Source organism: Seriola aureovittata, chromosome 7 (assembly GCF_021018895.1).
Source record: "Seriola aureovittata isolate HTS-2021-v1 ecotype China chromosome 7, ASM2101889v1, whole genome shotgun sequence".
Taxonomy (NCBI): Eukaryota; Metazoa; Chordata; class Actinopteri; order Carangiformes; family Carangidae; genus Seriola; species Seriola aureovittata.
The window spans coordinates 26342501-26484506 of NC_079370.1; the positions used below are offsets into that span (position 1 = coordinate 26342501).

Here is a 142006-nt window from a genome sequence, read left to right on the forward strand (position 1 = left end):
GGATAGTTTTAATAAAAATGACAGTATCAGAGCAGATTATTTTAGCTTTAGGTACACGACAGTTCAATGGCTGTACAAGGCGTGCCATGTTTAGGCCCCACTGCCTGCTGGGAAATAATGTGTAAGAGACCTTTGAGTATAGTTCAGGTGGTTTATCTTCCAGGCCTCAACAGCCCAGGGACTAAAACTAAGTGTACGCACAAAACCAGAAACACACACACACATTCTTTTCATCAGAATTATGAGGCCGTGCGTTCACATGGTTCCACTTTATAAATCTCACTCATTGTGCACGAGCCTCATTTCCACTCCCACAGTCAGCCATGAGTGGATGAAGACTCTCCCTTAATCAGTCAGTTTGTATAAAAACAGTCTGTGCCACAAGTTATAGAGAGAAGAAAGACGGGAAGGACCTTCATTTACTGGGAGCAGAGAGTCTTCATGAGGCTCCACAGGCTCCAACACTGTGATTATTAATATTCAGACAGTATGAAACAGTTACAGAATGACTCACAATAAATAATCAGGATATTAACCGATGCTGAAGGAAACACTGAGAACAAACACAATTATTTCTGTTTATGAAATGTAAAACTTATAATGATGATAATGAATGAAGCTCTGTGAAGTTGGTTATTTTATTAGGTGTTAAATTATGTGTCTCAGCTTATTTCACTTTGGGAAACCGTTTTTGAGAAGTGGCGTACGCATCATTTAAACATCTGGCCCCTGGAGTCACACCATTAAAACCAGAGGATCCTACCTGGTTGTCTGTCAGGTGAAGTATCGTTTTCTTATAGGAGATGATGTCAAAGTCCAGAGCCTTCCACACAGCGTGACCGAGCAGATCCCCCACCTTCTGCTTCTTCGTGATCACCACCAGGTACATACCTGACACACACAGGTGGTGATGAGACACACAGCACAGACATCTCACAGCTGGAGTCCAGCTCTCTAACAGCTGATGGCTGCGATCCTCCTGCTGAACTCACCTGCCACCAGACGTATAGTCCCCATGAGTCCACATACTGGCCTGGTCTCGGCTGATGCAGGGATGTCCCTCCTCACTGAGGACACAACAACAGTTATCAGGCATTTTACTGACTTCAAGAATAACACACCTGACTGATGGAATACAACAATATTATACAACAATATTAAGTGGAGTTCACAGCAGCAGTAATATTTGTCACTAAGCCAAGCTTTGATAATCAAGTCAAACACGTGCTTCAGTCTCGTTTCTACCAGCTCAGGATTAATTCTATCAATCAGTGACCTACAAGAGTTACACACATGCATTTATCTATTGCAGCTTGATTATGTGATGCACTTTATTCAGGTATCAGCCAGGCCTCCAACTACCATCTTCAGCTGATAGAACAGGTACAGCCACATGACTCCAGTGCTCGCCTCCCTTCACTGGCTCCCTCTTAGATTTCATATTGATTTTAAATTTTTACTTGTGACTTTTAAAGCCTTAAATGGCTTTGCCCCCAACTACATCTCTGATTTATTGACATGGTATGTGCTCAAACAAGGACTGAGATCTGTGGAAGGAGGTCTGCTGGTCCAGCAAGGTCAATGCTTGTGACTAAGGGTGACTGGGCGTTTGATATTAGAGCCCTGACACCCTGGAACTCTCTCCCACCTGGAATCAGACACTGTAAAGCTTTACCTTTAAATCTCTTCTAGAAACGCGTTTCTTTGTCTCGGCCTTTGGCTGGATGTTTGATATGTGTTTTATGTATATTGTTTTTTCACTAATGATTGTTTTTACATATTTTATTTCCTCTTTTCACTCACTGTCAGATCTTTTTGCATAATGTTTTTTCTTTATGCTGTTCCACACTTCTTTATTACTTTGACCTTTTATTTTATCTGGCTTTACTTTTTTCTTGTGAAGCACTTTGTAACTTTGTTAAGAAAAGTGCTATATGATTAAAAGTTCTTCTTCCTATTATTAAACAGGTTAATTGAGTCCAGATGTATAGCATGGATCAGTCTCTGTACATCAGATCAGTGTGTTATATACAGGCTTCAGCCCCCTTCACTCTACTGTGTTCTAAATTTGATATGAAATGGATAAAATTACCATCAAAAATTCATAATGACAGAAAAAGATAATCCAGGTCTTTGTAGGACCCCCTTCAGCAGCAGGTACAGCTTCAGTCTTCTCGGCCCTGTTCAGACCTGGCATTACCATGCGTCTTCAGTGACCCGGTCACAAGGGGTCCTCTCTGAGTACGTCAGTTCACACCTGGCTTTAAAATGCGTCTCCACGAGTCTCCAGTGACCACTTGTTACTGGATCTCACTCGCTGCTTTATATGCAGATAAACAGGTATGTGTTGTTGTTTTTAGCCAATTCATCAGACATGTTTGTTGTCAATGTGCTTGTGAGTGAGAGAGAAAAAGAGAGCGGGGCACGGAGGGGTTGAGTGAATCATTGCAATGTGCACAGGTCTTACAGTGAAATAAAGTTTTAACTATTTGAAACAGTAAAATATTTCCCGGACTAATCAGACTGAGACAGAGGACGTCAGTAGAGTAGTCGGTCCTTCAGTGTGGCCCAGGACACATTCAAGTTCACACTGCTGAAAGAATGTGGACACATGTGGTCCAGACCACCTCTGAAGGTGGGCTGAGTGATCCGATCTCAAATGCGTCTTGGGTGCGTTCACCTTCTTACCTGGTTCCTCAGTTTGTTTGGACACAAGCTCTATAAGAGTCCTGGTTCCAGACTTGTTCCTCTTCAGTTATTGCTCCTGGGAACACTCAGAGCTTTTTGTCCTGATCTCTGTCTCACCACAGTTAGATCACAGAGGTCTACTGAGAGTTCACTGGACTTCATGTCTGTCCTGACCTGCAGGTGAACTGTCGGACCCGATACACACAGGTGAGTGTTTCTAAACTCAGTTCACCACAGGTGGACTCAGTCAAGGTCTAGACTAACGCAAGGATCATTACACCAAACAGGAAGCAGCTGACCATAGTGTGAAGCCACAGTGAAGATCTAGAGACTTTAGTTCATTTTCAACACATTCGCAAAAACATTGTTAATGTTTTTACTTTGTGAAAAATGTCAACCTCATCTATTTCAAATGAAATCTACAACACAGTGAAGTGAAGGGTCTGTGTAGGTGCTGACCTGACCTGTACCCACCTGTCAGAGTCATCTCAGTTGACACTCTGTCAATAGCCAGGACGTCCTCGCAGCCATCGTCACAGGCCTCTATGTAAAACTTCTCTGGTGTGGTGCGCCTGGTGAGACAGAGACAACAGCTGTTTCAGAAGCAGCAAACACCAACATCACACCTCCACCACCAGCAGAGCCAGCACCTCCAGCCGTAGACCGCGGGCCGGTAGAAACCAGAAACCACTCCACTGAACACACAATGAACAGAGAGCAGCTATGGGCTAAGAGCTAATGCTGGGGCAGCTGCTTCAGACTGAGGCTCAGTAACAGCTGCTCACGGTCCTCTGAGCCGGAGCTCCACTCTGAAGCACAGCAGCCATGTTACCGATCCTGCTGTCAGACCCAGGTGGACTAAAGCGGGCCGTTCGTACAGAAAAGCTGGTCCGGGAACGGGTGTAGCACAGTTATCAGTGACACGAAGGCAGCGCCGAGCAGAGACCGTGCGCTCGGGGATCTGGTTTATCGTGAGCCCGGTCGGTTTGAGGTCCTCCCGGAGACCTTTCACCCAGCAGAGACATTACACACACAGCCGGGACTCTTCACACACTCTTCATTAGCACTTACAAGTTGAAGCTCTCATAGGTGCTCGCCATCTTTCCTCCCGTTTGACCTCAGTGACGTGTCACCCGCACACCGGCTACTTCCGTCATGAGTGGCGGGGAGATGCAGCAGCGAGACACGGGATGGCGCTGGCGCAACGGGGGAGGCTCACACATCAGGACAGGATGGTATACCTAGATTATAACGGAATAGACTCCCTAACCCGATGGAAAAAACATTTTTAAACTCAGTTCTTCCACTCCAAGCTTAATGTGTAACGTTCCTCTGCTTGGCAGATGTTTGTTTGTTCTGTGCAGTGTTTATTGAGTCAGGTATGTGCTACCATCAGCCTTGTTCGCCTTGGTGCTGCTTTTAGCTTTTAACTTCTCTCTGTACTGCATAAAGGTGTTGTCCTGTTTTTCTTGTATCCCAACTATGCTGCCACTCTCTAATGATGTTTCTTCTGATTATTCCTTTTGCTTTACTAAGTGAAATGTCCAGGACCTCCTCCTCTTTCAGAGCCTATTTTGCTAATGAACCCACAATTTCATTGCCCTTAATCCCTCTGTGAGCTGGTATCCACATAAATGTTATTAAAATATCCATATTTCCCAATCTGTGCAGACTTTCATATATCTCATTGACTATATCCTGCCTACTTTCACATGTAAATGACTGCAGTGACATTAATGCAGAACATGAATCTGAACAAAGAATAAAATTCTTAATTTTAAATTCTTCTACCCACTGTAACGCTGTTGCTATCACCATCATCTCCACAGACAAATGATCTGACGCTCTTTTAACAGAAACCTGAAAGACTGGTATAGAAAAAGCAAAACCTGTGCTTGCTGTATTAGGGTCCTTAACTCCATCGTTTATATTGGAACACATGACTGATATAATGTTTGTAATCAGTCTTCAACCAAGACTACGATATTTCCAACACCTTTATGTACCTACATTTTTTCCAGTATATAGAAATCAAGTGACACTGAGGGAAACAGCCAGGGTCGTCTAACTGGAAACGGAAACGCAGGGAATTATTTTTGTCATATTTCTAGCAATTTTCTCGCTACACCATGCAGAACACTCTGGCTCGGCCCTTCCTTTCTCTGAACATGGGAGAAGTACCTTTACCACTGGATCTCAATCTTCTGAGTGTCCTTGAAGATTTGCCCAGTAGTTCATTAACTGTTAGCATCTGAAATGCAGTGGCATTTCACCGTCTCAACCTGCAGAGAGGACACGGGAGTCGTTTTGAAAGCACACTAACAAAGTCTCAGAGCTTGACCTTGCACCACCTCCAACTTCTTTGAGATGTTTTCGCTGCTGAACCATAAGTGATACACACATAGTCTAACACTGATCTAATCAGCGCTGCATAAATATTCTTAATTGCAGATCTGCTTGCTCCCCAATCTGTTCCTTTTAAACATCTCATCACATTTAATATCTTTTTACCCTTGATGTTTATTTTATGAATATGTTCATTACATGTTAAATATGCGTCAAACCACACCACTTGTTCTATCCTTTGCCCATACATCTTTAACTGTGTATCAGCACGTCTCTTTCTAGTGAACATTACTGTTTTGTTTTTTTTCTACTGAGAACTTGATCCCCATGAATATGACCATTTTTCAACTGTGCTGACTCCTTCTTGTATTTTTCATCTAATGTGATTATTATTTTTCACCCTTTTCCACAAAGCTCCATCACCAGCAAACAGTGACCGTCCAATATAATCCTGAACTTAAGAAAACACATCATTTATCATAATGGAAAATAGTATTGGACTAATGACACTGCCCTGAGGAGTACCATTGTCTACTACATAACTAAGGCTGACCCAATTCTAACTTGAATAAATCTATCAAATAAGAAATCTTTTATTCAAATAAAAGTTTTACCTGTAATTCTTATCATATTTAATTTGATCATAAACCCCTCCTTCAACATGATGTCATATGCCTTTTCTACATAAAAAAACCCCATTACTAATTCTTTGTTAACTTGTGCTCTCCGAACCTCTGTTTCCAAACATAGGACAGGATCCATGCACCTCTACCTTTCCTGAATCCGCTCTGATGGGGTGATAAAATTCCTCTCCTCTCCACATAATATGTCAATCTTCCTGTAATCATTTTCTCCATTGTCTTTCTGATGTGTGATGTCAGTGATATGGGTCTGTAGCTTATTGGATTTGATGGCTCTTTCCAACTTCTTGGTAACTTCCCCTCTTCCCATATTTTTATTATAAAATCCTAGCAACTTCATAACAGATGACTGGAATGGACTTGACCTTTGTTGTACATTTTCTTACTTTTAGAAAAGTTATAATTTGTTGTTGAAACATTATTGGATGATTTCTAGTGTGATGCCCACAGCAAACCAGCTCTCATGGGGAGATGTATAGTGATAGTAATAACTCTAATATCACTCAATAGAGTTCCGCCACATTGACCAGATATGATATGCACCAACATTTAATGGGTTCTTCTCTGGCCCCTCGCCCATCCCTCCACTAAGTCTGGTTCGGATCAGTTCAGGACATTGTACTTAGTTTATGCTGAAAGTAAAACAACTTTCTGGATCTGATAGAGACTGGTGTGTTGTTGGCTTTGTGTATAACACCTGTCCCCACTCCGACCAGCGGGTGTCGCTGTGGAGCCTGTTGGTGACGCGGGACGCTGCTGTAGACGAAGAAGAGCACGAGTCGCACGTGTGATCACAGTCCGTGTGTTCAGATCGGGTCCCGGTCCAGGAACGAGAAGAGTCCCGTTGACAGCGCCGGTTCAACGCCTTACACCTGAAAACATGAAGCCAGGTACAGTAGAGTCTTTAGCACCTCACCGTGATGGTGTTTTTGTGTGATGTTGGACGGTAATTCGGTGAGACAGTCCTCCGTCAGAGTGAAGTAAGAGGTTGTGTTCGGCCTACTCCGCCATGACGCTCCGGTAACCTCACTACGAACCGTGTTCTCCGGGAGGAAAACCGCCGCCGAGTGTGTGAACTTTCTCTGGTTATATCTGTGACATGTGAGATAAAATACAGAGTTAACGCCAGGATAGCGTCAGGTTAGTGGTTTCACGGTGGGAGCAGGCAGACCAGATAAATAACGGCTCACCATCGACACGCTGTGCACACGTGTTGAGCCTCGTTCAGCTGCACAGAGTCAGGACTGGTCTGTACGACTGATCCAGATCTCAATATTCCGTTTAAATTAATGTTTGTGTCGGTGCAGTGTTTAAAGGGACACAAATGTTTGAAGCCGGACGTATTCACTTTGTGCCACGAGGCACGATCAGCAAAGTTACCAGCAGCTCATGCTAATGCTAGCTCGGACCAGAGCCAACTGTAGCCGTGTTTACCGGACCCAGGTCCGCGTCCAGAGAGCTGGTTTTCGTACAAAAGTAAGACTGAGTACACTATAAAAGGACCCAAATGTTTGTGGGTACTTATTACACCGAGTCGTGGTTGAAAAAAAAAGAGAAAAAGGCTGGGTGAGGTTCATGCTCATCTCATGTGTTCTCAGACTTAGATGTTACAGAAGTAAAGGTTTGGAGGATGAGGACTTAAGTTTTTTTAGGCCTGGTATTCGTCCCACCTCAGATAAAGAGCAGCTGCCCCTCTAAGCCTTTCTATGGGACCACCCGGGACTGTGTCCATGCTGTGGCTGTCCTGCACAGTGTTAATGTTAGCTGTTATTTTACTATATACGTTTGTATCATCGATACATGTCTGTTCGTTTTATTCCACAATATACTCTCTATCAGTAATGACGCCATGTTGTCTTCTGATAGCTAAAAGAAAGTTTTTGTTTTAAATATACACTGCTGTGCTGTTCTTCAGTTTCCCATGATGCCTCCCTTTCTGCTGGCTCTTCTTCTGTGTCACACGTACACTGGAGGCGTTTTTTCTCACCACCAGCAGCAGCGCTGTGGAGAAGTGTTTTTATCAGCAGATCCATTTTGGTTTGTGTCGTGTCGTCCACCCTGTCGACAGTAGGTGGTGCTAGAGCACCTAGAAAGGAAGCAGTGTGCCAAGTGAAGAAGGAAATAGAAAACAGATTTTACTGAAAGTGGATACAAACAATACATCTCTCAAAAGAGTCAGAAATAATCCACTCTGCACAGTTGAGAGGATCCATGTGACGCGAACCTCATCCTCTTCCCTGTATGTGAAGAAATGACAGCATGAGTTGATCAATGGAGAAACAGCTTCTCCAGAAGTTATGTTGGTGCAGAGCAGGACGCTGTGAACACAGGGGCAGTGAGAGGCAGGTGGGTCTTCATTTAGTATGTACAATGGTGTTTATCTGACACTTTTCATTTGTAAGTCTTCTGTATCATGGTCACATCCACTGTAAAATGTGGCACAACAGCATTTGCATTTCAAGAATAAAATATGAAACAACAACTTGACTTAAAAGGCGCCAGTGACATCAAGGCGATCTGACGTTTCCACATAAAGAGTTATCCATAAGAGTGATGGAGCAGCCTGATGTGTGTAGTTATTCTGTACCACAGAATTTGTTTAAGGTAAACACAGTGGAAGGCCCCACCTGATGTCACCGCACTGTGGAGCAGCACTCGTCCAATCAGAGGCTGCAGATTCATCAACATATGTCCTGCTGCCTTCAGGTGCTGCAGGGATTTAAAGAACTGGAGGAGAAACTGTTCAAACAGTAGAAATCAGCTGTGGACAACAGATACTGTCAGAATCACCCAGATGCATTTATAGATCAGTGCAGACTCATTTACTGACGCTCCTCCTTTAAACCACATGAATGTTATTTTTTTAATGCTGATTTAAACACACCCACCAGCTGGAGAGTTATTCTATTAAATAGTTTATTAACATGTTAAGCATTGTGTCATTGGTGCACATTTGCTTCAAGTACGAAGTCTACTCTTGTTGTAAAAGCAGCAGACTGTCAGTGAAGTGACATTGGTCCAGAAATAGATGTGGTTCTGAGACGTCTATTCTCAGCTCAAACCCTAAGACCCAATTTCAACCAAAGTACCAACAACTCACTTTGCGCTGCCTGAATTAAATCACCCTCCTACACTGTGGGTCTGTACAGGACACCAGAATACCATCAGCCAGAGGAGCACCTTTTCTGCTGGTTGTTGTGCCACCACACCAACAGAAACACAACTGTATGCACATCCTCAGTCCATGTTCCTGTCCAGATTGGAACATATATATATATATATATATATATATATATGTGTGTGTTCATACAGCATCACAATGTATATTTTTGTTCACTGACACGGTTCCCATTTACCTCAACGTCAGAATTTCCACAACTGCAGATGAGCCGAAGCAATCGCTGAATAAAAACACGAAATATCCATCAAAAACAGCCAGGAGTATGGAGAGCAATAATTTAGCTTGATGATAAGGAGAGTCGATCAAAGAAAAGAGGAAGAGCAAGATGTTTTTGGGAGAGTTGGCTGCATTATCAGAGAGATTACTGACTCAAGAAGTCCAATCAGACCAGTCAAACTTCCTCTAATCTTCACGTGTGATCGTCCCACAGAGTTTTGTAGCTCCAGCAACATGTGAAGGCCCCGTTTATACTCCACAGCCTCCTCATGCACGTGTCTGAATCCCACTGAAGTGTCTCTGTTGTTCGTTTTTCAGGGTTCAGTCCTCGTGGGGATCGAGGAGGAAGAGGAGGACGGGGAGGATTCGGTGGAGGTAGAGGAGGGTTTGGAGACCGAGGAGGGTTTGGAGACCGAGGAGGACGAGGGGGATTCAGAGGAGGAAGAGGTGAGGCTGGAGGAAGAGGAGGATGATGATTGCAGTATCAAGCGTAGTGAACATGTAATCTGTATTGTGTGTGTATGTGTGTTAATGTGCATCAGTTAACATGTTAAACACCGGTTTTACCAGAGGAGCTCTAAAACGTGTCTGTTTTTCAGGTGGAGGATTCAGGTCCCCGGATGGTGGAGGATTTCGGGGCAGAGGGGGTGGAAGAGGCACCCCGAGAGGGAGAGGAGGCAGAGGAGGGAGGGGCGGTGCCGGTGGCAGAGGAGGCTTTGGAGCAGGGAGAAAGGTCTTGGTTGAGCCACACAGACATGAAGGTATTTATAAGTCCTGTTTCCTGTTTTTCTGGGTTATTAGTCGGGATGTAGTCACTAAATCCTGGAGCCTGCGTGAGACGTTAGATGTTCAGCTTGCTTCATTCTATCTTCTGTGCTTTTGTTTCTGTTCATATTCACCTGTAGACAGACTAGGTACAATAATGGTACTATTGTGTCCATCCATCCATAGGCGTGTTCATCTGCAGAGGGAAGGAGGACGCCCTGGTGACCAAGAACATGGTGGTGGGAGATTCTGTGTACGGGGAGAAGAGGATCAGTGTGGAGGTGAGATGTTAGTTCACAGCAGCACAGTGGTCAGTGAAGGCAGCACATTCATACTTGCTAACCTCTGCTGTGCTGCATTGAAAGCAGCTGTGATCTCTGGTGTCACAGTCAGACTCACTGTGCTCTGACTCCCTGTCTGTCAGGAAGGAGAGACTAAGATTGAGTACAGAGCGTGGAACCCGTTCCGCTCTAAGCTGGCAGCCGCCATCTTAGGAGGAGTAGACCAGATCCACATCAAGCCCGGAGCAAAGGTCATGTACCTGGGAGCTGCCTCTGGAACCACAGTGTCCCATGTCTCTGACATTGTTGGACCAGTGAGTACCACACACTCAGTAAAACGATCTGATTTGTTTAAAAACTTTACACATTGGACAACTTTTTAATTTAAAATGATTAAAGCTCAGATTGTCCTGAAAACATGGTTGTGATATCTGGACGCTGTCCTGTCGACTCGTGTAATCGATCATAATCGTTGGAAACCAAAATCGTAATCAAAAATAAAATTAGGTTAATCGCTGAGCCCTAATGGATCCCTTTCGATAACGATTTTACATTGAAGTGTGTGTCTGTTGTGTTAAAGGATGGCCTGGTCTATGCTGTGGAGTTCTCCCATCGATCAGGTCGTGACCTTCTCAACGTGGCAAAGAAACGCACCAACATCATTCCCATCATCGAAGACGCGCGGCACCCGCACAAGTACCGCATGCTGGTTGGTAGGTAGACCTGACCACAGTGGCTGGAGGAGTCCTCATCCATCAGTCTGGTGGTGTTACTGCATCTTCTGAACCTCTGTGTCTCTGCAGGCATGGTGGACGTAATCTTTGCTGATGTGGCTCAGCCTGACCAGACGAGGATTGTCGCTTTGAACGCTCACAACTTCCTGAAGAACGGAGGACACTTTGTCATCTCCATCAAGGTACGCTGACGAGCCCCTCAACATACTGGAGCTCTGCAGACTGTAACACACGAAGTACACGCTCCGGTGTCATGTCGGTGAACTGGTTCTGTTACAGTGACGTGTTTATAGAATCAGTCAGGCATTTAGCTGAAGGTACACCAATTGTTTTAGATGCTGTTTGACCATGAGACTGAGCTCTTAGTGGACAGACACTCAGTACGACTCAACACGTACGGCTGCTGATGCCCAGTCTGTGTTTTCTTCTCCAGGCGAACTGTATAGACTCGACGGCAGCTCCTGAGGCGGTGTTTGCCGCTGAGGTGAAGAAGATGAGCGCTGAGAACATGAAGCCACAGGAGCAGCTCACACTGGAGCCCTATGAGAGAGACCACGCCGTGGTGGTGGGCATATACAGGTACACCAGCGTCAGACTGACCAGCTCCAATACACTTTCTGTTATAAAACAATATAGCACAGAACATACGCCCCATGAGTCAGACTCTCACCAGCTGCTCAGATAACAAAACCAAGTCAGCTAGAGCCGCCCCCTGATAAGTTAGTCGATGAGAAGTTCTGATTGGTCAGTTGGTCGCAGGAAATAAAAGAATCGATCTCCACAGGAAGTGGGGACCCTCAGTTCACATTCAGATTTACAGGCAATTGAAGACTCCTGACTCCTTAGTGTCCTGACTGTATGTAGAACTCAGTCAATGTTTAGTCTCAGCCTCTGTGACTGGAAGGTCGCCAGTTCAAATCCAGCTCAAGACCTTTGTGCATCATCCTCCTATTTTTCTGTGGGTTGTGAACATCCACACACAATGGCACTTTTCCTTAATGGTTTTATAGTGTGTGTACATATTTATGCCAAAAAATTACTTTCTTTTTTGTAATTGTCTTTTTTTAATTTACTTTAAAAGAGACTGAACATAAATGAACATCAGCTATGACTAACACCACATGAACCTGTGGAGCTTTTCGACATGAGGGAAAATAGATAATTAGTTAATAAGTTAAACTAGATACATAAACAACAGGGAGACAGGTGTATTTCTGATGCTGTTCTGAAAGATGAAACACATCAACAAACAGATCCCATCTAATGTTTCCCTCTGGATTCTCAGACTGAGAATAATTCTGCTGTCACATAAATATTGAACATTAGTTGATCTGTTCGTCAGCTCCAGGTTTTTCTGTCTCCAGTTATTTTTGACAGACTCCAATAATATCTGTTTATCTTTCTTCCTCTAATCAGCTGCTCCAATCAGAAACTAAAACTTTTGATTCAGAAGACAGTTTTCAGGATGATGAACTTTAGTCCAAAGTGAAGCCACGGAGGCACAACTCCGACAGCCGGTCTGATTTAAACAGTTTGTTTCAACATTGAAATTTGTCTCTGAAGATGCTGAAGGCTCGAGTTTAATTTTGAAATTACCTTTTTATAAGATTCACGCTTATGCTGTCATAAATATTTGAAGGGGCTCATTTTCTATCATCAGATTTAAAAAAATATTTTGTCAGTGTCTGATTTGGAAGCTGTTCTTAAATCCTGGGTCATTTACAACCTGTTCAGACTTCAGCTTCCTTCTTCAGATTGAATTATTTTGTTCCATGTCAGTGTGAAGTAATGACACTCAGTTTACAGTTATCTGACAGTGAGGGATGAACAATCACTCAGTGATGCTCCTTTTCCCATTGCTTTATGTTGAGATGTACACCATTCACTTAAAGGCCTCTTTGGGCTCTTATTATAATTAATAATCTCAGAATTAATGATCTTCACAAACAGGAAGAGCTAAACCCTCTTTATCCTTTGGCAGCTGTAGAAGTTTTGTCCTCAGTCCAGATGAGTCTAGATCACCATTCTGTTCTGTTCCTGAAGTTGTTACTAATATTTCTGTTTTTAAATTTGAAATGTTAATTCATCTGAACAGAGTCAGTGTTAGAGCTTAGACTTAACTACTGCATTGAATTCTGTCACAAGTCTCACTTAGCTGGTTGTTGCTGTCAAACACAAACAGGGTTGTATTACAGGGAGTTCCTGAAGCTTCATGGTTTCTGTGGTTGATCAGAGCATGAATCACAGCTGGAGCTGAATATGGCGGCACCGTCGGCACCTGCATCAGCCGGGTTAAACGGCTCCATCTGCTGGACTGTTACAGAAGTAAAATTGTCACCATATATGACACATAAGTTAAACTGGAACAGCTAATTGTGATGAATAGTATGGCAGCGAAGTGTGATTAGAGGACAGACAACCTGGGCTGTCAGGTTTACCTGGTCGTATCTCATCCAATCACGTGACATGTAAATGCCTGAGACATGTAAATGAATGAGTGCAGGAGAGTCAGTTGTTGAATGCCTCTTACAGGATTTTAATATTGGTCTACATTCACAGTTGGCTCAAGATAACAACTTACTACTCACTGTACTTCTGTTATTTACAAATTGATGTTCACAATTCAAATATATACACACGTCTGGATACAAGGTCAGACCGTAACTGAAGCTCAACATCATCATTTAGCTTCATTACAACTTGGGTCATATTTTCATAGTTGGGGCTATAGTTTCAATCAGTTATGACCATGTTGTAGTTGCCCCAGCAACAGGATCTCAACACATGAGCAAACCAAAAGTTGATCTAGATAATTTAGTCCTGAGTGGATGTTTTACACCCGAAGGTTTGGTCAGTTTTATGATTCACCTTTGTTTTCTCTTCTGAATAAGTCTGTGGATCGTTGGAGTTTGTGTCCAGCCTTAAAGTATCTCCTACAGTAGTCAGTAGTTCTACAGTATCTGTAGGGAGTCTAAAAGGGTGGGGCCATGTAAACCCAGGTCTACAGTGTCAGACCTGTGTGGGACTAAAACACATTAATATGGTGAACTAAGTAAACAGATGGGTCCAGGTGACGGTGGTGCTGCTCCAGGATTGGGACCGTGAGGTGTAGCAGTTTCACGTCCCTACTAATGTTCCCAGAGTTGAGTTATGGTGACAGGTTGGCACATACATCCAGACCCTCCCAAACTGCTGCGCTCAGCTCTACGTATATAGTCCCTGCTCGTTTTCATGTCCTGTGTTAACGGACTCTCTCCTCTCTCTCCTCAGACCTCCACCTAAACAGAAGAAGTGAGGTGTGGCAGGAAGCAGAGGGAACGGATTCCTGTTCTCAACCACCACCTATTTTACGTACCATCTGTTGTCTGTTGCCCTCCTCCTCCTCCACCTGCCTGTTTGTAGACTTCTGCAGTGTGAAAGCATGACGAGCACTCAGGGCAGAGCTGGGCTGGGTTTCCTCTTTCTTTTTTGAGTCCTTTGACCACCCACCTGCTGGAGGGTCTGTCCATTACCAGTAAGGTTGGAGCACATTACATGACACTGGGCCATTTGAGCCACAGGTTTCATCTGAGTTTGCCAGATTGAAGCAGGTTATTATAGTATATATAAGTTTTATAAAATGTAGAGGTTCACCTCAGATGCTGGGTGGACTGGCCTCAGTTCACGTTATCAGGTCGATTCCTGTGTGTTGTTACACAACTGTGGTCGAGTGTTAACACCCAGTCTTGTCGTGTAGTGTGTTCTCAGCCTTGAAGAGTAGTCTTGATCTTTTTTTTTTTTTTTTTTTTTTTTTTTATAAATTCACCAGCCTCTGCCCTGTGAACTACTCACTTTCTACTGAGGAATATTTCAACTGTCATAACAGTTAACCTGAAAGACGTCTGTGTAATTACACACATTTGAATAACTACATGACTCCAGTGAGGATTTTTGTGGTTGTTTTATTTCATCACCTTTTCACTTCTCTGTGCTCCTGCTTGTTTTCTTACTGAATGTCTTTCTGGGTTTTTTTGTTTTGTTTAATGTGTTTCTGGTCTCCTGCTCCTGACTGATTCCAGAAGCACATCTCAAGTATCCACACATCATATACCCAGATGGGTAATATTTTTAGTGTACGAGTTATGTCTGAACTTATGTACAGTAAAATATACTTTTTCTTAATATGTTGTGTGTCCTCGTGTGAAGAGCTTCAGGTTGTCACAATATCCACCATTAATCCAGGTCTGTGTAGTGGTGAGGAGGTAAACTGACCCTGTTCGTGTGTGTCTGTGTGCTTGTGTACAGACAAATATAGAAAGTGACTTTTTCACTCTGACTTGTAATTTGATACCAGTTTAACGTTTGTGTAGATGAGTATGAAGCAGAACAGTTGTAGATATTTTACAACAAATTATGCTTGAAACCTTTTTTATTGACATGATCAGTAACTTTGTTTTAATAAAATGTTTTGATTGTTTTTGATTAAATCACCTTGTATATTTACCAATATAACAGTAAACTCCCACTCACATTGTAAACACCTGACAAACGTTTTTTTTTTTTTTTTAAAGCACTACATGTCCTTCTGTTACGCCTGGGACTGACACAGTTGATGGGTCAGTCCTGGGTGGTGGTCCAGCTCAGGACCAGGACCAGTACAGATAACAAATCATGTCCTCACGTGTTATACTAGTAAATCCAGACTCAGACCTACATCAGGAGCTACCGTCCTCCGCTTTGAGGGTAACAGGCTGTAGTGGTTGTTAAATCTATGCGGAGGAGAGCAGTCAGGTTCCCTCAGTGTAAACTCCCTGTTCTCACCAAACCGCCTCTTTTCTAATCGAAGTCTCTACACTAAAGCCCCCGGTCTGCAGTCGGGTGGTCATTTTACTACATGAAAAACCTGCTCTTAATTTAACGACTAACTTTTGTAAGTTACTCGTATGACTGTCCGCGGTGGATTTGTTTTGGCAGCCATTTTGTGGGAAATTTCTCTGGAGCGCGCTGGGCCGTACTTGCCTGGTGTCGGGAGTGCGCTCTCAATGCAGCCCCTCTCTCCTTTGACCGATATTAACATCACGGAGGGGCTGGCCGGCATAGAGCTAGCTGTAGCGGTGTGTGCTAAAATACGTGTAGTTTCTTCATAGCGGCTGCTTGTATTGTCCATCGGCCCATCGGCTGGCCGTTGCCCGCCAAGCAGCCTGCAGTGTGCGGACTGTCTTCCTCCAAATTCCAATGGCAGAGTTTTATTAGACAGCTAGCATGCTAGCTAAAAGCTAGCTGGCTAATGTTAGCTTCTCGCCTTTATATTAATTTAAAAAGCTGACGGGCTTGCAAAGTCATTTGGCCCACGCCGTATGTGTAAGGTGCTCTCTTATGTATCTGAGAATCAGTCTGGAACAAGTGAATTAAGTTTGCTGAACAGAAAGAGACTGAGTTTGAGGTGTCCGTGGTTGAGGCGGTTGCCCACCTCCCCTTAGGCACGGCTAGCTGTGCTGCGCCGGCGATCAGTTCCCATCGACAGCCCGCTCTCTGAGCTCCGGAGAATAACGCAATTTTGCTGGAAACTAATCTCACCGGGATTTTTATCGGCTGCACAATTCTGCACTATCATATTTGGATTTCTGCTGTGGAAGAAGGACGACTGACCCGGGGGAGGGGGCTCGGTTCGTGCGGACAGAGGGAGATAGGGGTTCCGAACATGGCTGCTACGCGGAACTTGGTTCGACACACCGCCTGAGGTAAGACATAACCGGTCGGTGTTGTCTTTTTTTGATTCATGTATGAATTTTCGGCTGGTTGGTTCTTGTCTCTAATGTGTGTGTGTGTGTATGTGTGTGTGTGCTAGAGGTTTGACAGTCAATGAGAGGTAACAGTGCTGGGTAGCACAATGTTACCCCTTCCCAACGTTATTCGCCCCTGTCACCCGGCCTCGTGTCCCCATTCCTCTGCCGCTCAGATGGCTAATGGGGCAGGAGGCAGGCTTCGATTAAACAGGTGGGTTAACGTCGGTGTTGGACAATGGATCATGCTGAACAATTAAGGCTTGGCTGGCGTGTCTACAGTAGCTGAGGCGTGCATTATGGTGATGGACTACACGTTACCCCTTTTTAGTAGCATGCAATGTCCTCCAAGTCTGTTATCATCAGCCCCCTGCCCTTCTAGTTTACCTTGTGACTGAGTCGTTTCTAACGGCTAACCATCTGGCGGGTTGACCAAGGGCTGGGTTGGTCTTAAATAGGCTAATGATTGATGCGATCAGTGTGCGTGTATCTAGGCAAGTTTCAGTAGCAGCGGCATCGCGACCTGCCTTAAGTTAACGCACGACACCAATAGACAGGGAGAGGGTGCCGGCGGAGCAAAACGGAGGGAGAGAGGGTAGATGAATGGTTGTGTGGCTGCATGATGGAGACGGGTTGATATCCTCTAGTATAGGCGGCTGCACACTGCTGGTGTGGCGTGTGGATGGCGATGACTTTGGGTGTCACAGCAGCCAGCAACCCCCGACTGTCCTCTGTAGATCTGCAGCGTTTCATCTGCTATGGCAGCTAACGCTAGCCACTAGCTTAGCTACCGCATCAGCCCCAGCCCCTACCCTGCCCTGGAGTAGAGGGACACAGGCTCTCAGTTACCGGGAGATCACTGCTTCTGGGCAGGGAACAGGGATATGAGGAGACCAGAGCTGATGCACAGCTGGAGGAATCATGACTTGACATCTCCTCCCTGTGTGTGTGTGTGTGTGTGTGTGTGTGTGTGTGTGTGTGTGTGTGTGTGTGTGTGTGTGTGTGTGTGTGTGTGTGTGGGGCTCTCTGGTCCTCTTTCTGTCATTGCTCAACTGAAGATGTTGTGGTCTGAAATTGTTGCCTATTTAAATACAGAGGTTTGTCATAGATGCTGTGCCCCCTCCCCACCCACCTCGATGAAGTTGTGTTGCTGTTTTTCTTGTGCTGCACGCAACTGAGTCTCAAAATGGACCTTTCTCCCCAGCCATTTCTGCCTTACTTCATTTTTTTCATTCATTTTTTTGTCTTCTCAAATCATGTCTTGGTGTACTATTCAACCACCAGTGTAGTAATGTGTCCACTCAATCAAAAAGGCCACATACAGGCCAGAATGGAAAAATTCAGGTGAGAGAAATGACACAATTCCTCAGATTGAAGCTCCTGTCACAGACCGGTGAAGAAGTGCTCATGGAGATGTAATCCAGGTATTTTCAGTTCCATTGAGTTACACAGGTCACAGGCCATATTGTTTGTTTCATGTCACAGTGGATACAGTGAATACATTCAGGTTGTGCTGATGAGCTGTGTCCATCATGAACCTGCTGCTTAGTTTCAGTCAGTGACTGGTCGGTACAAGTACCTGAGCCTGGCTGGAGGATTAGCCCCTTTCACAGAACTGAAACCACCACCACCACCCCAGCATGTATGAAAGCTAAGATGTCTGTGATTACATTTACCATCTGTAGCTGTGATCAGACTTTAAAACTGCACAGAAAAATACACAAATGTATTAGATATTACAACATTCCTGGACATAATTTGATTTAAATGGGAAATTAATTAGCATCTTGGTGTTGCAATACGGCAAAGTATAATACCACAACATGCATGAGGATAAGCATCACCAAGCTCAGAAATCGACTTTAATATCAAGACCTTGTCAGTTGGATCTGAGACTGGGTGCACAGTGGGAGTAGAGCACCTAGGAGTGGCTTCTTCCAGTGTTTTCTTTCCCTGCAAGATAACGCCTCATCCCACACATGTAATGTAAAGTAAATTTTTTGGTTTGCTCTGATGGCTGGAGTGGTTTTGCAGTCTGTGTCTCTTGGCCACAAACAGCCAATGGACTTGTTCCCTGACTGACAGCACAGCTGTGACAACAAGCTCACACCGTGTGTGTGTGTGGGACAGCTCTGACACACAAATTCAACACTTTGATAGACAGACTTCCGAACTTACCAGGAACTCTGATAACTCTTATTTTCATCATCATCCTCCTCTCTCATGGTCTCCTTCCTCTCTGCTCCCCATCTCCCTATGTTCATGGATTCATCCTGGAACAACAGCACCTTTACTCAGGCTCAAAGTTCTTCAACAGATGCATCTTTGCTGTATCTCTGTCCTTTGACTCTGCATGCACTCATACCTCCTCTTAACATTTCCTCATGTGTTATAATGAAACTAAATGGCAGCATTCACCACATGCATCTGGAAACTGGAGTTTGTGGCTAACTAAGGTGGAGAACGTCAGAACAACCATGTTCAGACATTTTCTCTTCATTCTAAAGAAACACAACCAAACGGCATGTTTTCAGGATCAGACACTTCCTGCACATGTCAAAGGTGGGTGAGAAAAGTCATTTTCCTTTTCTTTTTTTTTTTTCAATTTTTTTGTAAATGTGTACTCATCACATTTTTATTAATACTACTAATATTAATAATTATTATACAAATTATACAACAGATTTTTACGTAGAGAAAGGAAAATTAGAACTGCATCAAATAACTACATCGCTGTAATAGTATGGCTAATAATATAGTCACAAATAGAATAATCAAATAGATGTTCATTGTAATGTGAACTGATTGTTATATCAACCAAAACTGACCATGACTGAGCTTCAACCACTCATTGCATTTGGTTTGAATTCAGTGTTGAAAAATAGCAACACATGTATCATGCAACACAATTTGACTGAATGTCTATAAATGATGATGTTAAATTGTCCAGTTTTATTAAATTGGACAGAGTTTCTGCATCAAAGCTTCCACCCATGTCATTTTTGATATTGATTAATCTGTATATTATTTTCTTGATTAATCAATTAGTTTTTTATTGTAAAAAATGTTCATCACAGTTTCTTAAAGCCTGGGGTGACATCATCAGTAAGTTGTTTCTCCAGGCAGCAGTTCAATACCTAAATATATTCAGTTACTGTTGAATATCACACAGACGAGCAGGACGTTGTAAAACTGAGGGACTGAAACATAGGAGTGATTTCATACAGGATTGTAATTTAGAGCAGCTGTTTTTTATTTAATATGTTTTCATCAATGTGATGAAGAACCTTGATTCGTCATGAATTCATCTTCTTGGATTATCAGTCAAACAGTAGACAATATATTTAACATAGATGTTAAACATTTACTACTAAACTGATCGTGAGACTGAGCTGGTCTCCAGGAGCTCACCATATACACTATCTCTGGAGGTGGATCCACTCAGTCCAGTAACATTTAAAATTGTAGATGAGTCATGTTATTGATCTGATCAGCACATTAATGACATCACAGAGACCGCCTCTTTTCACATTTACTACTAAACTGATCGTGAGACCACAGTTACCAGATCTGTGGTTTCCCTCAGCTGAACACTGGACTAGCGATCACAACCAAATAAATACTGCTCAGCAAACATCACGCACACAGGCAAACCTTCACATAGTTAGTTAGTGTAGTTAGTAAAATAAGATTGTTGCCTTACCCATAAGGTATATGGGCTTTGCTGAAAAAAACAGTCCAGTGTTATGTTTTATATCATTTACTAGGATAATGCATTAATGGTATTGACATTACTCATAAAAACAATAAGTATTTATTTAAGAATGCTACATATGTTGTTCAATACTAGTATTGATGACAAATTACCAAGGAGTCATCTGAGAGTGTTGGTGTTACCTTTCAGGTTTAACCTGATTGTGAAGGTCTCAGCAGGTGTAAAAGACATCTGTACAGTCTTAAGATCACCAAGTTGAAAGGTCACCTAACTCTGCCACTTCCTGCTATCTCAGACTGTAAAAACAAGGGCAGTTTGAATCGAGATAATGATGACACTAATTAATTCCAGATGTCATCATCCAGATACACATCACACACGAACGTCAGGTGAAAATTGGGTTCAACCTCACATCATCAGATCTGGTGGAGGTTGAAATACAGTTTGAATAGAGCTTTTCTTCTGGAACACGCAGGAAGACTTTATCCATATTCACAATGGTTATCCACCACAACTATAGACCACCAGCAGCAGTTACTCAGTGCACAGACATCCACTTTAGTAATCAGGTTCAGCACAGATGGAGCCAAATCGCAGCTAGCGAGCTAATGTTAGCTATTCGCAGGTAGAAACGGACTCACCTAAGTTGGAATCTGTACACTGGTGCTTCAGTTCTCTCATATCGTAAACCCTCCTCAACAAAGCCAGAGCTGCAGCTGAGAGGTACCTAGCACCAAACTGCGACTGTCTGACTCAAGGTAGCTAATGTAGCCAGCTATTGTCTACGAATTCAGATTAATTGAAATCAATAGATATAACACCTAGCATGATCTGGTGTGGTTGTTCTGCACAAGATGTGTGGAAAGAGCCAGAGAGGATTCCCATAACCAGTTCCCAGTTAGTTAGTCAAACACACAGATTTGTTGAGATCCTTGTAAAGGAAACACTAAACACTTATTAAACACTATCTCTCCTCACTCAGTGGAAAACACGCAGGTAGCAGACATTTGGTTTTTATCTCTGTTTGAAATGTTAGACATCGGCTGTAACTAATGAAAATTAACTCTGTAGCTGGTGAAATGAAAAGTTTGTCTGCAGTTGAAGTTGAAGTTCGCTGCAGCACCAGGAGACTGGTTGTAGTTACTCTTTAACAGTAAACTGTTGTAGCTAGCTGTTGCTTAGGGATATTTGTTAGTGCATTTTTAGTATAATGTAAATGTGTTAGGTTAAGTTTCACCCACCTAACTAAAAGTACAAGCTATATAAATTATGTTGACATTTCCAAAAATCTAATTGAATTGTCCATCAGTTCTCAGTAAAACAAAATTATGACTATATAGTCAGGCTCAGTGGCTGTACCATGGCACAGATGTATTTACATTTGAGGCTGTATCATTCTACTGTGAGCAGTGTTGAAAATCAACATGGAAGATGTCTTTACAGCAGTATCAGATTTATATGATTTTTACATGAGGTGTGTTGATCTGTCAGGTCTTTGGTGGATTAGACTCAGCAGACTTCCCAGTTTTAGGTATTTTACACTCTGTAAACAGACATTTTTACTGATATCATAATGTAAATGACATACAACATTTTAGAGGGTTTTATTGAAGTTTCTGTGCATGTTATGTAGGATCTGTTGTCATTCATTCATTTTGTTTCCTTTATCTTCATCTGAAGACTCTGTCCGTTCTTGCCGGTTGACTGTTGGTTATTTCCTTGACATGTCTGTGTGTCATGGTGCAATAAAGGAAAGGCATGTTGTTAGTGTGGTTGCAACATCATAAACACAAAGTTGTGGTGAAATTGTAAATCAAAACATAATAATAGTGTGGCTGTATGATATTCAAAACACTGTTATTCTATGATTTACAGTGCTATATATGTATACTTATAGATATATTTTTCAATCTTGGGGCCATTTCACAATATTTTCTTTACCTCCAAGATTAAACCATTTGAAATCAGGGCCTGAAATTAATTTTTTAAAGTGAGGGGTGGATCCCTTAAATACTTCACATTGGGGTTTTATGAGCTTAGTTGTTACTTTGTCCTATTCTTACCTCAGATTGCATTGAGGAGATCTAGAACTTCAGAGAGCTGTACATGGCTGTAGTTTGTCATGTCTCTCCTCTGTAGGTGGTCGTGTCTCTGAGCTGCACCAGTGTCCTTAGTCTTTCTTTTAGTGTCTCCCTCCTCTCTCTTGTGTCCATGCTCTGTTCTATCCATGTCCTCCTTCTGTTGGGGATAGCCAGGCTTAAACTGAGCATCAGATTGGTTAGGTTCGTATTACTTATTAAGTTTTGTTGCTGAATCCTCGTTCGCATGACATCACAGTCTTTGCTGAATCTGCCCCACACTTTATCTTCTGGCTGCTGAATGAGAAACGCCATCTGGTGGCAACTTAGAGTTGGCGGTTTAAAGACACAGCACCGAACATCTTCCAGATCGAGCAGCTCAGTTCACTGTTAGAGCCACAGATATATTAGTGAGCCTAAAACTTTGTCTGTGGACTGCTGTTTCACCTCCGTAATGTTACCGTTACCTGTGTCAAGATCCCGAGTCTTACCAGTGTTAACGTTGACATCAGTGGTGCCACTGTGCGCTAGTCTTTTCAGGTTCCAGTGTTTTTTTTCCTGAGCAGATTTCACTTCAGGTGAAGTTGCTATGAGTGAAATCTGTCTGTAGATGTTAACGAGAGATGCTACAGCAGCAGAGGGAGAGAAGTAAAGCAGAACAATATGCAAAACAATCAGTATGCAATTATTTTGGCAGACATTGCGAGATGAGTCATGCTTTCAGTGTGAATGGTCATTTTTCATTTCATTTTCACTGAAGAAAATATTAAAAATTTTGTTGTGGCTTTTGAGCCCGCACAAAAAAATTTGAGCTTGTTAGCTGGAAACATCCCGCTGTAAATATAACTCCATACAGCTCTACCTGTGTAGCGCTATGTCACTGAAAGAAATGAAGTTTATTCGCACAGCCCTGGATCTTCTGATCAGCTCGAGCTAATACCTTCATCAACCACACTGTGCTAACTAGTCTCATTTAAATGAATGAAGGGCTGATGCTAACCGTCTAATCGCGGCAGTATCTGTCTTCAGTTTGCTCATGTTAGCAACTGTTCAAGATGAGAATCACAATTTTGTCCATTCAGAATTGAGATCATTTTTTAATGAAAAAATGTTGATTGCAGTTGATGTATCTAGACAATAGAGGCAATATGATCATTAGCTGGTGAAGGACATACTGCTTTTAACAGGCAATTCAAATTCAACTGGAATAAAAGCCTAAATTCAAAAATAATCTACAGACTGTTTTCTACATGTTAGAAAAAAATTGAAAAACCTTGAAAATGCTCACACTGTTTCTGCCTCCACACTCAGCATCAGAGTAGAGCTTGAGAGCAGGTAGCAGGTCCACACCATCAGGACCAGTTGAGTGGTGTTTATCTAGTGAAGCATTAATCCTGGTGTGGCAGTGTTGACCTGAGCCACATCTTGGACTCAGCCTCTTTAAAGCTCCTGCTGTGGTTGGGTGTTGGGGTTTTTTCTGCTGAGGTTACTTTGGCCTTTTGTTATGTTTCAGGTGGAGTGTCATTTGTTTGTCATCGTCTTTGAATCTGGTTCAACACCGCAAACTGCACAACATTTAACACACAACAAATATTCATTCCACAGCTCTTCTCTTTCCTCCACCGTCTCACACGTCCATTTTCAGCTTCTTGCCTCTTTGTCCCTCAGGAAGCGAGGTGCATTTGATTTGATGCACCACACCTCCCCTCTATAATACAAACATGACACTTGTCATTAAAAGTGGGATCACATAAAGGTCTGAACCTGTGGAAGAAAATCACTGCTATAATAATTTGAATTATAACTGAATGCTGAATTTTGAAATTTAATCACTACTGAAAACATTGAATACCACTGAATTTATTCTGCTGAAATATTTGACTTTGAAAACCACCTTTATCAATTTATTGAAGTTTGGGAAAGTCTGAAGTCAATTTCAGTAACCTTATTTCCAGATTGTTTATTTTAGAGCTTAAATTTAGATAGAAATGCACATGCCTCATATTCAAAAACTATTTAAGTGGCTTATGTCAGAAAACGTAATTCAGAAAAATAAAAGATTTAATGTAAAAATTCAAGTCAAGTGAAAAATACAACTGGTCAAATCCAGAAGCTGAAATTCACAATATCAAAGGAAAAGCACTGAAGCCTGAATGGATCTGGTCCAACCTCTGAGCTGGTCTCCAGGAGCTCACCATATACACTATCTCTGGAGGGGGATCCACTCAGTCCAGGAACATTTAAAATTGTAGATGAGTCATGTGATTGATCTGATCAGCACATTAATGACATCACAGAGACCGCCTCTTTTCACCTACGTTGCATGACTAAGACTTTGTTTCATCCAGACTTGATTATTGTGATGTTTTGCTGTGTTATCTTCCCTCACACTGTCTGATTCTGCTGAGGCTTCAGATCAAACTTTAAACTCTTCTTTACACCTGAACTTTCAGTCAGCTCCTTCTTCTTTTACTGTGTCAGACTTTGTACCTGTTACCAGTGTAACACCGGAGCATCGTCCTCAGTCTCAATGAATCAGTTAAACCCAGTAAATGAACGCAGTAGAGTCCATGTCGTCCTGCTGATGAGATTATACTGTAAACTTTCTAAAAACCACTGCATCACTTATCTCTGTTTGTCCCCTCAAACATATGAGTGTCCAGACCATCTCTCTCTCTCTCTCTCTCCTCCTGTAGAGAGCTCTGACTGCAGACCACCTGCTGGTCCGTGATCCTGCTCAACATCCATATGATAATAATAATAATTATGATATCACTACCATTACTATGACTTTTTATCTAGGTTTGGGCTGATGTGGAATATCTTGATATTTTTCATAATATTGGAACATTTTTTCCGTTTTTCACAGTCTGGCCATCCTGTAAAAAAAAAAAAAAAAAGAGCCCACAGGTCGACTCTCCAGCAGGTTATTATGACCCATAGTTACATTTTGTTGCTAGGTGACATCTAGTGGCTTTAGTAATTATGACAGGAGCAAAAGGAAAAGTGCGTGATGTGGTATAAAGAGAACACAGGAATATGATACAGGAGAGCGGTTTTCGATTTCCATGTGAAAGTAGCTGTTTTGTATTGTAACCATGACAACAAAGACTGTAATGTTGAGGAACTACTTATTTTAACCCAAGTCCCAACCTTTTCCTAAACCTAACCAAGCCATGACTGTTATTATAGTAACCAATGGCGACACAGGTAAGTACGCCGCTGTCGGTACAGTCTGTGTGTTTATTATTGTAACCATGACAACCGAGATCCGGTACACCTGCCACCGTAGGGGCACTATGCAGGAGCCATTCCTATGGGTCGTATCAGAAGGTTGGAAAAAAACAACCTATATGGTTGTTCTGGTTGGAGAAACATACAATACAATAATATCATCATATATTGATAAAAAAACAACAACAATACAACAATATGTATAATATAATAATATAAATGTATTATAAAAAAGAACCCTCACATGACATCTACTGTGATTTGGTGTTATATGAATAAAATTGACTTGACTTCATGTGTGCAGTAAGGCAACAGACAACCATAGTCCTGCTTTGAATCAAGGCAGGTCAGATTTTAATCGTGGAATCACCTCATAGAATTGAAAATGGGGTCAGTTGATAATGTTTACTTGTAAACAGTTTTTTTGTTTTTGTTTAAGGCCAGTTTCAAACATTGTCAAGACCATATTGATTTTATTACAATTATTTGACAAAGCAAATACATGAATGCTTTTATAAGCTAGAGTGAATTAATAAACTCGTCTGTGTGGTCAGGGGCAGAGTTGGAATAAAAACTGGTCCAAGCTGGCCCACCAAAACCCAGTCATAGGTTTATTAATTTATTAATTATATATTATTATTATTATTATTATAGTAGACCAGTTACAGGTTCAGTGACAATTTTATTTTAATAGTTTAAAGAAAACCTCTTTCATGTTATACTCCACAACTACAACACACAGCTACAGTCAGAAAAATGACCATGTAACTGTTACTACAGGTCAGCCAGGGATGATCAGACTGGACAGTAGAGCAGTAAATACAACAGCAGACATGTCTGACTTTGGATGTATTTGTTCTTTGGGCTTCAGTTGTGGCTGCCCTCAGTACACCTGGACACATAGAGTCACACAGACAGAGACCACTGTGTGACTAATGGCAGATATCTGAATCTGTGTTTCCTTTATATACATTTTGCAGCGGCAGCTCACTGCTGCAAAATATCACCACACCCGGAGAGAGAGAGAAAGGTAGATTTAACTAACATTAAGTTAGATTTTTATTTCCAACTGATATTCAGTCTAAACGCTGCTGTACTACAGGTACAACAAAACCCCTTGTGGTAAGACTGGCCATTGAGAGCACCAGGACAAATCCCAGTGGGCAGCTGTGGTACAGGTATGTGTTCCGGGACAGGGCCCAGTTTACGATTGATTAATTTGTCTTTGACAGACAAACAGTGGAGATTTCATCAGTCCAGTCTGGGTAATGGGTTGTAACCATAAATATCTCTGTTTAGCTTCAGATGGTTTTCTGTAAAGATGAAGGTCATTCCAGCAGTCTGCCTCTTGGTTGGTACTAGGGTTGCTACCTGTTCCGGTTTTCCCAGGGTTGTTCACTTTTTTGAGCGAATGACCCTGAAAACTAATATTCTTTCTCGGGAAACGAATGGTCCAGTTATTTCAGAAAATTTAGAATTTCATTGTTTCAGGTAAAACCTCATTTGTTTCCGACTACTGCTTTTCTGTTTCCCTCCTGGTTATGTCCAATCTTGTGTCCGTAAATGTATGAAAACAGCTACAACAGTGACAATGCCTATACTTTTATTTGATTGGTAGCAGAATATAAAAGGTTAACTTATTACCTAGCAACTGCCGTGGGCATCCACATCCACGACCCCAGGCAGGGAAGATTGAGGTGGGGGTTAGCACGAGTGTTAGTTAAAAAAAAATTTGTCCATGGGGTTGTCTGTGTAGTTTTTTTAAACTCACATTTAGTGAATTTTTTGAGTTTTTTTTAAATTCACATTCCCATTACTCGTTAAGTACTCAATTTCAAATTGTGCATCAAGCAGATTAATGGAAACACACCAACTGTCTCACCAGTAACTTAACAACATGCCCCCACCAGCACAGCCCCTGCTCTGTTATAACACAATCCTGCTTCTGGTCTGAAGCCAGACTAAGCACTAGGAGCTGAAATCAGGTGAACAGTCAGGGTCATGTGACTGAAAGCAGTTGACCTGTCGTTGAAGGAGAACGTGATAAAAGCAGTTGAAGTGTTGGAGCTAGAGAACGAGTCACTGGATCTTGTATTACGTTTTTGTCAGTTTACCTTTGTTTACTCCTCCTGAGCGGAGACTTACCCTGAATGTGAACCTATATACAGTGTGTCTGATCCTAACCACTCATCTAAATTTAGATCAAAGTCATTTACATCAGAGGAGAGGAGCTCGAGGCCTCAGTTTGTGGCCGATTTAGACAAACTGTCTCCATTCAGCTTATGTGAAGTCCAGTATCAGGTCCTGAATGTGACCAGTGACACAACCTGATATGCAGGAGTCTCTCGAGCTCTGACACACAACATGTGTCTCAAACATGTTTCATTTAGTCCAAACATCTACAACTAAAAGGCAGACAGTCACACACACACACACACACACACACACACACACACACACACACCCACACCCCACAGTGACAGAGACCCTCTGCTCAGTCCTCTCAGCTGTAGTTCTTGTCTTCAGGTCTTCAGTCTGTCTCCTGGTCTGGGTCTGTGTGGGGGTAATTTGGGCGAGAGGCTTGTTGCATGTGGTCCCTCCACCTGTCCTTACTGGGACTCTATTTCTGGGTCTCACACTGAACCTGACTATGTCTCGCCTAGCAACAGTGCCTGTATATATATGTATACACTGTGTGAGCGTGCGTGTGTGTGCGTGTGTATGTACATGTGTTATTCCAGAGCTGTACAGGCTCATATGGACCGGCTGTAACAGCAGAACTGTGACCCAACTGAACCCTTCAGCTATAACAGGGCTGAGACTAATGTTGGCTCCAGGATCCAGTTTAATGAACCTGACGTGTTGCTGGTCTGAGATACAGAGTGTGTGTTGAATGAGTCTGTGTGTGTCTGTTGTCCGACTCGTCTGTGTCTCCTTCTGGTTTTTAACAGTTAGACTTCAGACCCTTTGAACTCATCAACCATTCCTCAGTGAAAGAGGTTTACCATTCATCAGACCCACTTGATGAGCAACCTATCAAATCAACCAACCCTGTTAAGGTGGTATTTAAAAATCAATGTACAATAAAAACTGCACCAAAATAATATAATAATAATAATAATAATGTTTGCTACATGTCTTTGTGAACCATATATTACTGATGGTTTGTGGTTGGGTCAGTCAAGTGTTTATATGTTACCCTCTGTTTTACATACACGTCCAGTAGAGGGCCACCCAGACCCAGACCCAGACCCAGACCCAGATCCAGGAGCCGGTTTCACAAAGATATTTCAGACTGGTCTGTAGTGTTGGTCCAGTCTTCATTTTGCTCATAGATCTGTTCAATAATAAGTCAGACCGTTTCACAAAAATAAAGACAGATCAAAGATTCTATGACAGACACATTAGACACCTTACCTCCAGGCTAACTGAGGCCTAAGACCAATGTTACCATGGTAACAATCAATGACACTTGTGCTGACCAATAGCACCCAATAAGAAACAAGAAAACATGCCTCATAATTTGCGGTTTGTGAACATTGTTATAGAGAGAGCAAAGAGATGGGAAAGAGTTTTTAGAGACTGCAGTTTTTTTCAGGTTTTTTGTATTGTTTCATTCTTCAAGTAAAATGTCCTTGTAACTGTTGAATTCTTTCAGTAGATAAACATTTTTTGCTGGGTAAACTGAGCTCAGTGGTTGGATGCAGTTCTTCGGTCTGCCATTTTTTAATTTTTTTCCTTTACTGATCATATTTTCACTTTAACATGTTGACAACCAACCATCTACAAACCAACACTCTACACAGTCTTCCAGAGATCCAGATCCTGAACCAATGAGGAGCCTGAACCACAACAGTGAAGCTGTGAAACAGAAACAAGGAGCTGAAAGACTCAGTGACGCTCTGCAGAGTCAGAGATGATCACCATTTACTCCTCTGATCCATTGATCATATAAAAATATTGATCTCATATATACGTTTGAGCACAGCTGCACATGAAATAAGAAATGGACGGAATTATTCATCAGCTGGTTGTTGTTTCTGGGTTTTTACTGATACAGTCAAAAAGTTTTACAAAAAGTATCAACAGTTCACTTTCAGCAGGTACGTATGAGCATCTGAAGTGTCAGTGAGTGGTCATTCTGAATCATGTGAGAGTTTTATTTTAATTAATATTTCAAAATGAAAAAAAGAAATCTAGTAAAACTGTGTGTTTAAGTTTAGTTAGAATTATATCACAATAAATGTATAACCAATGAAAGAACAGTGCTGAATGTAACTGCTTCAAAGGTTAACAGCAACAACAACAACAATCACAACTGTTTATTAAAATATATTTATCATACAGTGAAAACATCAACCACACAGTACAACACAGGGTACACATGATAAACCATCCTAGGATAGTGAGACTATACTGTGTGTGTGTGTGTGTGTGTGTGTGTGTGTGTGTGTGTGTGTGTGTGTGTGTGTGTGAGAGAGAGAGAGGCAGTGGGCGTGTGTCCACAGGAGGGAATAACTGTGAGAGAGTGAGCAGACAAAGGATTTTCAGCAGAAAGCAGGAGACTGAAGTTTCCACCATGAACTCACCACTTTTCACTGAGACGACCATGTTGGAGCGAGGATGTGAGCGTCATGTTAGAACAGAATCAGAGTTCAAACATACTTCACAGCGAGCAGAGAATGAAGTTGGTCAAAGACCAGACAACAACACAAAATACATTCACAATAAAAACCCACCAAGCAGCAAATGTTGATATGGAAGCATTTATCATCAACACACAGTCCTGTACCTGACTTCACCTGGATGTCATCCTGGTTTAGTGTTCACCAGATGTGTCCTTGTGGTGAGCAGATGCAGTCCGGTGTCTCCTGGCTCGTCAGGTGGTTCGGGGTCTTACCTCTCTGCCCGGGTCCAGTGTGGGAAGTGATGGAGGGACTCCAGAGAGGGAGTTCATCACCTTTTATCTCTTTGAAACTGTGTGGCTCGCAGTAAAAGTGAACTGGTTACAACAGCTAATTAACAGATGAACAAGACAATGTTATTGTACAGTAAAAAACCTAGTGGTGATGGAAGAACACACAGTCCTTTTCTCTTTGTCCTGATCTCTGTGCGGCTGGAGCAACGGCACCACAGAGGGAGGCAGAATTTCGTGTGAGCACAGGTTTTCTTTATAAACACCAATGACATGACTGTAAATGCTGGGTCCAGTGGTGGACTTCAGGCAGGACATGTGAAGCCTCTATATCATCAGGTTATACATGGAATTGACAGGAAGTAGTTGCAGTTGGTTAGTTGCACAAAATACTACGAGTGAAGAACAGCAAAGACAGTTGTAGCATTAAAATGTAGACTGCTAGTAAAGACAACAATTGTATTTCGTTATCCATGTTTTGTTCACCACTGGTAGTTGAGGCTGATAAGGTCCAATCAGGGAGAGACTGTAGATGTCTTTATCATCGTTTCCAAAGGTCTCAGTTTCTGCCCGTCCAGACTACAACACAACCCCAGAGTTTTCAAACTGAAACAGGTCCAGCAGATTATCTGAAAGTCTCTGTTTCAGTGGCTGGAAAACTCCAGAGTTCGCCTCAAAACCAGGTATATGTCTGGACTGTGTATGGTCAATCTGCGAAATTGATGAAGTAGTTGAAAACTGTTGTGGATCCTCTGTTAATGCCCCCTGATGACGTAATAGAAACTGTGCGTGCCAAATAATTTTGAAAGACCAACAGCCAGTGGGGAAACTTCAATACTCAACCAACCAATGGTTTAACTTCATCACAAACTCGACAGTCAGTGGGCGGCCGGGGGGGAAATGAAGAACCACACTAACTCCCAATGTCAGAGACCATCTTTGAACAGAGACTGGGATTACCAGCTCTGCCTATATACAACCACCTGTTATCATGTGACCAAAGTCCATTGGGTGAATGAAGAACATGGGATGTAGTTAAATGCTGTAAGTGAGACACAGATACTGTTCAAAGGAGAACGTTGCTGCGAACTGTGCTAGCTGTGTTTGTCCTTGGCTTGTTTGTTGTCCATCACCATGGACACTGGATCTAGTTTGGTTTTATCAATTCATAGAAGACTTCTACCATATTTTATTTGAATGACATCAACTACTGTACCAGAGACACCGTCTGTCAAGATGTAGTTAATACTTCATTAAAGACACGAAGGAGTCAGAGAATCTGATTCAGACCTGTTGGTGGACAACAGACGGATGTTCATGATGTAGTTCTTTTTACTTTAGTAGATTATTAGTACTCTAACTGTAAACTCACCCTCCTGTGTATGGTGCATGTTGTTGGCTACATGCCATACAGTACCAACACCTCATAATCCCCAGATGTCCCCATAACCAATATTACATTAGCCTTTCTTATTGAGGTCTTTTGTACAGTGAAATAATAGGCAGAGCTTCCCATAAGCCCCGGCTGCTGGCCAAATGGCCAACTGCTCACTGAGGTCCAGACATATTCATGTTTGATTCTGATAAAATATTCTGATTAACAAGTTGTGATTCACTCTGAGTGAACGTTTTATAACCACAAGCCTCAAGACAATGTGAGTAGCATGATGACACAGAAACATCGTCTGTATCAGTCCCATCTGTGTCCTGAGTAGAGAGTTACAGTTGTCTTCAGTGTTTGATATTAATATAGTATATTAGAAAAATATTAGTAAAATAACTGATGATCAAAACGGTGGCACAGACAGGAAACGTCCTCACTAGATGAACAACACTGAACTTGACGACTGAACAGCTAGAAATAAAAAGTCACTGAAACTAAATTTTCCAGAAACACCACACAGACCTTTATGGACTGAATGAATGAATGACCTTTATTGTGATTTTACAGACACACTACAAACACACAGTAAAAGAGGCCTCTGTCATTAGGAAACTGTAGCTGTATAGCTGTTTGGTCATTGACCAATTATACAAACTAATGTCAGATGTTTTCAAAATAAAACTTGATGTAATGAAACTTCCTGTACATTTATAAATGCACAGTTGTAGTTATCACAGAGTCACCTTCTCCTGCTTTGTGTGAACATTCATAATTCAGACCTGTTACCTGCACATAGGTGTGAAGTTATCAATAGAGAATAAAATACAGAAGACCCAAGTGGAAACAGGTTTTTTAAAGAAGGAAACTGAATATTTGTATCATTTCTAATTCAAGGTTTGAATTGGTTTTAATTTAAATTTTTGTAAAGAATATTTCAATTCAGAACTAATGCCATATTAAATGTAGGCTAAATGTATAAATAGATCAGTTAATAGATAACCGATCAGCTATTTTACTGATGCATCATGTGATTTAGTTTTGGATCCTAATAATTTTCTACATGAATCAGACAAACATGTTTTTGTTTTATAGAGCGGGTCGAGGAACCAGACAGAGAACCATCAGAACCATGAATGTTCTCATTAGTCAGGAATAGGCCTGGTTTTAAATATTAACAGCTATAACAAGAAGCCTAATTCTCCTTTACAATAATTCACTACATTAATCCAATCAGGTAGACGAACTCATTAAAATATGCAATAATTAATATCAGTGTATATGGTGAAATAGTGGCATTAGTGGACATCAAATCTGGGCTCATGGTCAGAATTTTTCTCCAGGGGGACATGCTAATATTTGCTAATTGCTAATTACCAATGAACACCAATGTAATTATTTGCAGGTATTTGGTCATAAACCAAATTATTAGACAAATGAAACCTGACCTGATGGTGGCGCTAGAGGAAAAGTCAGAGGATCACAAATGTTATCACAGTTCATCCTGAGGGGACTATGAATGCGTGTATCACATCATGTCCACACAGCCAGTGGGTGTAGAGACAGTTAGAGACAACAATATCCACCTCGTGATGGTTCTCCAGGAACAATCATAGGATCATCACAGTGATCCGGCTCTAACTTCCTGAAACTGTGAGCATCATGGCTGCCAAGACTTCATGGCAGTCCAGCCAGTGATTGTTGACATATTTCAGTCCTTCAGTCTGGACCAGAGTGGTGGACAGACCAACACTGAATGTGGGACAGACCGAAATTGGAGCCTCAAAGTAGCATGGCTAAAAATACTTTACTTTAAATAATTCAATAAGCACACAATGTTATGTTGCCAAGTGGTGGATAAAGTATTGACCAAATCATTTCCTGGTATCATGATCACATTTGTGTCTGCTGCAGAAGTGATGACTGTAGACTTTAAATCAGTTTCCTGGATTAAAACCTAACATTAGTTCTGAACGTGAACACAGTCTCTGGAACTTCAGAAACCGCATGTATGATTTCTTCACGTCTTCAATCACATCTATTTTGTTTTTAATTTATTTATTTTACTTTGAAAAATAAAATAAGTGAAAAAAATGATCACCTGTTTATAGTAATGACTCTCGTACCCACAGAAAGGATTGAGTGAAACTACAAGAATACAACTTGTGAAAATCAGTTCTTTTACTTTAGTAGGATTTTTCATGCAGCACTTTTAGGTGTAATGGAGTTTTTACTTTTGCTTAATAAAGGATCTGAATATAAGTGAGTCAAGTGAAAACCAACCATGGCACTAAAGTGTTTACATGGAAAGGATATATTTTTACTCTTGGTGTATTTCCACCACGAGTTTGCTCTTATATTTCATAATTTCATTTAAATTGGTTTTAAAGCAAAGGGCTGCGGGTCGGACTCAAGCCCATGGCCGCTGCGGTTAGGACTAAGCCTATGTGGTATGCGCTCTACCAGGTAAACCACAGAGGCGCCTCCAACTTTAAGTATTTTATATACTCTTGGATATTTTAATTTACTGCATAACATATTTTATCTACTCATTATAGGTTGCCAAAGATTGTATTGCACTAGAGCTGAACAATATGAAAAACATAATGTGACTGTGATTTCACATCACGATTTCAGGTGGATAGTAATTTTTTAAGTATAAAAAAAATATAAAAATGATGATGATGTGATTTTTGTTGGATCTTTACCAAACAATCATGTTCCTTTACATGAATATGATCTGGGGGGCTGGGGCGTCTCTGTAGCACCACAACGCTTCTTACTTTCATCAAAAAAATTCAAGCTCTTGTGATTTGGATATTGCACTTTGTGATTTCGATAATATTTCGATTAATTGTCCAGCCCTAACGAGAACAGTAACAGGGTCAGGGTCAGGTGATGCAGGAGAAGGACGTGTGGTCCGACCTCATCAAGAACCTAAAGTGTTCTGACTGGCCACACCTGATGACTGAGTGAAAAGCTGCTGGTCGCAGAGAGGAGGAGATATGATATTCTTTTAATATGGGGATGAAAGCACATATTTTCAGACCGTCTCTCCTGTAACACAGTCATAGTGTTGTTCATGTGTAAAGAATAAAGAGAAATGTGAGAAAAGGTGTTGCCCACTTTCTCAACGGCATATAGCTGACCAATCAGTAAATGAATGCATAAAAGTCATATTTCTGTTCTGGAGAGTTTCAGAAATTGTTGGAACCAGACCACAATCCCCTGTCAGAGGACATGTAGCAGTGTCTCAGCACTGAGGGAGGTGGGACCCCTGTGAGATGACCCAATATGCAGATCTTCACTGTCAGGGTCATGAGAACTGTAGGATCCTGAAACCAGGTCATGGGCAGCTGAGGTTGGGAAACTGTGACCTACAGCTGAAACAGAATATTGAATAAGAGCTTGTCTGAGATCCTGAATTATGTTTTTATCTAAACTGTGATCAGACACAAACAGCTGATGAGATGAAGGGTCATATGAGCATGCATGGCATCCATACAGCGTATGTGTATCATGGTGTCTGGTAGGCTAAATGACTGATGCTGCTAACTACAATTAATAAGTGAGTCCTTTCACATTTATTTATTTAAACTCTGTTCATTTTTTTTTCTTTTACATTATTAGGTTATTGTTTTGAAATGTATTGTGGCAGTTAGTCATATCAGTGTGTTTTATTTGAATAGAGATGGCAGACAGTTTGCTAATTCCTGAAGCTAACCTTCTCCATCGGCTAGCTAAATGTACATTAATGGCATTTGTGCGTGTTGAACACTGACGGGAGCACTGGCAGCTCCATTCCCAGAGGCTGTAACCCAGTCTTATATTTTATTCCTCTTTGCCTGTGTCATTCCTGCTTCGTTTTGTTTTTGTCTCTCTGGCACCGCCAAGTGCTGAGAGAGAGGAGGGTATGTCGGAGTGTGAAGTGCTCCTCCACTCCTCGCTGAAAGCACCCTGCAGTAGCAGCATGGTAATTCTGCTCCTCTATCTTTCCTCTGCATCATGTTTACCTAGCAACAAGCATCACCCGCGGCTGGCCATCCCATTGGTCATTTGAAAACGCACCGGGGACCAATGGCAGGGCTGTTGCCATGGTACAGTGTATAGTTGCCGGGTGGAATTTTGCTGCAAGGCACGTGAGTCTCAGAGTCTGCTTGCCTCCCCGCGCTGCCGTTGTAATCTCCGCTGTCTGGCCGTTAGTACCGCTGAACGTGACTTAGTGGAAGCCAGTCAGTTACTGTGTGAAGGAAAATACTGACGTTTGTTCACATTTTCACTAATATAACCACACTCATGCGCCTCACAACAGACAAGAGAGGGAAGAGCGGCTGAGCAGAGAACAGGAAAGGGCTGCATCTGATTCCACAGCCTGTTTAAGTCCACTGTTCACAGGCTGCTGTTCTGCCAATGTGCTGTATCATTACCTAACATGTACTGAAGCAGCATTTCAGCTTGTACCGAGCTTTAAAGGTGCTCACAACCATCTTTAGTATTTATTTTAAAAAAATGATGAGAAAATAAATTAAAAAAATCTCTAATAAAGTAATTTTTATCACAGCTACTGTAGCTCAACAAAATCAAACCCTGAAAATGCTAAGACATAGATTCAGATACTGATGATTCATGTTGAGACAAATTAGAGCACAAGAGACTGTAAGTGCTTATTTATTATGTGTACCAATGTGCATTTATTTGTTATTGCAAATTACAGCAGTCCTGGGATAGTATACTTAAAAGTGTAAATGTTATAGATATAAATAAAAATTAAATTCAAGTTTTAAATTAGCCTTTTGTCTAATTTCTGTTGTGAATCCTTTTGCTTGAAATAAGCTTTCTATACAGGGCACTGAGTTAACATGTATAATATCTTATATATACCGGTACATTTGACACGTGCCAAAATATTAGTTCAGTGACTTTTATACTACATATATATGTTGAATGTTATTCCTTCTGTTATAGGGATTGATTTTCTTTTCAGAAAAAAAGTTTGTTAATGACATTTCTCAACACTACATCTTTTTTCAAATAATAATGACCTACTGTGTGGTGGTCAACAGTTAATATGATCACTTAGTGAACCAGCAGAGAACCTACAGAACAGTAGTGTGTGTGTTTGTACTATATGCATGTCCTGTCATCCCAGCACACACACACATACACTTTTTCACCTGTTGCTCATCTGTCTGTAATTGTGGAGCTGAGATAATTGTGGTGTTTGCGTTGCATGATGAGAAGAAATGTGGTACCCTCCATGTTTCTCCTTAGTGCAAAACACACATATGCACACAGTAGGCCGGTGGAAAGCCAGCTGAGAGTAGTTGAGCTCTGTCTTCCTGTCCTGTGTTTCTGCCCAGCTACTTTCTTACATCCTGTTGGTTGTGTATCTCATGGTGTGCCTGCCCATACAGAAATAGAGCTGACATAAAATCAAAATGAACATGCATGCTCGGGTGAAAAGTCCTGGTTTTGGCCTAAACACGGTGTCAGATGGTCTTTAGTCACTGTTAAGTCTGCATCAGCTTCTTTTGTCACACCTCAGTACACATTTCCCTGTGACTGGTCAGGAGAACCTTTATTTCCTTTGTTGGCGTGTTAGTCCCTGTATACATTTCCTGATGAAAAGGTAATAGTGCCAACATTATCTTTTCACTGTCTAATTTTAGTCATGAAATCAACAGATAGCTAAACTCAGAATGTTAAAGTAAACGTGTAGCAGATGCTGCCATGTGGCCTTAAAGTCCATCATGTAAAAATGTTACTTACGGTTCCTGTTGTGTTAGTGCTAGTTCATGTATTTGAAGAAGGTCATCCTCTATAATGTTACCGTTTCCTACATATGCTAAACTTAAGTCCATCTGGCTCTGCCCCTATGACCCTTTTACTTAAAGAGGAATATAGGGACATTTTATTACATAGGAAGAAGAATTAGTTTAATAAAGTTCAGTGAAGATATAAAGTATGTAACATTGTTTGGGCCTGAATTAACAAAACAGTCAGAGTTTTCCTGGACTCTACAATGACAAAATAGATATAACAAAATACAGAAAACACTAAAACGAGCATTTGATATCAGCTTCTCATTTAAGAAAAGTAAGAACAATAAGTTCATTATTTCGACTGTTTATTGTGGAGATATTGTGATGAATTATTTTTTGAAAACAATGGATTGCAGATGATTTTTATCTTGATTAAAGTTGCCACATATTACAAGAGATGATTAAACACACACACCTCTTCTCTGATGCTTCTCATGTTTTTTTCTCCTTGTTTGGTTTAGTGGACAAAACAATGTTTTCTCTGTATCTGATTCATTGTAAATCATCATCATCTGCTGCATCAGCTGTGATTTAACTGAATTCATAGCTCATGTAACATTTGTTATGGATTTCACATGTGAAATGTGTTTCTGGTCTCATGTACACAGGTTCAATTTGGTTTGGATCATAGTGGAGTGGCAGTCCCACAGAAAACTTGACCTGACAAACGGTTGTCTTCTATGGAAGTAAGTGTGTGTGACGTGCACACACTTCACATGCTTCATGCTTTACATTGTCATTGCTCCCACTCAGACCAGACAGACCCAGTCACCATGAGCTGGGAACTGGGCATTTTTGAGGCAGACCTCCTGTAGTGACACATCTGGATGTGATTAGCATACATTGTTGCTGTGCTTTGTTGCTCTTTAATGTTACTTCCTGCTTGTTTATGACTTATCTCTGAGACGGATCATTTTAATGCAAGCTGTATAATTATAGCACGTTATTAGGCCATGCCATCTTATTTTAGCTGTGACTGGTCAGCTGTTTTTCACTGTGTGGGAGTGCAGTGATTTGGACCATGGGTTCTGGAGTCTGAAGCTTTAGTGGATCACCAAGGATAGCTGCAGGAACTGGAGTCAAAGGGACATTACAAAGCCAAATACAGTAATTACACTGACTGAGGTTTGCCTTGTTTTGCAAATGAAACACACTTTATAATAAATTGAAGATTTCTAAATAACATTGAGCTCAGTTATTACTGTAGGTTACCATTACAGGGCTTCATGCACAGTATTAGAATATGGCTTATTACTGTATCACCTCAGAATAACAAAACAATATGGACTCAAATCAATACAACAATACAGCAATTAAGTTGTAAATTGCAGCAATAAACAACAGAAGAAGCTGTCATGTTCAGAGAGTACCATACTGCTGTTCCTAAATTCCAGCCACAGGATTATCGTGGGAGCTCTTACCTTTGTACAGCAGGTAATTACAGTAAGCAAACTGCAGTGGACCAGTACTTTATTCATTACACATTACTGACTGATTAATCTGCACAAAAGAAAGAAAGAAAGAAACCAAAAGAAAGAAAGAAGTGACACACATTTGTCAGTGCAGAGGGTGAGTTTTCCTTTAAGGGGGTGTCAGCTGGTGTATGACAGTGTTTGTGTGCTGAGCTGTTCCCAGGCAGCATTGTGCCTGATTTAGCCGGAATGCTCGGATAGCAACAGTAACAACTTTTAGCTTTGGCTGCTTTGTGAGGAGAAGTCACACATCTCAGCTGTACAGAGTCACTCAGTGACCATGTGCTTATGGAAGCCTTTGCCCCCGCTCCCCTCCCCCCACGCACCCACCACCACCCCTCACCCCCGCTCCCCGGCTGTATCTCCACCCCCCACCCTCCCTATTTCCATTTCTACCTGACATCTTCAAACTATTTCCGCGTCATTCCTGCCTCGCGCCGTTTGAAGAGACAGTGGGAAACTAAGCCGAGCGCCCCGCCCACAGACCCAGTAGCCAGCCAATTACAGCCGGGGACGGGACTTTATGTAGCCAATTGCTCTGCAGCTGCCATGGCGTCGGGTAGCAACAGAGGCTGTAGAGGGAGCGTGTACCCGAGCACAGAGAAGTTGAAATATTTTCAAAGACCGGAGGAACAAAATGAGCCTGTGTGAGGCAGAGAAAACCCAGCTGTCTGTTCACTGTACAGCAGTTCTTTCACACAACTGCTTATCATGTTAAAAATAAACATTATCCACCGGGTTAAACTTTGTCCACCTTAAACTAGTTCCTCCTTACATTGTAGTTATGAAAAATCTATCTATTGTATGAGGGGGAAAGGTTCATGTTTTAATGTCGTTTACCAACACAGGCCTCTCTCTCCAGTCCCCTCCCTCCACAAACAGCACAATGAGCTTCTTCACAGCAGAACACAACATATGTTTATTAAAGATCATAACCTGTATTTTTATAAACCTTTAGAAAACATTTTTCTTTTAGATTCTGTCAAGGTTCAGACTGATAAGTTTAGAAAAGTACAACCTATTATTGACCTCACAGGAAGTGGTTATTAATATGTATCTCTTAGTCTTTTTTCAGAGTTTTAACCATGAAACTGTAGAAGGAGGGTTTCAGTAAATTAAGTACAGGTTGTCTATGTATGCGTGTATATAAAGTCCCAGTATATATATCCCGCTGTTACTATAAATGGACAGGACAGGAGAGGTCTGCTTGGAACAAACTACTGCGGTCAGAGGGAAGGTTACCGTCCCGCTAACTCACTCGGGCTGTTGATAAGGCTCCACAAAAGCCCTCGGCCTCAGAGAGCCGCTCGGTGTGAATTTACTGGTGAAATGTCGCTAATGTCATTTTTCGTCCTGTGTGCGTATACGACCCGGTTTCACCAGGACTACGTGAGGCTGCGCCAGACAGAGCAACTCCGACCCCTGCCACGGGCACATGGTATAGTCCCTATCGCAGGGTGGGGGAGCCGTGTGGGAGAGCAGCACAGATTCCGTCTAACGGAGAAGCACGGAAAGGGAAACGGGCGAGAAACATGAGTCCAAATCGCCCCGGTGAAGGTTTCCACCTCGAAGGAATAAAAAATCTCCCCCAGTGATGAGAAGGACGAGCAGAGCAGGACGGTAGGAAAGAAGAGCGGAAGCAGACGGAAGAAGAGGCGCGTCAGGAGGAGATCAGAGGCGTCTGACAGCAGCTCAGGAACTCCGCTGGATCTGGTTTCTACTCTTCACTTTGAGACGAGTTTCAAGTTTTAGTTCGTCGCAGTTCGGACGCTGTTTGTGGTTTTACTTTGGTGTGATTACCTCAGAGGCGGACTGACTCCTTCCTGGATCCAGTGCGGTGGTAAACAGAGCACTGAACCGGACTGTGGAGGGATAATGCAGGCCGTCAGCGGCTCGTCCTGCCCGTCTCCTCAACACGCGGAAACATTTGGCTTCTGACCCTGGATCCTGTATCTGAACTTTCTAAACCCCATTTCTGCCCAAGTGGTCCCTCCAGGGGCAAGAGGCGTGTAACTGAGTTGCAGTGTCCCTGCTGGTCCGTCACTGTGTTTCTGCTGGCCCGGATCTGTGGATTCCCCCTCAGAGGAACTTAGTCTGGGACCACAGGTCTCTGTGAAATCAACACCTAGCAGTGGACGGGTTTGTTTACACAACTGCTTGTTGTCACAGAGATCTCTTGTGTAGTGTATGTGGATCACATTATTGTCTGGCTTTTTGAAAGGGCCCCTTCTCACCCTGGGGGAGGCCAGCCACCTTCTGGGCGGGTGAAGGGGAGCTGAGTGACCGCAGCACACAGGCTCTGTGGAGCTCTGGCTGTACAGGCTGTGTGACAGTGCCAGTGCAGGGCTGTGTGTGTGTCACTGGATTAATCTGAGTGATAACATCACTCTACACTGCCCTACTCTGTCCAGTGACCAGTCCCCCCAGAAAGCGCCAGTAATTGGAGCTATTTTTAGTGTAAGGGATGGGGTAAAAGCAGGCAGCTGGAAACCCAACTCCCCTCCACCTCCTTCTCTTCCACCCCCTCTGTCACACTACCTCGCTCAGCCCACCTGGCAGTATGCTGGGCGAGCCTGGTTAGCACAGACTTGACTTACAGCTAGTTAGTATGCTTTACAAGTAGTCTGGAAGAAGAGCAAACATTGGATGAACTCATTCTGATCTAAGACCTGTTGGAACCATAACCACCATGGAGTCTTGGTAACCTGGGAATACTAGCTGTACTGTGTAATACTGGACACATAAATAAACCCTGTTCTGGATTACGATTTAGAAGATGTCTGAAGGACTACTAGCTGTGTACTTTTGGTTAAACCAGCCCTGGACTAAGTGAACCTATCATAAGCAAGTAGAGTCTATGCCTTCACCCCCTGGACATTTAGCTCAAACTCTAAATTCAGAGTAGTTAACATAGTGGAGTAGAAGAAAGATCTACCTTTGACTACCTAAACTATCAGTCACCAGCGATCTGGAGCGGTACAAACCTCCAGCACAAAGAGAAAATGCATGAAACTGCCGAAACCAACGTAACTAAAAGCTAACCTGACTAACCAAATATTCTATTTCCCCCACCCCACACCCACAGAGAAACAGAATATATATGTTGAATGAGAGATCTATATCTTTAGTGTTACTCCACAGAAGACAGAGATTGCATCCTTTATATTTTTACTTCAGAGAGACGAGCTGCCTGTACACCAGTTGTTTGCCTTAGAAACCACAGTCACAAAAAATCTTACAAAAGAAATAAGCCAGAGAAGACGGTGCCTTTTGATTGGTTGGTCGGTTTCCCACCATTTCAAGATTCATTGATTTTTAGTTGGATGTAAACTGTTGAAGTGAACTCTGGGATTGAAAACACGCCTGATGACAGTTACCTGACCCCTTACAAGCCCCGCCCACCAGTCAGAGTGTTTTGATTGACAGTATTTTCTCGCTGGATTGAACAATTGCCAAGCATTTCCATGGTGATCACGTCATCATCCGTGGAGGACAAGACCGTGCCCTCTTGCAGGATGGTCCAATCAGAACCCTGGATCACCTCTGCCCTGCTTCGGAAGAACAAGAGTCAGTACACGCGCACACACACACACACACACACGCGCACACACACACACACAATCACACTAATATAAACTGTATAAACTTCTCTCTTACTTCATATTATGTCATGGTAATCTGTGTATTGATACTCGTGTGTGCGTGTGCGTGTGTGTTATGATGATTGTTTCTGTGTCTGTTACTTTACAGAGGTTGGATGTGTTGTAGTTAATATGTCATAATGCTGGTGTGTGTATGTGTGTCAGTGTGGTGAATCCTGGTAGCTCTGGTTCTGAATAGGATCACACTCATCACCGTCTGTGACCTAAAGCGTTTTTTTTGTTTTTTCACCACTTCACACACAGTGGGCATCACTTTGTGCAATTTAGTCACAGAATAAATAAATAAATAAATATCTATGTCAGTGGGTCCACTGGCTCTAAGTGGCGACGCGCATGTTGATCAACTTTGTCAAAAAAGTAGAATTCCAGAACAACTTTTAATAATATTACTCTGGTCTGTCAGTGGCTCTGTCGGTCACGTGATCACTGTCTCTCGTAGTCTACGCTGCTCATAGTAGCGACTCGCCAGAAACTAGCTTGCACCGTAACATCACCAAACACACATTTGATATTGAATATCGAATATTGACTTGAACACAAAGAAGGAAAACACTGTGCTGGTCTGACTTGAACCACTTTTCTTGATTATTCTCAGCTGATCTGACTGTTAATGTGTCAGGAGTAAGACGTGTTGTAGAGACGGAGTGAGTCTGATTTAGTTATAACTGCAGTTGTGAAGCAGTTAATGTTGTTTAAAAGCTCTTACTACACTCTCCTGCTGCAGTGGTTTTTCTTTTACTTACAAGCCTCAGTGACACTTGATGCAAATAATACTGAGTTGTGGAGTTCGCCTGTGTGTGGACTGATGTTCAAGTGCCACGGGTTCAGGTCCGGGACCATTGGCACAGCTGGGGCTGGGTGATGTACTGAATATTCACTTGTCAGTTATTGTACACCTGGCGGAAGCCAAGTCTGAACCAACAGTTCTGCAGTGAATCCTCCTTCAAGAGGATTTTATAATGTCTCCATCATCATGTTCAGTTTGTGTTGAAGTTGTTTTAATGAAGTGTTGACCCAACATAAGGGTCATTTTGGAGGATGTAGTTGATGGTCACAGGTGTTCTTATTATTTTCTCCAACCTAATAACTACATCTTTCAGCACCTGAGAGAGCTTCAACACAAACTTTCATGAAGAAGGATTCACTGTAGGACCCTGTCAGTGTCAGACAGGTGTTCCTAACAAACTGACAACTGAGTGTATTTACAGCAATGAAAGAGTCCAGTTGGTGACAGTTTATCTCATCTGATCAAATGTAGATGTCTATAATGTGATGACAGATATTGATTAGACTTTTGTGTTGATGACTCTGGTTGAGGACATGGTACAGTTTATGATTTTACACTGTTGCCTTGACTGGACTTTGTTGTTATGTGAAGACATGTCAGAACTGATTGGTTCATGTCAGTGTGTGTTGTTGGGTTTTGTGAATGAAGGAACATGCAAACAACAACAACTGAGTTCACAGATGTGCTCAGTGGTCTGTTAGGTTCAGGTTTAGGTTCAGTCATGTCCTCATTACCTCACTGGAAAACAGAGCTTTGTTGTTCTAACTGATGTTATGAAAATGTTCTTTAATGTCTAGTGACTGTTATTGTGGTCCTCAACATCCGTGACATCTCTGACCTCTGGCAGTGCACATACACATGCACAGTCTGAGTGAAGTTAAGAGGCCAACCATGATCTGCTGAGTCCCAGGTTCACATCCACCAGGGACGTTTGTTATATCTCTCTCTCTAATAAAACCCCAACCCGCCCAAAAATAATAAATTAGAATATATATATATTTTGAGACTGAGATCACACATGATCTGAGACTGTGTGCTGTGTGAGTTTGTTGGGTTGTTACAGCTCAGACTGTGAGTAAATCATCAAGTTAAAGTTTTGAAACCTCTCACATGATCCACAGAGATTTACATGTCTGTTACAGAATGTAATATGATGGTCCAAAAGCTGTTGGCCTGCATGACGAGTGCTGTGCAGGTCTACCTGACTGTGGATTACCTGTAGTCCTGGTGTGAGGTATCATGTTTTTTTCCCAAATTTAGAAGTTGTATAGAATCATGTATAACTGCTCAGACCTGTAGATGAATGTATATTATTACAGGTCCTGGCCCATTTCCAGCTTCCCCGTTCAGCCCTCACCACTGAACCCTCACTGACTGTAAACCGACGTCACCTGTGACATCACAGGAAGTGTCTGATGAATGGGACAGCTCTCTGAGACATCCTGTACAGTGTGAGGCTGATATTTCAGACTGAACATGGTTTAATGAAGTGGAGGATTTGTGGTTCTGTTGACATGTGGAACCGTTCTGTCAGACTTGATCAACATAAGTCAAACTCCTGCCTTCACACAGACAGGTGACAAACCTCGCTCCAGGTTTACTGACACACTGTTGGATTTTATTCTCATTTCGTTCACCACCTCAGTACACGATTTACAGAATCTAAACAAGGTTCTTTACAAGGTTCTAGCCGTTACTGATGAGGTTCTCAGGATTGTTGAGGATGGTTTAGTGGTTGATGGGAAGGTTTTAGAGTTCCTTCAGGTTGTTCTAGGGGTGGTTTACAAGGTTTAAATGATCACTGAAGAGGTTCTACTTAAGGTTTTGGAGGTTTTTAGTAGTCAGTAAGAAGGTTCTAGTGGTCATATAGAAGGTTATGGAGGTCCTTTAAGAGGTTGTAGTGGTCATTGAGGAGGTTCTAGAGGTCTTCTAGGAGTTCCCAGGGGTCTTTTGAAGGTTTTAGTGGTTCTTTAAGAGATCTAAGAAGTCCTTCAGAAAGTTTCTAGTGAGCTTTTAGGAGGTTCTGGTGATCCTTTAAGAGGTTGTAGTGGTCAGTGAGGAGGTCCTAGAGGTCCTCTAGGAGTTTCTGTGCATCTTTTGGAGGTTTTAGTGGTTTTTTAAGAGGTCTAATAAGTCCTTTAGGAGGTTTCTAGCAGGCTTTTAGGAGGTTCTGGTGGTCTTTCAGGAAGTTTCTAGTGGGTCTTTAAATGATTTTAGAGGTTCTGTAGGTGGTTAAACACCTATGGGAGATTTTGTGGTGATGTATTAGACAGGGTTCCCCATTACCATCAGGAAAACACCAAAGAGGGAACGTTCTGTGGAAGAACCTTGTTCATCCCTCCGGTACAGTACTGAAGAATTTATGAAGATGTTCTGGAGGCTCATGGTGGAACATCACATGACTAACACACTTTCTATTCCTTTAATTTTTTCACATGGTTCTGGTTTACAACATGTGTGACTATGAATAAAAGGAAAACAGCCTCTTACTGACTGATCCTCATTTACTGTGGTGAACTCATGTTAATGCGAGAACTGTTGATTCAGATCTGAAGCTTCCTGCTTACTCTTCAACGTAAACGTGCTTCACTGTGAAGGTAGTTGTGGGCTTTTACTGTGAAACCACCACAGGAATTGTTGAGTTAGTTATTGTTATCAAACATATTACTTGACAAGCTTTGTTTAGAAATAGATGTTCACATTTTGTCAGTTTGAAACAATGTAGAGATGAAGTTGTTAGTGTTAGTAAAGAAAACCATCACACAGGAGCAGTGAAGTTATCTGTTCAGATTGAGTAAGTTATTACAGTCTAGACAATGTTGAGACTTTGGACATATAATTAAGATTAACAGCGGTAAGGACAGTGGTTGGTTGTTGGTCAGGTGGTGTTTCAGCCCTCTTCTTCTACACCTCCTCTGTGCTCCTAATATGTGTGGCAAGGAGGTGTCAGATGAAATGAAGGTGGGTGAATGAATATATTTTTTCTGTCTGTGTTGTTGTTGTTGTTGATAGAAGTTTTTTACAGGACAGATCAGACCTGAGTGAAATCAGCTGATATGAACCAGTCTGCATCTGTCTGTTAGTCCCATCTTAACTGAACACCCAGTTCTCACAGCTGATCTTTACACTATAGTGCCTAAACAACATGACCTCTAAGGTCTATTTAGTACCGGGTCCTGAGCTTTCAATCATGCCACATGATCTTCATCAGTTGTCATGGAATTGTAGATGTATATATTTGAAATTCTTCTGAGCCAAAGACATGTTCACATTATATTTAGTCAATGTAAAAATGGACCCTTTAATATACAAGATGCAGCATCTATTGATCAGTTATCTGATAATTACATTATTGGTTAAGTAAAATATTTTTTTTACCTGTTTTACCTGTGTGTAAGTAGTTCACCATATAAGTCTACATCATTGATGGTTGATGTCTTGAACAACACAGAGGTCTTTGTCATTTGGTTTCAGCACGTCATGAAACAGACTGACAGTGATTCAGGTTTATAGGTTTTCAGCATCAAACCACAGGACACATTTTAGAGAGTGTCTTACAGGCTGGTTTCTTTGCACACTGTGAATTTCATGTTGATTAAAAAACTTTAGCCCCTACAGTTTGTCTACAGCTCATCCTCCAGGCCTGTCACCACAGCTGAGAGCTGGGACCACATCATACTGGTTCAGGCATCTTAACACCAGCCCCTTGTGTTCAGAACATGTTCTTGATTAACTGTGAGGCTTCATGGTGTGGCTCTTGCTAACCTTCAGACCAGTATGAGCCTGTTCAGAGGTCCTGGAGAGGACCTGGCTTTGTCTTCAGGACCCAGAGGGTTTTGGATTGAGATATGTTCATGCTTTACATCTGCTTTTTTATTGTTGTCATTTTTAATGGGTGAGTTCTCTGTAAATAAAGATAAGGTCATGTGTGCTGATTGGTGTTCATGTAGCATCATCATCATCAGTCAACAGGCACTATTCAGACAGGTGTCCCCTTGTAGAACTGTTTAGTCTACATGTTGGTGTGTTTGACCCAGTGTTGGATGTTTGCTGCTGTGAAAGTGGTTGGTTATTGGAGTCATGTGTGTTACTGTGCTGCTGTTACGGTCGTGTCCAGCAGGTCTTTGTGAGAACACGACTTTGGTCTTTCTTGTATTGGAGGTAGACATGTGAGTCCAGGCCAGATTCTTCATATTGAGTAGGTGCTGTTCTGCTGATCTGTGTCAGCTGTCCACCCAGTGCTAAAGACGCACAGACAGGTTCAGCTGTTTCTGCATCATTATCATAGGAGACTTGATCCTCATCACTCTGATGTAGACAGCAGGTTTAGTCTTACTCCATCCTGACAGTTCTCCACCTCCTCATTTATGTGTCCTACGTCAGTCTGTTGATCCGTACTGTTGTACCTGTTGTTCTGTGTTTTTGAAATCATATGATAGTCTCATAAAGTCTCAGATCCAGCACCAGGACCCAAAACAGTTCCCAAATATGACTTTGATAAGACTGTGTGTTGTTGGCACCAGTGGAACCATGGATCAAGTTTCTAACATCACTTCTCCACATGTGAGAGTTCACAACAATGAAGTGTTTTGTGTTTGTGATTGTCCTAATGGAAGGCAACGTGTAGTTGATAATTTAATGTGGTTAAGAGTGTATTTCCTAATGTGAGTCATTAGTTTGTGTGGTCGTGGCCAACACTCGCTGTAGTCAGTCAGTGTGTGGTGATGTTGTGTAGTCCGAACAGTGTGTGCTTGTATCAGTGTGATTTACAGGTCTTTGATGTGCATACACAGGTGATCAGATATCCCTGTGCTCAGCTGCTCTGTCTCTCTCTATGGTCACTTTATTAGGAACATCACGTCAATATCAGCACAAATGTCAGTCAATAACTAATAAACAGATGTTTGCAGTAATGTCTTACACATTTTCACATGTTCTTACTCTAAAAAAACTCACTCACTATAAATTCTTTAATAATCAAATTAAAGATTCTTTTCTGAAATGTTTGGGAAGTTTCTTTTTATGTTAAAAAGTAAACACTGACTGATTTTATTTAATGGTCAGATGTTAATATCACCAGGGCTTGTGACTTAAATATATATGTTTGCTATATTCATTTGTTTTCAGTATTTTGATTTTCTGTTCACTATTGGATGTGGAGGGTAACTCAGCAGTGAAGGTTGATACAGTTCATGTGTTCATGTTCTAGTTATTGATAAGTGGCTGTATTTACTGTATATTTGTCATTCAGATGTAAACACACACCTCTGATACCCCTCCCACACCAGCACAGTTACAGGGGTCAGACTTGCTTCGGGGGTCAGCCCTCCTCCTTCATGACCTGGGCTGGATGTGGGTCTGAGTCCACCTGGCTCTGGTAAACTGGTGTTAACTTCAATTATATCAACAATTAAACATCATCTAAACACATGTTCAGTAAACCTGTATCATGCACACATCCAGGTGTCTGAAAGGTGTATAAGGTGTTTTATCCAGGAAGTCAGTTTTGTGAGGGAGCAGACAGTCCTTTCTGTCTCCACTGATGAGTGACTCTTCATATTATATGACGAAGACATAAACTGACAGAATAAACCAGACCAAGTCATGCCACTGGCTCTGTGAGGCTGTACTGGTGCCCAGGGCTAACATCAATATGCTCACAATGACAATTAGCATGGAAAGATGAAAAGGTGAAGAAGATCACCAGGGCTATTACAGTTCATCCTGAGAGTGAACCACAGTTCATCACAATCTGTTCAATAGTTGTTGACATATTTCAGTCTGGGCCAAAGCAGTGGACCGGCATGTCCAACAATAAGAGGATTCAGTCTTTGTTGATCATGGTCTTGAATCAGGTGGTCTTGACTGGAGGCCTGTGTGTACTCTCATTGTCTTGCTGTAGAATTGAAATGTTGTTGTCTTTATTTTTTTTCTTTGTTGGTGTTTTAAAATGTTAGAAACTCCTTAACATGTCACCCACAGAGCTCCTCTTACCTGGTTGAGACTCTTATTTTGAAGGTGAGCCCACCAGGTGTGTGTGAGAAGTGAAAGATGTAAGAACTAAAAGAGATGAAGTACAAACATTTTACCTGCACCCATTATAATCTCAGAAGAGGACTGAAAAAAGCATTAAACTGTGATCATTTAAAAACTGTACAAGATGTCAGAAAGCTGAAAGTCATGTGACGAGTTTAAAGCTTAGATGAAAGCCAAAAGATGTGACTTGATTTGTGGATACAGATTGATATTGTGCAAGTCTTCAGTCACTGCAGTGAACATATATGTACTGTGTGTATATTAAACACAAAGAGCTTACTCAGATGTTAGCTCCTGCCTCAGTATGTTCATCAGGTGGAGTCAGTCAGTTTCAGGACCTGTGGGAAGTTTTGGGTGAAGTTACACGTTTCTGTGCATCTTGATCTCACTTCACACCTGGGGTGTATCCATGTGTCACTCCAAGTGTGTTCACATGTGCACCAGAATCCTGGTTCACAGCCCACTGTAGAGTTTACATGGAACATGCAGCACAGAACTGGGATACTCTGGGAAATGACGGGTCTGTAGTTCGTGAGTGGACAGAGGGTAAAAACCTGAAGTCATGCTGAGACCACAACAGCCGGAGTCTTAACAGAAAAACTCTGTACAGGCAAGCAGCAGTAATATGTCTGTGTGTTAGTTTGTCAGCAGGGTTACACAAAAAATGATTTACACCAGACTTTGTGAAGGGACGTTTTTTTTTTTTTATCACTTTCCTTCACATTGTGAGACAGAACATTTTTGACCTTTTCGTCAGTTTCTCAGGAAATAATGTATGGATATCAATGTAAACAATCAGACATATTAGTGTTCACAGTTTGGTGCAGATCCAGATAATAATCTGGATCTGGTGGAAGAAAATGTTTGGCCTTGATGGATGTATGAGTTCTACTGAGAGCCATTTAACTTACTCATTTGATTTATGTTATATTAATTCTTTGAGCCTGTCACTGTGTGTGTGACATGTTGTCATTGTGTATTAAGGGCTGATGTTTCTGATGTGTGTGTGTTGTCTGGCTGGGTCAGTTCAGGTGTGCTGTTTGCATCTCACTAACAATAATTTTCAAACACACACACACACACACACACACACACACACACACACACACACACTCAGCTCGACAACTCCTTTGACATGGTGCATTTGGTTTGTGTTGCATTAGCTGGACCTGTACAGAACCCAGTGTAACTGGAGCAGCCATGTTAGTGGGTGTGGCACACAGCCTGAGGTAGCTCTAGCTCCATGTTTTAAAACATGTGTGGAGCGAATCTTTAAAAGGTTTGTTCATATTCAGGGATGAAGTGTTTCAGTCTCACTTTATTGGAGATGTGTAGTTTTTATGCTTTTCATGTAAGCACAGTTTTAACATGTGAATGTTTCACTGTGAATCAGTCTGTCTCTACACTGTTTGTAAATAGATCAGTTTAATACTGTTGTGTTCTGTTGGACTCTTCAGACGTGGACTCTGTCTCAGTGGAAGTGGTCTGGTCTGGACTACAGTGGTGGATTAAATAGATGTGTGTGCACACTGATGTTAAAGGGTTGTTTTTCATCATTGAGGAACTGGTTGTGGACAGGAAGTGTTTCTGTCTGTCTGCGTTCTATGTGTTGTTCTGTTTATTGTCCCGTGTGTTGTTTTGTTTGTTGTACCGTGTGTTGTTCCACGCGTTGTTCTGTTTGTTGTTCCACGTGTTATTCTGTCTGTTGTTGTATGTTGTTGTGTATTGTATTGTGTGTTGCACTCTGTGTTGTCCTGTGTGTTGTTCTGTGTGTTGTTCTGTGTGTTGTCCTGTGTGTTGTTCTGTGTGTTGTTCTGTGTGTTGTTCCGTGTGTTGTTCCGTGTGTTGTTCTGTTTATTGTTCTGTGTGTTGTTCCATGTGTTGTTCTGTTTATTGTTCGGTCTATTGTTCTGTGTGTTGTTCCGTGTGTTGTTCTGTCTGTTGTTCTGTGTCTTGTTCTGGTTGTTGTAATGTGTTGTTCTGTTTGTTGTTCAGTGTGTTGTTCCTTGTGTTATTGTATGTTGTTGTGTCTTGTAATGTCTTTTGTGTTGTATTTTGTGTTGCTGTGTGTTGTATTGTGTGTGTTGCTGTGTATTGTACTTTGTGTTGCTGTGTGTTGTGTTGCTGTGTGTTGTATTGTGTCTTGCTGTGCTGCCTGGAGTGACTCCTCACTGTTGCCCTAAATATTGTTACATCATTGTGCATCAACACAAACTGATGGAGATGAAACAGTCGTCAGGAAGGAGAAGATGTCTGTTATTGAGCCACTGAGCGGTCGAGTGAAGTGAGGAAGGAGGAAGATGAGAGAGAGGATGGAGGGATGTATGAATGATGGATGGATAAACAGAAGTAGATTCAGTGGCAGAGAGGGTTTTGAGAAAGCAGGAAGGATGATGAAGGAAAGGGGGAGGAGAGCGCGGCTGGTAGGGTGGGTTGAGTTGCTAGGGGAGAGTATGTCAGACTGCTGCTGAGAGCCAGGCCTGCTATTGGAAGCTACTTGCTTAGCAGGAGCAAGGCGGAAGAGGAGAGAGAGAAGTAGCTAATGAGTATTGTAGGCTGGTTGCTGAGACAGCACTGGGTTTATTTATAGAGTGCTGGCCAGCCAGCCCTTAGATACCAACAGCGAATCAGCTGACAGAGAAAGAGGGGGCCCCAACCAATGGCAGCGCAAGAAGGGGGATGCCAGATTGAGGAAGTGCTGTGAGTGCCTCTCAGTCTCTTAAAGAGACGGTGCAGATTTCTCAGTACTAGGCAGATATTCTCCCTCTCCAGCAGTGTCATGTCTGTAAGCAGGCCAGGACCCAGAGCACCACAACAGTCCCGGTGACAGTGATTGGATTACTCTCTCTACCTCATCACACAACAGAACAAAGTACACACATGCAGTTCAACACAGAGGTTCAAAGCTGTTCTCAAACACAGCCTCATTTAGCCACAGCTCTGTTTAAAATCTGAGGGAGCCATTAAAAAAAACGATATAGAGCACAGAGCAGGAGACCTGACTGTATGGAAGATAATAATGGTGAGGAACCTATAATTATAAAGTTATTCTTACATATTCACTCAGAGTGTCTGCCCTGAATTATGTTATAGTGACATAAAAATAGACATCATCATTTTGCAGCCCTGAACTCTCTCTTACTTTGACACGTATAGAGATCAGCAGCTCTGCATTACTGACTGGGTTTTCCCTCCATATGTAAATCTGAGATTGTCCATCTAATGGCCTTTTCCCACAGGCCCAGTATAACCTGCCTTAGCGTTCTTGGTGTCACGGCCAGTCCAGGCTGGATTTCCCAACCAAACTGTGTAGAGAAAACAGCATTTCAAAGCCTTTCTGTGGTCAGCTCTCAGTGATTCGGTATATATGTTTTAGAGTTAAGTTCTTATTTCCATCTGATTGAATTGAGCATCTTCTCTGTTTTCTGATGTGCTCTTCTCCTTCTCCTGTTACTGCTGCAGTGCAAACTTTATTTCCTGCTGCTGCTTCACAATAAAAGCTTTAAACACAGATGTACAGTGAATTCAGACTTTAAAGATTTAATAGATTATAGATTTTATATTTTATATTTTATATTGTATAGATTTTATATTGTGTTGACGCTTCTGCCTTTTGCTGGTTGGTGATGTTTGCTACCTGTTTTACATTAATAGGTCAAACTGTTTTTCACAACATGGATTCTTGTTGCTGATGTTGCGTTCACACAAACTCCATCATTCTGTTGTTGTTTTGTGATGTGGAGCGCTTTAAAGTTAATATTGATATGTTAAAGAACAGTTTACATGCAGAGATTTGTGATAGACAGTGGTTCATTTTGTGTTGTGTTTAAACTGTGTGGGGTCATTCCCCGGCTGCATCAGCAGCTTCTCCTGAGCTTAAGCAGGTGGACAGACACCCTGACAAGATCCTGAACTTATTAAATATATAAAAATATAAATTATTTTCCCCCTCCATGATGTGGAGATGACTCTTTGACTCTTTCAGCTTCATCCTTATCAACTCTTCTTCATCCTCAGTCTCTGAGATCTTTGTGTTGATTTTTCTCTGAGTGTTGTTTATAAGTCAAAGTGTCTCTGACCCAGAACCTCCAGTCTGGTTTCACTGACTGACTCCAGGTCTGATAACTCCCGACTCCAGTTAGCTTCTGTTCATGTCATTAGTCGATAGGTTCACACACTGTTTCCAGCCACACTGTGAATGTTTGAACAAGAAAAACACAATGATTTGTGTTATTAGTTACAATAGATTCTGTTTGTTTATTATTGTAACTTAGATGAAGATCTGATCATATTTTTAAGACATTAGATAAATGGAAATAACTCTAAAGGGTTCACTGACTTGTTCTTGCCACAGTAAATATTATACATCAGTCTAAATTTTAAAGCTGCTGACAGTCTCTTATCAGATTAACTGAACCATTCAGACACAAACTATTTGACAGTGAGTTTGTCAACTTTTGATATTTTCACACAGCTGAAAAACCAAAGACCAACTGATGCCGTTCACTGACACATTTATATATGTACAGACTCCTGTGCCGACCACCGTCTGAAGCTTTTGTTGTGTGTCCGGCAGGGTTTGCTCAGCCCAGTGTTGGCCCACATTAGCAGCTGATCACTAAAGCACTGAAGAAGTTGTCGGTATAGAGCTGTCTAATTGGTTTTTCATATTTTTGACCTTTGCACCTTTTTTTTCTTCCACGTGCAAAACGCCACAAGTCGATAAGACCAAAGCAAAATAAAACAGTTCAAATTTTTTTATTAAATGATAAAGGCTATATCCCAGGTATATGACTGTTGAATTAGATAGTGGCTAGCTTGTTCTGTAACAGGCAGAGTGTAGGTTCATGTTGGTAGCCAGGTGGTTTCCTTTGTGGTGCATTGAAGATAGAAACATTTTAACAGATAGAAATTTGACCTGAGGTTCACCTTTACAGAGTTCACTGCTGCAAGATGAACCAGTAGTAGGGCTGTTTGATTATGGCAAAAATCATAATCTCGATTATTTTTTATCAATATTGAGATCACAATTACGACGCATTTATTGAACTTGAACTTGGTCTTTTTAACAGTGGACTTACTTGAACTTTAATTACAATTCAACGTAAAAACAAAAAAAGAATTAAAATGAGATAAATAAATAAAATAATACATAATATCCTAAAAATTAAATGAGATAAGGAAATGCACCTGATCTCCTAAGTGACAAAGGGGCGGGATACTGACATCAAATCTGAGAAAGAGCAGCAAAGAGAAGAAAAAGTTCTGACCTTTTTGATCTCAGTAGAAAGAAACAACTCAATCCACCAAAGTTAAAGTGATGAGCAGCAAGGAGCAGGTTTCAGGCCTGAAGTTAAGTCACTGTTTAAAAGAGTGAGACCAAACACACGTGTCTGTTATATGTTGCTGAGCTGCTTCTATCCTGTTTCAGCTACAGCTGGTTGGGGTTGCGTTGTGTGTTTGATTAATTGTTATTGTCGCATGTGTGTAACTGAAGTATAAAGTTTATTGTTTGAAGTGTTGTGTATGTTCAGGACACAGTGACTGATGTCATCACTGAGTTTCATCAGGTTTGTTCTAAGACAACTTGAGTTATGAGCAAAGTCCTGCTAAGCCCCGCCCTTTGATGTCAATAAATCTTTCATGTCAATAAATCCTCATCTGATCTACTATGATTGTCTTCAGATAAATATCCACCAGAGTGGACAGTAAAGTTGTATTTTATTCTGTTAGTTGAGTCAGTATGACATAGTTGGTCAGTATAAGGTTATCACAGAATGTGTTTAAACTGCTCGGGTGTTTTCTGGGACTTGGTAAAGACTGTCCTGTTGCTCTTGTTGGATATGTGTGGTACAGGTGGTACAGTATGTGTGTCTGTTCTGGAGACTGATGATCACTGACTGTGGTGTGATGGAGGCGTGGTCTCTGATAGAACAGCAGGAGCTGTGTTGGACCAAAGATGGAGGCAGAGGAGTGGATTAAAATGTAGGAGTATCCCTCTCTGATCATCTCTCTCTCTCTCTCTCTCTCTCTCTCTCTCTCTCTCTCTCTCTCGCTCTCTCTCCCTCCCTCTTCAGGTGTAAGCAGCTCAGGATGTCCGCCCACCTCCTCCTCCTCCTCCTCCTCCTCCTCCTCCTCCTCCACTGCCCAGGGCTTCTCCCTCGCTGAGCCAGCCATGACCAGCCAGCACACACATACACACCCCACCTTCAGCTCCATCCACTCCATGGCCGAGCAGCAGCAGGTAAGACACACACACACACACACACACATTCGTTGATGCCACAAATGTCTCGTCCCACCAGAAAAAGTACAGTTTAACAGTAAAACAGTGTAAAAACAAGACAACATACACAAGTATAAATCTACAGGTAAAGCCACGCCCACTGTGACAAGGTGAACTTTCACTGTCTATGAAAAGTCAGTGTCTGTGTACACACTATACACATGAATATCAGTTCATCCTTATCCACCGTTAAAGGAGCTATATGTAAGATTTTGCTATCGCTACATAGCTAACGTTAGCATTAGCCACTGTTGAAGAAGCGTTGTGAGTTCAGCATCAAACTTCATTCTTTTACTCACCAACAGCTGTCTCCAGAGGTGGAAAAAAACACCAGTGTTAGCTCCTGTTTCTATTTGGTTGGGTTTTGGGGTTGGTCTATTGGTGCTCAGGTTGTTGTTGGTTACCATGGTAATCATTGCCAACAGCAGTATGCAAATGCTCCATCCAAACCTCATCCCTCTACTTGAGGAGCTTCCAGTGCCACCAGCCTGCTGCTATATACCATCCACCTGGTGTGACCTCATCACACAGGTGAATATGACAGGAGTAATGTAGCGGGATTAGCTTGATTTCAGTCAGGAACAGAGTGAAGGAGCAGATGAAGGTGGTTCAGGAGACCACACTGAACAAACACTGCTCATGTACTGTATCAGAGGAAGGACTCACAGCACAGGGAGGAGAGGCTTCAAATAGACTAACACTAAAAAATACTGAGACATGAGCACCATTCTATCTTTATTTATAAATATGATGATAGACAAAGAGACAGTGTTTAAGTTAGGCTAATGTCGACTCTAAATTTAACTACATACACGACACAAAATGATGTCTATATAGAAGCAGATTGTTACAAAGGGTTTTCATTCACCTTCACAGCGTGTTGTGTCTGTAGATGATGCAGATGTGTTGATACCCCCCATGCTATATGTTTGCCTGTATAATGTGGTACCTTTACTTCAATGTGGAGGTCTTCGTTTTAAAAACATAAACTTAAAGTGAGTTTGAATTGATCCGCAGTTTCTTCTGTTTAAAAAGCATCAGTTATATCATCCTGGTGCATCAGACTGTCAGTCTTGTTAACATGTAAACCATCAGATTCGAGTCATGTGTGTGAGACATGTTGCTGTTCTCTGCAGGTGCTGTCTGATATGACCATACTCCAGCGGAGGATCCCCCCTAGTTTCAGAGACCCTGCCAGCGCCCCACTGAGGAAACTCTCTGTTGACCTCATCAAAACTTACAAGCACATCAATGAGGTATGACTGACACACACACACACACACACACACACACACACACACACACACACACACACACACACACACACACACACACACACACACACACTCAGGTTATCAGTGTATTTACCTGTTTTCTGCATCTCATGTGATGTTCAAGGTCCCTGACATACTTGTGTGTCAGTGGGACCTCCACCCAGGGTTCATCAGGGAGGGTTTATTGTTGGGGGTTGGTGGCAGAGGTGTTCAGTAACTGAGCTGAACTAAACTCTGTGTTTCCTCTCTTCACTTGTGGTTCTGTGTCACAATATTCTGGGGCCAGTTGCACAAAACAGTTAAGATTTTCCTCTAAGACTGCATTAAGATTTCCTTCAAATACAGAATACAAAATACAGTTGCACAAAACAAGGAATTACTTAAAGTCAGTTGCACTTTTGCACAAAAAACCAAGGTAAGGAAAAAAACTAAAGGTATCTTCGATTGTATCTTAAGTGCAACTTGACTGCGTTCATGGTGATAATTGGAAAAAATGTTTTATGTCACATAAACCACATCTGTGCAACACCTAGGTAATTCCCTCAGAGAAGGAGAAATAAAACCTTAAGGGTCATATTTAAGTAGAAAACTTAAGGTGTTTGTGCAACCTGACCCTGGATCTTAGATGTAATTGACTTAAAGGGACAGTTCATCTGTAACAGTGTCAACCTCATTATGTGTCTGTTGTTTGGACAGTAAAGTGACCACCTTCACCATGAGATCAGGTGACTCACTCAAGTGTCATGAATGTTTGCATTTAGTTCAAATAAAACGTGATTATTGTATTTGATTGTTGCTGCTAACAGTGTAAGGTGTACACAACACATCAGACAACTGGAGTTACTCTGAATCAGAGCAGGCTGTAGAGGTTAGTTACCATGGAGACAGGTATATGTACTGTACCTGTGCAGGTCCACTGGTGTGGACATGAGGAGACTCTGCTTTACACCAGGGACTCACAGCTGTAGTGAGGACAGGTGTGTACAGGTGTAAGTTACATTTAACATTTAACACAAAATCCAGTGTCTGTTCAGAGGAGACGGACAAGAAGAAGAACGCAATCATGAAAGCAAGCTACACAAACAGACGATTTGATGATGAAGCAGAGCTGGACCCTGAGCTGTGTTGTCCTCCACAGGTGTACTATACTAAGAAGAAGCGGCGGGCCCAGCAGGTCCCTCCAGAGGACAGCAGCACCAAGAAGGAGAGAAAAGTCTACAACGACGGCTACGATGACGACAACTACGACTATATTGTGAAAAATGGAGAGAAGTGGCTGGACCGCTATGAGATAGACTCGCTGATCGGGAAGGGCTCGTTCGGACAGGTGAGGTCCACAGAGGAGGCGTCAGGAGGAGAACTGAGTCCACGTTTAACTCTGGTCCTCACGGATGATCATGGTTCAGTGGTTTCAGATCCGGAACTGATGGATAGACCAAACAAACAGGCCCAGAGTCTGTCAATGAATTTAAAGGGACAGTTCAATATTTTGGAGATATATCTGCTCTGTTTCTGTGAGTGAGACGGTCAGGTCATCGTTAGCCTAGCTTAGCATAAAGGCAGGGAAAGTTAAATAAAACCCTGACTGTCATGTTTAATCTGTGCATGAACATAAATGTAAAAAAGGACAGTTTGTGTTAAAGACAGTTTCCTGTGTGTATTTAGGGAGGACTCTTTACAATTACTCCTCATTAGCTTTAATCACAGCAGTTCTCCTCCATGTTACATGTTCTAAACATGACAAGACAAAGTCCTGCCAGCACCCGGATAGTCTGGGACATCAGAAAATGAAAAGCTCTCAGTGTGTGTGTCTGTGATGACGTGTGTTTAAGTGTGTTGGTGTATGTTTGCAGGTGGTGAAGGCCTACGACCACCACGAGCAGGAATGGGTCGCCATTAAGATCATTAAGAACAAAAAGGCATTTCTAAACCAGGCACAGATCGAACTTCGCCTGCTGGAGCTCATGAACAAGCACGACACTGAGATGAAATATTACATAGGTAAGAAGAACGACACAAACACGCCTGGTACAGAGGTGTAACATGTTTCTGGTGTGTTGGGTGTGTTAGACTGTAGCCTCTGTGACTCCGTCGAGGCTGCAGACATGAAGCATCTGTGAGGTGTTGTTAGTCGTCTGTCACTGAGACACTTGTGTTTCTATAAATGTGTCAATCCACATGACTCTGACACAGTATCACTGACATCAAGACGCCAGGGGTTTTTTTTAACGCTGTAGGTCAGTTTTGCCCCTTGCAGCGCCTCCTGCAGGCAGACGCTCACATCACACTACCCTCATTCTTCATTTCACAATAACACAAAACTGCACAATAAAAACACAATAAAGATAAAAGCTGGCTTCCACGGTGATCCTGGCTACACAGAGAGTGGTACAGCTGTGTGAGTCTGATGGAGCAGATAGACTTTTACTATACACCTCACAAGTCTGCTTCCTGTTTTGCACACGTCACTACAGTGAGTGTAAGTCCACTCGATGATTTTTTTTAGTTTAGTTTTCAGCTACATTTCACAGTCTTCATCAGTTGTCATGGAGACGGCTCTGTTGTCATCACCATACTCAGCTCAAACGATGACAACTGATCCACTGATGAAGACTGTGAGGTGCTGTTGAAAGCTCCAGAAAAAAGACAACAAGGCTTTGTTTTGTTTGATGTAGCTGGAGACAAGAACCAGAACCATGTATCAGACAGGTTGAGCTGGTCTGGGTCAGTACTGTCGGGTGACAGGCTCCTGTAGTGTGAACATTAATGACTCTGTACCTCATCTTTGATAAGAAGTTTGGTGAATGTTACTTACTGTACATCTGACAGGAAATGATTTGATTGTTCTCTGTTAACGCTCTTCCTTGTTTCCCATCTGTGTGTGTGTGTGTGTGTGTGTGTGTCTGTGTGTGTGTGTGTGTCGTTCTGTGTCTGTGCAGTCCACCTGAAGCGTCACTTTATGTTTAGGAACCATCTCTGTTTGGTGTTTGAGTTGTTGAGCTACAACCTGTACGACCTGCTGAGGAACACCAACTTCAGAGGAGTCTCCCTCAACCTCACTAGGAAATTTGCACAGCAGCTCTGTACAGGTACACAAACACACACACAAACACACACACACACACACTTTCATGCTTGGCTCGGCTCGTTGTGCAGGTCTGCCCCCAAGTGGCCAAAAGAAAAACTTTTGGCTGCAGGTTTAATACATCATCAGATCGTCGTCCAGTCACACAAATGATTTAATCATTTAATGATTAAAAGATTAAATCAGGACAATGCTGATGATAATACATTCAGATTCATTGCAGCTGGAATTTCAAGAAAACATTTATTATCTTAAAGTAGGCTAAATCTTTGATGTTCCAGTCACTGATCCAGTAACTGGTTTCCAGTTACAGTCCCAGTCCACACCACATATAACCAGTGCTGAAGCTGGTCCTGATAACAACAGTAGTAACGATGTCCTCTCTGTGCACAGCGTTATTATTCCTGGCCACTCCGGAGCTGTCAATCATCCACTGCGACCTGAAACCAGAGAACATCCTGCTGTGTAACCCCAAGAGATCCGCCATCAAGATAGTCGACTTTGGATCCTCCTGCCAGCTGGGACAGAGGGTGAGCCGGGTTCACACGTACACACACACACACACACACACACACACACACACACACACACACACACACACACACACACCTTCCCAAAATGTCTGTTAAAGTGTACTCATCAGTTCATCATTAGGGTTTAGAAGCTAGATGAATGAGTGATGAATGAATGAATTAGTGGTGTAGTATTAGAAGGAGCCTCTGTAGCAGCAGTGACTGAGTGAGGGTGAGTGAGTGAGTGGATGAAGCTGCTGCTCTGTGAGCAGAGCACAGTGCCTCACAGTGGACAGCAGCTGGAACAGCAGCAGTCAGTGGACTTCATTTTAACTCTTAATGATGACAAGATGCTCCACAGCAGTAACGACCTCTGCTTTAGAGCTGGAACAATTGGTCGATTAATCCATCAACAGAAGTGTAATCAGTAACTATGTTGATTATTGATGAATCATTTTAGTATAAATGTTAAACATTTGCTGACAGACTTGATGCTTTTTACTGTACATGACAGTGAACTGACTCTGACTCTGAATCAGTCGAAACAAAACATCTGAAGATGTCAGGATATGTGAGAAAATAACAGTCAGATTAACTGAAGGTAGAGTCGAGTGTCTAACCTCCTCTCCACCTCTCCCCTGTCCTCCTCGCAGATCTACCAGTACATCCAGAGCAGGTTCTACCGCTCTCCGGAGGTCCTGCTGGGAATGCCGTATGACCTGGCCATCGACATGTGGTCTCTGGGATGCATCCTGGTGGAGATGCACACTGGAGAGCCTCTGTTCAGTGGCTCCAACGAGGTAACAGCAACTCCACCATCAACAGAGCTGAGTGATGAGGCAGTGTCATCGTGGGTTAGGCTGTAGTTTGTTGTTGGTAGTTAGTTGTTAGTTATGTGTACAGGAAGTCAAGGCTAACATTGTGTGCTCATGAACAGCTCAAACATGAGCTATCATCTAAATACATCACAGCAGGGAGAGTAGAGCTGTTGAATATTAGACATTAATGATAATATTCAATATTTTCCTCGTTGGCTCTGCTCAGTGTCTTCTGGGCATGTGAGGAGTTTGTACACATAACGAGTCTCATTAAGACTGATTACTGTCATTCAGGATCTGAACAGTACTGCAGCATGTTGCCTCCTTAATCCACATGTGATATTTAAACAATACAAAGATTCATTTTCTGTGTGTGTGTGTGTGTGTGTGTGTGTGTGTGCAGGTTGACCAGATGAATAAGATTGTGGAGGTCCTGGGGGTCCCCCCCAGCCACATGCTGGATGCAGCTCCTAAAGCCAGGAAGTATTTTGACAAACTGTCAGACGGTCTGTGGACAGTGAAGAAGAACAAGGACATCAAAAAGGTTTTCATTCAGCTCCATTCACACTTTCATTTACATGTCTGTCCTTCAGTCTAACTGTGGTGGTTCATCCACTGACTGTCAACAACAGACACCACAGTAAATAAAACACTCACAGTGCGTCTGCTCCAGGCTGCTGCTCAAGGCCCCGGTGACAGTGAAAGTACCTGATTGAAAAGATGTTTACATGCTGACAAAGAAAAAGTTCAACAAAGACTCTGACTGAATTCAAAATGTAAATATTATTCTGCAGGCAAGACGAGAGTTGAACAATTGTCCAAAACCCAGTCGGCAGATTATCAGGGCCTGTCTCAGTGTCTGAGAGTTAACCCAGTAAACCTCAGCACATGTTCACGTGGTGTGACGACACTGCGGCTGTACAGGAAGTGCTTCAGTGCAGATGTGTGTCTGTGTTGGAGCAGTGAGTCTGTCACCACCTGTTTATCTACATGGAGGATCCTGAATTCATATTCTTCTGTGCTGAAATGTTTGTGTGTTTCCAGGAGTATAAGCCTCCAGCCACGCGGCGTCTCCATGAGATTTTGGGTGTGGAGACTGGAGGCCCCGGGGGCCGGAGGGCAGGGGAGCCAGGACACGCCCCCTGTGACTACCTGAAGTTTAAAGGTAAACCAACACTGCAGCAGTAGACACTAGACTGGTTGACCAAACATTATCAGATGATATTTATATTTATATAAATAAAAAATAAATAAATATATTTGTATTATATATTTCCCACAGTGATGAATACTATATAAATGATGAAATGTTCCTTTAATATTTGCATGGACTTTACACACAGATACAAAAACAAGTGTCCAACTTCCCCTTCAGTTAAACTACTGAAAACTCACAGACAGTTGGGAGGAATCAGCTGCACTGTGACGTCTGACATGGTGCATTCATCATAAAGGACATTTACACACACACTCTGAACACCTGTGTGAGCTGTTGTTCAATGTTCATTCACACAGAAGAACGCGTGTCTCTGTCAGTGTTTGTTAAACTTTCTCCTCATCATCATGTTTGTCTTGTTCCAGACCTGATCCTGCGTATGTTGGACTATGACCCTAAAAGCCGCATCACGCCATTCTACGCCCTGCAGCACAATTTCTTCAAGAAGACGACAGATGAAGGAACCAACACCAGTTCATCTACATCCACCTCTCCTGCCATGGACCACTCCCATTCAACCTCCACTACTAGCTCTGTCTCTAGCTCTGGTAAAGCACACTCAGCCTGATCCACACACTCAGTCACTCCGTTCTCCTCCAGGAAAATGAGTTTAACATTATCCACTCACATTACCTCATGGAGGAGCTGAGGTGTCCCAGGTGGGGTGAGATGGGAGGACAGGGTGGTGTGTCTCCTTTAGGTGTCAGAAACAGACTCGTTCTCCAGTGGAACAACAAACAGGTGAAGCTGGTGCTGGCTGAAAGCTGAGGGGCCAGTCTGTAGTGTTGGTCCAGTCTTCATGTTGCTCATAGATCAGTCTCATGTTAGACTGTTTCACAAAAATAAAAACTCATTTTAAACCAAAAAAATTAAACACCTCAGGCCGAAGACCAATGTTACCATGGTAACAATCAATGACACCTGCACTGACCAGTAGCACCCAACAACAAGAAACAGGAAAACAGGCTCTTAATTTGTGATTTTCTGACACTGTTATGGAGAGAGCAAAGACAAGGGAAAGAGTTTTAGTGACTAAACAGATTTTTATTTTTATTGTTTCTCTCTTCACTTATTTTACAAAGTAAAGTCACTATGAATCAGAACTACAAGTACAGAGATCTTTTTCTTTGGTCCAAAAAGTGAACCAACCAGCAGATTCAAAACCACAGTGAGAGATCAGATCAAGTTAACTGTACTGTGAGTGTAATGATGGTGTGTTTTATCTCCAGGTGGCTCCAGTGGTTCTTCCAATGACAACCGCAACTACCGCTACAGTAACCGCTACTACAACTCTGCTGTTACACATTCAGACTATGAGATGACCAGCCCTCAGGTACACACCACACACACCACTGACCAGCTTCACTCACACACACACACACAGAGTTAACGACCATCCACAGCCCTGATCTACAAACAGAACATCGATTATGATATTATCATAATTAATATTGTTATCATTTGTTTGTAATGTGTCTCTACACTGTTGGTGTAGCCTACACAGACCCAAACATAGTAATTGGCAAAATAAAAGAACCAGGACTTTGGATTCAGTGTCAGTGACACATTTATATCCAGGAACTAAAGCGGGTGGAAACCAGCAGAACCAGAGACAACAGATGATGTAGATGGTGTAGATGGTGTTCTGTTGGGGTTCTGTAAGTTCCTCCGTCAGAGAATGTGTCTCACCTCTGTGTTTCTGCCCCCCCCCTCACCAGGCTCCCTCCCAGCAGCAGATGAGGATGTGGCCGGGCAGTGATGGTGGAGGTGGGGGTCAGGACCCAGCATACACCCAGTTGCTGCTCCACAAGCCGGCTGCCTCCCAGCAACACCAGCGCCACTTCCTGGACGCGCCCCACCACCCCCACCCAACTTACTCCCACCACGGGAACGGTGGGCGTGGCCTGCGGCAGGGCGGACAGACGGGCATCGGTGGAGGGGGGGGGCAGCAGGGATCCTCGCCCCAGATGAGTGACAGCATGGATGTGGGCGTGTCCCTAGGGCTGCACCACCTGGGGGCGGTGTCTTCCATGGAGGCCTCTCAGTTTGGCTCAGCCTCCCTGCCCCTCGCTCTGCCAATTGGACTGTCTGCCTTCCGGACTCGGACGGCCCCCACCGCCCCAGGGCCACAAGCCCCGCCCCCTGAGGACTACTACCCTGCCTCCAACAACAATAACCCCGCTGCGGGGGGCAGAGGGAGGCCGGACTCAGACGAGGGGCCAGCCAACTCTTGATAAAACCTGAACCATGCCCTAAAGCCATACAATTTTAACTACAACTACTACAACTACACACATACAGCCAGAGTTCAGAGACAAAGAGGTGAACTTTGTGCTGAAGGAGACAGTTTGTACTGCATGAGAGGAGGAGGAGGAAGGAGGAGGATGCTGGGAAAACTCTCCTTTTATCCTGTTTTAGTTTGTTGTCTTCTGTTGCGACTGTAATTGGAAAGGAATGATTGTGACAGGTTTGTTTTTATTAATATTATTATTGTTGTTTAATATTATTTGATTTTTCTCGGGTTTGAGGAGTTGTGTGTTCTACTTGGTTGTTGTTTAAGCCTGGAGAGGAGGAGGAGGATGAAGAGGAAAGAGAGAGGAGCCATGCTTTTCCATTTTACTCCATATGGTGGCTGTAAGAGGACGGAGAGTACACGTTCATGTTCACACTGGTTAGTTATGACATTAGCATATTCATATGTGCAGCCCTTAGAGACGAGCAGTCTTTACACACACTCACACACACACACACACAAACACACACACACACATGTATCCAGTATCTGTGCATACTGCTGCATGGAGACGACAGACGCTGGTTTCAAAGGGAGAAAACACCAACATATGTGTGATTCAGGACTCATGGATTCTCTCTCCTGTCTGTGTTAAACTCACCTTTTCTTTGAGTTTGCGTCCTCCCTCTGTCGCTCGCCGCCGCCGCGCCGTGCCGTGACAGAGCACGGAGAGGGGGAGGGAGGTGGAGGGAGGAGAAGGTGACGGGACACTGATGCCTTCCTGGCGCTCATAGGGATCTCCTTCTCCTCCTCATCCTCCTCTTCTCCCCGCTCTCTTCTTCATCTCCTCCTTCTCCTGTTGTATTTCTCCTCCAGACAGCTCCTCCTCTCTGTGCTGCTAATCACCATGACAACTGGTCCGGATTGCTGCTAAAGATCCAACACAGATCAATTAAAGAAATAAAAAGAAATAGAAACAGAAATAAAAAAAACTTTTTAACCCTTCTGCTTAAGAGAAAAGGATAAAGTAAGAACCACTGCATCTCAATGTATTTATTACTATTTAACAAGAAAAAACAAACTGAAAGTAACCCTTTTTTCTGCTCTTCTTTGTTTGGTTGCCTTCTTTCTGCAGGTGAGCTCTGATTGGCTATTGTAACAGTGACAGTAACTGGTGACATGGGAATGCCACCGGTTGTGGGGGCTGGGTGGAGGGGAGGGGTCGGGGCAAAATAAAGTTGGATATATAATAAGAATAAAGAGTATACTTTTGCACACCAAAGTCAAACAAACACCAGATCTCCGCTTTTCTTCCTCCTAATCTGATCCAGCTTCATCATCATCACCTCAGGATGAAACTCCGCTGCTGTCGACCCACATCACAACACCACATGAAGGCTGAAGTGTTCGACACACACTGAAAAAGACGGGAAATAAATAATCATATGAATGAATACACACAGACTCTGTCATGTAACCATGAATGGTGATTGGCTGCTGCTGACAGCCAATCAGCTGGCTGGGCTTGTTTGTCTGAAAGAATTTGGAAAAGAGTTGAAATGAAAATGAGCTGTAACAAACTCTTATTGTGAAAAGAAACAGGATGTTGAGCTTTAACACTTAATTCATTCACAGTTTTGTCTATTTATTCATATGATCTTATTTATTTCATATTGAAAACTTGTAGACTCGCATCAGAAATCTGAGAGTTTAATGATGGTAAATATTTGAGTTTGAGTGGTCTCACACACACACACACACACACACACACACACACGGGTCATCAGTTATTCAGGTTGTTTCTGAGTGACAGAGTTCATTAATCACAGGTTTGTGTGTGAAACTGTGGGACAGTAACATCTGGTTTAATGGAAACCTTCAGAATAAGAGGAAAGGTTTGTCCTCACAGTGTAGTTCATCTTACTGGGAGCACTGGGAAAGGATGTGAAAACTGACAGCTGACAACTCCATTCACCTGAATGTAAAAAAAAAAAGCATGGTGGAATACAAACACTCAGTATTTGGCAGATGACCCACCTGTTGGAAACAGTGGTTTTATTTTGGTGAACTCTCTACTGTTTGGTAAGTGAGAGAGAAGTTTGTAACAATGCCTACTGGAGCTAGTCACCGTGGTAACCAGGACCATCACCTGTACCGTGAAGGTCAGAGGGTTATCTCTGGTTTACTGGTATCATAGAGCTGGCTCACTTTTAACTGATGTATATCACCATGGTAACCTACACTGATCAGAACAGCCCCGCCTGCTGACATCAGATCACCTTCCTACAGGAGCCTAACAGGGACACATTCACTGAGTTTACCATAAAGTGACCAGTGGTTCGAGTCTGGTTTTATAAAGGGAGAGTTCGCTTCACTGAACACTGGTAATGGTTCCATCACTGCAGCTCACAGTGACATGAGGAGACTGTGATGATGACTGGAAACAGAGGGAAAAGGCTGCTGGTCCTTCATTACAATATAATCCACACACTGTTAATAAGCTCCCTTTGATTATTTATTTATTTATTTTTTTTCATTGTAGTTTCATTCATTCATTATGAAACAAAACACCACAAATATCTGGGCAGAGACAGGTTCTAGCCGCCCACCTCACGGGCCCCCTTACTCTTTTTAACCCACTCCCCATGGATATTCATCTCATGTTATGTTCTGCCTTCTGGTGATGTTGCTTGTCAATAAGAAGTCCTCGTAATACACACAGATTCTATACACATCTGTCTCCAGGAAAGGCTGATAAATTAAACTTAATGTTTCTATTTCCGTCATCAGAGGAGAATTTATTATTGAGTAAAGATTGTGCACTGATGATCTGTCTGACCGTCTCTGACAGCTTGTACCGTTGTTCCAGTCTTAGGACTGTTCCCTGAGAGCAGATGGACAGGAGGCAGAGGCAGTGGAAAGAAACGAGGACAGGAGGATGGTGGTTGAAGATTTAAAGAGGAGAAGGAAAAAGCAGCAGAGCCTGGGAAACAGTCAACTTTAGATCCAGTGTCAAAATGAACAGTATTTAAAATGAGAAGCTGTGATGTTTGTGTTTCAGGAAGAACTGCAGATCAAGCTTCACTGAGTCTGAGTGACATTAACTTCACTTATATTCTGTTCACAGTTCAGTTCAGGAGACTGTTGTTCATGTTGTTTCACTATTTCAATATCTTTTAAGTTATTGTCATAACAACAACAATAATAATAATATTAAAATTATTATTATTATTATATCTTTAATATCTTTGAGGTTATAATAACACTATCATTATTATCATCATCATCATAATCATCATCGTAATCATCATCATCATCATCATCATCATCGTTGGTGCAGATGTATGTAACACTCCACACCAGTTGGTGGCGGTAATACATCATTTAATTGTTGCCAAATGCCATAAACATGAAGAGGAAGAAGAACTGTGGCACTTTATTCTGAAGGAGTCAGGGTCGGAAGTAAGAACGGAAGTATTAATAGGTTCTGTTGTCGTAACCGGGGTGAGCACGGATCCCGTCCCTGCGGTGATAAGTCACATAACAAGGTAACACCTGAACTTTCTACAGATTCCGTCTGTCTGGGTTAAATGTGAGGAACCCGACGTCAGTGTTGAGGTGAGCTGGATTCCGGCTGTGTGTTTACCTGCAGACAGGTGCCCTGTCCTCGTGTCTGTGGTCTCGCTGTATCATAAGTCCAGTCCGGGTCAGTGTAGCTGCTGTAGTTCGGGGCCGGCGGGTCCAGCAGCCTCCATCCAGAGGCCGTGTGAGTGAGTGAGTGAGTGAGTGAGTGAGTGAGTGAGGGGGGCTGTAGAGCTGTGAACACCGCTGCTGTACGGCCTGACTGACCGGGCTTCACGTTATCACAGCAGCAGGTTTCATTTAAAGCCTCCACACTGGAATCATTTTGAGAACCAGAACCCACCAGAACCTCCCCAGCACCACAGAAGCGGTGGTTTTATGTATCAGGAACTAGAGTATTGTTTACCGGCTGCCTGCAGGGAGGCGGGGTTTGTAATATCAACTATCACAGCTACATAATGACAACATTTAGAGTCATGAAGTCTGCAGGTCCAGTGACGTCAGTGACGTCAGGGTGTGTTACTGTGGTGTGAGACAGTGGAGGAAAAGGAAACAGGAGATGTTCCAGTCTGAGTCCAAAGAAAACAACTGACTCTGTGAACAGGAGGTAAGTTTGAAATAAGAGAGAACTCATTCAAGTCCCAGTCGTCCTCTCAGTCTCTGTGGAGGAGGACAGTCAGACAGACAGTTGGACAGTCAGACAGACAGTTGGACACACAGCTGGTGACAGGGACACAGCTGATAAACCAACAGTTTTTCATATCATGATGAACAGCCGTCTTTACCAGTCACACCCAGTCACAGCTCACCAGCCCTCCACACTCAGACCTGTTCAGACCTGGTATTAACATCCGTCTCAGGTGATGGTTTTCAGCTCTAAGTTCAGGTGTGAACGCACCCAAGATGTATTTAGGACGCACTGAGATCAGACCACATTCAGAGGTGGTCTGGACCACATGTGGCCACATTGTTTTAGCAGTGTGAACGTGAATGTGTCCTGGGCCAGTTTCACAGAGATATCTCAGACTGGTCTGTGGTGTTGGTCCAGATCAGTCTGATGTTAGTCAGACTGTTTCACTAGAATCAAGACTGACTCACTTTAAACCAAAAACATTAGACACCTTGCCCCCAAGTAACTCAGTCCTGAGACCAATGTTACCATGGTAACAATCAATGACACCTGTGCTGACCAGTAGAAGAAAAAACAGTAGAACATGGCTTTGTGGTTTGCTAACATTGTTATGCAGAGAGAGAAAGTTTTTAGAGACTGCAGCCATTTTTTTCCAAATCAGGCTTTTTTTGTTTCACTCTTCACTGAATTTCCAAAGTAAAACGTCCTTGTAACTGTTGAATTCTTCCACAAGACAAACTTTTTCCGCTGAGGGTAAACAGAGTGAACAGTTGGATGCGGCTCCTTAGTCAGCCATTTTTTTTATTTTGAAAAAAGTCTTAGTTTACCCAGAATTCATTGTACCACAGTCCAGCTTAAAATAGTCAAAAACTAAAGTGCTTTGTGCAAGTAATGAATTCACACGTCTGACTATTTGTTTTATCTAAGACACAGTCAGAGTCTATTTTTGTGAAACTGGCCATGTGGTTCCATTTGTGCATTGCAACTGATCTTTATTGCCATTATTTATTTATTTATTTACAAGCGTGTTACTCTGATTGCTCTTATTAGTATGACACTGAGAAGATGCCTGAAAAATAATGTAATAGTAATTGCAGTGTTAGGGGTACTGGAGGGAGACGGGACAACACTGAAGCGGTGCATCTCTGCTTGGAGGTTGCCCCCAGCAACTGCCCAGGGGAAGCTGGAAGAATTTGGGAAAGTAGTGCAACAGATAACTTCAAGCTCTGAAATTGGTATGTTAACCCTCTGGGGCATAAATTTGTGCATAAAACACAATATATCAACAGTCTGCTTGTTTACTTGTTTTAACAACAGCTTGTCCACTAGCTCGCTAGGCTAGTCAGCGACACCTGAATTATTCATATGAGAAAATACAGGATGAACTTATTGCAAAACATAACATTTCCTTACCAGAAATGGCGGCCATCTTGAATTTTCGAGAGGCTAACGTGTTTTATCAAAAGAATAATACCCAAGGAGGATTTGTGCCAAGTTTAGTACCTGTATCCACATTTGGAAGATTAACCTGAAACATGCAGTTATCTGCTGCACTAAAGGGAGGACACATCTGGTTGACTCATACAACAACACAGTAAAACAACAGGAAGTGCAACAAAACAACAACAGTTTGAGGTTAAACTGACGCACACATGTTCAGTCCACACAGACAGTGCACATGCATATTTTTGGCACAAATGGGACACCATCCCGGGCCACATTGAAGGACCGCCTACTCTGCCACAGTCTCATAAGTCCCGCCTCTCTCTCTCTCTCTCTCTCTCTCTCTCTCTGTCTCTCTCTCACACAAACACAACGGACCCGTCTTATTGGTTAAAAACAACAACGCACACGTGTTTATTTGTTTATAAAGCAGTGAAGTGAGATCTAATCATAAGTGGTCACTGGAGACTGGTGTGAACAGGTTGTTGGTGTTGTTGGTGGTGGTGGTCATTAGATGTGTTTTCTTTTTGCTCTTAGCCAATGAGAACTGTCGCAGTCCTCGGAGGGGGGATTGGGGGTTTGGCAGCATCTTACTACCTGTGCAAGAGTCCCCAGGTTACCAAGGTAACACACACACACACACACACACACACACACACACACACACACACACACACACACTACAGAACTGACGTGATGAGGTGAACGCAGTGTGTAGGTCATCACATGATGAAGAGGAGACAACATACACATTAATACAAACTGTGTCTTTAGGCTGTTTTCATCAGGTTGAAGTTTCTAATGAGTTATTTGATGGTGTGTCGGCATAGAAGAACAGACCTCACTGCTTGCCTTTAAGATAAAGCACACAGGTGGAGGGGGTGTTATTCTCTCCAGTGGTCACATATAATGAGACATTGATAAAAAATGAACAGGTTTAGGTAGGATACATGAAAATAAAAACTGTACAGTCTTTATTTGAAGGTATATAGAATTTTGTATTTGAAGGTGTATATATATATGTGTATATATATATATATATATGTGTATATATATATATATATATATGTGTGTGTACATCATGTAAATAAAATCCGATGTAAGCTTCTTTGACCTCTACAATATTAGTTGTTTGAACTGAAGCAACAGTCTGAGTCTTGTTGTCCTCAGGTTGTAGTTTTGGAGTCCAGCAGCCGGTTTGGGGGTTGGCTGTGGTCCACTAGGAGGTCCGACGGGGCCGTATTTGAACATGGACCCAGAGGGATCCGACCTGCTGGGGCAGTGGGACGCAACACACTCAACATGGTGAGTTCTAACATTGACTGACCTGATAACCTGTACTACGAAGCTGCTTATCAACGGGCTCAGTTAACCCTGGGTTTACCTGTCCGGTTACGAGCGCGTTGTGAAAGAGACAAGGTTGTTAACTATAAACAACATGAATAAAGTTCTTAATATGATATGAGAAGAAACGCCTGATGCCCACCGTTAAGTTCGGTTATAGCAATGTCCAAAAGTGATATTCAATAAGGTGAAATGTGAACAATATGATCACATGACTGGAATAAAAAAAATATTTCTAAATATAATTACTATTAAAGTCAGACTGTTTCTGCTACAGAGAGAAAGAAAGGAGGAGAGGAGTAGTTGATGTCTGATGAGTCAGTCTGACTGAAATGTTTACAATCCAATTTATAATCATGAGAAATATTGAACAGTGGTTGGATCATTGTTCTAATCAAAGACATCAGAGCTTTAGTTTTTATTTCCAGTTGTGGTCACAGAGTGTTGTTCTGAGCTGCAGTGATGAAGAAGAGAGTAAAAGCTTCATCACAGTCAGGAATCCTGTCAGATTAAATGATATTTGTTCAATTAAAATTAAGCTATAATAGTTATGCTATGAATATTTAGCCTGATAAACTCTTTGTTTGTTAGAAGCTCTGTTTTAAAACCAGAGTGGACACATGATGGTCTGGAAGAGCAAAACAATTCCACTTAATTTAAATATCTACTACTTGTTATTATTGATCACTGTATTGTTAACTCTTTTGTCCCTGTCAGGATCCTGTAGGAATGATGACTCAGTTTTCCAGTGATCTGATTGGGTTATCAAAAACACCTGTAACATCCAACACTGTGTGTGTGTGTGTGTGTGTGTGTGTGTGTGTGTGTGTGTGTGTGTGTGTGTGTGTGTGTGTGTGTGTGTGTGTGTGTGTGTGTGTGTGTGTGCAGGTGGAAGACTTGGGTCTTGCGGGGGAGATTCTGCCGGTCACCCACAGTCATGTGGCGTCGAAGAACAGATACCTGTATGTGAAGGGACAGCTGCACAGGATGCCGTCAGGAATCAGGTCTGAGACTGAGCTGTTCATTTTTGTGTTGCTTCTTAGTTTTAAATACAGTCACAGATCTGAAAACATCTGATCTCCACTCACAGTTTTCAAAACCTTTCACACTCTGAATTGAGCTGCTGCATCACTACAGCCTGTGTTGTTCTGTTGATGTCCATACAACCTTTCACTCTAGTGGGAATCCTACATTTCCAGATATTATTATCATTATCATTATCATTATCATTATCATTATCATTATTATTATATGAGATTAAACATGTATTCAATATGTGGCCTGTAGCTTCACGGTTGTAAACCTGCAGTAACAGCTGGTAATGCACACACTCATGAGTGTGTTAGGAATATTGTCTGTTCAGTAGAATCTTATCTGGAAGTTACTGTAGTTACTGTATGATCCATAAAAACGGATTAATATTGATTAATTACAAGGTATTGATACACAGAATTATCATGTTAAATAATTTCAACCTGCTGTGTAGAGTTGTTGTCTCCCCCCTCTGGCAGTCAGAGTAATTACAAAAAATGACTATATATAATAATAACAAACTGTTGTTGTAAGATACTGTTTGTTTTCTAACTGGAGCATCACAAACTTCAGGTTTACTTCACCACACACTGTTGTAGCTGCTCGGTCCATGGCAACAGTTGCTCCTTCTGACACCATGTTCTGTTGTCTATATGTACACTGTAAACACATTAACAACATAAGCACCCAACACGACAGACAGCTGCATGTCCAACATGCTGTGGGTTCCTGCCCATGTATTTCATCTGGGAACCTACAGCATGTTGTACTGTGTTGCAAGGGGACACACATTAAAAGTCTGGGAAACAACATGCAGCTGTCTGTCAGGTGCTTCTGTTCACACTGTACATAGAGACAACAGAGGTTAAACACATCACTTCCTGTACTCAGAGCGGAGACGTCTCCACAGACAGTGAGATTTGCCTGGAGCTGAGAGGGTTAATCAATCAGACTTGAATGTAACAGATGTTCATTGATATGTAAAAGTCCTGAATTCCAGCTTTAAAGACCCCCTCCTTTGTTAACATCCATTTATATAATACAGACATATGAGTGAAATAATCATCAGCACCATGACTGAGTGTTTCCACCTTGAACTGCAGTGAACCAATGACAGTCTCATAAAAACAGATTCAGGGTTTCATACATCACAAACCTCAGGAACCAATCCTGTCAACCTGTGAGGACAGGGGGCGGGGCTAAATAAACCTGAAACCTCGTCAGTACAGAGAGAGAGTTAGCATTAGCACAACCACTAACACTGTGTCATCCACTGCCAGTTACAAGCTAACAAACAACATAAACAAATAAAGATGCTAACTACGCTAACCGCTCTGATCCGTCTGCTAGTCTCTGGTTCTGGTCTCAGACTCCTCATCTGAGTCTGGGTCTGACTGAGGCTCAAACATGAGGCTGAGTCTCTCTGATGTTTCCTCCTCTCACCATCTTGATACTCTCTGCTCCTTCACCTGTCCACCTGGAGCCAGCAGGTGGTGGGCGGGGCATAAGGCCCGATCCAGATTTATCAATGAGGAAGTAAGAGGAGATGAGCTTCAGACCCAGCGTTTGATTTTTTTTTCACATTTTATGTGTGAAAATCACATTAAACAAACTATGAATCATAGCGGATTTTTACAGAGTTTAAAACGTCCGTAGGAACTTTAATATAATAGTGAGAGAGAGAAATGACAAGTATCACTGTAAAGTACAGAGCCTTTTAGATATGTTGTAAGTTGCTGTGAGAACATTATAGGAGGAGTTTTACCCAGATCCAGGAAGTGATGGATGAATCAGCCATTTCATGAAATTAGATACTCAGACGTCATAGTGGACACATCTTTACTTGTAGGTGGATGGACGTTGATGGATCGACCTCTGCTGACACTTGTGATCTACACACTGCAGTGGCACAAAGAGTATCTGCAGTTTTTGTTCTGATGGATTAAATCATATTGTACATGTGCTGTTCACCATGACCGTCCAAACGGTGGGTTTAAATGCAGTCATCCCTGAGGTGCTGCCTCTGCCTGTATCTGTGGCTCATTCATTACTCAGTGGCCGCTGTAGCTCACCTGTTCACCAACACAGCTGTCGACTCTTATGATGCCTGTGATGTTAGAGATGCTAGTTGATAATAGTTTTGAACTGGACTGATTTTGGACTGGACTGGTCTTTGTTTCAGTGGACTTGTGCGGACAGTCCCACCCTTCTCTCGCCCCATCCTGTTGAGTGTTGCCATGGAGATACTGGTGAAGAAAAGCAAGGAGGATGACGAGTCTATCCACTCGTTTGTCTCGAGGAGGCTGGGAGAGGAGGTGAGAATCAAACTACTGGAACATCATGTGACCAGCTTCATGTCTGAACCAAACATCACCTGCACTCCAGGTGTCCTGTGGATACTAAACAATGGTCATAGATATTACACCATCATTATCACAGTGTTACAGCATCATGTTGGTGTAACAGCCAAACATCTGCTGAATATTCTTTAGTATTAATTCACCTGCTGTAGGTCTGTGTCACAAGTTCACATGTTTTCAAGTCTGTCTTAAAGCAACACATGATTTATTGAAGTCTCATATGAACTTCAGCTGTGTTTCAGGAAACATTTTTCTTTTCAATGTAATTTTATTTGTATAGCGCCAAATCATACCATCCATTTTCTCAAGGCTCTGCCTCGACCGGAGGGAGGGGCTTCCTGATGATAAAGACACAATTTTCAGTATTCTTTAGAGACAGGATGTTACTGATTTTCAGAATAACGGTCAGGTAGAAGAAAGATTTCCTAGAGACTATTTTAAGTTTGATTTTGTATTATATTAATTTGACTTATTAAATGCTAATATTAGTTTAAGTAAGCTGACTATAAGGGCACTTATGTTCCCGCTGTGTTTCTTCTGCTCTGGGAGCTGGTGGCTGTCAGGGAACATAGAGCAACAGTTTTCTGACTGTGTTCATGTTTAATCACATCCTGTTTTGATATTTATTTTCTATTGGAAAGTCAACAGGAGTATATTATTTAATAAATTCCAGTTTCAATTATTGAAAGTATTATACATCCGTTCATGCTTTATAAGTGTGTGTTACTGATACTCCACCTAACCTTCAGTAGTTCATTTGAATGGATTAGCTGCTGTGGGATCTCTTCACTGATGAAGACCATAAGTCTCCTGTATATACAGTGAAGTCTTGTCAGTTACAGTGAAGTCTTGTCAGTTACAGTGACCAGTCACTGAGTATTGTAATGAGATGGACTTGAAACAATGTGAACTTGTCCTTTAACAGCGATTAACTTTGATAAATATTACCATAAATACTTCATTTCTTGCTGTTGTTAATTTGTCCTCCTCTGTGTGTGTCCAGCTTGCAGACATCGCTGTGGACAGTTTGTGTCGCGGCGTGTTTGCAGGCGACTGCAGGAAGCTGAGTGTGCGCTCCTGTTTTCCTGTGTTGTACAACGCAGAGCAGCACAGAGGTTCCCTGATCCTGGGTATGCTGCTGGGCTCAGGTAAACTCCAGCATCACTGAACTGATGTCACTGTTGTGGCCATTTTGTTGTGTTTCATTTTCTCCTGTAGTTTTGTGAGGGTGCAGGAGCGTGACACAAAACTTGTCTGTATGTGTGAAACCCCGTAGGTCCCGGTCCTGCGGTCCCCCCTGGCCCTCTGGCTCAGAGATCTGTTAAAGAGTCATGGGCCCAGTGGTCCCTGAGCAGGGGGGTGGAGTCCCTCCCAGAATCCATCACTGACTCCCTCCTACAGAGCAGCAGGGTGGAGCTTCACAGAGATGCAGATGTTAAACACATCTGTCCTTCAGCCTCTGGTTGGAAGGTTAGTGAGGAAACAAACTGAGTTTAGTGAAGCTGACAATGTGAACGTGATGTTCAGATTGAACTGGTCTCACCTGCTGAATGATCCATTTAATAACCCAGCTGGAAGCGCTCATGTTCTCAGTGTTAGTGTCACGTTGGTGTCGGGGCTCCGACTGCACGGTCAGTCCACCACTTTGGTCTGCACTGAAAAATCCCAACAACTCTTCAACAGACTGACCTGAAACTTTGTACAGAGGTTCACAAAGGAGGATGTTCACTTGGATGGCCGTGAAATTTAGTGCACTCATGCTCCCAGGACAATTATGGAGTCATAGGAGTGTCATAAAATAAAAAACAAATAAATAAATGAAAACAGGATTAAATAAAAGGCAATAGGAAAAGGCATTTTTATTGTTTTATTTATTACTCATTATATTTCCACATTATTCTTTTGCAGATTTATGCTTTTTTTATGTCTCCTATAACCCCATAGACGATGAGTCCTGGTAACTATGGTGATCCCCGCTCTTTTCCTTTAGCTCCACCAGCAGGTTCAGATTTTAACCACTAGTGGAGAAATGATTTGTCGTTAGGTCCAGAGGAATCAGGTTCACATTGTTGTTTTTGAATGAATTGTCTCAACAGCTGTTGGATGGACATTAAATCCGGTTCAGACGTTCATGTTCCCTCAGGATGAACTGTGATAGTGGTTTAATGGTGTCATCAGCCTCAGCTGTAGGTTTTACTTGTGTAGAGCTAATTAGCAAATGCTAGCATGTTAGCACACTAAAGTAAGATGGTGACCAAGATGTTGGACATTATACCTGAAAACATCTCCATGTTTGAGTGTAAGAAAACAAAACTGAAGGAGATTTCCTCATTCCAGGGTTCATCTTGTTTTCCCAAACTTCACCTGTGTTCCTAGAGCACTGGCTGTAATGACCTTCACTGTGTTGTACAATGGGTTACTGCCTGGACACCTTTATTATGGTGGACAGCCGGAGACACTTCAGACCTCTGTTGTTGGGCAACCAAGGTCTCATAGCTAAGGAGGCAGGAGGGAAGACTAAACTTAGAGAATGTCTGGTGACTTACAGATTCTAGCTGTTGTCAAGGACACATGAGATATTAAGGAGGTAAGGACATGTGACCAATAGCACCTTCACACATTATTGACTAGGATAGAGTTTAATCTTATGTGGAATAAGATGTGGTGAAATGTTCAACCAAGGAAGACTTTTGTGTGTGTGTGTGTGTGTGTGTGTGTGTGTGTGTGTATATGTGTGTAGATCCATCTGGAGGACGGAGTCGTATCAGCTGATCACATCATCTCTGCTCTGCCAGCTAAAGGTAAGTGGTGGCTGCCTCTTGTGTACAAAAAGAAAAAAAAAAGATTTTCTTCCTTACACCTCCCCCCTCCGTTCTACCCCCAGCCCTCTCCTCAGCCTTGCCGTCCTCCTGTCAACCTCTCATCCAGGAGCTGCAGGAAATCTCCACGGTAACGGTTGCTGTGGTAAATTTGGAGTATGAGGGTTCCATCCTGCCTGTAATGGTAAGAAACAGAAACACACACACACAGTTGAAGTGTCTTATATTTTCAGTGGTGTCTAAAAGAACCATCTGTGTGACTGTTCTCAGGGCTTTGGTCACCTGGTTCCATCATCAGAGGATCGGGGTCTGATGGGGATCGTCTACGACTCTGTCCCCTTCCCTCAACACAACAGACCTAATGGACAGACCACTAGACTGACGGTACACACACACACACACGCACGCGCGCGCACAATATTGATAATTGCAGCTTTAAAGCAAAGCGTTGCTGCTTGTGATGACACAAAGTGACAAAGCAGCACATGTCTCCTAGGTGATGATGGGCGGGGCCTGGTTCCAGGAAGAGTTTGGGGACCCAGATACAGTAACAGAGAAGCGTCTTTTAGAGAGAGCCACTGAGGCGGTGCAGAGCCACCTGGGAGTCACCTCAGCGCCCAGCTGGAGTTGGGTGGCACTGCAGAGGGTACGACCGGACGGGAATCAAACCAGTGACAGATTCATTTCATTCATTTTTACATCGTTAGAGGATGTATCTGTTAACAGACACTGTATGAGTTCACTCGTCACCCTGACTATTTTGTTGATAGTTGTAACAGTCTTCGCTCTTTGTCTCTCCAGGACTGTATACCTCAGTATTATCTAGGACACCATCAGAGAGTAGGCGAGTATTGATCAAACACCACATCTAAAGACCAGGTGTAGTCAGACATCATGTTAATGTGCGTCTGTCTCTCTCTTTCCAGAGTCCATGCGTAGCTTCATAAGGAAAACTAATCTCCCGCTGTCTCTCACTGGCTCCTCCTATGATGGCGTGTCAGTGAATGATGTCATCTTCAGTGGACGCACAGCTGTAGAGCAGCTGTTGGGGACTGTAATCTGATGGAGCAGATGCACACACTCGTGTCTCCAAAGCCTTTTTTCAGTTCATCATTTCTATCATTTGGACTTGATGTCTGTAAGTGTCTGTCACTCAGGTATCACACACATGAACACCAGCAACCATCATCTCTCTACCCATAATGCCACACTGCTCTACAAGCACACACAGGCCTGTTGTCTTCTGGGCTCTCTGCCTGTAGCTGTGGTGGTTTGTTCAACATTTACCTGGAGATGAGAAGTGACATGTGGTCAGTACAAACACTGAATTATGAAGTCCTCTCTTGTTCAGTGCCACTGTGTATGATTAAATTAATAATTGATTAATATTATATTGTAATATAACAGTGTCTAAATAATATGATGGGTTGTGTTAATAAATGCAGTATCAGAATGTGTCATGGCCGAGCTGATCCAGACTCTGCAGGCCCAGGTGTCTCTGCTCCCTAGTTCTAGTCCTCATGCTCTCCAGTGCCTGATCCACTGATGTGACTTGCACCAAGTAAAGCCTTATTAAGCTGTTGTCATGTTCTCAGAGGTTTTATTACTGACTGATGTGATGCGAGCACATGTGACCTGCAGCAGCTGATTTCTATATAATCTGTTATTACATTCAGTGGAGGTATGTTGTACAGATCAGGCCTGTATATATGGTTCAAATGACACGACCTGAGAAGAACACGTGGGCTTCCTCATGTTCACAATGAGGCCATAATGTCACAATGTGTGAAACTGAGTTAGACATAAACACTGTTTAAGTCTACTATAACTATCACTGCCATACGGCTGTAAAGAAAATCACTAAATTGTATTTAATTCCTCTTAAACTCTGTAAAATAAGAAACCTTAAAAAGGGAACAAGAGCTGATACTGATCCAAACAGACCACAGTGAAGCTCAAAGTGTTGCCTTCAGGGATTCACCATGTCAATATAATTCAGGTATATATACATACATGGCTAATCCCACAAGCTTCTAGAGTCAGAAAACGCATCAATTGTGTTTGTTTTGAAGGAAGCGATCATTCACAACTCTAAGGTTACGATCCAGCCTTCAGAGTATTGTGCTGAGTCATGGTTACATCCCGTGCTGTCTCTGAGCCACGCTGCTGGGTCTCTGCAGTGGAGCTCACTGATGCTGGAGGAGCATTCAGAGAGCATTTACGGTTTATGTAGGTGACTGTCTGAGGACCATCTTAGCTGGAGTGAAAACAGTAATAATCAATATGTACAAACATAGTAGATACAGATCTATCAGCTTCCTGAGGTCACCTGATGGGTGAACCACACTACTGAAGAAGCAGAGGCCCAGGTCCAGTAAGAACTGACTGGGATCAGAATCAGTACGAGTACTGCAATGTGAAAACAATGTGTTCAGGTAAAGATCCAGTAAAATGAACCAGAACCAACAACTTTGAAATTATGGTTTTATTTAAGAAAGAGTGACCACCCAGACAACCTCAGGACAGCTCCTGATCGGACAAATTAAAATAAGACAACACACAAACTCGCACAGACACTATCTCAGGCCTAGTTTCTTCTTCTCCTTCTGTTTCTTGCGAACCACCTCCATGTTGCGGTCCTTCCACATGCTCTTCCTCAGTTTGATGGGCCGACTGCCAACATACTTCCCTGGAAACACACAGCAGAGAGAGAGGGATTCACAGAGGCTGCAGGTATCAATACGACTGTCAATTAGTCATCAGTTAAAGCTGGAAGTCTCCAAATGTAAAATGCAACAAGTCCACATCAAAGGTCAACATGCAAACAGAACCAGGAAGTGATGAGAGGAGCAGGTGACAGAGGTTGAAAGTCTGTGAAGAGACTGACCGTTCATCTCTCTCATGGCTCTGACGTAGTCGTTTGGATCTTTGAAGCTGACGAAGCCGTAGCCTTTAGTCTTCCCTGTGCGTTTGTCTCTCACCACCTGAAAACAACAGTTTTTGTGAGGATTTCATACACACACACGGCCATGTGATGCCTAACGCAGGTTTGAGCTCATCACCGTCATTGTATTTTTTTTTTTTTTTTTTTTTTAACAGTGCATGTGGTGTATTACATATTCATCCAAAGAATTAGATTAGAAAACAAAGGAAAAAAGCTTTTACAAGGAGCTTTGGTTCAGATTGTTTTTGTACTAACATTGACAGGAAGTGCTCCTGGATAATGTGAAGGTGTCATTACAGATCTCTGCAGCAGTGTCCAAGTGACCTGATGTGTACATACCCTCAAGTTTAACCCAAATACTGTTGTCTGCTGCCACATGGTAGTAAATGTATTAGTGAAATTCATTTACATTGATGTACAGTCCTGGAATTTACCTGAATGATGATCAATTATCGTCTCAAATGATCAGAGAAAAGTCTCCGATTCGGATAACATGCAGCGAATGTCATTAATGTAAAACTCAATCCTCAATGTAAATGTTATACTGACCCTGATTCATGCGACAGGTGAGTAAAATGCTCTGGGAGCTGTAGGAATGAGGATGTGATTACAGGACGTGAGCAGAGCAGAAACACAGTAAACCAAGCCGACCTTAGCTTTGAGGAAAGACGGGTATCTGCTGAAGGCTCGGGCCAGTATGTCGTCATTCACCTCGTTACCAAGATCACCACAGAATATACGGAAGTCATCTGCGGCAGGGAGACAGAACAAAGAGTCGGACAGTGTTACCTTCATCCTGCAGCAGCTCCGCAGCAACAAAACAGTCACATTAAGAGTTTAAGTTTGTACACACTCAGCTGAGCTCAGTGATATCCAACATGTGTGGTGAGGAACCCAACCATTGATGGGGGACAACTGACAAAATGTTGACATGCAAGTGTTAGTGATTTAGGAAGCACATCACAGTTTATGTTAAATGATCTTTATCATTTGTGTTGCAGCAGTTTGTACCTGCTTCCCACTCCAACAGACTGGGGTCCTCCCAGCTCGTCCCTGCTGCAGTCCGGATACACTTCTTCACCTTCTCAGACTTTGCTTTCTTTTTGTCCTCTGCAGCACTTTCCACAGGCTAAAACACACACACACATACACACACACACAACGTCTTCACCTACATATAACTGGTAGATAAAGGAGTAGTTTTGCTTTTCCCTGAAACATTTTTTGATCCTTAGAGACAGTTAGTGTGTTGTTCCAGGCCAGTTTAGGGAAACACTCTGCAGACGCTACACAAATGAGAGATTATGAGACTCTTTACATGATGTATTTATTCCTTCTTTCAAAAGGCTTAGCTGAGACAGTAAACATCCACCGTCTATGATCAGCTGCAGCTGCTCTGCCTGGAGCTGTGGCTGTGGATGGACCTACTGCAGCTGCTGCTGTGGTTTAATCTATGCTCCTATGAGGCTAAGAGCAGTGACCACTCCTTACACCAGAAACACACTGCGTGTGTGTGTGTGTGTGTGTGTGGGCTGACGTCTCTGAACTCCTGCAGAAAAGCATGCGTGTGTTCACACACCGGCTGTGATTCTGCTGCAGCTCTCTCTCTCTACATAGAGTTTACAGGCTGCTCCAGTGTTGGATTGCTCTTCGTTATAAATTAATTTCTGATTTATTTTTGCCATAAAATGTCAGTCTCCACATGCAGCTGCTAAAATGGTTAAATAATATATTCATATTTTTTCGTGTGTCATATTCCGATTCAGCCTAGACAGACACAACTGAAGTGGAAGGAGTCAGTTATACGTTATGTTGCTGGTATGATCACATACTGACTAGGAGACGCTTCACGCATGAAAAAGAGGTTTGACTCTAAATCTCTAGATCACATGACGCAGCCGCAAGGCGTGAGACGCAGTGCGTTTGTTCTAACCCGTTAACACAGGTGCCGAAATGAAATCCAAGACGCTCCACAGCCCGCATGCTCACACCAAACATCCAGTGTGTTCCTGGCCTAAGCTAGAGCTCAGGAATGAAGTAGCTTCAGAACAATGTGGTTTTGAATTGAGCTGAACATTAAAGGCTGAATGGAGTTTCTATGTAGGAGGAGCTCCCAATCCATAAATAAAAAGTTTTTGACCTGAGAACAACATATAGTGGAGTACTTGCACAGCAAACCCACCATCTATCTCTCGTGCCTATAATGTTCATGTGTCCACTACGGCAGCATCCAAATCACAGGAGCTGCAGTTTTTTGATAAAGGTCAAATGTGTCACAACAGACATAATTAAAGTGATGTGGTGCTACAGAGACGCCCCGGACTACAAATCATATTCTCCACATGAAAAAGGAACATGTTTGTTTGATACAAGACCCAACAAAAATCACATCATCATCATTTCCATATTTCTCCAGTGAAAGGTAAATGAAAAAATTACCATTCTGACTCATATCACAATCACAATATCTGGCAAAATAATTGCAATATAATAATTTTGTTGCAGCCACAGTATGAATGAGGATATGAGAGCCTCAGAGTTCACAGCAGGAAGCAGACTGCTGATCACTTGTACCTCAATGTGGGGGGGCTCAGGCTCAGGCATGCTGGGGCCAATGACAGTGCCGCTGTTGTCACTCTCCTTCTTGTCCAGTAGACCTGCGGCCATCACTGCTGCCTGCTGCTCCGCCACCCGTGCTGCCAGCTCCTCCTGAGAGATCAGAAACATGAACAACCAGCCTGATGCTACAGCAGCACCACCACCCTACAGTATTACACACTGACCACCACCACCCTGTTACTAACACATACCAGAGTTAAGTACATTACTTTTAAAATACACCATAACACAAAACTCGTACTGATGCTGACACAGACAGCGTAGAGTTTCCAGACATTATTGTGTAAGATATCGATCAAGACGCCCGTACCATTCTGGCTTGTCTCTGAGCTCTGACGTCGATTCTTTTATGTCCAACAGGAGCAGGGGGAGCAGAGTAAACAGTCGGCGCTGCCTGGATGATTGACTGTGATGGTTTAACGGGAGGCGGGGCTCCCTGTCTCGTGGACGGGGCCGACACCATCGAGACCATGGCTCTGACCTGAGTGAGACACACCAACAGACACAGAGAGACGAGAGTTCAAGATAGAGGGGGACATCACAAGAATATTAATGTGGAAAATGAAGTTTACCCCAGTAACGTTCATTTTTACTAGTAGCTGCTAATTGAGACATAAAGCAGTAACATCACACGGACTGATGTGGTGATAAATGTCCCTGTCTGCTGCATTGAGCTCTGACCTGAGGAGCAGAAGTCATGTGCTGCATGGGCTGAGAGGGACCCTGGGGTGCCTGGCCCTGCAGGGAAGGAGGGAGCATCATGGGAGGAGGTGGAGGAGGCCGGGGCAGAGGAGGTGCTATCGGAGGACCACGCATCATTGGCAGCCTCTGACCACCTGAAACCAAAGATAAAAGCATCTAAATCAAGAATTGAAAGCTGCTTTATGATTTAAACTGGTGCAGCGACTCAGCACGCCTGCTCTCCTCGGGCAGGTCATTCTAATGTCCTGAGGCTCTAAAAGCAAATGCACAGTCCCCTTTGCCTTTGGGACAGATAACAGAGTTTAGCTCAAGGATCTCAGGCAGTGCGTTTGGTCATATAGCAGTTCTGAGATGTAAGAAGTTGACAAACCAGATAGAGCCTTAAAAGTGATCACAAGTATCTTAAAATAGATCCTAAAAGACACAGTAGCCAATGTAAGGGGGATCAAATGGGTGTAATATGATGACATGTTTTGGAACCAGTTCAGTTTGGCTGCAGCATTTTTTATGAGTTTCAGTAATCAAGATGTGATGAGATAAATGCATGAACAACCTTCTCCAGATCAGTGAATGACGCTAATGATTTGATTTTCACAATATTCTGTAGCTGATAAAAACATGATTTGACAACCCTTTTTACATGGAGGTCCAGTTGAAATCAGAGTCAAATATTACACCAAGATTTCTGGCAGAGGACTGTTATCTGACCTCTGAAGCTGAATGGAGTCTTTAACCTATGACCTTTGACCTCCTATGGAATTACTCCTAGTAAAGGATAAACCATTAAACTAGTAGTCTACTGGTAAACTTACCAGGTCTCTGCAGGATGTGGGGGACAAAGGCTGGTCTCATCATGGGGGGAGGGGGGGGACGTACTGGAGGGACTGGGAGAGACACAAGTCACAGTGAGTGTTAATTAGTGTGTAAACATCTGAGGAGCATGAAGCCAGCAAGACATGAGTGTATGTATACAGTGAATGTATATTTGTCTTTATGTGCATCATGGGAGGAGGTGGAGGAGGCACTATCAGCCTCGTCAGCCTCTGACCACCTGACAACAGTGTCAGGATGAAAAACATCAATATGAACCCATTTTGTGAATTTTCCACTTGAAGTCTACAGAAAGTGGTCTCAGACTTTTGGACCCCTCTTCATAAAGTCAGTGAACCCTTTGGAATTGTATAGTTATTTATCCTAAAATATGATCAGATCTTCATCTAAGTTACGATAATAAACAAACAGAATCTATTGTAACTAATCATTGTGTTGTTCTTGTTCAAACATTCAAAGTGTGGCTGGAAACAGTGTGTGAACCTATCGACTAATGACATGAACAGAAGCTAACTGGAGTCAGGAGTTATCAGACCTGGAGTCAGTCAGTGAAACCAGACTGGAGGTTCTGGGTCAGAGACACTTTGACTTATAAACAACACTCAGACATTTAGAGAAACATCAGCTGATGTGAACCAGGCCTCACAACAAAGATCTCAGACACTGAGGATGAAGAAGCTGATGAGCATGAAGCTGAAAGGGTCACAGACTTCAGATCTTCATCAGTCCACAGTCAGACAAACTGTCTACAGATGGAGATGATTCTGTTCTGTGGCTACTCTCCTTGGAAGTGGACGTCCAGCTAAGATGACTCCACAGCTCCACACAGATGATCAGTAACAAAGAAGCTCAGAGTCACAGCTGAAGGCTTAAAGGAATCAATGGAGCTGGTTCACATCTCTGTTCATGAGTCAAACTCAGAGCCCAGACCTGAATCCAGTAGAGATGCTGTGGACTCACACCTGACATCCTGAGAACATGTATGAGCTGAAGCAGCTCTATAAAGAAGAGCAGCTCTGATCAGCAGCTACTGGAAGCGCTGGTTTTAGGTTTAACCAGTTATTAAATCCACCCGTTCACTGACTGTTTCCACCTGCACTGCGAATGTTTAATGACTGTGATCAACAAAGACACCAAGATCATAACTGTATGATATTAGTGCCAAACCCTTGTTAGTGTACAGGTGTCAGGAGTTTATGTTCACCTGGTCCCACAAAGGCCGGTGGAGGAGGACCAACAAAACTAGCAGCTCTGGCCTCTAATGTCTGCTGGACCTAAGAGGGAAGAGACCGACAGAGTGTGAGGACGAGATTTAGCCTGAGCTGCCAAAGACCTTCAATTGATAAATATCATCTCAGGCATTAAAACAAACAATACAATTGTTTCTATAAGCAATCTGGATAGTACATCACTACCCAGACACTACTAGAAGAGTACAAACCTGTCTGTAGGTGTTGGTGCCTATGATGGGTCTCACTACTGGAACCGTTGGGACAGCCAGGGCTACAGGGACTGCCTCTATAACAGGTGGGCTTCCTGATACTGGTACTGGACCACCAAGAACCTCCTGCTCAAAACTGCAGCGAAAAGAGTGTAAGACAGACTGACATTTATAGCAGGGGTCGACACATGACTGGTTATATCTTTAGAGTCTATTTGTGATTTAAAAAATACATATAACCAATAAAAGATGATGGTGAAAACACAGAATGATTGAATAACGAAAGTGTTGATTCTCTGAGAGATTGAACAGTGAATGGAAGTGAGGGACTCCATGTTGCTTATAGTGCATCCACTCAGTCAAGTAGAGCTGTGCAGTAACCCACTTACAACAGAGTCCAGCTGCAGGAAAAACTACAGAGGTTGGCAAGTAATTTTCTGTTGATTGACAAACTGATTCATCAAATTATCATTTCAACACTAATTCTGCAACAAAAAATGGCCTAATGCTTAACAGTCTAACTATTTGTTCTCTAGATTGCATGACTACTGAAAATAAAACATGTAATGTGTTTGGGTCCTGTTATTCACTTAATAATGATCATATTTCTCCGGAAAACCTTCAAACTTACTTCAAGTTTTAATAAAAACAAAACTTAATATTTCTAGCCTAGGTTTGAGACACAACAAGAAAAGGTTTTAATTCAGTCATTCTGAAAGCTGCAATGTGACCCACACTATTTTCCTCATCATCAGTAAGTAGACATGTGGATTCTAATTCAGCCTGAGATCAACCTGCCAGCTGCAAAGTTCAGCCCTAGTGGCTAACTTCCCAAAATGAATGGTGTCCTCTGGCCCTGCTGATACTAGACACTATAAAGAGATATTCAGTAAATCTGTCAGGCAGATAAAACCTGACATGGGAGCATCAGTGGTGACACACAGACGGAAGTTTCTTCATGCTTTCCCTGAACCTGTACTGACAATGCAGTCATCACAGGTAAGTCATTTACATTCTCTGAGTTGCCTGTTTATGGTTATTGATGACATGGATACATATTTTACACTGCTGTTTCTGTGACTCTGTAGCAGTGTGTTCGTATGCATGTGGTGATTTGGCAGCTGAGCCGTGGAGCTCCTCCGTTGTGTTGGGTGGACTTTGGGTGAACAGACCCTCGACAACAGTTGTACTCACAGAGCCATCTCCGCCTCCATCTCTTTCAGGCGCTCCTCTCCTGACTTTAGCGCCATGCTGTGAGACAGAAACACTGATCAGAGACCAGCCAAACAAGGGATCTATCTAGTTAAGTGACCAAACAATGTGACAAGTGAATTCGTAGACACACGAAATACAAAAGAGCTTCATTGTACAAGGCTCCACTGTTGTAATTTGGGCTAAAAATGTTGAGGCTACTTTGCAGAGCCGAAGTGATTCAGTCTGGGTAGTGAATAGTAGTCTGCAGTGGGATTTCTAACGCACAATGAACCGGAACCTTTCCTTATCTGACATGTTCACACAGGAACGTTATCAACCACAACACTTACCTTTATCTATGGTAGACTCCTCCGATATGAACGGTCACCTCTCGCTGACCAAGTTAACTTCACACGCCGGGCTTTCAAACTAAGCTAAGTAATGTTAGCTAGCACACCACCAGCTAGCTAAGCTGGCAGTTAACCGAGCTAAACCAACTAACCTCTAACCTTAACGCTAACCGCTGTGACCTTCGCTCAGTGATTTCTACGCTAACTAACCTGGCTACATACTGGGAATAAACTTGGTGAAATTGTAAATAATTATTAAGAAGCTACTGTCCGAGTTGTGGACACCATTAGCTTAATGATTATAGCCCCTGTAGTACCAACACTAGTGGTTCCGACTTCTTCTTTGCAAGTCAACATGACTGCCACCTACTGGACTGGGGATGCGCCACCTACTGGACTGGAGTGGAAGGCCAGCGTGTCTTTCCAGTGGTTGATTTGTGTAATTTCTATGATGCCTTTTTTTTTCTTCTTTAAAAAAAATTATTTTCTTTATTTCAAAAGTTCCACATACACAAGAGGTCAAATAACCATAACAGTAGTTCCGTTCAAAAAGTAATTTCAGTGATGCCCAGGATCATGTCTGACCCCTCAGTCTATAGAGGACCCTATAGACTCTATAGGGTCCTCTATAGACTGAGGGTAATTTTAAAAATTCATAGCTTCCGTCTTTAAAGGAAGAGGAAGAAGTTTAAAAGACATCATTTAGAAGAGTTAAAAAAAAAATGAAACAGATTTAATACATGAATCTGAAAACGTGAGTGAAAGAGACAGACGTACAGACTGAAATATCTGTTCAACAGTGAGAGCGATTCTCTAACAGCAGACTCTCTCTGTTACACTGAACACAGAGACACTGAGGAGTCAGACCAGAAGTAGAACCAGAACCCAAATCCAGGATAAAGAGCGTCAGTGAATGTGGTGTTGAATGTGTGGAGGTGGACCAGTGTGTCAGAGGAGACTCTGTAGAAGGACAGAGAGCCAGCAGGACAGTCCACATACACTGCTACTCTGTGAGAGACACAGGACGAGGAGATAGGTGTCACTCTGTTATTGTGCCAGAGTAACCACTAACATCAGAGCAGATCAGACTCCAGGACTGATCGTTCTTTCCAAACCAAGAGTTTTCACTGACTCCGTTCCTTCTGATTCCTCTGTAACTCACTGATGGGTGAACCCTTCCTCTCCACTCCACCTCCCAGTAACAGCGACCAGTCAGACCAGTTGTACACAGCCAGGACAATGGTCAAATCTATCTGGATGATCAGGATATGACTGATCCTTTCTCACACGTGTCACCTTGTCAGACAGTTTGATCTTTGTGTTCACTGTTCACATCAGTGATACATGCAGGTGGTCTGGATTCTCTCAGTTGTGCCTCTGTACCGTGTGATGACGACAGGAGGGAGATGCAGGAAGTGGACATGCTGCTGTGCTTCCTTAGAGCTGTCACACAGGAGAGGCCTAATGCTGCTGACCCTCTCCACAGTGAGTGTCATCGACATCAGCTGTGTCAGCTCGCGTCTCCAAGTCCAGGTCCACCTCCTCTCTTGGAGCTGACAGCCCTTGGCTGTCTTGAAAACTCTGATCTAATGTTTTTGTATTTTCATTTTCTTTGTTAAATCTCACCTTTTGTGTTTTATCTTTTGTTACATTTACATAAAAAAAGGAACAAACAGAAAAGAACAGACATTTTCAGTGAAACATTTGCACATTAGCTCCTCCTTTAACCTGTAAATAACACACAGAACAAGCTGAGTGCCTCAGATGCTTTTATTCTGAAAAATAAGAAATCTCTGAGCCCACATATTACAAACAAAGACTGTGACTGTATAGTTTTATGATTACTTTAAATCAGGTGGAGAATTTCAGGCCTGAAGAGCAGAGCTTTCTACACTCAGTAGTTTTTATTCACTATTTTGATTTAGTCAGGATGTAAATTTAAAGTCTGTGCATTAACCACAGAGCTCACTGGGATTCTTCCTGCTTCAGCAGGTTTGTTATGAGCATGTGACATAAAGCAGATTCACTCTCAGTCTGACATCTCTTCTCAGCTGTTTCCTGTCTCCTGTTCACAGCTGCACACGTCTAAGAGTTCTTCTGTGGCACCTTGATGGTCACCTGACAACAGACAAACACAAGGTTCACACTCAGGATTTAACATGAAATACATTCCTTAACTTTCAGTTCATACAGGCGTGTTATCAGTCTCTGCGTTCACCTGTGGTTATTAAAGAAATCAATCTCCATCTTTAAATCTGGTGTCAGTTATTTCCCAGTCTCGGCAGGGTGAACTGATTAGATTTTGGTGGTCAAAGGTCAAAGTCACTGTGACCTCACAAAACATGATTTTGGCCATAACTCACAACTTCATTGACTAATTATGACCCAATTTAACTTACATGTGTGTAAGGATAAGATTAGGTGATGACATTTTATACCCAAAGGTCAAAGGTCAACTTCACTGTGACGTCATAATGTTCTGTAAAATCACTTCGGCCATTATTCAATGCTGTAACTCAGGAAGGAGAGACTGTGACCATATTTCCTGTAACATGACCGGATGGTGGAGGAAACAACTGCGAGGTGGTGATTCTAGTTTAAACAAAAATAATTATACACAGTCTTTCTCTTTGCTAAGACACTTGATTTAGCTCAGGTGCCTCCAGTTTCTCTTGATCATCTTGATGTTGGAGATCCTGTGTGGAGATGGAGAAACTTCCAGAAGGACGACCATCACTGCAGCTCTCCACTGATCTGGTCTTTATGTCAGGGTCCAGACAAAGAATCTCCTCAGGGACCGTTTGTAAAAAGACCCTTCTTCCCTGACGTCTCAGTTGGTCCAGGTCCAGCTCTAGAAGAGTCCTGGTGGTTCCAGACTTCTTCATGTCAGAATGATGGAGACCACTGTTCTTCTCAGGAACCTTCAATGCAGCAGAAATGTTTTGGAGCCTGGACACAGTCCTGTCTCTGAGCTCTGCAGCGGCTCCTTCCTCCTCATGGTTTCTGCTCTGATGATTGTCAGCTGTGAGACCTGATATAGACAGGTGTGTGTCTTTACACATCATGTCCAATCAGCTGAGTTTACCACAGGTGGACTCCAGCCAAGGTGTAGAAACATCTCAGAGATGATCCAGAGAGATGGAGGAACCTGAAGTGTCTGAATACTTTACTTTTTAATACAGTGGTCCCCAACCACCAGGCTATGGACCGGTACTGGTACAATTGCCTAATAACAGGCTATTATTGCAAACATATCTAAAATTCTGTTTTCATGTTGTCATGGTGGTGTAACGCTGTAAGATAAGAACATGTGAAACAGTGACGGGGTCTGAAGACTTTCTGAATGAACTGTACGTGTGTATATTTGAAGTTTTTACCGTCTTGACTTCTGTGTAGTTGTCTAGACCGTACTCTCCCAGCTCTCTGCCGTTACCTGAGGCCTTGTAACCTCCAAACGGAGCCTGGGCCCCAAACACGTCATAACAGTTAATCCTGCAGAGAGACACACACACACACACACACACACACACACACACACACACACACCACACACACACACACCACACACACACACACACACACACACACACACACACACACACACACACACACACACACACACACACACACACACACACACACACACACACACACACACACACACACACAAAGATAACATTAATAAACAGTTATGCAGGAATGAGTCCTAAAACCCAGACATTAGTCTCTGGGTTGTTGAATGTGTTTTTGGTTCGGTCACTGAAATAAGGTCTGTGTTAACACAAGCTCAAGTCATTTTCACGTTTTATATAAAATACCTCAGTTCTGAGTTCAGTCCTGGTTTCTTTAAGCTTTTACGTCTCTTAAAAAAGACTGGTTACTAATGAGTGTAAATGAGACTGCAGAGGTTGTCGGGACATTAAACGTCATCACAGTGAACATGAAAACTGATCTACTCACCAGTCCACCTTCACAGCCTCCTTGTGTTTATACAAACTGTTACTCACTTTGGAAGAGGAAAGGCTTTTGTAGCAGGTCAGAGCTAAAAGTTTAGTGGTGGTGATGTTGAAGTCATGTGACCGTGGTGTAGTTGCTTTATAGTCTAACATTAGCTTTTTACTTCTGCTGATTGTATTTAGGCTTCAAACATCATGAAGTGGTGTTCATTAGTGAAGATGCTCCTGCTGAACAAAACCTGTCAGTGTCATAAACTCTTGTTTATTTCCTGTAATAATCCAAAAGACAATGGAAAAATCCCACTGGCTTTTTATGGAGGGAACCAGCGTGATGATAACTTCAGGGTTGGACTACAAGAACACATCATCCCTGCAGCACTGTGTAAAGCCTCCGTTATCAGGTATCCAGACACCATCATAAAATCTCTCCTTATTGCTGTTAACAGCTGCTGCAGGTTTTTACACAGTATGATCTTTCCTCTGACAGTCAAACAACCACCTGGATGAGTCTGAAAAACCTCTGTCTAACGCTGAAACACTCAGCAGCTCCAGATGTAGCGACAGACCTCCTCCTCTCATCCATCCGTGTGAATGCACCACAGCAGCCTGCAGCAGAGCGACTCCGTCATCTCATCTGTAATTCTTTTTTTTTCAGTTGTAAATTGTAACTTGTCACACAAACCTCAGACGTGAGCAGCGACAGTGGGGAGTGAAACAGGCCAGAACTACACAAACAAAAAGCATCAATCACTAACTCTCACCAGACTGTGCCGGCACGCAGCCCATTGGAGACGTAGTGGGCTTTATCGATGTCCTTAGTGAACACAGCGGCTGCTAGACCATATTTAGTGTCATTGGCTCGCGTCACCACCTCCTCCAGATTTTTAAACTTCAGGATCTGCATCACTGGACCAAAGATCTGCAAGAGGAAACATGACAGACGAGAAAAAAAAATCAACGTAAGACACATGAGAAAACCATTTAAAAGGACCAGTGTTCAGGGTTTATGGGATCTATTCATGTTTTCATGAATGAATAATCACCTGACATTAAGATTGTTGTGTTTTCTTGGATGTCGCCATGTTTACAGTAGCTCAGAATGGACAAACCACACACTGTTTCTACCTGAAGGCCACTGTAGGTTCTCCTACATGTTTGAAAGGGGGAGGGGAGGGGTATTCAGCTGGTTGCAATCTGCAACCTCACCACTAGATGTCACTAAATCCTTCACATTGGTCCTTTAATAAACACAACAGACATCTTTACATTCTCTCCTCCACCTCTTTCATCACACACCTGCAGGAAACAAACCACAAGAGAAAATAGGTGATCCCAATCCCCCAATTACTGACGGTCACACAATTTGTCACTAGTGGCGCCACAAGATGACATCAGAGCTGGTTTTAATCAAATATCTGAGATGAGGAACTCCCTCCTGATATTCTCACATTTCTGACGTTTAGGACAATAAGTAGAAGTGTTTAATCAACTTCCTTCACTTGTTCCTTCACTTGTTCACTGAGAGGGAGAGGAGATGATTATTCACAGCACTTTGAGGACATAACATGAATGAAAATACGGGACAAATCGCGTCCCATATCTGTTCAATACAGGATGCAGCATTTTATTTTCAAATACGGGACGATCCCGTATTATACGGGACAGGTGGCAACCCCAGCGTTAAAGTTATTTAACTTTTTATTTAGGTTTTTATGGTTCTTTATCATTTTTATTTTAAAAGTTACATTTTTTTTCATGTTCATTTATATTTTTAGAATCCTACTAACGTGAACATTTAGAATAAAAAAATGTTTTGATTTTGTACATTTTTCATTGGCATCAGATTATCTATTACATGATGGCGATGAACGCTGACACCTTGCTGTGTTCAGTGTAATGATGACACACTAAATGGATTCCTAAAAAGAAAATATATACAGTATATATAGCAACAATGATCAAATATATTTATAACAATGTCTATTTCACTTTATTTCTCAGTAGAGTTCAGTACTGCCCCACCTCCTCCCTGGCGATGGTCATGTCGTCCTGGACGTCTCCGAACACAGTGGGCTGGATGAAGTATCCTCTGTCTGCAGCCACTCCTCCTCCACACATCAGCTTGGCTCCCTCTCTCTTCCCGCTGCTGATGTAGCCCAGAATCTTGTTGAACTGCTCCTGGTCCACCTGGACAGGTGATCACACAGGGAGCGGCATCGACATCGGCGGCATATATTGTTTTTCTCTTTTTCTTGCTTTAAAGGTTTTTTCATTATTGTTTGTCCCTAAATGCAAAATCAATAAAATATTAGTCATTGATCTTTTTAGTCCTGGCCCTGATATAAACACAATATATTCATAACAGTGTAGGGATATGTGATGTGTGAGATAACTTCAGGGAGGTCATGTGTTTTTGATAGTGTTTATGTGTGTGTGTGTGTGTGTGTGTGTGTGTTACCTGCGGTCCCTGCTCGGTCTTTAAGTCAAAGGGGTTTCCCACCACTCGTCTCTTAGCTCGCTCCACGCTCCGCTCCACAAACTCATCGTAGATGTCAGCCTGGACGTAGGTCCGAGAGCCGGCGCAGCAGCACTGACCCTGGTTGAAGAACAGAGCGAAGTGCGACTGTTCCACTGCGTCTTCCACTGGAAGAGACGGAGACAAGGAACATACTCAAAGAAGAAGTCAAGAACTGAGCAGTTGAAAGTAAATTTGAGCTTTTTTCTGCAGACTGAGATGGACGTAGCCTCTGTGATATCACCCACAGGTTTCTGAAAAGTGGTTTTGAAGCTCGGAGTGAGCTGCTCAACCCTCCCCATCTTTGCAGTTCCTGACTCCGCCACTAACTCCCAGCTAAAACAAAAACGGACAAAGAGGTGGGGCGTGTGTGGAGCTGAGACTTTGATGAATGCTACTTTGTGGCAAGCATACGTGCACCCACCTAACACTCAAAGAGGCCACGCCCTCAATTATGCAGAAGTTTCAGCCTTAATAAACTGTAAATAGGTGAGTTATATCAAAGTTCACCCCTAAAAATTAGATACAGAGACCAAAACATGTTTATTTCTGCTGTAAAGTTGGACATTTTAACATGGGAGTCTATGGAGATTGACTTTTTGGAGCCAGGCTCTAGTGGTCATTAGAGGAACTGCAGTTTTTAGCACGAGGTTGAGGCTTGTTCTGCACCGACTGTTCTCTACATGTCTCTACACTTTCATTACACACAGAGCCAGACCGAGGCAAACAGCGATTCAAACATTTAAGAAAGACTTGTGACATTTAAATAAAAAGCTCAGACTTCGTAAGGAGCAATATTCATATAAGAGTTACAGCCTCTATTAAACCCCGCCCCCCCTCCCGTACAGGCCTGCATCATGTCAGTGGATGTTGTGCTTTAGCTGATTCCCAAACAAACATACACTTAAACTACCACCACCCAGTGGCCCCACACTGAACCAGCTGTGTAAGGATGATAATCCAGACTTGATTAGAACATGACTTTGGCTGTATAATATACAGCATGTTGCAGACAGAGAACATACTGTTGGCGTCAGACAGGATGATGTTAGGGCTCTTCCCTCCCAGCTCCAGAGTGACCTTCTTCAGGTTACTGCCGCCTGACGCCTGCTGGATTAGATGACCCACCTGACTCAGAGAGAGACAGACAGAGGTGGTGGCAGCTTCACGTCAGATGGAATTATTTCATAGATGGAGAAGTTAGTAAAAATACAACTACAGCTTATTCAAGAGGACATGTAAGTTACAGGTGGTAATGAGTCAGACTGATTGTTTGATAGCAGCTGTAGAAACTTATTCTGTATAGAAGTGTCATGGAGGGCTGCAGTTAGTCTGGATGTTATTATTGTCTGACAATAATCAGCAGTGAAAGCAGGATTATTTTTAGACATGTTAGTTTCTCTTTTCTTTTCTTTTCTGTGTGTTTTCTCTTTGCTGTGACCTACAGGGGAATCATCACTCTTCTCTAAAGACACACAGTAATTCAGAGATGTAATCTGGGGCTGGGCCGTGCACTCCTTTAAAAATACTAGTGCATGTGAATAAATAAGTGCAAAACCACTCCAAGTGTGTGAAGCTGCAGGGAGAAGATCAGGTCCTTCAGAAACCTGGACTGGACTGAAGTGTGGACTCTGGCCTGTGACGATTGTTGCATCAGTTATCAGTAACCCTGATCCTGACCTCTGACCTCTGAAGTGCTCAGACATGTGTGCTGTAAAAACTGCTCTCACTAAAAGCCCGCTCCCTCTCAGTGCATGTCTCTTATATCACTACAGTCCGATTGAAATCAGTGAGCCATGAGGTCTGTGGACTGTTAACCTGTAAACAGATATGACAGTAGCCAGGCTACTACAGGTCATGTCACCATGCTGAGTTGACATTTGAGGAGAGACTCAAACACCCTGAGTGTGTGCAGGAAACCAATCAGGAACTCACTTGTTAACATGTTTCCGTTAGTGTCACACTTCATCTACAAAGTCAGAGTGAAAACAGAAAAACTTGTCTGTCTGTCTCCTCATGTCTTATATCACTGGTTCCATTTATTCACACGTCGACTCAAAACATCAAAACTCTCAAATCTCCAAAACAAAAAGATCAATAAGATCGTTTAACAAGTCATCCATTATCAACATCCAAAACATGTGAAACTCACACCAGACCAAAATCTGAGTCATGATTCAGTCAGACCTGAACACACAGACATGAAGACACCACTGCAAATAAACCTCCAGAAACCTGATTAGAAACCAGAAAAAAAGAATTAAAAAAATTAATTTAAATAAACTTTAAATAAACTTACAATAGATGATTCAGTTCACTTCATTTCCCAAAACATGAGCCAAAAAGAACAGGGGCTCAAGCTGAAGCCCACAGTTTAACTCACTGTATCCATGGCAACATATTTCCTGTTTGTTGGAAAAGTTTGCTCTGTTATCAGAAGAGCTTCTATCACTGCATGTCACCTACAGCTGATCCCATGTCAACAAACTGACAGACACTTAAACGGCCAAGCCTCCTCCCTGGAGAGTCCCTGAACTCATCACTGAAGCTCCATCACACAGTTTGTGTTCATGTGTGTGTCTTTTATAAGATGTAGCGTTAACCTCCACCTGAACTCGTCAGCTCTGGCAGGTTGAATCAGTGCATCATGTCTGACTGTCCTACCTCTGTAGAGCCAGTGAAGGCCACCTTGTCAACGTCCATGTTCTTTGCAATGGCAGCGCCAGCTGACGGCCCCATGCCAGGCAGGATGTTCACAACCCCTTCAGGGAAGCCCACCTGCAAACACACCCACGTCAATCCTTCATCTTTATTTTGTATCACGGATCTTTAATGATTTTGAAACATGAAACATCTCCCCTCCCTCCAAACCGTCCACCATGAAGTCTGAGCCGTCACAGTTAAGACAAAACAATAATAAGTTAAAAAATAAATATTGTTCACCCTCAGGAAGTGTGAATAAAACAAAGTACCTCTTTAATGAGACTGGCCACGTAGAGAGCTGTGAGCGGAGTCTGCTCTGCAACCTTCATCACCACTGTGTTACCTGTCGCCAGAGCTGGGCCCAGTTTCCAGGCCTGCATCAGCAGAGGGAAGTTCCACTGCAGAGAGGAGGAGAGAGGAGGAGAGAGGAGGAGAGGAGCAGATGAAGAGAGAGGAGACAGAGAGGAGGAGAGAGGAGGAGAGGAGCAGATGAATAGAGTGGAGACAGAGAGGAGGAGAGGAGCAGATGAATAGAGCGGAGACAGAGAGGAGGAGAGGAGCAGATGAATAGAGCGGAGACAGAAGGGAGGACAGGGGAGGAGAGAGAGGATGGAAGAGGACAAAGGAGGAGAGGAGGAGTAAAGTCCATATTACACTTCCATCCAATAAATATTCTCTGTCTCACTTCTGTTGAACTCTGTGTTACAGACAAACTCAAGCGCTTCCTGTTTTGCAGATTCACAGGTCACAGGTCAGAGGTCAGAGGTCACCTCTGTTCAGCTGCAGCACCATGTTTGGAAAGTTGTTATTATTATATCCTGTTTCTTTACTCATTTTAGTAACAGATCACAAACTGTAGCATCAGTCTCACAACACAGGAGCCACACAACAGTCAGAGGAAAGGTTTTCCATTTTTCTGAGTTAAGAAGTAAAGTGACGTCTGTCATTACACTGACAATAAGAACTTTAACACCTCTGCTGATAACAAACAGAGGCTGCAGGACGTGAGCTGATCTCGGTGGATGACTTAGTAACGTGAACATTGTTTTCCTACTGTTACCTTGTGGCTGTCTCTCCACCTCTCTCTCTGACTCAATCTTCTATCTTTGCCTGTGAACTGGAAGGTTTCCCAGACCCTCTGGTTTAGAATGACATGACCTTAAACGACCCCTCCTCTCCTCGTCCATCTGTGCCCCAGTGTGAACTCTGGTTGTATTTCAGTGGGTTACACACAACAACAATGAGCCAGTCTGACATATGAAGCTGTGTAAGTTCATCGTTGTTATGGAGAGATCAAAGACAAGGGAAAGACTTTTTAGAGACCGCAGCCATTTATTTTAAACTCAGATATTTCTTTTTATTGTTGCACTCTTCATAAACTCTTGTAACTGTTGAATTATCCTAAAGACAAACATTTTCTGCTGGGGTAAATGGAGCCCCCCCCCCCCTCACCGGTATGATCTGTCCACACACTCCGATGGGTTCATGTCTAGTGTAGCAGAAGTAATCTCCATCGATGGGGATGGTCTTTCCCTCCCATTTGTCAGCCCAGCCAGCGTAGTACCTGAACACAACACAGCTGCTTTTAACATGTGTCACTACAACAGCTTCAGAGCTACAGAGCATTCAGGAAGTATCAGACCTCGTCACTGTTTCAAATATCCTTATGTAATCTTTCCCTAATCCATCTATACTCACTGCCCACTATGACAAATCAAAAACAGAATTTTGATTTTTTTTTGGAAATATATTAAAAAGTACAACTGTTAAACCCAAGAGCCTAAAACCTCAAGTTTTAGTAAAAAAAAGTTTTGTTGTCCAGGTTGTTGCTAGGCAACAGGAGCCATGCTTTGCGACACAACAGTCATGGCGAGCACAGCTGGTGACACAAAGCAAAAGTCCTCCGTAGACCAGACCGTCTGATTTGTGCCCCTGAATTGGGACACAGCTGTTAACTGCCTCAGGATGGCCGTGGTGATTCTTCTTCAGGTCGAGATTCAGGAGGTTTATCTATGATGACGCTGTAGCTGTGTGACCATTGACCATGAAGTCAGGATGAAAAAGAGAAGCAATTTTAAAACAAAAATCATTCCTTTCCTTTTAGGGCCCAAAAATGGCAGAAAAAAAAAAAAAATCTTGAATCAATATGAACATATGAATGTAGCTGAACTAGCAAGTTACTGCAACATGTAAACTAAAGCTAAACTACTGGTTTAACTACGTGTAGTTCACCACTCCCCAACACTGACGGTCAGAGAGGAGACCAGGAACCTGACGGTCACTGAGCTCCAGAGATCCTGTGTGGAGATGGAGACACTTCCAGAGGGAAGTCTGTTTTCCTCCAGACATTAACACAACTGTCTCTCTTTCACTGCAGCTATAATAAAGGCAAAAAATGCCCAAAAAACAAACAAAATACCATGAAACTGTGCTGAGTGTTTGCTACCTGAGACATTTGACCACGTTGGGCAGATCCACGGTGTAGGAAACAGCGTAAGGCTTCCCGTTGTCCAGGGTCTCCAGCTCCTGTGGCAACAACACATCAGCTTTACATTTTACAACAACATGATACGATGTGTGTCCATCAAGGTAATATACAAAATGTTACTGTTAATAAGAAGCAGAAGAAGAGACATTATATTATATCATAATTCATCCATCATAAGTCCTACGAGCTACAACTTGCGAATGTGGGTTAGTTCAGAAAAGACGACACGCTTCAACACAACAATAACTCAGAGAAAACATAATAATCATGTGATTATAAGTAAGACAAATGTGTATACTGGTTCAAACAGACCTGTTCACACAGACACATCTGAGCCAAATGTCAGAATTCCCTTCAGTCCTCCAAAATTTTCTTAATTCTGGTGATTTTGTCTGATCGTTATCACCTTGTGCTTTAATTCTGTTTCATTATTCCAGCACAAAAACATCATACTGCTCTTTTAATTCAGCTCTGACTGTCTCAGCTCAACACAGGGGAAATCAAACACACATTTCAGCCGCGCCTTTTTCTTTGTGCAATAACAGTGTTTTGTTAAAGGTCCATATAGGATAAAGGTCTCTGGCATGTGTTGTTTGATTATAGATCAGGTCTAGGTTCTTTATTAATACTGTGAAAGTATCAAAGCCTCAGTCCACAGAGAAATGCACACAGCCTGTATTCAGAAACTGAGCCTTAAAACCAGCCTTCAGGACTTCTGTAACTTTGTGATGTCACAATAGGGCATTCATCGCTCTCAGCCCCGCCCACCTGGACCCACCATCCAACCTTGCAGGATTTGGTTTCTCTGAGTGTTTTAACTGAAATCTGCTATATTTTTTATTAAATCACTCAGAAAACAGTCAGCCAATCAGAAGAGAGGCTCAGAGCCTCCTCTCCCCTGATTGGCTCACTGACCTGTTGTTACTAGAGCTCCAGAGAGAAGCCTGAGAGAGGAGATGTAAAACTACACTGAGATGGTTTTTGGTTCTTAAAACCACAAATATATCTTCTTCTGGGAGCTTTACATGCAGCTCCACCTTCACACAAGTCTGTTCTGTTCTTTAGGACTTATTCTCCACATGATGTGCAAAAAGAAAACAACCAAAACAAAGTAAGAATATAATAACAAAAGTAGAACATTTAATCCTGGATCGTCAGTATTGGAAACTATGATCTGATTTGATCTGAGCATCAAAGTAAAACAGGTGTGTGTGGTCATGTGAATACACCAGGTTGAGCAGCTAAAGACCTGATTGGTTGTGCTCTGACTTTTAATGATGACTCACAGCGAGGTATGCAGAATCCCTCTCAATGGCATCAGCCAGTCGGGTGAGTAGCAGGCCGCGATGAGAGGCATCCATCCGTCGCCATGGTGACCCCAACCTGAAGGCGTTACGTGCTGCTTTGACCGCCTTGTCTACATCTGCCTGGAGACATGAACACAATGACATGGTTAACCTGGTGAGTCTGTGCTTTTAAAGGAACAGTCCTGTGGGAAAATAGGTCTCAGGAAAATAAACATTCAACTGTATAAAAGCATGATCCCCTCCTCCTCTGTTGATTCGAATCAACACCAATAATCTCAATCTCTTGCTGAGGTTTTTTGGGGAAATTTCCCCTGTGGATGTTTGTTTGGGAGTTTGTTCAACAAGAAAGACATGTCTCTGAGTGTGAAAGGACACGTGCCATCTGACACACATGACTGTCTCTGCAAGACACTGATGAGGACGATCAACACTTAAGCTTTAGAGGAACTGGTCACTCAGAGGCAGTGCGATGGATCTTAAGGAGAAACTGTCTTTTTGCACTTTAGTTGGACCTCTTATGCTCAATTGTAGTGTAATGTTATCTTCCAGTTGCAGTGAATGCCCCCCCCCCCCCCCCTTCTCTCTCACCTCATCAGCCTCTGCAACTTGACAGATAACCTCCCCGGTTGCTGGGTTGATGGTAGGGAAGGTTTTCCCGCTCGTTGCATCCTGCCACTGGTTGTTGATGAACAGCTGGAAAATAAAAATGAGTCATTAGAGGGAAAATTTACACCAAGACAAACCTTGTATTCACATGGTTCCAGTTTATAAATCTCACTCATTGTGCATGAGCCTCATTTCCACTCCCACAGTTAGCCATGAGTGGATGAAGACTCTCCCTTAAACAGTCAGTTTGTATAAAAACACCGTCTGTGCCACAAGTTATAGAGAAGAGAAAGAAGAAGAAGAATTTCACTGATGGTGAAACTGAGGCAAAAACACAATCACTGTATTGTAAAGTCCTGTTTTCCTCTGAACTTCATTTACTGGGACCGGAGAGTCTTAATGAGGCTTAGTGTGACCTCACAAAACACACACAAAACGCCATTACTTATGACAAAATTTCACACAAATGCTTCATATTTTCTGTGACTCTGGATAAACAGGGATGTAACCTGAAACTAGTCTGAGTGGAGGAGGCAGACAACCACAAGGAGGTGATTCTACTTTATCATATAAGATCACCATAAAGAAAAAATGTTAAAAAGAATGTTTGAATTTCTTTTTTTTAAGAATAAGAAATCACATATTTCCTCTTTTGTCTGTTTCATGTAAAACTGTGACATGTAAATGTCCTGCAGATCAATACAGTTTTATGATTTTATAACTGTCTGAGCTGTGGCCACATGAGGAGGGAGGTCAGTGTTGCATTGACACTTCCTGCTGTCCTGTGGTTCAGGGATGTTTTTAATTAAGTGCTATTAGAGAGCTGAGCCAGGTTTACTGTGTGTGATACTGTACTGATACAACTACAACAACAATGATCCATAACAAACCTGATACATAAAGGAAATAAGGAAATATTCTGAGTATAATAATTGCTTATAATTATAATGATGGTTACAGAGACTATTTAATGTGCTACAGATGATAATATTTAAAGTCAGTTCACATAAAAAAAACCATTAGTGGTTTAGCTCAGTACAATGGAGATGGATGGTGTTTCATTTCTGAAGCTCAGAACACTGAAAAATGACACTTAGAAGATTCAACAGTAACATCATCACAGCAGAGACAGTGTCACATCACTCAGGACACATCCACACGGGCTGGAAACAACTGTCTACTGAAAATGATTTGAGCGGCTGTTTCTTAGGTTTGAGTTTGGACAACCTGGAAAAAGAAACCTCATATATCCATGTGGTCAGATACAACCAGAGGCAACGGAGAAAAGGTGTTTTTGTGATTGTAATTCAGGTGAAGTGACTCGTTACGCTCTTTGAGAGCAGGCTGCAAAGTGTCACCAAAACTCCTTCAGCTGAAAAACAAACAAAAAAAAAAAACCACAGTCATCGCTCAGAGACACATTAGGGTTTCTCCTCAGTTCAAACTCCAGGTCAAAAGCTTGAATCTGTGCGGGCATCTCTCTCATTACCACCACTGAAGTGCTCTGGAGCAAGACCAGAACCCACAACTGTTCCAGCAGCTGCTGCGAAGTCAGCAGATCAGTGTGTGTACTGCTGTGAATGTGTGGAGACGAGTGTGTGTTTCAGAAATAGAAGCAATTCCCTGAGCTCTACAGGACGATGAACTCCATTCTTCATAAACATATTCCCCCATTTGTTTATATGATGATGGTGCAGAGCGCTGCCTAACTCGTGACTCCAACATCTCCCATAATGCAAATGGACTGAGATCTGGAGATCGTGAATGTCACTGCATTTGATCATCTTAATCCTCATCAGACCATCAGTGACCTCTGTGACCTGTCGATGGAGACACTTGTCATCCTGAAGAGGCCCCTCCCATCAGTCAGACGTGTTTCATCATAGGATAAAGGTTTATCACTGCAGCTCTACTGTAACTTCCCTCTGTGTGTAACCGTGGACGACTGTTGGTGACTCAGTGTGATCACATCCTGCACTGACATCCTCAGTCACAGTCATCAAAAGTCTGACCCTGTTTACTGATGTCTTTCCCATAGAGCTAAATGCAGATGTCACTTCAGTCACTGTTACTATGGAAACGCCAGAGAGTTGATCACCTCTGTAACTGAAGCTCCAACAATGAACCCACTGTAAAGTCACTTTTCATGTTGATACAGAATCAGAATGAAGTGGGTCTCATCAATGTTTATATACCTGCCACAGAGCATGATGGGATATTAACAAGCATCTGCACTCTCCACTCATTTAATCAGGTTTTCCTTTACTTTGTCACCTTCCTGTAAAAAGACCCTGCAGCTGAGCTGGTTCATTATTCCATTAAAATCACAAGGACGCACTGTTAATGATTATGTAACCTCACCCCACCACGTGAAACTTATCTCTCCCTGTAAGGATTTCACAACAGGAAGCCGGATCCCTCAGTGTAGACAGGCTGTGCAGTTGGCTAAAGTTCCCTCGCTCTGCCCCGTGCTGCAGGCGGCTCTCTGCAAACCAGAGGCTCCTCTTTCCGTTAACAGGAGCCCAAGCAAACCAAAGCAACCGAGCACAGTCACTGTTCTGCAGCGGTGAACCCTTCAGTCACAGCAGTGTGTCCACGCACGCACGCACGCACGCACTCACTCACTCACTCACTCACTCACTCACACACACACACTTGTTGATTACGCAGTTGGCCAATATCCAACACCATGTCATGCACTTGAAATGAGCATGGCTAACTAAGGCTATACCTTGTTGTAGTGGACCTCGGGCTGGGTGCTGGGTGCTGGGATGGCGGCAGCAGAGTAGTGACACACCGACAGTCGACTCAGTCTGGGCAGGGCCCAAGAAAACACGGTCTGGAGCATGATGCCTCTTCCTGCACACAAACGGTCTGCGTATAGTCCAGGCCGAGGCTCAACGAGTAGCCTAGGGGGGCAGAGCTGGGCCTCAAGCCCCGCCCATACCCTCTACGTCATCACTCTACGTCGAAACACATCGGTATCAATGACAGTTGGTGCAGGCGGCTGAACATGATAAATGTGACATTGAATTCATTGTAAATGTGTTGATCCTATAGGGTAAATTTCACATACATAAATGCAGAATAATAAAAGTAACTCCCAATTTTTAGGTATAATGTATAATAATATTCTTGATCTTGTAAATACTAAAGAAATAATAATAATATATATAGGCTTATATATTCAATATACAAAATAAATCTGTCAAATTGTATGGTGTACTCTGTAAAGAGGAATCTGAGCATAAGTAATCAGGAATCTTTTTCTCATAGTTTTACTGTACTGTGGTTGATTTTCTCAATTTGTCTTTTATGCATGTTTCTTATTGTTTCATTATGTTTATATATACACACACACAATAGTTCTGACTACTGATAATATGACAGGATGGCAGAAGTAAAACATAGATGCACACATCTTTACTTAAAATCACCTAAAAGGTCATTCTAAAGACAAAAGAAATCCTGTCCAAGCAGAGTAACAACAGTGTTTTCTGATCACACAGCTCAAAACATGTCATGAATCACTTACTACACATTTCAAACTTTAAGACTTTTATTTTTGACATTTTGCTTTTGAGAGCCAGATGCGTCTGGTGAAAGAGCTCCACCTGGTGGACTTTACAATCCACTCACACAGTTCACTCACTGTGATAAAGCCTGGAGCATGATGGCTGAAAGGCAGGACACTCTCTGGAGGAAAGGTTCCCGACTCATTAAACTATCTGTGATTGATGAGAGGAGATGCTGTGATTGGCTTTATTGGAGCGTCCTGTAGCTGCTGTCACGTGTCTAATCAATAATCAATAATAAAGAAAATTGATATCATTTGATTATTGGATTTTATTATTATGTTCTATGTCATTTTAGTATTGACATTATTGTTGAGTTAAGGGTTGACATCGCAACCAGGAGCACCCGGAAATGGTAGCACCAGGACGTTTCCCAATGGCCTGAGGGTTGGTTTGGCCTGTGCCAGAGGACGAGGACGAGGACGAGGCCCGGACACGCTGCCTTATAATTACACAAGTTTATACTATTTGCCATATTCTCTGAAACAGAAACGACTGATATCCTGCAGTGGAGGGGAACAAGTTTGATTAGTCTGATAAGACTGGGATCTGTGAAGGCCATTTCTTCCATTTTTGTTGGAAGGAGTCTGCTCTAGTTCTCAGGTGAAAAGACAGTTTTTCCATTAAGTATATTTCCTCTACAATGTCCAGCCATGGTCTTGGCCTTATGAGGTCCCATTTCAACCAGTTCCTTGTGACAACCTTGCTGGGTGAGCTAGATTGACTTTTAGGAAGAGAGAGACCACACTGTGTTGTCAGTTCATAAGATTGTCTCAGACACGTCTTACCTACTTCTGGTCTCAGTAGAAAAAACATTTGCACTTATTGCTACAAGTTCGCTCTCAGCCCAAGTCAGAAAGAAGTGCTATATAGTACATTCATACTCCTAACATTCGTATTACAAGTGTATTAAAGCACTTTAAATAAATTGGTAATAAATATATGCTTACATTTAATAAATATGCTAAAACATAAGCATATTTTTTGTAGCATTTTAGAGTATTTATTCAAAATACATTTATTTCACTCTTAGTAAAAGTACTATTTACGTTTACCTTGTGGAAATACATAATTAAATAATTAAACTTTTACTGGGTTATTCAGGAAATAGGGTCACACACTCCTTCCTGAGCTACAGTGTTGAGTAATGACCAGATGTTTTTGCAGAACATTGATGTCACAGTGAAAATGACCTTTGACCTTTTGGATATAAAATATCATCACTTAATCTTATCCCTGTAGACATTTGAGTTAAAATGTGTCAATTTGTTTGAGAGTTATGGCCAAAATCTTGTTTTGTGAAGTCACAGTGACCTTTGACCACCAAAATCGAATGAGTTCATACTTGAGTCCTAGTGAATGTTTGTGCCAGATTTGAAGCAGCTCTACCGAAGCATTACTGAGATATCGTGTCCGTGAGAATGGGATGTATGGACGGACAGATAGGCGAAAACAATATGGCTCTGGTTCTGTCGCCGGCACGGAGGCATAAGAATGTGTAATGTGCTTTTGGTTTTAAAAAGAGTGGTTTACAGAGATATTTCTTTTTTCTTTTTGGTGGCCAGCTTAAATTGATAAGAATGTAGGCAGGTATATAGAAGCATTTTGCTTCGATCTGAATCTGTTCAGTCACTACTTAATACATAGACCACTGACTTTGTTTTTTGTGTTTCTCTCTGTCTGTATATGAGTTTATATTTACTGTATTATGCGCAATGACTGAATAAAATCTAGTACTCCTGCTGTAGTATTAGTGAAAACTAGGCAACAGCAAGTGAACACCAGGTTCTCCAGGCCAGATGAGGTTCTCCTGAGTGTCTGCTCTGGGTCCAGGTTTTTATTCAAATTCTTGAGATCAACAGAAAGGGATTTCAAAATGCAGAAAATAAGACCCAGAGAGTGTGACGTAGTTTTAGGCCTCACTTCCTCCCTCTGATGCTGCGTGTAAGAATTCAGGTCAGAATGAGCCCTTTCTGCCCCTCCTCTACTTCAAAATACCTGAAGAACTCGGCACCTGGACAACCCCAGTGTTACCTAATACAACAGCCCTGGAGATGATCACACTCGGTTTTTGTGAGTGAGAGTCGGACGTGTTTTACCTGTGCGGTTTGTGGACGACATGACTAGGGTTAGGATGAATACACATGGAATTAGATGAGATTCATTAAAGGAGTTTATTGGTGGGCTGTTGATTCGATGAGATGTTTGTGGGAACATCAACCCTGTTCATCCAGAGAAGTCCTACATCAGCTGGTGTCTCAGCTCCACCTCAAACCCAGACCTCTGTCCTGGCACCACCTCGGCCCATTCCCTGTCAGCCACCTGGCTGCTGTCTGAGCCCTGCAGGGTGGACGTCACCATCACCACAGCAGAGTGAACAGTGTTTTCATGGTGCTCTGAACTAGCAGAACCAGGTCTGACATGGTGATGCCTCATCACGCTGTCAGTGAATCCCTGTGCTTCTTCCTTTGTCTTCACTGCTCCAGTAAACGGACTCAGATGAAGAGCTTCACCTTCTGCAAATCCAGAGTCAGAACCAGACTCTTCTACAGAGACCAGGTCCCAGAGCCCAGCTGCGTGAGCAGACTGGTCTGATTCTAACCCTCTGATCTGTAGACTGTGAAGCATAATATCATCATCATCTCCATCTGCTCCTTTACTGTTCACAGAAACACCTTGTCCTGGCATCCTGTCAGACTTGGTGTCCACTGATTTCTGAGCAGACTTGAACAGTTCTGACCTCAGGAGCGGGTCCAGCTCCTCAGACTCCAGCCGGCTCTGTCCTGCCTTCATGACCTCAAGAAAACCAGGGGGATCAAATCCAGACTTACTGGTGGAAGACTGTGTCCCAGCTAATGTCTCCAGACCCTCGTGGACCCTTGAATCCTGAACAGAACCAGATCTACTGGAACCACCTGAAGCTCTTGCATTAAAGGGGGTAAAGCTCTCTGGACTCACAGCAGAACCACTTGCAGCACTTTTACTACCACTGTTAGTGTCACTGCAGCTCATCTCATCACCGTCAGGACAGAGGTGAACGATGGGGTTTACAGCTTTGGAAACATTGGCAGCAGAACCATGACGACGTGTATGATCATATTCAATGAAGCTGGAGTTTGTTGTAGTGATAAAGCTGGAAGAGTTAGTGGATAAACCACTGTCAGAACCAGTTTCTGTACCAGGTACCCCCTCCCCGGCCGTCTCATTTCCCCCAGGTGTGGTCTGGTCTGACATGATGATGTCATCACTCAGCTGGCCGCCTGCCTCCTCCTCTTCCTCCTCTTCCTCTATTAGGAAGCCTGCAGCATCATGCCTCGTCTCCTCTTTCTCAGCCGGGAGCACTGACAGCTTCTCAGAAACTGACTCCTCTTTTTTCTCCTCGTGGTCGAAAGTCTGGACTTTCTTTAAGAGCTCATCCAGTCGTTCTTCCTTCTTCTCTTCCTGGTCCGGCCACTCTCTTCCCTCCTCTGCTTGAAAAGTCCTTGGTCTCTCCTCACCCCTGTGTCCAATGAGCCAGCCCGGACTGCTCACAGTGTTTTTGACAGCTGAGGAGAAAAGAGATGAGAAATAGTGATAGCGATGCACGTTTTTTCTTTTTTATAAAACAATGATGGTATTTTCTATTTTCCTGTAAATGAATTCATGGACTGAGAGGATTGTACCAGAATCTGTATTACAGAACTATGTTTATAATACAATCCTCCACCGCTAATAATGAGTGTTACTGTTGTATCATTTATTGTTATTGTCATGTGTTTACTTCTCAGCTGCTGTGGTTTAGAGAAGAACTTACAGTCCTGTGCGTCGGTGCATATGGAGTCACAGCAGGAGCAGACTGAGGGCGGGGCTTCCAGCTCCTCCCACCTACACATGAGAACAAAGCCGTCTTCACCATTAGTACATATGATGTAAAAACACAGTCTAACTTCTGCCTCAAGGGGTCTCTCTATCAAAACAGTAACACACAACATTGGGTAACTTCATAAAGTAGTGTGGGATCATGGGAGTTGTTGTCGTCAGTGTCTCCTGGTTTGGATTCCTTCAGTGTCAGTGGTTCATGAGGTTTTGACCTGCAGCTTATAACTGGATAGAAGTCAGTGTTGAGCTTCTGTCAGACAAACAACACTAACACATGATTAGAGGATATGATGTCATTGACAGGTGACCAGATGACACAGAGCATTACCACGATTAAAATCACAGATTTCTCTGGTTTGAGAATTGATGGAAACATTTGGGAAAATCTAAGAACACAACTCAACAACATATAAAACATAGGTCTAATTGTTTTTAGACATTTTAATGTGGAAAAGTTACAGATTATAACTTTAATTCAAGGCACAACTCAGTGACAAAGACTAAACTGATCTCAGTAAATAACTAAATAAATAAATTAAAAGTTGACTTTCCTTTCACATAGTCTGTGTCTTAACCCCTCAGCCACCCCCCAGTTGTGCAGATGAACCAGATCTGCTCTTTAAAATTGAGATAAAAAGTCTTTTTCTTTATTTGTTTTCATCTGATTTTATCATCTTATCTTTCTAGCAGGCGTGTTTTACTTGTAGAAAAGGCCGACTCAGTAACTCTGTTTCTTACCTGCCAGCAGCCTGGTTGTAGTTGCAGGACTTTGCAGTGAAGGAAGCAGAGAGACCAACTGACATTGAACAGTGAAGGTACAGGACCTGCAAACACAAACACACAAAAACACACACACAAAAAAAAACACACACACACACACACACACACACACACACACACACACACACACACACACACACACACAGCAGGTTAAATAGTATACAACCTATCAAACACTGTTTGTGACTAAATGATATGAACTTTTGATATTGACCTGACAAATGGAGCCTCTGTTTGATCCGTTATCAACGTAAACGCAGTTTAAAGTTTTGGTGGAGTCTAAAACTGTGGTTAAGTCTAAAGCTGCTGCTCTGTTCTGCAGGCTTCAATTAATAACCACAAGAGGTCACTGAGTCTGAGGTTCAGCTTAAAGCCGTGGTTTGAAAAGGGTTTGTTGCTCTGTCCAGTCAGCGTAATGAAGTCCTCAAAACAAAATCATTTTACTAATACTGCATACACACACTAATACTACTATTAGCAAGCAAGCAGAGTTTATGTATTCAGCACTTTTCACAGACACTAGTCACAAAGTGCTTCACAATCATATGAAAGAATCAAACAACTTATGTTTATATTGATGAAATGTCAACATGTTCAATATTATGTCTGACGTCATTTCAATGATTTCATTAGTGAAGGGTAAGAAATACAGCTGCTGCAGACTTGAGTAGATCTTGAGGTAAGTTCATCAGGTTTACCTGAACCTGTGCTCCTTCTGACACAGTCAGGAGCAGTTCAGCACACTGCTGCATTTTAAATCCACCAGGTAATCTCTTTATCATTTGCACTTGTGGTTTACAAAATATTCACTCATTCACTTCGTTTGAAGCTCTAGAGACACATTGAAACATGCGTCTTCTGTTTCGATGCGACTTCAGCAGTTTCACAGGCACATGTGGTTTTTGTGAGTTCATGAGGTTTTGTGACCTCAGGTAATTTCCTCCACAGCTCAACAGATTTCAGACTGAGGTCTGCTCAACCACAGTAACTTCTTTCTTCTGTGACTCAGCAGATTGAATTGTGAAGTTTCTCAGTTGTTAAAAAAATGAAATAATTAAATGTCATATCATATGTATTTGATAGGTTTTGATTTGGTGTTGGTTGTTGTGTATTGTGAGCCTTATTGTGAATGTGAATGATATGACAGAGTAGCCACTGTTACAATACAGTGGCTAATGAGGATTTAACTAAATTAAAAAGCTAAAACACTTCAGGGTGATCAGGGACTTCAGGTTTTTTTTAGGATATTTAAAAAATGATTTTGATCTTACTTGTGTGACTGCACTGAAGAGAAAGGCGTCCACAGAGAACCTTAGCACACTGCCCCCTGCTGACAGGAACCTGGAGCTGCTGCCCTCCCTCCTGCTGTCCATCATGCAGCTGCAGAAATCAGAGTACAAACTCTTAAGACATGAAAAGTAACAAACCAGTTCGTATGACTGCGATCTTACAAGAACCACACCCATCGTTAGTGATAATATCCACTCTGGGCGTGCTGTTTGGGTCAGTGGAGCGTGTGGCGTTGCAGGAGTCCACATAAAGCCTCTCCCCAGCCAACAGAGCGCCTGTCTGGGCCACAAAATTCACTGGCTCCCCTAGAAAGAACCAGTGGCCTGGAGGGAGGGGCTCCCACTGGGCTGTTAAACAAACAAACAAACAAACAAACAAACAAACAAACAAACACACACACACACACACACACACACACACACACACACACACACACACACACACACCAAAGTAAATCCCTCATCTGCATGTTGGTATTTTATATGCCCAGATGGCATTAAACGTTTGGAAGACGTCAGATCTTGGTTACTTTACTTTAACACCAGAGGTGGGAGGAGGTCCCACGTGCAGCTCACAAGAAAGTCTGAAGTCTCAACCTTCAAGTCCCAAGTTACGGTGGTGAGAATCAAGATATATGAAATCCTGATCATCAGCTCCAGTTTGCACATCAGTCAGTTAGTTTTACTTTCGCCATTAATGAAAACTCTTGCAGCTGTTTGAACATTTTGTATCTGACCAGATCTGTGACTGCAGCCTCCCACTGCTACTATTATTATTATTATTAGTCTTATAATTATTATTACCTCCACCAAGGAGGATTTGTTTTCACCTGTGTCTGTTTATTTGTAAGAAAAAGTCTTGAACTGATCAGGGGTCTATTCCAGAAAGCAGGTTTAACAAACTCTGACTCTAACCCTGAACTCTGAGTTGATGAACTCTGGGATGGAAACTCAGAACAGCTGACCTGAGTCCGTTCAATCAACTCTGACTCTGTTCACTCAGTGTTAAGCGTGTGCATGTGGAGTATAAAAAGCCATAATCAATGGAGCTCCGATTCAATGACTCATAATGGCAACAGGTAAATAAAGAGCGGGGCCTCCATTTTAATCCTGTAGAGCCAGAAAGATGAATGTGTGACATTAAAGTACATTTATCTTTAAAAAAACAGCAGAGTTGGAGAAAAAAGTCAGTCTTTTATCCGTGTTGGTCCAGCAAGTCTCAAGTCCTCAAATTTGTGACTTAAGTCTGACTTGAGTGAAGTCATGTGACTCAGGTCCCCACCTCTGCTTAACACCACAACTTCAAACAAGCACATCATCATCGTCAGCTGTCATCTGTCCTATTTGTCGGACTGATGTTGGTGTCGGACGACGTCCTGACATTGAATTTTGGTCACCTGACGTCACAACCTACATTCAACCAAATATCAACATCTAATGACGTCAGTGGCAGCTGCCTGCAGGGATGTGTTCATATCTACAGATCTCAGTTCATCTTGGACCCACACAGAAAACACACACAGGTCACAGTGTTCCAAGTTAATGACTTCAGGCTGACAAAACCTACAGTTTGTGTTAATTAGTATTAGACGGGTTAATAACTGTATTCACTGTAGACTCAACACGTTTCACATTAGAAAGCTGGAAGTCACTGTTCAGTTCAAAAACAACATGAGTGTCCATTTTAAAGTTAAACTTCAAATATTAGATTCTAGATGTGATGGCAGTTTTAAACAGATCCTGTCAGATTATTCAGTTAATACATCAAACAAATAGTGAATAGTGAACAAATAGTGACACAGAAGTCTGTCTCAGATGCTGCAGGTGTGTTACCGTTACAGACGGTGAGGCTGAAGCCGTGTTTACTCCTGATGGTCTTCATAAAGGTTGTGTGCTGAACTTGAGGTCTGAAGCCAACTTGGTACGAGTAATGAAATCTGGGACAGGACAAAAATTTGTTTTTTTTACCACGTCATTCCAGACACTCACACAGAGACAGGTTTTAACACATCAGATCAGAAGGAACAACTCAGTGACCTAATCCACAATAATGAAATATCTGCTCCCTGACTGCAAACAGATTGTCAGTGGTTGAAGTGATGGGATGGAATAAACACACCCTAACCCAATCAATGTCAAATAAGAACGCTAGTATCCAGCTGTTTAATGAACACATTCACAGCCATAACATATTGTAGCTTTAGGACAGCTTCTCTCATAGAGAGGTCTAGCAATCCCTTGTGGTCTGTGAGTAGGTTTGTTAAAATATTGCGTTAAATTTATTGTCTCTCAAACTATCTGAGTCACCACAGAGCCTGCTAACAAGTTGTGTACATGTGTTGTTTTCAATATTAAATCAGCTTAAAACATTAATGTTTGATTTGGTTGTTTTACAGTGTTGTTGGACAGACCGTTCTGTGACTGTCTACCCACACAGATTCGCCAGTTAAGTTTATGTTTTACGATTTCCATTTGAAAAGATCAGCTGACATTTGAAATGAAATGTGGATGAAGCTAACAGTTAGCCTGCCCAGGGACTGTGCTAAATTTCACCAATTATCAGCTTGCTATCTATCAAACACAGAAAACGGTCAATATCATGGACCGGTGGATTAAGACCGGGTCAATTAAGAGACAACCAAATGCAACCTCTCACACAACAGATACAACAGGCAAGGTACAATGACTTCATGCACAAGCTCGCCACAACACTACTGAAGTAGTAGTATGTTTTTCAAGTTAGTTCCAAATTCTGAAACACGAACACTTCCCGCTGGCCCCGCAAGACGTCACTTCCTGTTTTGTCACTCGATGGCTGCCATCGAAAAGTTTCTTTTCAGTGGCTGCAGGTAGATTTGTCCCCTAATGCAATAAATTTGACTTAAGTCCAGTAAAAAACTTCTGAATGAATCCCCCATTCACACTCCTGTTGAAGCCTTCTCATCTCCTAACACACATTTATAGGTACAGTCTCACTGATGGCAGACCAACCTGATTCTGAAATAAGCATACTTAGATAAATGCTGCTGAAAACCCTGACAGACAGTGGATGGAGGTGTTAATAATTACCTGTTGTAATTGCAGTGGATGGGAAGGTTTAGAGGTACAACTCTGATGACGTAGCCTTGTGCAGGTGGAGTATAACACAGTGAATAGGTATACACCAGCTGACCACCAACAACCTGAGACACAGGAAGTAGATTTAATATGATTTCACTTTCCAATCCATCTAAATTTAAAACTGTTCATCAAGCTGGATCCTTAAGTCTGGATTTTGTTTGCTATATTATATTGCTTTCTTTGCTGCAGGGATGACATATTTTTGTAGTCCAACCCTGAAGTTAGCATCACCCTGGTTCCCTAAATAAAAAGCCAATGGCATTTTTCCATTGTCTTTTTGATCATTACAGAAAATAAACTCTGACAAACGACTGTTTATGACACTGACACGTTTTGTTCAGCAGGATAATCTTCACTAATGAACACTATGTCAGTATCATAACAAATACGTCATCCCTATAGCACTAAAACCTGATGAAATTACGTTCACATAAACTATTAATCACTTCACCATCATATCAGTTTATGTATCTGTAGGTTTCACACTATCATATATAGTTTGTTGCTATCAGTTCAATAGGGCAGTTCTGAATGGAGCTGAGCTGTTGGATGTGGCTCAGCAGTCGGCCATTTTTTTAATATTGAAAAAGTCCTGATTTACCCAGAATTCATTGTACCAAAATCCGGTTTAAGATCATGGATGTAAATTTAAAATAGTCGAGAACTTTTTTGTCGTCAAGAACTAAACTGCTTTGTGCAACAGATAAATTTAGACGTCTATCTGAAGCCTGACTATTTGGTATATCTAAGCCACTATCAAAGTATACCTTTGTGGAACCAGTCCCTGGTTGTGATTTTAATTGTGATTTAATTATCTATTATCTATAATGACTGGACATAGGAAGTTTGTGAATGTGTGCGTTTGTAACGTGCAGGTGAAGCTGGGTGGTGAACTACCTTAGAGTCTCCGCCGCATTCCGTCAGTCTGTAGTGGAAGTACAGGTAGCGCGGGCTGACCCTGCTGGCTTCGCACGTGCCCAGTCGGAACAGGGACGGGAAGGTCCACGCGCGCAGCTGGAAGCGGTCCACGCGAACAGAGAGTTTATCGTATCCACACCAGACCTCCACAGCGCGTGCACCGGTCGCCTGGACGCTCCGCTGTTGTTCCGCTGGGGGTAACAGCAACGCGGTCAGTCCGGCGGGGAGCGGCCATTTGTGAGGGACCGGCCGGAAGAGCTCTCGTGCCACAAGCGGCCCCAGCGCGTGCTGGAACATGGGCAAGTGGTAGAACGAGGGACTCGTGCCTCCATCCTGTTTTCTCGAGACCGAGTGTAACCCCTCAGACCACGTCGCTCGCTGAACCGGACTTCCTAGTGAACCGCAAAGCAACGTCCAAAGAAGCCACGCTAACAGCGGCATGATGTGAACAGGAGCTGGAGCCCTCCGAGTGGCGACCAGTGGAGAGTCTGGTCTGGGCTGCTTTCATGACGTCATTATCACACCTGCTGCCTATTAATTGGGTCCACACTGCAGAGTCTTCATTCAACAATGCTGTTACTGGTTATTTTTCTCAGTCACTAACAATTAATCAGTATCACAGAAAAGGTTGTGATGTACTAAATATCAGCACAGCTGTGATTCGGTCGTAGGTACGAGGCCATATTAGTTAAGAGTAATACGTAACAACAGATTATGATTTGTTTGTTTATTTCATTATTTATTTGGCTACGCCAACTTAAATAGTTCCGCAACTGGCCTGGTACTGGGCTGTTGCCAAACAACACATAAACACTTTCCTGACCTGATGATGTCCTATGAGCGCACATGGAGGTGTTTGCTGAAGTCATGGACTGTACGAGTTTTGGGAAACCAGAAGATGCAGTGATGAAAAACTTGAGTATAAATATGCACTGATCTTAAATTCGATAGATTCGGTTAAACCGTTGTTGTTTAAATCATTTTGAAAGTAAATCTAAATCATGCAGGAGTGAGAAAAATGGAAGAGAACAGGTGACGATCAGTTGGACCTTGTAGGCAGTCTACAATAGCTGTACATGGACATCTGTGATCATCATGAAAGCGTTTGTAGTTTAACCTTGATGTGGGAGCTTCTTGTTTGTACTTAATGAAAACTATTTGTAATATAAGATCAATGTATCCAGTCTGTGACTGATAAAAGTCACCATCAGCCATGCAACACGTATTCTGTTAACAGGATCAATCAGGATGTTATTACTGAAGTGTAATCAAGCTTTGTCTGTATCCCACTTGTGTTTAAAGGTGGCAGCCTGTTTTGTGTACACCCATGTCAGTGTCTTCAAGTCCAATGATTTGAAGACTTCTTAGACATCATATCCAAACCGTTGGTATCCAGTTACCTTTCCACTTTCATCATCCCATTCACAGGTAAAGAGAAGAGAGAAAGAGACATAGACGGAGACTACAGTAAACCACTGTGAGATTGTGGCACAGTCAATGAGACTCGATCCACAGACCCCAGAACAGCAGAACATTAAAGAAATAATTGCTGTGACAATCCCTCTCCCCCTGTGTACCTGTTGCTTCCTGTCTGTGGCTGCTTCCTTTTGCAGGTACTAGAGGTGGGTGTGGCAAAGGGTCGTCAGTACCTGGGCTCATCAGCAGACCTGGCACACCTGGGCCCTGTGTTGTGTGCTAGTGCTTTTAAAACCATGTTGGAGCTCAGTTCTGGTTCTCCCTCCTCCTTGAGCCACCTTTCTGGTTTGGTTGGCATTTGGTTTGTGTTGTTTCTGTTGCTGCACCATACAACACTACATTCACACACACTTACACTGCTGATCTTACAGATTACACACGCCATTGTTAGTTTATGTTCTTCTTCTAGATTTATTGTCTGTTTTTTTTTTTTTTTTTAATTAAAGGGGACATATTATGCTCCTTTTCAACAAGTTTGAATAAGTCTCAGAGGTCCCCAAAGCATGTATTTGAAGCTTTTTGCTAAAAAATCCACTCCGATCCTATATTTCAGCATGCCTGTAAACCCCTCTTTTTGAGCCCTGTTCAGAACAGGCTGTTTCTGTGTCTGTAGCTTTAAATGCAAATGAGCTGTGCCTGACCACGCCCCTCTCCGGAAGGGGCTGCCGTTCGGGCTTCTGGCACCGTGCTCTAATGTTTACGGTGACCGTGACCGGCAACCTGGCGTCGGTAGCGATTTGGTTCAACCACACAACTTTTATCCAGAATCTGAGCCAGAGGGAGAGGCTGCTGAAGAAGTGCAAACTCTACAACTGCAGCAGGACGTTTCTGAATGGTTGGTAACCAATTTTGTGTATTTTGACATTACATTTTCAGTTTGTTGATGAGTGCTGGCACACAGTTACTAACATGTAGCTAGGTAGCTAATGCTAACTGTTACTGTCTCGTCATTACTGGGAGCTCTTTTGGTAAATAAGCACTATTGTGAATAGTGTAATGTAGTTATCTGTCATGCCTCCTTAGATATACTTTTACAGTCTGAAAATGTTTGTTGTATGTAGACTGCTACAGGTGTTCAATGTCAGTACTAGTCAGCTATTTTAATAGGTGCTGACAAAGTAAATAATTTTTCTCCATGTTTTGAGCAGAGATGCTCATCATGACATCTTCCTTTATGAAGTAAATTTATTTTGTGTATTACAATGAAAGCTGTAAATCAGCATAAACATGTCTGACAGCAACAGTAATCTTTAGTCAAAGACTGAACTGTGCAGTTTTCTACACTACACTGTTGTCAAGCTCCACATTATATGCAATAAGTGACATGTTATAAATTACCTCTGTTATATGCACTTGTTATGTAGCCAAGCTTACTTCTTACCCACCTTAGCTCCACTGTCTGTCAGTGTTTGAATTTCACAAGCTTTATATTTTGGTGAATGTTACCATTTTTCTCTATATTTTGGACAGGTGCTCCTGTGGAAACTGTGCAACCATGCCCACAGAAGCTGAGAACATCTGCTGCTACCACAGGTAGCATTCTCACTGGACAAACTAATCACTAATTTGTTTTGATTACATTACATTTATAATCAACCATAGAATTTACCATTTGCAATTCACTGTAGGTTACCAGACGGCTATGGGAGATCGAGGAAGATTTACCATGTATGGTAGACCGTCCTGGGTTGGAGCCGCTCTGCCTCAATGTGTTCTGCCTGCAACATGTACCGCACTGACTATGGTCCTTCACGGTTGAGAGGAATACACCAGTACGTTTTGCTTCTTTGTTAAAACATAGTTTCAATTTAAATAATAGATGTTAGGCAGTCTTGTTTTACTTCAGTGCACATAATTTTACAATGGTAATAACACACCACAAATAGAGTAACACACCCTCAAATAAATTAGTTTAGCTGCTCTTTGATTTGTAAAGTTCTTCTATCAGCAGATAGTGTGCATATAATATATGAATTCAGAGGAGTCATTTCTTTAGTAACAATCAAGCATTTATTTACATCAAATGAGGCAGTTATAATCAGTGATGATGAAAAAACTGTAGGATTCACTGGATCCATATAAAAAATTGTGAGACACAACATAGATATATGTTTGCAAGACTAAATGCCCTGTCCAGTTGTTTTAGTCAGTACAGGTATCTAGCCTATAGGAGCTTTGTGAGCTGGTGCTTCCTTGGTTGCAGAATCTGGGTCGTCATTCCAGCCTGCGTGGTCCTACGCATCCATGCCGTGTTTCCTGACGCCACAGGCCGGTATGTGGGTTTTAGACTGGCCCATGATAGAACCGGGACACAGAGCTGGATATGACCTCCTCCTTCTCAGGCCGCTCGAACTGTGCAGTGAGGTCCTCTGGGATGGGGATGGCCAAAGCAGCTTCTGTGTATGGTCCCAGGTCACAAAGACTTTTTCAAATATGAGGTCCACCACATTCCCTGTTTGATAAACACAAAAGATTTTTTTTACATTTTTCACTTTTTTTTTTTTTTTTTTTTACAAAACAATGACTGAGTCTGTTTCTAAATACCTCCTGACATTTTCTTTACTGTATTTTGTTATTGATGGAACTGTCATAACATTATATGTGCAATATTTAATACAATGTGTACAAAACATTTTTTGGTTGAAAAATAAAATAATATAACACTTATAGAATGTCGCCTCAGTCTTAACTGGTGTAGCTCTGCATTCTCCCTTCATGGCTTTTGGAAATTGGACCTTGAACAGTGGTTCACCTTCTTTTGTTTGGGCTTGTGGTCGGTCAGCATTTTCATTGTAGTACATGGCAGCCAGGTGACAGATGATGACAGAAACCTTAGCCTACACACTCTCACAAGTTCTAAGTAACCACAGCTTCATTTACCTGCACATTATTCCAAGACTGATAAATGACTGTTAGGTTTATCAAAAGTAGATGCACTTCAGATGGCTACAGACCTGTACTTCTGATGTGAGGCTGAAGAGTCTTCAAGGATAACTGTGTGCCTACAGTGGGTCAGTCTGGCATGCAACATCCCCTGTTGCAGGAAGCTGTATAGATGGCCTGAACAGAGGAAACAGAGATTACACCAACATCTCCTCAAATGTGTAGTTATGGCAACAGCTGCAAACAGTGCAAGAATGATAACAGATGCTCTCAATTATGTGTAAACTGGGTTGTCAATAGCTTGTAAATGCTGCAAATATCTCATTATATGTGCAAGATGCAAAAAAATGTGTATTATAGACTATCCCCTTGGACATATCCCCTTAACTCTGCGCTTATCTAGATATTCCCTACAGGCACTGTATCTGTGAACATGATATAAACGTTAAAACGGCCGTTATAAGGCATGACTCTCATAATAATAATAACTTTCACAGCACTAATAAACAAGCCCGGACACCTACGCTAATCAGTACAAAGCCTATTTTTAGTCCGAATTTTACCGGCTTGACTTCACAGACAGCTAAAACGCCTTTAAAATATTATACATTTAACAGGGTGGCTCTTATCAATGTCACACGGCGATACCAAGCAGAAGAATTGCATACAATCTGTACCCCGCTATACCCGGCTGCGCGTCGACGACGCTAAACGTTAGCCACGTTAGCTGCCATGCTAACAACACACGCAACAGGCTCTCGTGAACAAACAGTAAAGCAACATAAAATGGTAAAACTTACAGCTCCGAAGTTCAAAGTTGGGTCACAGACAGTCGGTACTGATCCAAGCTTTATCTTGAGACTTGTAGGAAATCCTGCGTTGTCCTGGCCCTCGTTGAGAAAGCAGTCCGAGGTGAAATGGTTAGCACACACGTACAACACTTTCGGAGTTGGAGCGGGAACATTTCCATCAAAAATAAAATTAATCCACTGGGTCTTCAGATCCTCGGGCGTAGGGATTAAAAAAAGACTTCTGTGTTGGTTTGTGCAGCCAACAACAAAGCAACTACTGTGTTTCGCTGTACCTTCGACATTGTTCTACCGAAAGCCAGTGTTCGCGAGGGAAGTAACGATACCGTCTGCAACACGGACTCAGAGGGCGGAACACACACCTAGCTCGGGGAGCGTCACCCACCCAGGGGGAGGGGCATCGCCCTTCTTGACGTCACCAGGGGCGAATCTCCATTTCGCTCGTTTGAGCACACATTTCTTGAAAGGTGGAGAAAGCAAAAGACGGAGAGGATGGACTTTTCTCATGTTTGGGGGGTTCGTAGACACGCCAGGGACACATACTACTGATAGAAAACCATGGAAAAGTGCATTTTGCATAATAGGTCCCCTTTAAACATTTTTTAATTGGCTTGTCTGTGTGCATCTTCCTCTTTTGTCATGGCCGTGCGCCCTGTTTTGTGACAAAACATACCAATAAACATTAGGTTGCACAAATAAGAAATAAGCATACCTCCAGTTTGGTTTAAAATGCTGCTTAAAACTAAGAGCTGTTACAACCTGATGTGCACACCTACAGTTCTGAGTGTGCCACTCCATGTGCAGAGGATCATCTTTGTTTAGCTTTTTCACCCACTCCTGTTTGAATTGTACTGTCCTGATGTTACTATCACAGTAACCAGGTTTGGAGTCCAGATGATGCAGTGAGGAAATATATAGGGAGTTTACTGTAAGACAAAGTTTTCAGGTTTTTGAATGACAATTTTTAAAATTGAATTTCAACATTTAATTGGTTTAAATTTCTGTTTAACTTAAAATGTTATACATTATTAAACATATATTTAGAATAGGCTGGCAGAGTGTAAATGTCTGACTGGCTTTGCAGATTATTCCAAGTGATCTTGTTACAGGTTTGCTTTAGATATGGACCAGTTCCAAACATGAGGTTCTCTGACAAGGGCTTTGTAGACACATAAAAAACAATCATTACTATGTTTGTCAGTCAAGGAAATCAACCAAACTTAAAATCCAGTGTTGAGCGAGGTTGCTGAACAAGATGATCTCAGTGCACTGCTCTGTAACTTTTTATTCCTCTTTGTCTTATTTTATTAATTGACACTTTATCATATTTCTTTGACCGATAGATAAAAATATGAAAAACAAACATGTCAGCAACATTCAGAATAACCGGGTGCTTCTGGTATTTGTAGTTTTTCTGTTGCTTCAAAACAAACACTAAAACAAATGATCAGTCTTCATTTCAAATGCAAAATATGAAAAAGCCATTGAGCTGACTTCCCAGGCCATTCTGTTCTTCTTGTAATGTCTTCAGCCTGCGTAAAGATGCCCAAAGTGGAAGTGAAACTAAACACGTGCCCATACATGCACATCACAAGGAAAAAAATCTGTTTGAATGATGAGTTGATTCACAAGAAGGAGTGCTGCCGCGGGCAACACAGGGCAAGTTTATTTAAGGAGCACTATTCAGACACAAGGCAGTTCAATGGTCTTTGCGGAGACATAGAAATACATTTAACATAAAATACTAATAATAATAAAACTGCATTTAAAAGATAATAAAGCAAAAGCAAAAATAAGAAAATGAATAGATAAAGATTAAAAAGAGGTTCAGTTTGTAAGTTATTGGGGAGCTGCAGCAAACAGGAATGTTGCAACCGTCACTGATCCATGTTGCAACTTTCACCAGGGTTGGCGTCAGTTGCAACGTCTGAATTCTTCTATTCAAATAAATATTGTGAATGATATGTCACATGTAATCATCTTTAAATGGTATGGGTGATTAGCAGACAGATGTAAGCTTTATATTGGTTTGTCTAGTTTGTCTGTGTGTCTGAGAGAAAGGAAGAAAGTGTTGCAACCGTCCCCGGTCTCTTTGCTGCCATTCCCACTGAGAATCTTCCAAGATGATCTGACGTTCTCTCTCTCTGAAGAAGCAGTAACTGTGGTCTCATGTTCTGGATCCTTAGAGCCAGTATAAATAAATCAGTATAAATCTGTTGAAACTGGGAACAGTGGTCTCTAACATGAACATGGATTGAGGATGCTGGTATTAGGTCAACTTTTGCTTTCTGAGGCCTCTTGCTGTATGTTTTAATAGATATCAGTCAGTGGTGTTGGATTCCTCTGTGGCTCAACCTCTGGATAATTAATGTTGAACTCAATTCAGCATTAACCACACCCAGAGCTCGTGCACATCTTCCTCCATCCCATCTGAAACGTGCTCTCTGTCCTCTTCCTTGTTCCCAGCACTCTGAAATTGTGATCCATTCCATAAATTAATAAATATTCTTTTAAATGTTTACAACACAATATATTTCCACTACACACTCTGAAACACACCCATTTTCACTTTGCATGCATTTGATAACACAATCAAAAGGTTCTTTATTAACAGTAAGATCACACACATTTAAATCATTCTAGATGGTAACATACAATATTGTCCCAAAAATGAACAAATAGGCATTGAACTATTTCATTCATCATTTCCATCAGAATTTAATTAATCAGAGACAGAAAATTTAAACTTCATCTAAAAAAATATGGTCCTAAAAGCAGGGACATAAAATAAAAACAAAAATTAGGTGAACTTAACAGCAGCTCAGAGAAAGTGTTCTCTTAAAGCAAAGTGCTATTATTAAAGAAGAATAACAGGTTAAAGCACAGATGATTAATATTCCTGGTTAAAAAGGAGCAGCAGTCCTACAACAACTCCAGTGACAGCACCAGCAGGAAACTCTGAGGGAGGAACTGGAACCACACCAGAACCATCTGCCTGCACTTGTCTACCTGCTCATTCCGAAATCCAAAACACACTGCATCATTTAATACAAAGAATTTTTATTTGTTCATCATTCTTTATCTAATCTTACATAATCTAATCTCAGACACTCTCCACGTCTTGCAATAAGAAACCCTGCTTAACCTGCTTCTGCTTTGGTTTACTTTTCCTTTTGCTCACAGATCAGAGGTGGAGATTGTGTTAAAAGATCAGAAAGTGAGTCAAGTTACCATCATCTGATTTCCACCAAATTGTGATTCATTAAAATCACTTGCTGCACGCAGTTGATCTTATCTGCTGCATTATTACACAAGAAAAACATCAGGGATCACACAGACAGGGTGATATTAATAATCTCATTCAACTTTAAGAGGAATCATAACTATAAGCCCATTTTGAGCAGGAAAAGAAGTTTTGTACAGTTTTTTTTAATGTTGGAAACAATTGTATAAACATAAAATAAAACAAGAATCTGTTTGATCATGTGCACACTGCAAAGATGATTACATGTCGGCTGGCTTTGAAGATTTAACAGAGCTACTGGTTTGCTGTTTTCTCCTTCACGCTAAACTAAGCTAAGCTAAACTAAGCTAAGCTAAGATAAGCTGAACTTGTCTGGGAGCTAACTGCTCAGAGTTGACACTGATATTGATTTTCTCATCAAACTCAAAACATCATCACCAAAGAAAGAGCAAAGTATTCGATTTTCATATTCAGTGTGCACACTTACTAATGATCAAATGACAGAATTATATGTAGGAGCCATGAATGATTGGAGGACTGGATTTTTGTCACAGTAAAGTTGACCTTTGACCTTTGACCACAAAATTCTGAAGTTCCCTCTGGGCTTCCTGATATATCGCATACGCAAGAACGTGAGGTCACCGTGACCTTGAACTTTGACCCTCAAAATCTAATTGGTTCATCCTTGATTCCAAGTGCACATTTGTACCAAATCTGAAGGAATTCCCTCAAGGTGTTACTGAGATACATATACCCATAATATCAGGGGAAACTTTTTTCTTCCTGTATGAAGCATCTCATTGAGTGTGTCTGGCACTCAGGTTTCTGGATTCAGTCTCATAGAGAGCTCAGCGCCGTTGTCAGGGGCTTTAAGATCAGAAACATGCTGCTGATCCACTCCTGCTGCAGTGCATCTGTTCTTCCTCCGAACCAGGAAAACAGTCACAGCGATGAGGGCGACGAGGGCAGCAACAACCACTGTAACAGTGATGGTGATGGTCATGTCAATGGACTTTTCTGTTGAACAAAAAACAAAACAACACAAAAAAAATGAAGACGGATACAGACAAAGCAGGTTAGAACAGAATCACATTCATCAAGACTGAGGAGTTCAAACAGTATAATCAGTGATTCTGGCTTTTACCTTAAAAGTGTACATCTATGAAACTAGTATGTGTTGGATTGGAATGAAAGACACAAAAAACGAAATCAATAAAAACATTTAATGATCACAGTTAAAGTTCTGTTCAGTTTAGCAAAGTAGATGCAACCCAATTAAATCCTGTTTTCTAGGTGTCACCGCTGGCTGCACAAACCTGTTATTTGATGGTGAAAACAATTCAAAACAAAAACCTTGTTGGGCTCAAATGATCTGACCACTGACCCTGGGGTGTAGAATTTCTTAGACTGAATTATTTAACTGGTTTATTATGAGTTTTGTTGAAGAGGAATTTGCAGCTGAACTGGAGAACAAGAGCAAAAATACCCAACAAACCACAGACATGACGTCACATTCAGGAGCCGCTGATCTCACTCTTACCTTCGTTGGTCCTGATCACCGCTTTGTCCAGTTTGGTGACGATGTCGTCCTCAACACCAGAGAGCTGAAACACACAGTCGTACCTCCTCCAGTCTTCTGGATTGATGGATGATAAATTGAGGTCAACGCTCATCTGGAAGGTTCCATCATGGTTGGGGAGGATCTCTCCTTGGTCCACGTCCTCATGAAGATCCTCTCCATCTTTCCTCCAGAACATCACGGCTCTGTGAGGGTAGAAACCTGTAGCGTGGCAGCTGACTGGAGAGGAGGGAGTCTTCTGGAGGAGAGACACTGAGGGACGCTCTGGAGAAGGGGGGGGGGTATAGAAGTAGTGATGGAGAGTGAAGGGGAAAGAGAAAGAGATAGATATGTGTTTTCAGTTGTAGATAATTGTGGCTGACCAACCCTAAAGGGAGCTCAATCAACAACATGCAACAAGCAAAAAAAAAAAAAATAACAACAAGACAAAGAGTCTTCAGCCATGTTAGCAGCTCTGTGCTGTCAGCTAAAATACTAATGTCTGCATGCTAACATGCTAACAATGATAATAGCAGCATGGTGATGTTTACCAGGTACAATACCATCTTAGTTCTGCCTGTTAGCTGTTACATGTAGACTCAGAGGGGAACAACACCACAGCTTGAAAATACATTTTCAGGAAAGTCGCTACAGTTAGAGAAGAAGACAGCAGTCAAACAGCATCTTTCTCTTCTAACAATGAAACTTACTTCTCTCATAGTAACTGTCCAATGACTATCACCAGCTGACTGAGGTGATGACATGTCCGTCTCTACTGATTGGTCAGGAGCAACTCAACTCAACAATGGTAATTCAGTCTGAGTAGTCTATATGAATATTGTTGTGTTCATGAAACTACATCAGGTCATGTGATTCTACCTGTTCTCAGCAGAGAGCTCTTCCCATAGTCCAAACTCTTCTTCAGCCAATCAGGACAAATCCGAGTTAAAAAGTCCTTATTGTAATTAATTCTCGGCATGTCAGCGTCCCATCTCAGTTTGATGACCACAGCCTGTGGTTTCAGAGCGATCCATGTCAGTGTCGTCAGGTTCAAAAACAGGATATCTTCTCCATCATAACCATACTGATGAAAACCAATACATTCGTCAGTCTCATCGTCCCATTCACAGCCATTTATCTTCTGTAAAACGTGGACGCCTGAGACGGAGACAGAGACACAACAGAGACTGAAGGTAATATCTCCACCAGTTTCAGACTGAGAGCAGCTGTTATGTTGGTAATAATAAGACTTGTTTTCATGGCGGTTAGATTCTGTCTGACCTGCTGAAATCAGTAAAGGTAACCTCGTCAGATCAAGGCAGCTGCAGTTTTCAGTCAGGTGCCACAGTTGCTCTTCACCTACTGCATAACTTCATTGCATGATGGGTAACACCTGGCAGTCACCTGATATACAGAACTTTGACCAATAACATTACGTGTTACAGAAACTCTTCTGTAACACGTAATTTTTTTAGTCTGATTTTGTCTGATGAAAGTTCACTCTTACTGTACAAAATGTGTATGCTGTTTGTGTTGACAACTTTACACGCTACATAAATCAAATAAATAAAAATAAATAAATTAGTAAATAATTCGGAAATAAATGTGCAACAAACAAATACAAATACATTTTAACATTTATTTTTTATTATTTGGCATTATTTTATTAATCAAGGTGATTTATTATTTCCTGTGTCACTTTTGGGCCCCCGTACTGTAGGGTCACTTTATAACTAAGATACAGAACAGTTTGGCAGTAAAAAAGGGAAATATACTGTACCTCCACTTTGGTCGAACTCTTGCTTCAAACGGAAAATAGTGGCTTTAAGGAGGTTGGGCTGGTTATAAGAACACTGCGCATTGTACCACTCCAGCTGCTGCGGGCTGTCATCTAAATATTTTTTCACCCAGTCCTGTTTTGCCTCTACTATCTTTGTGTCGGGGTCGCAGTATCCCACCATAATGTCATCAACCTGTGCGATAACCTCAAGCTCAGGGAGGTTTGGGACTCCAGAGGACACAGTGAAGAAATACTTGAGGGAGTGTTTCGCTGTGGGACAAACAAGGTTTTCATGATAAATACACAGGCATTATAAACATGATACGGTGCCTATAGAAAACCATCATACCCATTTGAAATAATTACTTTATTTGTTGTACAAGTTGAAATCACCACCCATTTAAAAAAAAAAAAAAAAAAAAACCTGTTCCAGGTTTGTCTACTGATTTTCCTTCACAGCATCAAACGAACGTCAAAAAATTAAATGCTGCGTCCTGTATTGAATCAATACATTTGTCCCGTATTTTTGTTCATGTTATGTCCTCAAAGTGCTGTGAATAATGTAATGTCCAATAAAACCAAACCAGTTGTAGCCTACAAGTGGATTGGAGAAGCTTTTGCAGAAGTGGGCGTTGTAGCCTCTGGTGGTTCACCTGGTAGAGCACATGTCATTAAGGCTTATTGCAAACGGCAGTGGTGTGAGTCTCTTATTTCCCCACAGAAAAGGTAGCAACACTAAGTGAGACGCAGGAGGAAAATGTAGATCTTACCTGCTGATGAAACGTGACAGAAAAGAATCAACAAAATTAACTTCCCCATCTTGCTTTGTTCGTCCATTGCTTTCTCTCGGTGGATGGGAAAAAAAGGTGGAGCCAAGACAAACGGTTGTTGGCAAACCAGTATTCAGCTTGTCTTCAGTCTGCAATAACTGTTGTATGTTTTTCTGTATCACAGGGAGCCTATTAAAATTCTACATGGTCACCTGTGATAATCATGAAAGCGCAAAAATCCACACGTTCACAACAGGAGGGTCGCCTGCTCCTTCTCCTTATCCAGGTGATCCCAGAATTGGCACTATCCACACTTCAGGAGTGGGTTACGCCCCATGTGTAGAGGCTACAGTCCTCGCTGCAGCTGGCCCCCGGTTCGAGTCCCTCTTCGGACGGCCCCTTCCCCTGCATGTCATTCCCCCTCTCTCTGCCTCCCCATTTCCTGTCTCTCTCTACTGTCCTGTCCATTAAAGGCACAAAAAGCCCCCCCCCCCCCAAAATTGCATGTCTTAAGATAGAGGTTATGAATATTGGCATTATTGATAATAGAATAGGCATAATATAAAATAATATTGACATTATAAATGTCTGTTTTTTTTTATAGGCTACAACTTATTGAGAAAATGTAACTTCAATATCATTATTGACATAATTTAATGCGGTGTGTTTATCTAAGTGCACAGTGGATGGCAGTATTACAGCACAACCTGTTGTATTTTGAGCAGAGGGGAGGAAAGAAAGAATTGTGGCTCAGCCTTTGATTTCACTGTAAACTGTCTAAGATCCTTTGTGATGACTGGCGACACTGTTTTCCTGGTCAACGAAAACACACATATGGTCTGTTGTTCACCTTCTGGACAGGAATGAAACCCTGTAGAGACAGAACAGGTGAGGGGCGGGCTGGAGTGGAGCAAGGCACACCTGAACTCACATACACTTTATATAAAAGGACACTTAAACTTAAACAGATGCTCACATTGTTGAATTGCCTCAGCTTGTCTTTCATAAGTCTCAGTGTTTCAGTCAGGAGTTTTAACTCGGCTAGTTATTGATCTAACATCATCACCTCAAACCCAATGCTGCGTTGTTCAGGTAAAACATATAATATGACGTGTGACTGTAGCTCACGGTGTTTGTGGTTAACCTCGTTTAGACTTCACTTCCTGTTACTAGTAAAGAGGCTAAAGTGTGATTAACTGATGTGACTGAGCAGCAGTAAATAATCTGAGCTAATTCAATTTTGAATCGTACATTTAGCGGTAAAATTCAGTCTAGATTTGTCAGAATGATAATTGTACACTACTAATTGTGTCACTGGTGTTCAGGCAGCAATGGCTGAGCTCATTCATAAGAAAAATTAGTCATGTTATGACTGCACTTATTTTAAATCAGACTTCCACAGAAGGAAGGAAGGAACATACTGGTGTATCTGTCTGTCATATGAGCAAGATCATCGCTGGAAAAGTCCTGGAAAAGTCCTGGAAAAGTCCTGGAAAATGATCTGTAGAAGAGAGCAGCAGCCCTGATTTATTCGTTTGTGTGTTTCTTAAAGAAAAGTCAACAGGGAGTTTGTTTTCAAATTCCTGTAGTTGTTCTAAATATTTATATAAAAAAGTTTGAAGAATATTCCTTTAAACCATTAAGAATAAAAGAGACAAAAGACAAATAAAATGACACAATAATGATTAATTGAAAAATTATGTCATGATTAATTGTAAACATATACTATACATTACATATCATTTGGGTTCATAAATAAAGTATAATGTACTCATCACAGATAAAAACCAGAAATGTAATTCAGTTTAAGCCTCCTGTGTTCGGGTGGAAGCAGAAATCTTTGAGGCAGATAACCTCAGCAAGTAAAACCAAAACTGTATGTTTCCTGACTTACATGCAGATAACACTTTTGTGATATGTGATTTTTGCCAAAAAACCCCCATAAACCTAAAGAGATGGAAGAACACTCACATCAAACAGAGTAAAGATTGTCCAAAGTTCAACAGGGCACATCATGAGGATTTCACTGAGATGTTACTCATCACTCTAGAAGAACGAGCCTACAGGTCGTCTGTGCAGCGGCTTGTTATGACCCATAGCTGTATTTTACTGTCAGGCGACAGAAGCAAAGGAAAAAGTGCGGTGGATGAAGCGAGTCCATGTAAGAAGGGTGGTGGTGGATGTGTTGAAAACACAGGAATATGACACAGAAGCGCAGTGCTTGAACAGTGGGGAAGTAGTTTATGTTATTTAATCCATGACCATTCATCGAATTGTGTAACCATGACAACAAAGATCATTTAATGTAAAGGTAGTAAAAATAATTATTTGAACAGAAACCACGATATTTTTCTAAACCTCACCTAAACCTAACCATGCCATAACCGTTTGTTATTGTAACCATGACAACTAAGGAGTGGTACGCCTGACACCATATAGGGGCGCTGTTTCAGGAGACCTCTCCATCGGTGGTATCAGCAGTTGAAAACAACAACCTATGGTTGTTCAGTTTTGGAGGACTGGTTTATTTTTGTCCTTTCTCTTCTCTTCAAAGCTGCCATGTTTTTTTGTTGACATGACGATGTCACCGTGTGTGTCTGTAGGATGGTGTGTTTGTCTGCACACACCGTTTGTCTTATTGTTTTGGTGTGATCAGGTTGCTGTGTTCAGTGCAGAGAGTTCAAGGATGTTGTCAGTAACTGTAAAAGTCAGAAATACATTGTTAGTCCACTAAACTACCAACACTGAAATACTACACCTACACAGTCTTGTTAAACTGTTCATCTGCAGTAAAGTACACGTCTTATCTGTAAATGGAATAAAAACAAGTTCTACTTACTAGGTGCAGGGGGTTTGGCTGAAAAGACCAAAACAAAAGGAATGATTTCAGTTGTCAGAACATTTTTTTGTCTTAGTCTCCACTCTGAATCTCATTCCCTCTCAGACTGATAAACCAATCCCCTCTCACTAACACATGTTGCTTCAGTGTTACAATAAAAGCCCCTCAGTCTCTCACCTGTCTTCTTTTTGTGAACAGTAAATCCAATAATAGAAATGAGGATTACAAGAACAACCACTGCAACAATGATGGGGAGGGTCTTGTCACTGGGCGTCTCTGTTCAGCAAAACACAAAGAAACAAAACGTCGTCACATGACGTGCACATGAAGCAGAGGGAACAGAGATGCATGTGTTCATCACAATTTTCACCACATAGGCTTCTGAGGGGTGATGAATATAAGAGTATAATGAAGTGGCTATTGACGTGTGTTTTAAGATACATAAGATTTTTTTTTATCTTCTTTCTAATCCAACATCTTTAAAAGAAATAAATGCAGGTAAATCCAATGAACTCAACTTATTGAGCAACACACTAGACACTAGTGATGAACCTCAACCTTTGACAATCACTGGATCCCCTGTAGAAACTGTCAGTCGTTTTAAATATCCTGAAACTGTGACTGGCGGCCATCTTAACTCTACAGAGAATACTGACTCCATTGATTTGATGATAAACTCTGGAAATACTGTAATAGAATCCAGTGGAAAGTATTTTTATACTTCAATATCGTTATGTGTAAGAAAACAAAATATGAATTAAATATAAAGATTAAAGCTTTGCAGATTGTAAGTGAGTCCTCTCACCTTTTCTACTTGGACTTTGAGCTTTTTAAGAGCCAAAACAAATGTGTACACCAAGTCTTTTGTGCCAAATGCAGCTAAACAGCTGAATGCATAGTTTTCTTTGAATCCTCCCATTTCATTTTATTTAACATGATTTTTTATTGTATTCAAATCGCATTGTTTGTTGCTGTTGTGTCCCTGTTGTTGTCCTGTGTTCTCGGTTGTTCTTGGGTTTTCCACAACATGGACAATAAGGTTCCTAACTATCAAACTGACCCAACAACCCCCTAATGTTACAGGTGTTTCTTCAGCAGAAAACCTATTTCAGCCTTTGAGTTTGAAAGAGGAATTGTCTAATACTAAGATATCTTCAGTTGCATTATGGGAAATGTAGAATCCAGTGTTTTGGGCACTTTGTGAGACTAAAAGTCAAGATATCATGGCCGCCACTGCTCTCATAAGTCAGCCAACATACAAAGTAAAAGTACCACACTAACTCACTGGACTCACTGACTTTAAACTTTCTGTGTCATTACTGTATATTAAGAAATTAGAACTAAAAACATCTTCTCATTACACTGTCATGGGATCAGGCCAGTAATCCTGGTAAAGGAAGACTATAGTTTAATACCAATCTTAATCTTAAAATCATTAACAACTGTGACAATTAACAAATAGAAAGATAAAAACCTAAACAATGATATCATTCAGGATTAAAAAATTAAAAAGAAAATTAAATGCGTGTTTATCACCTTGATCATTTCCAATCCCAGTCTTTTCCCAGTTGGTCCTGATCACTGGTTTGTGTAGCGCGGTGACGGTTTCCTCCGTCACACCAGAGAGCTGAAACACACAGTCGTACCTCCTCCAGTCTTCTGGATTGATGGATGATAAATTGAGGTCAACGCTCATCTGGAAGGTTCCATCATGGTTGGGGAGGATCTCTCCTTGGTCCACGTCCTCATAAAGCTCCTCTCCATCTTTCCTCCAGAACATCACGGCTCTGTGAGGGTAGAAACCTGTAGCGTGGCAGCTGACTGGAGAGGAGGGAGTCTTCTGGAGGAGAGACACTGAGGGACGCTCTGGAGAATTAAAAAAACATCATCATTATCAAGGTATGTAATGTATTTAAAAAAAAAACCCAAAATCATCAGCAGTAATTGATACATTTTACGGTTTCAACTTGAAGAACAGTGAACATATCCTGTGCATCAGTTCAAGTGCACATCATGCAGTTTACCTCCAACATTAAGGGATGCAAAAGTCTGATTCATGCTGATAATCCAGTTGTTAACTGGATTATCAGCTAGGTATATTTAATATTACTCCGTAACAACTATAATAAAAATAGTCCATTACAAATAAAGGTCCTGCATCCTCTCTAGAGGTTCCTGAGTCCCTGGGTAAATTTGGGTTGATTGTGAGATGATTAATGGAGAGAGAAGAAGAAAAGAAAGTTCTGTGACACAAAACTGTATAAATTATTTGAACTCTTTTCTATAATCATAATCACAATTTGACCTTGAACGACCATGAACATTTTATTTATTCAACAGTTTAAAATGAAACCATCTGAAAAGTTTAGAGGGGAAATGTGTTGGTGTCACTTGTTTCAGCACTAACAATACATTGTATTTCATAAAATTAGCATATTTTTTATGTAATCTTTTAATCTGAAAAGTATCTAATTACTCAATCTGTCCACTAAATATAGTTGACTAAAAAGTAGAAGCTTTCCCTCAGACTTGTAGTGGAGTAGATGAAGTAGCATGAAAGGTAAATACTTAAGTATTGCACTTAAGCACAGGACTTGAATAAAAAAAAACTGCTGTCATGCCAGACAATGTTACAGGTGCAAAAAAAAAAAAAAAAAATTCACAGCCCCTTGTGGTCAAGATTTTCACTTGCCGCTTGGGGTTTCTGATGATACTGTCAATAACCAGCCATAATCAGCCGGCCAGGGCTGTGCAATGTAAGAAAGTATAAGAAATAAAAGGAGAGAAAGTCAAGAGAGAAATCAACAAGTGATCTCTCCCCTGTCAAACAAAAAAGAAAACTGAGCTTCCTCCGCACTGTTTGGTTGTGATCATTAAAATAAAAAGTGCTTTGCAAACACATTATTTGGCATCTGTAATGTTAAGGGCTCGGATGTAGGCCGCCAACATTTTTGAGATTTTCAAGTGGGCCATGAGTTGGAAAAGTTTTGGGAACCACTGCATTACCTCACTGATCACCTGTGGGTAATACTCTGGTGTCTGCAGCTGAGAGAAGCACTAGTGTAGTCCCGCCTCCCACCTTGTTCACTGCACCGCCACGTGACAGGCCACCAAAACAAAACATGTTTGGAACTTTTACAAAGTGTGTGAGGCTGATATAATGTACATGCACGCCAAAGATGATCGATATCGGCCGTGAATCGGCCGATCTCACTCATCGATGATCGTATCGGTGGCAGAAAAACATGATGTCGGCATCCCTAATTTACATTTATATCACCATCCTAGTTTGAAGTACAATGAGTTTGAGGTGATAGTAGCACACACAATAGGAATCTTACTTAAGTGAATAAAGTTATTAGAGTGAGATAAGAAAGGAAAGTGGGGAGAGAGAGAGAGAGTAAAAGAAAAAGGGGTCAAGAAACAGCAGAGAGAGTAAAAGAGTAAAAGAGATGAAACAGAGGTGGAAACTTGGTTGTTTACATTGTAAAGTTAATGTTAATTAGGACACAATTCAGGTCATGATTCTCCACCTGGTATCTGCAGAAGACCGTTGGTATAGATGAAATACTTCTTCAGCCAAGCAGGACAGGATTTGGCGAGGAGGTTCGTCCAAAGCACAGTTCTAGTTGTATCTCCATCCCACTCCAGTTTGGTGGTTTCAGCCCGGGGGTTTGCAGCGATCCATGTCTCGGTCTCCCGGTCAAATGTGAGGAAGTCTTCTCCATTATAACCATATTGTAGAAAACCATCAAGCTTTTCTGTCTCATTGTCCCATTCACAGCCCCAGTACTGCTGGATAATGTGAACACCTGAGACAGACAGAGACAGAGACAGAGAGAGCAGTAAACCAGAGTGAGATTCAGCACAGGCAGCTGCAGGTGATATGACTCATTACTGAAGAGATGAACTGTCATTGTCTACTGATCAGACTGAAGTTCACTACAACTCCATTCTTACAATTAATTATCTAACTCCTAATCATGCTCCTCCTTTGTTTTGACATTCCTGCAGCTATTACCATGTTCACATCATGTCCTTTAAACTGTAATTACAAGCAGCTGAGCAGGAACAACCTTTCTCATCTGCCTCTGACTGGTAATTCTGAGTTGGAGAGTCAGGAATTTTGGACACCGACAGTGTTGCAGACTCAGTGAAAACAACTACAGATATGTGAGCAAACCTTTGGCTCAATGGCTGCAGACACTCTACTTCTGGCAGTTACATCAAAATAGAATGTGCAGCTTTTGAAACAGATTTCTTGAGTTAGTGACCGACTCATTAGACTTATTCTTGTGTAATCAAATGGAAAAAAGAAATAAACCAGTAATTGAGGGAAAACATTTTGTCAGACACATACCTCCAGTTTGGTTTGAGTCCTGCTTGAAACTGTCTGTGTCAACTCTGAAGACCTGCTCATAATGTATGCCGTCCTCAGAAATCGTGTCCCAGTGTTGCGGATCATCCACCATTAATCTTCTTGCCCAGTCGTGTCTGGGTTCTAGCGTTTTCATGTTGGTGTCATAGTAAACCATCACAACTTCCTCAAAGTTTGCCATAATAAAATAATCAGGGATGTTTGGGTTTCCAGAGGACATCATGATGTAAAACCTCATGAAGTGTTTGACTGTAGGACAAAGATGATTTGAGTGATTTGTATTTGTTATATTTTTAAAAAAACATTATTTCATGGTTCAACTAGTCATATTTATACTTTGACACAACCTGTAGTTGTTCTCCTGAGATCCGAATATCAGGTTCTACACCAGAGGGACTAGATTTCAGAAAACAACATGCGGGCTGTTTAAGACACATTTGGCTGGAGACAGCACTGGTTAACTCATGTTCTGACATTTTGGAGAGAGTTTGTGAGTTTAAAGGCAACTTAAGGTTTATAACTGCTATGCAGATATATAACAGTGTCATCGGCGTAAATTTGATTTTGGCGCACAACAAGCTGATTAAAAGCTGAAAATTAAACGATAGAATTGAATTAGTAATACTCTGTGATTGGCTATGTCAACAACGCTTTGCTGAGAACTACAAACACCACACCCAACAATGCCCCATTTATCTAATACAGATTTGAATCTCACCTGTGAGAGATCAAATTTATCAGTTTTATGTTTGAGATTTTTTCTGACTGATTTATCTTCCTAATTGATACTGAAATCCCCCATAATAATGACGTCATTCTGAAAATTACAATCTCTTAACATATTTTGAAACTTTGCATTGACCATTATTTGATAAAGGTGGATTATATATAACAGTGAGGTTATTTTTCTTTAGCCTACAGTTATTAGGTTCACTTTACACATGTGAACACATACAGTACCCTTGGGTTCATGGTTAGACTGTATATGTAATTAATCACAGTCTTGCCAATAAATCAGATTAAAGTATAAATATGTATATACATGTATATCATGATCTTACCGGCAGATGCTTTGTGGCAGAAGAGGAGCAGTATCATGAGCCTCTCCATCTTGTTAAGAGAGACAGAGCTGAAGAAGTGACCTGAATAGTCACTTAGTTTCACTTTTTAGTTTGTTCCAAAGATGTTTCCTGGTTGTATTAGATTCTATGACTCTTAAGGTGTGTTCATCTGTTGGGAGAGACTCTCTACAGGTGAACAGAGGCTTAAAAATTAATATTATTGTGTGTGATCCTTTGTTACCTGTTCCCGCCTGCCTCCCTTAAAACTCTTTGCCTCAGCTTGTCCGCTGCTAAAGTTCAAAATACATGTATCACAGAGAAATTGACACTTAGGACATGATACAGTTCCTCACATGACGATATCCGTCATGGTTTGCTATGGCAGACACTTTTTGTTAGTTTTGTTTTGGACTTTCTCACTTCCTGTTTTATTTTGTTATAAGGTTTCCTTATGTGTCTCAGTGTTTTGCTTCCTCTCTTGGTCTTGTTTGTGTGGTGACTGTCTGCCCCGCCCTAATGTGTTTCACCTGTGTTCAATCACCCTTGTCTATATAGTCTTGCCTGCACCGTCTCCCATGTGTTGGCTGAATTTGGGTCCACCCATACTTACCACTAACCCTGACAGATATAATTGTAGTAATAATAATAATAATAATAATAATGATAATAATGATAAACATTATTTATAAAGCACTTTTTAAAATCAATGAATAGTGCTTTAGAAAAGTCAATAATGTCTGTATCACAGCAGCAATCGTTTGCCTGACTGATGACTTTTTAATATCCCTTATTTATATAAGAAGTTCATTAGTCAACACACCGTCTCAGTCTCACACCTTTCCTTGTAGAAAATCCTGTTTGACTTGTTTCTATTTTTAACTCACATTTATAACAGGCTCAAGATCAAGAACGTTGAGACAAGACAAAGCAGCTGAATCAGCTCAGTCCTTCATTCGTCTTCATCAAAACAAGATGAAAAAGTTATTTTTGCTTCTTTTCTGTAACGTTTCATCAGCAGGTCGGATCACATCAAATATTTAACTGTTCTCTTTCTACTCGGTTTTACTCGCACTCCTGCAGGATTTAGTCTAAGCTTTACTTCAACTTGAAAAAACAATAAGTTTTAACTGAATCCTACTGAATACATCATATTTATGATGAGTGTATATTTATAATGAAAACCTTCTTTGTCCCATGCCGTGAAACACACTCTGAAGTATTTCCTCTTCTGGAGTCCCAAACTTCCCAGAGGTTGTCGCTGTCGGACTGGTTGGTGACGTTCAGACTGGAGGCTGCGACACCAACACAAACACCAACACAGCAGAACCAAAACAGACCTGGATGAAAACGATGTTCAATGACAACCCTCCGCACTTGCAGTCCATGATTCATGTTTCTGTGTAAACTTCAGTTTGATCCTTCCGCCTGCCTCCACTGAAACTCTTTGCCTCAGCTTGTCTGCTGCTAAAGTCCAAAACACAAGCAGCACAGAGAAATGGACACTTTGGACATAATGCAAGTCCTCACCTGGATAATGAGATACTTTATTTATAGAGCACTCATCAAAATCAATGCACAGTGATGACAATAATATCTGCAGCAAAGCAGCAGTAGTTTGCTTAATGCTCTTTATAATCTAGAACTGTGGATTCTAAAGGTCTGGCTCATTTGTACCTCACTAATTTTCTCCTTGTACTCTGAGAGCTGCACAGTTGACGACGGTCGATAGTCAAGGCGACACTTACATAAGATTTTTTAGTTAGTTGTACTTCTGTGGGTTTTATCTCCATCTCTCTTCTCACTGTTTTCCTTGGAAAAAAATCCCTGCTTGTTTCCAGTTTTATCATCTCCATGGAAACACATCAGTCAACAGATAGGTCCCACTAATAGCGCCTTTCATCCCTGTATGGACTCTCATGGACTGTACCTGTGACAAAACTCTGCATGTCATGAGCGCAAAACACAGCTACCTTCCTCCAATCAGGAGTGAACAGAAGTCAAAGCTTCTGAATCATCGGTCCTGCAGTGTCTTCTTCAAAACCAGATGAAAACATTACTGATGTTGCTCCTTTTCTGTCACCTTTCATCAGCAGGTAGGATCACGTTTTAGCTCCGACGTCTCACTCACACAATACCATTTTAACTGAATCCTACTGAATACATCATGTTTATGAGTGTATGTTTATAACGAAAACCTTGTTTGTTCCACAGTGAAACACACTCTGAAGTATTTCTCCACTGTGTCCTCTGGAGTCCCAGACTTCCCCGAGGTTGTGGCTTTGCGACAGCGACACAAATACAGTAGTACCAAAACAGACCTGGATGAAAAGGATGTTCGAAGACAACCCTCAGCGCCTGCAGTGGTACGCTGCAGAGTGTTTTGAGGATCTGCCTAACTTGATCAGTGATCATGATCAGTAAACATTAGAGTAGGGTGGGGTTGGGTTCAGGTTTGCTTATCATAACCAACTGAATCAAAAAATAAAACCCAACTTGAAATAAAGCAAAGTTTTCCTTGTCGGTCGGTATTGTTCTTTATTTGTGCATATTCTCCAACTTCCCACATTCTCAGTCACATTAGTACAAACTAGATGACGCGGTAAACCTTGAGCTTTCAGGCTCCCAGAGGTTCTGCAGCTTCCCACTTTGACCAGTTGGTCCAGTTGAAGTTAATCAATACAGTAACAATGATTCTGACACTTCTTGGAAAGCTGCTGGTCTTGGTGATGTGGCTTTTTAAAAAAAAAAAAGAATTCCTTTGTTAACACCAGCTAAGACACACCCGAAAATTAGGGGAAGTAAGATGCATCAAAGTTCCCATCTGAACTCAAACCAGAGTTCAGTTCTTGGTCAGCATTTTAAAGTGAGAGCAATTGGTCGACCCAGAAAGGTGACCGTCTCAAATAGGAGAAAAATGAGCTTAATATTCAAAATATATCAGCTATAAAACTGATCCTTATGAATACGGTTTAGAACCGCAACCCAGATACAAATTAGTATTGGGTACCTGTGTAAAAAGAAAAAAAAAGAAAAAAGAATTTAAGTTCCGCTTATCAGTTCCTACATTTCTACCAGGAACTGTGACTTTGTCATGCATCAAGTCAATAGCGCGTGCATTTATTTAGATATGAGCTGGTATTCACCGTGTCAGCTGAGGGAGAGCAGGGCATGGTGTGTCTCTGACACTCCAACGTGTTAAAAGTTACTCAAGAGAGTTACAAACGACCTAGCATGTACGGCTAACATTGCAGCAATGTGAAAGATAGAGCAGTCAAAGTGTGGCTTCACTCTAGAAGACTATGGGGAATGGATCAAATTCAAATAATACCCAACCCTACTTATGGGTTATAACAAAAATCTGTTCTAACAGTGATTCAGCAATTTACAAATAGGCCTACATTTCAGTACAAGCTACCACAACTGCCATTGTTACTTTTAAATTGTGAAATACACATTTTGTTTCATCTCTCACATAAAGAGAGTTCAAAGATGATCTGCTCTTTAATCATGAGCACCACATGACTTTGAGAATAGCCTGAAACTGTGCCTCACACAATGCACATTTTTAAGGTAATCTGGTAAAGTAAGGTAATAAGGTAATAAAGTAATAAGTAAGGTAATCCAGTGTCATCTGTCCATCATTGTTGCAGTCTCTGTTGTGTCTCTGTCTCTGTCTCAGGCGTCCACATTTTACAGAGGATGAATGTCTGTGAATAGGACGATGAGACTGAAGAAGGTATTGGTTTTAATCAGTATGGTTATGATGGAGAAGATTTCCTGTCATTTGACCTGAAGACACTGACGTGGGATGCTGAGAAAGCCAGAGTAAAATACAATGAGAACTTCTTAACTAAGATCTGTCCAGCGTTGCTGGAGAAGTATGTAGACTACAGGAAGAGCTCTCTGCTGAGAACAGGTAGAATCACAGAGCTGTGATGTTCTGGAGGAAAGATGGAGAGGATCTTCATGAGGACGTGGACCAAGGAGAGATCCTCCCCAACCATGATGGAACCTTCCAGATGAGTGTTGACCTTTCATCAGCCAAACCTGAAGACTGGAGGAGGTACGACTGTGTGTTTCAGCTCTCTGGTGTTGAGGACGACATCGTCACCAAACTGGACAAAGCGGTGATCAGGACCAACGAAGGTATGAATGAGATCAGCAGGTTGTTCTCCAGTTTAGCTGCAAATTGTTCATGCAAAACTTATAATGAATTTGGGTTGGTTGGAAATCCAGATATAGTGGTCGGACAGCTCACTAGTGACATCTGTCGGTTAAATCGCTTCGTCAACCCCCCAGCCTCGGGTCAACGAAGCGTAGCCAGCGGGCACCCCCGTCCTCAGCGACACCGTTAGAACAAGAACAGCCTCAGTCATTATGGCCATCAGGCATAATGGGACAAATCCTGGTGAGCTGCTGCATCAGCTAGTAATAGCTAGTGACCTGTCAAAGGATTATCCACAATGCAAAAATAAACTCTACTCCCCTCTTTGCTTGACAAGCCCCATAGATACAACGGCTGGTAGTCAGGCTAGCTTCCAGAGACAATAGCCTGCTGCCTCCACAAGAGGGCAGTAAATAAGAAGATAAAAGCAAACAAGCATCAGCTCCTTCATGGGACAGAACACTGTTCAGAGATGTAAGGAGAAATATCACTTCCACTTCAGTATCGCTCTAATCAATGTCTGTTTTTAGCTTTAACTAGTCAGACACTGCTTACCATGCTTGTCCTGACAGCACGCCACAGGGACATATGCTTTTTAAGATCAGAGTCAAATAGGAGGATGGGTGCACTGTTCTGTTCTGACCTGTTTATCTGTACCGGTCTTAGATTGTGGTATTTTTTTGTTCACCAGAGAAGCCCAGTAACACGACTGTCCCCATCATAACTGTGGTGTCTGTTCTCACTCTCATCCTGATCGCTGTCACTGGATTCATGGTTTATAAAGAGAAGAAAGGTGAGAGAAACCAATGGAAAGATTTCCTGCTTTAATGACTGTTCCAATTCTTTGATTTTAGTCTTTCAGTCGATGCTTGTATCCAGATTGTAAAAAAACAAGCATCAGTTCCCTGCACCGCACAATCATGATAATATGACTGTACTATGATGAAGTGGGAGAGAAGTGTCTTTATTGTTTTGGTGGTACATACTGTAGTCAACTCCAACAGTCAGAGACACACAATACATGAAATATATACATCATGTCATGTTCCCACATATACAGGAAAAGAAATAAATGAAGGGCAGACAGTAAAAGTAAAATGAATTGACTAAGTTTGAGGTCATAGAGGAGGGGATCATATTCACTGGTGATAAGGTGATGAAAGACATCCTGTTGTTAACTGTGACTGAAATGATTTGTCTTTTCTTTTCATTTTAGCCAAACACCCTCCACCTCGTAAGTCATTTTATTTTCTTTCTTTATTATTTGTATTTCAAATGATCAACACACTATTTCCACTTTTCAAATTATTGTGTAGATGAACTTGTTCAAGACAGTTTTCTATATTTACTGTTTATAAAAGTGGACTGTGATCTTACAGCTGCTGGCAGCAGCTCTGAGCTCTGAGAGACTGAATCCAGAAACCTGACTGACAAACCTGAGTATGAGTGACCTCATATGGGATGGAATAAGTCACCACTTTGATATGTATCACATT

The 142006-nt window shown here is 42.0% G+C and overlaps 10 protein-coding genes and 1 long non-coding RNA gene across 18 annotated transcripts in view; 4 read left to right on the forward strand and 7 right to left on the reverse strand.

Annotated features, from left to right (window-relative positions):
* Positions 1-4327, reverse strand: part of LOC130172438 (phosphatidylinositol-3-phosphatase SAC1-B) — a 15897-nt gene extending 11570 nt beyond the window's left edge. Inside the window, exons 1-4 of the mRNA XM_056381181.1 lie at positions 3760-4327; positions 3163-3260; positions 993-1067; positions 764-891 (exon numbers count right to left, since the gene is read on the reverse strand). Coding sequence (XP_056237156.1) covers positions 764-891; positions 993-1067; positions 3163-3260; positions 3760-3788 — 330 coding nt within the window. The 5' untranslated portion in view covers positions 3789-4327. The remainder of the gene's footprint in view (positions 1-763; positions 892-992; positions 1068-3162; positions 3261-3759) is intronic.
* Positions 4328-6418: 2091 nt separating this feature from the next.
* Positions 6419-15308, forward strand: fbl (fibrillarin). Its single transcript, XM_056379872.1, has 9 exons — positions 6419-6565; positions 9391-9519; positions 9672-9833; positions 10024-10118; positions 10262-10432; positions 10699-10831; positions 10922-11034; positions 11286-11431; positions 14123-15308. The coding sequence occupies exons 1-9, from the start codon at positions 6556-6558 to the stop codon at positions 14145-14147; spliced, it is 984 nt and encodes a 327-aa protein (XP_056235847.1). The 5' UTR covers positions 6419-6555; the 3' UTR covers positions 14148-15308.
* Positions 15309-15861: 553 nt separating this feature from the next.
* Positions 15862-66432, forward strand: dyrk1b (dual-specificity tyrosine-(Y)-phosphorylation regulated kinase 1B). Of its 3 annotated transcripts, XM_056379871.1 has the most exons (14): positions 15862-16572; positions 38368-38445; positions 55794-55960; positions 57139-57258; positions 58415-58603; positions 59130-59277; positions 60216-60365; positions 60755-60891; positions 61527-61673; positions 62095-62235; positions 62736-62856; positions 63273-63455; positions 64137-64240; positions 64626-66432. In XM_056379871.1, exons 3-14 carry the CDS (start codon positions 55892-55894, stop codon positions 65139-65141), a joined length of 2025 nt encoding a protein of 674 aa, XP_056235846.1. In that variant the 5' UTR covers positions 15862-16572; positions 38368-38445; positions 55794-55891; the 3' UTR covers positions 65142-66432. The 3 variants fall into 3 exon arrangements, with proteins under 3 accessions (XP_056235846.1, XP_056235845.1, XP_056235844.1); XM_056379870.1 differs by lacking the exon at positions 38368-38445; XM_056379869.1 differs by lacking the exons at positions 15862-16572; positions 38368-38445 and adding an exon at positions 40692-42798.
* A 2160-nt stretch (positions 66433-68592) lies between these two features.
* On the forward strand, positions 68593-79933 carry ppox (protoporphyrinogen oxidase). Of its 6 annotated transcripts, none has more exons than XM_056381207.1 (14): positions 68593-68688; positions 70451-70588; positions 71334-71420; positions 71967-72101; positions 73029-73144; positions 75355-75487; positions 76536-76680; positions 76809-77002; positions 78273-78333; positions 78417-78535; positions 78622-78735; positions 78848-78997; positions 79153-79195; positions 79278-79933. In XM_056381207.1, exons 3-14 carry the CDS (start codon positions 71337-71339, stop codon positions 79412-79414), a joined length of 1431 nt encoding a protein of 476 aa, XP_056237182.1. In that variant the 5' UTR covers positions 68593-68688; positions 70451-70588; positions 71334-71336; the 3' UTR covers positions 79415-79933. The 6 variants fall into 6 exon arrangements, with proteins under 6 accessions (XP_056237182.1, XP_056237181.1, XP_056237187.1 ...); XM_056381206.1 differs by having other exon boundaries at positions 68613-68758; XM_056381212.1 differs by lacking the exon at positions 79153-79195 and having other exon boundaries at positions 68613-68758; positions 79278-79433.
* Positions 79934-80821: 888 nt separating this feature from the next.
* On the reverse strand, positions 80822-88783 carry rbm42 (RNA binding motif protein 42). Its single transcript, XM_056381213.1, has 12 exons — positions 88433-88783; positions 88083-88139; positions 86889-87024; positions 86652-86721; positions 85429-85500; positions 84596-84750; positions 84225-84395; positions 83870-84004; positions 82307-82424; positions 81947-82044; positions 81239-81335; positions 80822-81040 (listed from the first exon to the last, which is right to left on the reverse strand). The coding sequence occupies exons 2-12, from the start codon at positions 88136-88138 to the stop codon at positions 80928-80930; spliced, it is 1221 nt and encodes a 406-aa protein (XP_056237188.1). The 5' UTR covers position 88139; positions 88433-88783; the 3' UTR covers positions 80822-80927.
* A 1405-nt stretch (positions 88784-90188) lies between these two features.
* Positions 90189-104925, reverse strand: LOC130172634 (aldehyde dehydrogenase, mitochondrial-like). The gene is made up of 13 exons (XM_056381477.1): positions 104739-104925; positions 101990-102094; positions 101381-101521; positions 100053-100132; positions 99059-99170; positions 97876-98004; positions 97568-97681; positions 95929-96031; positions 94847-95031; positions 94411-94575; positions 93150-93307; positions 91810-91924; positions 90189-90550 (listed from the first exon to the last, which is right to left on the reverse strand). Exons 1-13 carry the CDS (start codon positions 104853-104855, stop codon positions 90518-90520), a joined length of 1557 nt encoding a protein of 518 aa, XP_056237452.1. The 5' UTR covers positions 104856-104925; the 3' UTR covers positions 90189-90517.
* A 2807-nt stretch (positions 104926-107732) lies between these two features.
* On the reverse strand, positions 107733-117400 carry LOC130171719 (uncharacterized). Its single transcript, XM_056379830.1, has 8 exons — positions 115527-117400; positions 114579-114691; positions 113343-113446; positions 111683-111857; positions 111492-111600; positions 110179-110264; positions 109376-109446; positions 107733-109127 (listed from the first exon to the last, which is right to left on the reverse strand). Exons 1-8 carry the CDS (start codon positions 115986-115988, stop codon positions 107824-107826), a joined length of 2424 nt encoding a protein of 807 aa, XP_056235805.1. The 5' UTR covers positions 115989-117400; the 3' UTR covers positions 107733-107823.
* Positions 117401-118829: 1429 nt separating this feature from the next.
* On the reverse strand, positions 118830-121086 carry LOC130172410 (uncharacterized). Its single transcript, XR_008828260.1, has 3 exons — positions 120707-121086; positions 119978-120083; positions 118830-119475 (listed from the first exon to the last, which is right to left on the reverse strand). It is a non-coding gene; the product is annotated as an uncharacterized LOC130172410 (long non-coding RNA).
* Positions 121087-123290: 2204 nt separating this feature from the next.
* On the reverse strand, positions 123291-128430 carry LOC130172777 (major histocompatibility complex class I-related gene protein-like). Its single transcript, XM_056381695.1, has 5 exons — positions 128068-128430; positions 127298-127567; positions 126397-126675; positions 125500-125802; positions 123291-124976 (listed from the first exon to the last, which is right to left on the reverse strand). The coding sequence occupies exons 1-5, from the start codon at positions 128132-128134 to the stop codon at positions 124777-124779; spliced, it is 1119 nt and encodes a 372-aa protein (XP_056237670.1). The 5' UTR covers positions 128135-128430; the 3' UTR covers positions 123291-124776.
* A 1873-nt stretch (positions 128431-130303) lies between these two features.
* LOC130171648 (major histocompatibility complex class I-related gene protein-like) lies at positions 130304-136722 on the reverse strand. The gene is made up of 7 exons (XM_056379717.1): positions 136346-136722; positions 135267-135533; positions 134440-134718; positions 132443-132772; positions 131084-131182; positions 130907-130924; positions 130304-130766 (listed from the first exon to the last, which is right to left on the reverse strand). Exons 1-7 carry the CDS (start codon positions 136392-136394, stop codon positions 130720-130722), a joined length of 1089 nt encoding a protein of 362 aa, XP_056235692.1. The 5' UTR covers positions 136395-136722; the 3' UTR covers positions 130304-130719.
* A 2149-nt stretch (positions 136723-138871) lies between these two features.
* The window catches only part of LOC130172132 (saoe class I histocompatibility antigen, A alpha chain-like), a 5034-nt gene continuing 1899 nt past the window's right edge, over positions 138872-142006 (forward strand). The window contains exons 1-2 of the mRNA XM_056380575.1: positions 138872-140491; positions 141202-141303. Of these exons, the coding sequence (XP_056236550.1) occupies positions 140281-140491; positions 141202-141303 (313 nt within the window). The 5' untranslated portion in view covers positions 138872-140280. The remainder of the gene's footprint in view (positions 140492-141201; positions 141304-142006) is intronic.

Excerpts from the sequence above, each read along its gene's own strand:
- dyrk1b (XM_056379869.1), top strand. The coding sequence starts at position 42,696 with ATGGTGATCACGTCATCATCCGTGGAGGACAAGACCGTGCCCTCTTGC. Across the intron at positions 59,278-60,215 it reads TGAGATGAAATATTACATAG|TCCACCTGAAGCGTCACTTT; the intron begins GTAAGAAGAACG and ends GTGTCTGTGCAG. Across the intron at positions 64,241-64,625 it reads ATGAGATGACCAGCCCTCAG|GCTCCCTCCCAGCAGCAGAT; the intron begins GTACACACCACA and ends CCCCCTCACCAG.
- LOC130172634 (XM_056381477.1), bottom strand. The coding sequence starts at position 104,855 with ATGCTCCAGACCGTGTTTTCTTGGGCCCTGCCCAGACTGAGTCGACTG. Across the intron at positions 93,308-94,410 it reads TGACCATCGCCAGGGAGGAG|ATCTTTGGTCCAGTGATGCA; the intron begins GTGGGGCAGTAC and ends TTCCTCTTGCAG. Across the intron at positions 91,925-93,149 it reads CTGCGTGCCGGCACAGTCTG|GATTAACTGTTATGACGTGT; the intron begins GTGAGAGTTAGT and ends GTCTCTCTGCAG.
- ppox (XM_056381207.1), top strand. The coding sequence starts at position 71,337 with ATGAGAACTGTCGCAGTCCTCGGAGGGGGGATTGGGGGTTTGGCAGCA. Across the intron at positions 72,102-73,028 it reads GACGCAACACACTCAACATG|GTGGAAGACTTGGGTCTTGC; the intron begins GTGAGTTCTAAC and ends GTGTGTGTGCAG. Across the intron at positions 78,736-78,847 it reads GACAGACCACTAGACTGACG|GTGATGATGGGCGGGGCCTG; the intron begins GTACACACACAC and ends CATGTCTCCTAG.
- rbm42 (XM_056381213.1), bottom strand. The coding sequence starts at position 88,138 with ATGGCGCTAAAGTCAGGAGAGGAGCGCCTGAAAGAGATGGAGGCGGAG. Across the intron at positions 85,501-86,651 it reads ACCGGCCTTTGTGGGACCAG|TCCCTCCAGTACGTCCCCCC; the intron begins GTGAACATAAAC and ends TGTCTCTCCCAG. Across the intron at positions 82,425-83,869 it reads CTGAGCCCCCCCACATTGAG|CCTGTGGAAAGTGCTGCAGA; the intron begins GTACAAGTGATC and ends TGTGTGTTTTAG.
- LOC130171719 (XM_056379830.1), bottom strand. The coding sequence starts at position 115,988 with ATGCCGCTGTTAGCGTGGCTTCTTTGGACGTTGCTTTGCGGTTCACTA. Across the intron at positions 111,858-113,342 it reads CAGCCTCACCGTCTGTAACG|CCCAGTGGGAGCCCCTCCCT; the intron begins GTAACACACCTG and ends TTTGTTTAACAG. Across the intron at positions 109,128-109,375 it reads ATGCACCGACGCACAGGACT|CTGTCAAAAACACTGTGAGC; the intron begins GTAAGTTCTTCT and ends TTTTCTCCTCAG.
- LOC130172777 (XM_056381695.1), bottom strand. The coding sequence starts at position 128,134 with ATGGACGAACAAAGCAAGATGGGGAAGTTAATTTTGTTGATTCTTTTC. Across the intron at positions 125,803-126,396 it reads GAGCTCTCTGCTGAGAACAG|AGCGTCCCTCAGTGTCTCTC; the intron begins GTAGAATCACAT and ends CCCCTTCTCCAG. Across the intron at positions 124,977-125,499 it reads GGTGATCAGGACCAACGAAG|AAAAGTCCATTGACATGACC; the intron begins GTAAGAGTGAGA and ends TTTGTTCAACAG.
- fbl (XM_056379872.1), top strand. Across the intron at positions 9,520-9,671 it reads GGGATTCAGAGGAGGAAGAG|GTGGAGGATTCAGGTCCCCG; the intron begins GTGAGGCTGGAG and ends TCTGTTTTTCAG. Across the intron at positions 11,432-14,122 it reads GTGGTGGTGGGCATATACAG|ACCTCCACCTAAACAGAAGA; the intron begins GTACACCAGCGT and ends CTCTCTCCTCAG.
- LOC130171648 (XM_056379717.1), bottom strand. The coding sequence starts at position 136,394 with ATGGAGAGGCTCATGATACTGCTCCTCTTCTGCCACAAAGCATCTGCC. Across the intron at positions 134,719-135,266 it reads GGACTCAAACCAAACTGGAG|GTGTTCACATTATCCAGCAG; the intron begins GTATGTGTCTGA and ends TGTCTGTCTCAG. Across the intron at positions 132,773-134,439 it reads CGGTCTTCTGCAGATACCAG|AGCGTCCCTCAGTGTCTCTC; the intron begins GTGGAGAATCAT and ends TTAATTCTCCAG.